At 40.1% G+C, this 117,802-nt stretch overlaps 1 pseudogene; it reads left to right on the top strand.

Annotated features, from left to right (window-relative positions):
• The first annotated feature begins 604 nt into the window (after positions 1 to 604).
• On the top strand, positions 605 to 83,670 carry LOC109254479 (aldehyde oxidase-like; annotated as a pseudogene).
• The last annotated feature ends 34,132 nt before the right edge of the window (positions 83,671 to 117,802 follow it).

Raw genomic sequence — 117,802 nt, 5'->3', positions numbered from 1 at the left:
TAGTGTGGAAAAGTTGCAGACTGAGGCCATCTGTTGCTTCTGAAGTCAATTGTTCCCCAGCCATTTCTGTGATGACGCTGATGGGAACAAGAAGCAAACAGGAAGCAGCAAACTTTTTCCTCCTCCATACTTAACAGTTTGCTTCTATCTCCTATTGCCAGAGGCTGAAAGGGAGCCTGGCAAAGGAAAAATGTGGTTCGCAAAGACCTGACCTTAACAAACTAGAGTGAGATGTGGATTTAAAGCTAAAACATAGTAGGTTAATAATTAGCACAAAAATGGGTATATGATTATTCTTCTTAGGTATATTAATATGACAAACTATATTCACTAATTTGTTGATCCTGAAACATTCTTGTTTTCATGGAATAAAACTCAATTTTTAGTATGTTCCAGCTGTCGTCTCTTATAAGTTTATAAGAGTCCACCTCCTTATAACTTGCTAAGTGATGCTGGAACTGTACAAATTACGTTTTTTCTTTGCTAGCTGACTTATTTTAGCTTCTGTCAAAAAGGGGTGATAGAAACAAAATCAGAAAGAAGGAAAAAGGACTTGTTTCTTCCTCCTTATTTGCTTGTTTTTCCTCTCAGCATTACCTCAGCAATGGTGATTCATTCAGGGGCAGCAGTTTGTTTGACACCAGTTGGTTTAGCATACCAACCTCACTATACCACCTTGGAGGTACCGACACTACTTGGGCTGTGACTCTTCACAGGCCTCAGGCCTAGCTCCTCAGGGAGACTCCCTCAGGCTCGAGGTGTTCTAGCCACCTGTGCCATGAGCCATCTTTGAGATCTGAGTTCCTACTCCTAGAAGACCTTTCCTAGCTCCTGAGGTATTAAACAGTGGCTGAGCAGTACCCTCTCAGTCTCCTAGGTTCTAGATTCTAATAATTCCAGCCTCTTCCTTTTATTATTCAGCTAGTTCCTGTGGTACATTGAGGGAGGGAATGCAAAATGACACGAACTTTATAGAAAAGATTTTGACAATATCCAGCAAAATTATGTAGTTATATACAATTATACAACCAAGTAGTCTCATTTTTAGGAAACTATAGTAAAATTCTCTTGAAAAAATACAAAAATTTCACTATGGTATGGTTTGTAACAACAAAAATGGAAAAAAGAAACAACCTAAGTAACATCACTCAAAAACCAACTGAAATGAATGAAAATAACTAAAAGGTTGGTGACAGAGACACCCAATCTTACAAAAGGCATTTTGAATTTGTATCTTTATTCAGGGTACACTCTAAGAATAAAAAGAACTGTAATGAAATCAAACTTTCATTTACTAGTCTCACTGCTGCTAAAATATCAATGTGGCTATTATGAAATAGATCTAAGGACAGATTAAAACAATTAGATTTCAGAATCTTTCAGAAGTTTAGAATCTTTGGTTCCAGAATCAAACTCTGCAATCTTAAATTTTAAAATTTTAAAAATTATATATTTTCTAGCTCTGTCCACTAAAAATATCTAGAAACTGATAACTAACAATGAGTACTTCTAGCATCTAGATTGTGGTTTCTAAATACTATTTCCCATCAGAGAAACTAGGGGTCTTTGGAGAAATGGCTGATTCCAAGTCTGGGACAGAATATAAACAAGGTGAGCCTGGGATGTCTTGTTCCAAAAAACAAGGACATTATTAAAAATGAATGTGACCATATCAAAATGACACGAGTTCGAATTTGAAGGTGTTTCCATTGCCCTAAGATGGGACAAACTGAACATTAGTAAAAGACTATTACTGATTAAAACACATTCTACAAAAAGTCACAAATTCATAATGATAACTCAAAAAAAAAAAAAAAAACAACCATTGGATGCTCTGAAAATTTGTAAGAGAAAGTAATAAAGGTATATTTTGTGTGTGCATAGTCAATAGCCATAGTGGAGAGTGATAGTTCTTCTCTTCAAAAGAATTGCAGCTGAAGAATGTGGAAGAATGTTAGAATTAGGATGATTACTATTTTGCAACCTCCTAATAAAATAACTGCTTCAGACAGTGATCAGCAATGGATGGTGAAACCATGAGGTGAGATGTTGATGGAGAAATTCACAAAGAGAGAACACACTGAACCCACTGATCAATTTTAGCATCATTAAGAATGAGACAACCAAACATCCTAAGCCTCCTGATATGTTGCAATGTAAAGTGGATGGCACCACCTATGAAGTATTCTTATTCCCCCTCACCACCACCCCATAACTGAACTAGAATTTAATCAAGGTTCTAGATCCATAGGCACAGTATAGGTAATAAGTAGGATGGAAGAACAAATAACACCAAAAGAAGCAATCAGCCATTATAAAGTGTGGTTCATTCTATAGGACAATTGACTGGATGGACATGTTAATAACATTAAAAAGGGGGAGTGGGGCAGGGCACCTGGGTGGCTCAGTAGGTTAAGCTTCTGACATCCGCTCAGGTCATGATCTTGCAGTTAGTTTGAGCCCTGCATCAGGCTCTGCACTGACAGTGTGGAGCCTACTTTGGATTCTCTGTCTCCCTCTCTCTCTGCCCCTCCCCTGTGTTCTGTCTGTCTGTCTCTCTCTCTCTCTCTTTCTCTCTCAAATAAATTAACATTTTAAAAGTGGGGGAGTGGGTGAGGAGTCTGTTCTAGATTAAAACAAACTGAAGAGACAACAAATACACTGAATGGCCCTTGTTTGATTCAGAGAAAGCAAGTGTAAGAAGACACTGGGAAATTTGAGGATATTAAGGAAATAATTTGTTAGGTATAAAAATGGCAATTGGAGTAAGAAAATGTCTTTTTAAAAAATGTATACTAAAGCACATAGGGATAAAATAATGGCTTTAAAATACTCCACAAAAAGTGAATATTGCAAAATGTTGAACCCTTCTATTGTTAGAGCTCAGTGAGTTATATGGGGATGCTAGTTGTACTCTTCACTTTTATGTACAAACTTTGGAAGTGTTCAGAAAATTTTGTGTTCACATAAATAAAATGACATGGGAAAGTGTTCCAGGTATATGAAATGAAAACAAGTCTGGAAAATACCTAGTTTGGTTCTGAGTTTTTAAAAGGAGTTATAGGCAGATTTCAAAACTGTAAAAATTATACTGGTAAATTCTAAATTATAGGCTTACAGGTGATTTTATGTTGACGCTTTTAGGTATTTTCCAAGTTGCATTTTTAAAAAAAGCTTCCAAGATGTTCATATTTACCAGATACACTTTGTGGTTATTTACTAGATAAACTGTGAAGAGTGATAGAGCTTTAAAAAAAAAAAAATTCTATCCCCAAATCAAGGGAGCTCTTAATTTTAAAAATAAACTTGAATAATTATTTCCGAAACTGAGATAAAGTTACAAAACCTTCGTTTTGTCCTTAAGTTCCTTTCCTGCAAAGCTGCATTGGGATTGTTTCTTTAGAACTGCACTAGGCGCGCTGGGAGCGTGGCGGGAGCAGTGGCAGAAGAAAACCGACTGTTTCGGACTTCACTTCCGGCTGGAACGCCACTTAAAATGTGTTAACAGCGAAGGACTAGCGAAGAGACGCCGCAGGAGCTGCAGCACCTGCTGAGAGGCGGAGGGCGGGCGTGGAGGGGAGGGGCCCGCCACCGATTTCGCAGCGGGCGGAGCGCTCGCGTGGCGTCCTGGTATCCGGGCGAGTTTTCCTCGCGAGGCGCACGGAACTTTCGGTCTTCCCCGGGTCTTTCTCCCTTGGGTTCGACTGCCCCGTGGGCTCCGGCAGCCGGGCCGGCGGCCCCTCCGCGGGCCCCGCCAGGCCAAACCCCGCCAGCATGGACCCCGCGGCGGAGCTGGTCGGCTACGTGAACGGCCGCGAGGTGAGCGCGCCGGACCTCGGCCTCTGGCCTGGAAGCGGCTTTGCCCGCCTCCGCCGCCACGCGCGGCAGGCCCGCGGCGTGCTTTCTAGACTGCCCTGGAGCTTCGGGCCCCACTTCCTCGTGTTCTTTTTCTCCCTCCTTGCAAGACGCCCGGGCTGACGACCGACCCCACCCCGTAGACGATAACGGAACGCCTTACGTAGACTAGGAGCGGTGTGTAGATGGCTTAGCCTCGGCTCCCCCGGGTGCGTTTGGATGGTTGGAGAGCCGGGCGGACAGATGTGGAAATTGTGATATGCTCAAGTCACAGCTAGTTCCTGGCAGAGCTGAACCAAAGCCGGGCTCTGGGAACTCGAAGGTCTTCACTGCGTCCGCTGCTGGCGCGGTGTGTGTCCTCTCAGAAAGCGGACTGGCCCTCTGAGTCTCTGGGAGAGATCCAGGCTGTGCCTGACGTTTGAGGTCAGCAAAGCCCCTAGGCATCCTTTAAAACACCCCCCACCCAGACGTGGCCACGGACTCTATTCACCTTTAATGTCCCAGCGTATTGACACCACTTTCTAAGGGAGAAACTGAGGCAGGAAACCAACCCAGGGTGGTGCTGCCTGCCTTTCCACAGTGCCAGCACCTTTCAACCACCTATGATCCCTGCTTCGGGGTCCAGGATTAGCCCCAACGCTTTTACCTGTGCACGAGGGACACACCCAGAAGCTAGGGTCAAACATCAAGGCCTCTTGCTGGTGAGGCCTGTCTTAAGGCCCTGAGCTTATTTTTTTGCATCTGTGGTCTTGTATTATTTTTCTTAAATAGGACCCCTCCCCAAATTGTAATTTCTAGGTTCCAGAAAACCTTCCTCTGACTCTGAGTTCCACACTGGATAACACGAGCTTGTTATTCCTGATATGTAATGGGAGCTGTTAGGCTCTCAGAGGACTACTATGAGAGTAAAAACTGCCAGTCGGGTTTGTTAGCATTATGCCATTTTTTTCTTTGCATAACTTAATGGCATAGCAAACAAAACTCTGGCGTGATTATTTAAACAAACAAGGATTCAGTTTCATCTCTCTTACTGAGATGCCCTGAACTCTTAGAGCCCCAGTTCCTCTGTTAAAAGGGGATAATACTACTTAGGTCACAGAGTGATAATGAGTATTTAATTTGCTTATTTGTTAAGGTCTACTCACTGAGTTCCAGTGTTCTCAGGGGATGCAGCAGAGCACAGAAATGACAAAGTCCCTGCTTGCATAGAGTTTACGTTGTGATAGGGTGGCACACAGTAAGCATATGAGTAGATGGAAATGTATAATGTCAGGCAGTGGTAAGTGCTAGGGTAGAACATAAAACAAAGTGAAGGGACAGGAGCTGATATTTTAAGTGAGATGGATGTTTAGGTCTCTCTGAAAGGATGACATTTATTTGAGCAGTGACAAGTATGAAGTTAGGAGCAAACATCTGGGGGAAAGAGTATCCCAGATGGAAGGAATAGGGGTGCAAAGATCCTCAGATATGGGGATTTCTGCATGCCAAAGGATAGCAAGGAGGGTGGTGGGGCTGGAGATGTGGCCAGGGGCCAGATTGCTAGGGCTTTGTAGGTGATGGTAAGTAAGAGTTTTGGTTAAATGAGGAAATAGGTTTTTGAGTCTAGCTTCTTCCCCATCCTCTCTCCCCTGCCCCTAAACAAACTAGTGGGATTTTTAACATAATGGCTAACAACAGTTTGTGTGCTATTAATTTTTAAAAATAGATAAGCTGGTTCTTATCTATGGGCTCATTTTTATCTATCAAAACTCCTGTGATCATTTGGAAAGTACACTCTAAAGATGTCGATTCAATTTTTAAAAGATACCCTTTTAAAAGAAATTATGCCATTCTTTCCCTTTCTTTCTCCTACCTTCCAAATTCTGTTAAGTGTATGTGTGTCAGTCCTGGCAGGCAAGCCTGATTGCCACGTAGATAGAAGAAAGTTTCTGGTTCAGAGGATGAGAGGCTGTTGAGAAAAGTGAGAGAAACCACTGAGGAAGAGGAGTCTTAAAGTCAAACATGACCTCTGGGATTAAAAACTTGCCTCTGAGGTCCTGTGCCTATCTTTCTTTATTTTTATTTTTTGAGAGCGAGAGAAAGAGAGGGTGGGGGAGAGGGGCAGAGGGGGAGAGAGAGAATCTTAAGCAGGCTCCACACTCAGCATGGAGTGTGATGTGGGGCTTGATCCCACAATCCTGGGATCATGACTTGAGCTGAAATCAAGAGTCCGATACTGAACCAACTGAGCCACCCACGCACCCCACCTGCCCCCTTTTTTTAGTTGAATTTTTTGGGTTCTTTTGATGTTGAGTTGTATTAACTTCTTTATATATTTTGGATATCAACCCCTTATCAGATGTATCATTTGCAGATGTCTTCTCTCATTTACTCAGCTGCCTTTTTGTTTTGCTGATGGTTTCCTTTGCTGTGCAAAAGCTTTTTTTATTATGTTATAGTCTCAATAGAGTGTTTTTGCTTTTGTTTTCCTTACCTAAGGACATTCTAGAATAATGCTGCTGAGACAGATGTCCAAAAAATCACAGCCTATGTTTTCTTCTAGGAGTTTTATAGTTTCAGGTTTTGCATTTAGGTCTTTAATCCATTTTGAGTTTATTTTTGTGTATGTTATAAGAAAGTGGTCCAGTTTCATTCTTTTGCATGTAGCTGTCCAGTTTTCCCAACACCATTTGTTGAAGAGACTGTCTTTTCCCCATTGTATATTCCTGTCCACTTTCTCCTAGTTTCATTGACCATATAAGCATGAGTTTATTTCTGGGCTCTCTATCCTGTTCTGTTGATTTATGTGTCTGTTTAGTGCCAGTACCTTCCTGTTTTGATTGCTATACCTTTGTGGTATATCTTGAAATCTTGGATTATTATGCGTCCAGCTTTGTTCTTTTTTCTCAAGATTGCTTTGGTTATTTTGAAATAAGTCAGAGAAAGACAAATGCCATGTGGCATTTTTTAAAAAAGCAAACAAATGGAATTGTAAATATAGAGGAGAAACTGGTGGTTGCCAGAGAGGAAGGGGTTGAAGGGATGGGCAAAATAGGTGAAGGGGATTAAGTACAGACTTCTAGTTAAAAAAATAAGCAAGTTACAGGGATGAATAAGCACAGCATAGGCAATATAGTCAATAACATTTTAATAATGTTATATAGTGACAGATGGTGACCACACTTACCTTGGTGAACATTGAGTAATGTATAGAATTGTATGGAAGCCAGTTAGGAGACTCTAGATAATGTGATTGGCCTCCAATCTGTGCTTTTTGCAAAACCCCCTCAGGTCATCAAAAGATGTCAGGCAGGGTCTAAGGCCATCCAGAGGGAAGACCAGTGCATATTGGTCAGACATCTAGTGGCAGAGAGATTTCTTAAATCTTACTCAGGGACCCCCAGAACAGGTGACCCCCTTAACATAGAGTTTGAGGGAGGAAGAAACCATGAATAAATTATACTCCAGACACAATTCTCTAACACAGGTCAGGAACTGAAGCATGTTATTCTGTGAGGCAGTGAGACATAGAGATCAAAAGTGTGGGCTTTTGGAGCAAGTCATGGTTGAGTCCTGTACTCTCTGCTCTGCTGCTTGGTAGCTCTGTGACCTCAGGTGAGTTGCTTTATATCCCTGAGCTTAGCTTTCCCCTCTGCAAAATGGGGCTAATAACAGTAACTTCTCCCATGGAATTGAGGTGAAGATTAAATTCCACGGAGAGTGGTTAACAAGGTGATTGGCACACAGTAAATGCCCAATATGTAAAAACGATTGTTAATATCCACACCAGAAAATAACCTGCTTCACGTGCAGAGCCAGACCTGCCTGGAAATGCCAAGGGGGCTGAAAAGTAGTCACTGAGCATTACTTGCTCAACATAATGTTGAATCTTGATATTCATATGGGAATCTGGAAAGAGCTGTCCATTAGCTAGTCTTTCTTTGGGTTCTTGGTCTGCAGAGCTGAGAGAGAAACTTTCTGGGGTGGCTGTAATGATTCAGAGAAAAGTGAAGGGGTGAAGGTAACTTAGGGAGAACCAACAATTGCAATGAATTTTAAAACCACCAGAAGCTCAGGCAAAAGTGTCTGCACTACCTGTCCCTTTGGCCGCCTTCTCTGTTGTAAGGAGGTTGCTGGGGGTTATTGTTCTTCTCAACTGTGTCCCATGGCATACATCTCTTTCTTCCCTCTCCTTGTACCTCTCTTTCCCTTTCTTAGTTTCCATTCCTTCACTACTTTCTCGCCCCTCCTCATCTTTCTCTTTCTTCTTTCTGCCTCTGTCTTGGATGTGGCCAAGACCCCTCAGGCACTAGTCACTGGCCCTGCACAGAGGAACGTAATTTCTCAGTCTTTGCAATATGAACTTTAAATCTCACAAAGGGCTGCTGGAGCTACAGAAGGGCAGACTCTGCCCTTGTAATGCTCAAGGCGGTACTAAGCTGGGAACACGGAATAACCCTGATCCAAGAACTGGTATTATCTCCCCAAACCAGAGTCAGTGAGAGTAACTCTGTTGCTTGTTCCCTCTCCACCCCCTAGCCACCGGCTTGGTCCTGACCTCACTGTTTCACTCCAAGGCCTTCCATGCCATATCTCTGCTCCTATTTCCCTCCTCCAAATAGATCATCCACCAAATCAAGAAAAATAAACACATTTCAAGCCAATGGCACTTTGAGCCAGACTCCAATCTCTTGAGACATCTCTTAGAACATGTACCCAAACAAGCAAGGCCTGATTCTTCCATTGATTCCTTCCAAAAATCTACAAATATCCCTCAAGCCTAGTCTACTAAGCCACCCAGATCCTGTTTCTCCATTAAAATTGGGCTTCTGTAAAATTTATCATCATATCTATTATTTAGGATTAGTTGAAAATGGCACAAACTCAAAACTAACAGTGGTTCAAACAAGATACATGTCATTTTTACTTTACATAAAGGGATGTCTTGGGGCTGGTCCAGAAGCTTCATTATGTCATCTGAGACCCAAGCGTCTTCTCTCTTTTTCCTCTGTGGCCATTAATATGTTGCCTATGGTCTAAGGTAGCTACTGGAGTTCTAGCCATTTCATCCCTTTTCTACGCAGCAGGAAGGAAGAAAGGAAAATGCATGCTGGAATACACAACAGTTTCTACCACCATTTTTGGCACTTCTCTGTTTCTCTTTCTTTTCTTCTGTTCAGATGCCTCAAGACTGTGAGAAATCCTTCCTCTTTCCTGAGCGTTCTCATAGCAAATTGTATACATCGTGATCATTTATTAAAGTTAATTAACATTTATTACATCCCTATGATATATCCCCAACACCTAGCCCAGTGTTTGACACAAAGAAGATTAACAGAAAGTGGTGTCTCTTAGGGTCAAGAGAGGCTTATGTGTTCACAAATGATTATGATGCAGGGTACATTTCTGTCACTCAGTTCCAATGTGTGGGTAGTTGTCCCCCACACCACCAAGTAATTCCTTGACTCAGGGAATATAATATAAACTCCCTGAGTTTATAATTTGACTCAGTTCTTACACTGTCCACCCAGAGATAACATCAGGTTCCATTAAGGGCTTAGCTCCACAAGAATGCACCTCCCTGTACCTCCAATGCTAATTACAAGTCCAGATTGTTACCTATACATCTGACTGACTGGGTGTAAATCAGATTTCCACAGCCCCCTCCTTGGGTTTGATCAATTTGCTAGAGTGGCTTATAGAACTCAGGTAACCAGTTTACTAGATTACTGGTTTATTACAAAGGTATTAAAGGATATGAATCAACAGCCAGATGAAGACATAGGATGAGGTCCAAAACAAAGGAGTTTCTGACCCCATGGTGGTGTAGCCTGGCACAGGTGGCATATGGATGTGTTCTGGTTCACCAACCTGGAGGCTTCCTGGAAGCTCTCTAAGCCCAGTCCTTTTGGGCTTTTAGGGAGGCTTCATTATACTGGCATGACTAATTAAATCATTGGCCATTGGAAATTGATTTAACTTGCAGCCCCTCTCCCCTTTCTGGGAGTTAGGGTACAGGACTGAAAGTTCCAACCCTTTTGATCACATGGTTGGTGTATCTGGCAACCAGCCCCCGTTAAGTTCATCCCCAAGGTTACAGTATTAACAAGGACACCCTGATCTTGGTCAAGACCTAGGAAATTCCTGGGATTTTAGAGGAGTTATGTGCCAGGAACAGTGGGTGAAGACAATATGTATTCCTAATTATAAGTCACAATGTCACATGGGGTACAAAGTTCTATTACAAATATGTGGACATTGGCCGTGATAGCACAGAGGAAGCTGGTTACTTGGAGAAGAGAATGGAAAGGTATATGAGATGGCAGCACCCCCATAGTAGAGAACATTTGAGCAGGGCTTTGAATGACATGCAAAATTCTGCCAAGTAAAGAAGACAGGACTTTTCAGGAGTCCTATATGCAAATGTAGTGTAAGGTGAAAGTCCTGATGGTGTAGCCAATTCTTGCATGTGACCAGAGTTCAAGATACATGGGTTGAATGGCAGGAGAAGATGGGCAGTTTATCAAAAAGTCTTGTAGGCTATGCCAAAGAGTTTGGATTTCTTCTTGTATTCCAGGAACTCTGATTATAAATTTCCCTAAGACCCATTCAGTGTGCTTATTTATGAAGCACATTTTCTTGTACTTTCTCCCGGAAATTCTGATTCCATAAGGATTTCATTTTAATAGGCACCCTGAGTGATTCAGAAATCCTCAGCATGGTAGTTTGGTGGCCACAAGCCAGTGTTGAATTAAAGCAGATACAGATGATGATCAGACTTGAATTAAAGCAGATAATAGATGATTATCAGACTTGGATTTTAGTGATAGAAAGGGTGGCATTGTGGATGTCAAGAATGGAAGCAGGAGACATGTTAGGCAGCTCTGATAATTGTTCAGGTAAGACTTAGTAAGTGTTGATTCTGAGGAGTGACAGTAGAAGTGAAGGGAGTTTAGAGAATCAGTTTGGAAGTGTGAGTGACAGGACCTGGTGACATTGATTGTGGTAGATTGAAAAATAAAAAGTTGAAAATAGCTCAGGTTTTTAAGCTTGAATGACTTAGCAGGTGTTGGGGCTATTAAACAAGTTAGTGAAAAGAAGGGAAAGAATAAGTTTGGGAAATAAAAAGTTTCATTTGAGGGCTTATTAAGTTGGGGATACCTGGAGGGGGTGCTTCATTTTTCTTTGTATTACAGTATGGGTATGTGTACCCAAGCCAACACACAGACAATCACACCTCTTGTTATATTGCACATTCCTCTGGGGCACAGATATGACCTTGGTATTTGGCATATGCTTCACTTTCCCTGGCATATAGCCACTTAGAATTGAAGGTGAGGAGGCATTCATTAGAATAAGCATATGCCCCCTCCTCACCTACTTTCCCAAATGGTAGCATGGTGAAAGATGATCTCTACTTCTGAGATGTGAGGGAAATCATGATGCTCTTTGTTCTGTGAATCTAAAAGAAATCCAAAGTTTTAATCAAAAAAGAGAAAACATGAACACTTTGGGAAACAATCAGTTATGCCATCCCTTGGGTGCTGCTGTTCTCTTGCTGAGCTGCTAGGCTACCCACACAAACTTGCTTCTTAAGTGTGTCCTTGTTTGCACATCTTTGTATTAGTTGGCATACATATTTTCTCTTGTTTCTTTGATTTGGGGTCATGGTTGATCATGTTCTCTTTCTGAAAACAGAAAGAAATCTTATTTCCCTAGAAATCAAAGTGCAGCGGTCTCTTGGTCAGTTACCCTCCATGTTGAAGGAGGTCTGTGAAACACATTCTCATGGCTGTCATGAAAAATCTTTGAACACGATAAACAAGCTTTTTTTTTTTTATAATTATATAAGATCTCAGAGGCTATTCTATTCCAGAAGCCACCCCCTACCTCTTTTTTCCCTATTCTGTTCTACTAATATCTTTTCCCTGACCTGCCTCAGACTTTCCAGGAGAAGCTGGACAGGAGTCACTAGAGTTCCTGTTGGCAGAAACAACTACTGCCTTAGAAAACAGTGATAAGTCAGGACCAAGGACAGTGGCGAAGTGGTGGTGGGTTCCAGATTTAGGCTCCATGCTTATAAGAGATGATTTGTATATCACAGGTGTTCCATAAGCATTAAATCAAATTGAAAATATGAGTAGAAGGATTAATGTGCATTTCCATTAAATTAGCATGAGCTAGCCAATGTGAATATCATACTAGCTCTCTTAGCTTTATGTACAAAACTCTTACTTTCCTTCTGGTACAAGTGATAGAAAAAAAAACACTGATCCTGAAACAATGCTGTTACCATATCTGAGGAGGAATCACATCCTTTTCTTTGCTTTGAGTGTGTGCATGTGTGTGTATAGTGCTGATATCCTCATCAGGTGATATTTCAAATATCTTCTTAGAACCACACAGAGTCATATTTCCTACTAGTATGGTTTTATGTTCTTTAAGAAAGTCCTACATTTTAGTTTTGTAGGCAGTGCACAATTGTGGCTGTCAGAAGAACCAAATTCTTTCTAATCTCTGTTTTGGCACTAAACACATTATATAAAATGGAGGAACTAGCAATGGGAATGAAAGCAAATCTTAAAAGGTCTTAACTTAGCATCCTTTAGAATTAAGAGTCACAATATTGACATTCTGTCTTCAAGAACTAATCATCATGCCCATTAGGAAAAAAGAGCGCATAAATCTCCTAAAATGAAAGTAAAAGAGCCATGGAGAAATTAAAACCCAAAAATGTTACCTTAGAAAAACTTACTAAATAAAAGTCATGTAAGGAATGGATTCTTAGCCTGCTATCCATGAAGTCCAGTGGGCTTCCAGATGTCTGTAGACCCCAGTAAACTATATGCAGAATTATGTGACAATGGATATTTGTACATTTTCATTCCCCTTAGAGAGAGTGAAATTTCCCAAAGAGTACAAAACTCAAAAGGCATCAGTAACTATCTTCTAGAAATCATTCTAGATCTTTGGACATAAAAACAGTGAACACTGATTTCCTGGTTATCCGTGGTACTAATGTGTAATATTTAAGATTTTGTTCACTTGTGGGTGACAGAAAATCTCAAATAGCAGTAAATAAGATAGAAGATAGAAGTTTATTACTTTCTCATTGTGTTAGTTTCAGTTCTCTTGGAAGGAGACGCCAGAAATGGGATTAAATGTACAAGGATTTTATTAGGAGAAATACCTGAATGAAAAATAATGAGGGAGCTAGAGAAGCTCAGGGAGACAGACTGTAATGCAAGTGCCACCTGTGAAGAGGAGAGGGCAGGGAGGCTGACTGGGAGGGTCTAAGGCTGCTGTGCAGTCTAAAGCACATTCATCAAAGCCATTGGGGGTGGTTGACAGGGACTCCCATGTCTCTCCAAAACCACTAGTGGGGAGCAACCCATGAGAGTCATGGCCTCAATGGAAACCTAGGTGATAGAAATCAAAGTGCAGCGGTCTCTTGGTCAGTTACCCTCCATGTTGAAGGAGGTCTGTGAAACACATTCTCATGGCTGTCATGCTTGTATAACAGAATCCCAAAGGTAAGTGGATCAGAGCTAGTAAAGCAGTGTCTCAACCCTATTAGGCAGCCAAGCTCCTTGTGTGTTGCTGCCTCACCCTCCCCAGCATGCAGCTTTCTCCTCATGGGCAGAGATGACTAAAAGAAGTGTAGCCATTATATCTGAATTCCAGAAAATGAAGTAAGGGATGAAGAAGGGGGCACCCCCCTACTTTTGAGGACATTTCTATCCTGAAAGCCATACATAGCACTATGCTTATATCCCATTGGCCAATATTGTCATTAACCCCACCCAGCTACAGAAAAGAGTGGGAAAATGTATTTTTCATTTCGGGCAACCATGTGTGGGGCTAAAAATTGGGGTTTCTTTTACCAAAAAAAAAAGAATGAGAGAACAGATATGAGGGAACAAATAGCAGTTTCTGCCACTGAGAAGCAGAGAAATACAGTCAACATGGATAATAACACACAAATATTCCAAGAAGTATTTACAATTGGGCATTTTACTTTGTATGTCATCAAAGATGCAGATAAGGGTGAAAGCAAATGTGCAATGTACTCATACTTTCAAATTTTCAGGCCTTTATATGTACAGACTCTTTTTTAGTTTGGCCTTGTTTTTGGCAATCTGATGTCCAGTTGTTTTGAAAGACTAGATATCTGTATGATTATATAAGATTTGATAGAGTGGCCCACAGCACTCGAGTAACCAGTTTACTCACTAGATTACTGGTTTATTACAAATAATAAAGGTATTAAAGGATATGCATCAATAGCCAGATGAAGACATAGGATGAGGTCCAGAACAAAAGAGTTCCAGACCCCATGGAGGTGGGGCCTGGCATGGGTGGCAATCAAGAATCTGTAAGATTCTAAATAATAGCAGCTAAGACCTCATTTGAACTTAACTCTATATTCAAGAGTCTTTGAATGGTGATGTCCTCTAAGGTCAGAGCTATACTGGAAAGAGCATTTTGGGAAACATATTATCTTTAATTATGCTTTTTCCAGGTCTACTCACAGGAACTAAGTATGGCTGTAGAGTGGGAGGCTGTGGCACCTGCACAGTGATGATATCATGCTATAACCCCTTTATCAAGAAGATAAGGTACCTTGCAGCAAAGTCCAGATATGGTTGTATTTTTAGAGTCTTAAACTTTGTTTTATTCCTTCACTTGATAATATGTATTGAGCACCTGCTGTGTGACAAGAACTGTGCTAGGCACTGGGGGTACAATGATGGACAAGATAGACATGTTCCCAGGAATATGAATCGGTTAGAAAAAAATGTACCATCAATGAGGATAACATATGGTCAAAGAATCCCCTGTTGAAAGTTGAAAGGCTGTCTGATTCCCTTTGCTGTCTGGGGAGGAAAGAAGGGTGAACTGGCAGTGAAGGATAATGCCATCATCACACTTTTATATTACTATTACAGCCTACTAACTGATATCCTTGCTCCCACCCTTGACCCTCCCCCCACCCCCACCACTTGGTAGATCCCATACATCAGTCAGAGAGATCACTTTCAAGTATAAATCAGATCACCATACTTTTTCCTACATTGGTTTTCCATTACATTTAACATCTCTTTATGTTTGATATTTATCCTTGTTCATGTTTGCCAAGTTTCTTGGATCTGTGGCTTGATGTCTTCTATCAGCTTTGGAAATTTCTCAAGCCATCATCTCTTCAAATATTTATTCTTTCTCCTCTCTCCCCCCCTCCTCTCTCTCATCTCCTCTCTCTCCCCTTTCTCTCTCTCCTCTCTCCCCCCTCTTCTCTCTTCTTTCTCCCCTCTCTCCCACCTCCTCTCTCTCTTCTCTTCCCCCTCCTTTCTCTTGGACTCTGATTATGCCTATCTTAGATCATTTTGCATCATTATACAGATCTCAGATGAAAGCTAAGTATCTGAGCACTGCTAAGATTTCAGAGATCTGCCTGGATTTCACAGCCAAGTCACCTGCTTCCTGAACTCTGGATTATCCCTCCCTTTACAGCCTAGCAGCCCACTTTTGAGTTCACCAGGGTGTTCTCTTTGCTCTCCCATCTCACATCTATGCTTTGGGAGATCTCTTGCAGCCATGCCTCCCTGCCTTTAGCCTCTGGAGGGTGGCAGTTGCCCTGTACTCTGTGAAGCCTGAGTGCCTTCAGTTTTCTCTCAATTCTCCTCCTTCCCCCCCCCCCCCCACCTCCTGCTCCATCTTTCTCATCTAAGAGTCCATGTGCATGAAGAGTTTTTTTCAGCTCTCTTTCCCTACCCCTAGTTTTAGGGTATTACCCTATTTTTAGGGTATTACCCTCAGCAGTCAGTGAAGTTTGATGGGGAAGAGTTTGAGGAAAGTGCAGTCCAGCTTTGTATTTTAATTTGTGACATCAGCCCATATTAAATGTTTGGTGAAAGTTGGTCTTGTTTCTCCTTACTCCATCTCCGTTCATTTCAGTTAGAGATGAGAACAGCTGTTACCACGTCTCTCTTATAAAGGACTTCTACTTAATGGAGTTTAGTTCACTTAAGTTTCTTTACATACTCAGCATCTGATGAATTTTAAAAAACTATAATTATATAGCTTATATGGCCTGCTTTGGATTTTAGAATGAGAGTGAAGGTCTCTTAGAACTTTCTAGATGAAGCCTTAAAGTTACCTACCTTGCTCCTCCCTGTCTCCCAGCCTGGAATCCTACCATTCCTCCTGTGTTCATTGTGCTCCAACTTCCCTGACCTTTCTGTCCCTCTTTCGGTCCCTGAACATCCCAAGCTCATTTCTGCCACCTGTGCATGTGTTGTCCTCTGCGTGGGATGTTTATTCCCTTAACCTTTCATGTCTGACTCCTTCAAATCATTCAGGTTCCAGCAAAAATGTTATATTATCAGTCCTCTCTGATCACTTTAAAATAGCAATGCCCAAATCGCCTCTGCAACTCCTTATTCCCTTAGCCTGTATTATTTTTTTCATAGCACTTCTCACTATCTCAGTTTATGTATGCATGTATGTGTGTGTGTGTGTGTGTGTGTGTGTGTGTGTGTATATATATATATATATATATATAGTCTATGTATATTTGTATTGTCTGTCTTCCCTCAACTAAAATATATATTGTAAAAGGGGAGGAATTTTATCTGTCTTGTTCAGCAATGAATCATAGTGCCTGGAACTCTGTCTGGCACATAGTAAACACTCAATAAATATATACATGTAGTTATAAATGAATAATATTCTCATAATCTTTCTTTTGTGTTTATGGGTGCAATACTGCTTAAAAACCTATACATTTTGCTTCTAAAAAATGGGCATGAGCTGAAGACAGAATGTATTTGCAAAGCCTGAAAAATTGTGTAAAACTCACCATAGTGGAGGTGCTGGGTGAATGCTCAGTTCCCTTTCCCACTGGATACAATATAATTTTTACTTTTGCATTCTGAAGATAATATGCAGCCGAGACCTGTCAGATCCCCATATGCTCTCTGTAAGGTGCTGCTATCACCACAATAGAAAGCACAGGAAGCACCAAGACCAGGATTCATCCTGTTCAGATGAGGGTATGCTTCTTCCTCATAGGGTTTCTGTGCTTCAAAAAGCATGGCTAGCCCCATAGGTTAAAGTAAGAGAACAGTATGAGCCCCACTGCTTGGTCACTGCCCATACATGAAACTGAGCTGGAAACCAGGAGTGAAGCCTGGGTTGTGTGGCTATTTTGTAACTGATTTCTCAGAAATCAGCTGAAAGAGCAGAAGACTTTTTCTTTTGGAAGAAAACTCTGACATTGCCGAGTTTGTTTTTTTGTTCTAATTAGATGGGACCTATCCTTCTTACATCTTCCAAACTCAAAGAAACAAGAGCCATGTGCATTGAGGGTTATAATTTTGTAGTTTTTTTACAAAGTGGAAAATAATCTGATTTTAAAGCTGAATGAAAATCTCAGCTCCCAAAAAGATTTGTTAAATGTAGGATTTATTCAGAAGACATATAATAGGAGTTTTAGTAAATTTGGAGACGTTTCTCATAAGGCAGCACCTTGTTAGGACTTTACCTCAAATGAAAGGGCACCTCAGACTCCTGACTTTAAATTATTTATATGTTGCCCATAAAAATGCTGTTGTTACTTGTTTTTCTCTAGGTTAAAGAGGTTCACTTATGAGGAGAGGATACAAGAGGGAAAAGATAGGGGTGACATAGAGAGTAACCAAACATCACATTCTCTGGGCTTGAAGGAATTTCAGGTCCTGTTTATGTCCTATGAAACCTCATTACTTAGAGGGAGCGAATTCTGCCTGGATGCTCTTTTGAGACCTGGCTGTTCACAGCCATGAGATATTCTTTCTTTTAGTAGACACTGCTGATATCCTGGTGTTGCAGTGTAGCCAGAAGACAGCTTCCAAAATGGGGTTTCACCTTTGAAGTTAGACTCCAAAGAGACAATGCTAAGAAGGAAAAAGTTTTGTAGAGAAATAGGCAGTGTTTCCTTCTTGATTGTCTTCTGGCTTAATGGTTGCACTTTGTAAACAAATTTCTATGTGCTAAAGTGATAGGGCAGTGGTGGGCAGTCAGAAGGCACTCAGGAGGTTTTGTATTGTTTTGTTTTCTCAACTTGAGTGCAATTTGCTTCACTTCTCTGAAGGATATAAAGGGGGTAACCTTTATTTTAGTGATTCCCATTCCAGACTACACACTGAAACCACTGGGAATCTAAAAAATATATATCTATACTCTTGGTCTGAGGTGCTTCTTGGGCCTTGGAAATTTTAAACTTCCTCTGGTGATTCCATAGGCTGAGAACCTGTAATGAAAGGTGAGGACCAGTAATCACAGCCACCCAGTCTGAGAAAAGGAGACACCTAGGATGAGAAGGATTTTCCACGGCCTCTCCTCCAATTTTAATGTGCAAGCAAGTTGCCTGGTGATCTTGTTAGAGTGCAGGTTCTTATTCAGTGCATCTGGGGTGGGGCCCAAGATTCTGCACTTCTAACCTTTCTGTGCTTCCAGGAGAGGATTGCCAAGTGTCAGGGCACCCAGTGTGGATTCAGCACTCCTGGGATGGTAATGTCCATCTATCTACACATTGCTGAGGAACCATCCAGGGCCCTCTCTGGATCAGTTAACTGATGCCCTTGGTGGTAGGTTATATAATATATAATATTTATATATATACTTAAATATTTATTTATATTTAAATATATATTTATTTATATTTATGTATATAATATTAATTTATATATTTATATTTCTATAATGTATATAATATATATTTATATATATTTAAATTTATATTTATATATAATTTATATATATAACTTATATAGATGTAATATGTGTGTGTATATGTGTGTGTGTATATATTTATTTTGACATTTTAAAAAATGTTTATTTTTGAGAGAGAGAGAGTGAGCACAAGCAGGGGAGGGGCTCGAGTGCACAAACTGTCAGATCAGGACCTGAGTCAAAGCCAGAAGCCCAACCAACTGAGCCACCCAGGCACCCCGTGTGTTTTTATTTTTAAATAATGGTGATGGTGAGAGCTGATATTAGACACTATGTGCCACATGCTATATTAATACTATATAAAGATTATCTCATTTAATCTTTATGATACTTTTGTAAGATAGGCGTTATTACCATCCCATGTCGTAGATGGAGAAACTGAGGTTTAGAGAGTTTAATTTATTTAAAGTTATACCACCAATAAGTGGAAGAGTTACTTTGTTCAAGTCAAGATTCAAACAAGATCCACACGTTGCACTTTGCTCATATAGTTCTTGTCTTTCTTAATTTAAAAGTCTCCTCCCTTTTTTATTGTTTGCTTATTTTTACAAACAAAGCCAGTTTATTCATTTGCTCTTGGAAAGGGTCCAGTTTTCTCTACATGCCACTGTCTACCACCACTCTCTCCTTGGAGTGGGTGCTCTCAAGATCATATTAGATATCAGAGGGCTGTTGATGAATACTACATGAGATCAAAGAGATTGAGATATTCTGGTGATACTTATTTCAAATAACTTTATCCAGTCTAGAGTGATTTGATCAAGTTTAACAGCTCAGTTGTGTGTGGGGGTGGAGGAGGTCTTCATTAATAATATTCTAAACAATTTTTAAAATTAAAAAAATTTTTTTAATGTTTATTTACTTTTGAGGGAGAGAGACAGAGCACAAGCAGGGGAAGGGCAGAGAGAGAGGGGGACACAGAATCTGAAGCAGGCTCCAGGCTCTGAGCTGTGAGCAGAGTCTGACACAGGGCTCGAACTCACAAACTATGAGATCATGACCTGAGCCAAAGTCAGATGCTTAACCAAGTGAGCCACCAGGCGCCCCCCCTTTTTTAATTAAAAAAAATTTTTTTAACTAAACAATTTTTTAAAACAATAGCCTCCCAGATTCTATTTCTGGTGAAACTCTTCATGGCTCTGTCTTTTCCTCCTGACTCCTGAGGACCCTGTTTCCCTGCCAGAGAACACGAGGTTAAAGCTCATATTTCTAGTTCATTTGCACACATGGAAGACCAGAGCAAATGGAAGTAACAAGGAGAGATACAGCACATAAACTGTCTCCTTCTTGATTTCCTTTAGATTCTATTATGCATTAGATCTCATGGATGTTTATAATGTGAACAAGTGATGAGGGAGTTTTCAAATTTTAGTGTGCTTATGACTTCCATGGGGAATGTGAAGAGTAAAAATTAAATCCTGGGATTAAACCCCAGAGAACTTGCTCCAATGGCTTTGTTTTTTCAGTGACATCATAGATTGGGGGGGTGGGGGAGAATGTGGCCTATGGACCATTTGAGAGAAACACTGGCCTAATGATTTATTGTAAATAAATTGTGTGCTCAGTTGCTTCAAAAGTTTAATAATTGCCTTTGCTGCTATGTAATGACTTTGATCGGTCAACTGAAGCTTAGTTTTTTAATGTGCCTGTAGACCAAGTTTCTAGCTTGAAATCATTGTGTTCTTTGAGCACCTAGCACAAGCAGAAGATACAAAACTGTTTACAGAGAGAAAACACAAATAGCTGAACTGTTGAACTCTACCTCAGGACTCTCAACCCAATACCCCAAGTTGCTGACAAAAAATATCTGACTTTGTAGATTATGTAGACTGAAATGTCAAATAGGGCTTTCTTCTTGGATGGGGCCCTTACTTCCATCATGATTTGGCAGACTGTGTCTCTCTCTAGGTTACTTGAGTAACACAGTTGAGTTTTTCTCCTTCAGATAACCTATGCCATACCCCTGGATACAGGCCCATAACTGATGCATGCAAGACTTTCTACAAAGTAGAAAGGAACACATTATTGAATGTGTTTTGTTCTAATTAAACAAAATATTTATCAGATGTGTTAGGGGAATAGCCATTGTTACTCATACAAGGTCCCTTCTTATCCCAAGGTCTGTAATTGCTGTTTGTTATTTGATTTTGGGTAGCTGCTTACTCTCATTTACTGAACTTGCCCTGGTAGTCACATAATGAGTACCTGAGCACTTTGATATTAGCTGTAGGTCATTGTTTCAAGGGGTCTTTCCTGATCTGTTTGTCTGTATCAGGTGCCCTGCCCCTGGTTGCTCCTGCAGCCCTCTGTGCACACCCACATCACAGCATTGGTCACACTGTAGTGTAATTCCCATTTGCTCTCCTATCTGTCCACCAGGCAGCACGCTGCTTGACAGTGGAGACTGTGTATCTCCAGGACTGGTCACCATGCACCGATTGAGTGGCCACTCTATCAGTATTTGCTACATGAATAAATGAACAAACAACCTTGATATAAGGGACATACGACTGCCCTTTGGATGTTAAACTATGAAATCAGTATGTCATAAATAAGAACGGATAAATAATCATAATAATTGTTAATATATAATTAATTATTAAATATTATTAATAGTCAACTATTATTAATATTTACTGCTGAGTGCCAGACCTTGTTATAAGATTTTTACATATTTTAAATTCTTTTTAATGTTTATTTTTCACACACACACACACACACACACACACACACACAGGGTGTGAGTGGAGAAGGGGCAGAGAGAGAGGGAGACACAGAATCCAAAGCAGACTCCAGGCTCTGAGCCGTCAGCACAGAGCCTGATGTGGGGCTCAAACCCATGAACCGTGAGATCATGACCTGAGCCGAAGTAGGACAGGTCAACTAATTTTCTCATTAACTTAGATTTTTTTTCTTTCTATAATTTATTTTTTTATAATTTACATCCAAGTTAGCACATGGTACAACAATGATTTCAGGAGTAGTTTCCTTAAGCCGCTTACCCATTTAGCCCATCCCCCCTCTCACAACCACTCCAGTAACCCTCTGCTTGTTCTCCATATTTAAGAGTCTGTAATGTTTTGTCCCCCTCCCTGTTTTTATATTATTTTTGCTTCCCTTCCCTTATGTTCATCTGTTTTGTATCTTAAAGTAGCTTAGATTTTTTTTATTAGAAGTTAGTATGGATATGTTTACACATACATGGTTCTTTTCAATAACATTTAGCAGTATTGATTATGTATTATGTTTCAACTAGTAGTCACACTTTTATTTAGTAGTTAGTAGAGGGGACTTTGCTTCCCACCTGGGATCTACATTTCATCTCCAGCTTCAGTAACTCACCCCAGAAAACCAACCCCTTCTGAGGCTGGACCAGCTGCTTTTCCACCTAGGTGAGGACCAAGTACCCGACTAGAATCAAGATTTAGTCCATAGAGGAGTGACATCAGTAAGATGGTGAAATGGGAGTTTTCTCCTGTCTTCTCCCCCAGAGAACACCAATTTTAACATTTATCCATGGGTAAGAGTGACTTATGGGAATCCAAGAGTCCAGTGGAGAAATCCCACCACACCATTAGAACAAAAACAACAACAAATCCAGGACTGTATGCATTGAAGAGAGTGAGAGGAACAGTTTCACTTTATCACCATCATCCTTCCCCCAAGATGGCACAGCTTAGTGCCAAGACAGACCTTCTTGACTCATGATTTATCCCATGGGGGAAGGTGAGAGTATATGAGTGGGTACTTGGCTTCCCCAGCTGTGTAGACGCTGCCATAGAGGCCTACTTCGTCCTCACCCCATACAGAATACTGAAGAATGTTGCACAATCTGGGGGCAGGGAAGGGCTGGGAGAAGCAGCCAGGGCTCTGAGGGGGCATCAGTAGGACATGGATCCTACCAACCATGAGCTACAAGAAAACACGGGATTCAACAAGATCAGGAAAACAATACTTGAACTAAATGAGAGATTTACAGAGAGATAGAGATAATAATAATTTAAAAAAGAGGCAAACAAATTCTGGAGCTGAAGAATATAATGAATGGAATCAGGAACAAGACAGGGATGCCCACTGTCATCACTGCTATTCAACATAGTACTAGAAGTCCTAGCCAAACAGTTAGGCAAGAAAAAGAAAGAAAAGGCATCCAAACTGGAAAGAAAGAAGTAAAATTGTCCATGCATATGACATGGTCTTATGTGTAGAAAACCCTGAAGACTCTACCAAAACATTTTTAGAACTAATCAATGAATTCAGTAAAGTTGCAGGATATAAAATCAATGTACAAAAATCAGTTGTGTTGCTATATACTAACAAGCTATCAGAAAGAGATTAAGAAACAATCCATTTATAATAGCATTGAAAACAATAAAATACTAAGGAATAAATTTAACCAAAGAAGCGAAGATCTAAACACTGGGGGGAAAAAAAAGATATTGTTGAAAAATTGAGGAAGGCAGAAATAAATGGAAAGTTATCCCACATTCATGGATTGGAAGAATTAGTGTTGTTAAAATGTTCATACTACCAGAGCAATCTACAAATTCAATGCAATCCCTAACAAAATTCCATTGGCAATTTTCACAGAAATAGAAAAAAAATCTTAAAATTTGCACAAAACCAAAAAAAGACCCTGAATAGGCAATGCAATTTTGAGAAAAAACAAAGCTGGAAGTGTCACACTTCCTGATTTCAAAGTATTTACAAAGCTATAGCAATCAAAACAATATGACAGTGGCATGAAAACAGACCCACAGACCAACGGAACAGAATTGAAAGCCCAGATATAACTCATGCATATATGGTCAACTAATATTTGACGGAGTGCCAAGAGCACACAATGGAGAAAGGATAGTGTCTTCGATAAATGCTTTAGGGAAACCTGAATGAAATTTTACCTTTACACCACTCACAAAAATGAACTCAAAATGTATTAAAGACTTAAACGTAAAACTTGAATCCATAAAGCCAGAATAAAAGGGAGAAAACTCCTTGACATTGGTCTTGGCAATGATTTTTTTGGGTATGAAACAAAAAGCACAGGCAACAAAAGGAAGAATAAACAGGTGGTATTACTTCAAACTAAGCTTCTTCACAGTGAAGGAAACAGTCAACAAAGTGAAAAGTGAAACTACAGAATGGGAGAAAATATTTGCAAACCATGCATCTAATAGGGAGTTAATATACAATTATATCAGGAATTCATGCACCTCAATAGCAAAAATAAATAAAACTCCAGTAATTTGATTAACTAATGGGCAAAGGGTCTGAATAGACATATTTTTATAAAACCGACAGATAGTCAACAGGTACTTGAAAAGGTACCCAACATCACTAGTCATCAGGAAATGGAAATCAAAACCACAGTGAGATACCTCACACCTGTTAGGGTAGCTGTTATCAAAAAGTCAAAAGTGTTGGCAAGGATATGAAGAAAAGGGTACCCTTGTACACTGTTCACGGGAATATAAATTGGTGTAGCCACTGTGGAAAACTGTAATTTCCTCAAAAAATTAAACATAGAGCCACCATAGGATCCAACAATCCTACTTCTGGGTATATATCTGAAGGTGATGAAATTAGTCCCTTGAAGAGATATCCTAACTCTCATATTCATTGCAGGATTATTCACTATAGACAGGATATGGAAATAATCTAAGTGTCCATCAACAGATGAATGTAAACACACACACACACAGACAAACACACACACACAGGAATACTATTCAGCCATGACAAAGTAGGAAATCCTGCCATTTGCAACAACACACTTGAATCTAGAAGGCATTTTGCTTAGCCAGATAAAGACAAATATTGTATGATCCTACTTATATGTAGAATGTACAAAAGAAAAAAAATTGCACTCCTAGAAACAGAGAACATAATGATGATTACCAGGGGTTGGAGGCTGGTAGAATGGGAAATGCTGGTTAAAGGGTACAGACCTTCAGTTATAAGATGAATAAGCTCTGAGGATCTAATTTACAGCATGGTGACTATAGTTAGCATTACTGAGTTGTGTAGTTGAAATTTGCTAAAAGACTAGACCTCAAGTGTTCTCACAACACACACACAGAAGCGTGGTAACTATGTGAGATGATGGATGTGTTAATTAACCTGATTGTGGTACTCATTTAACAAAACATACCTATGTAAAACAATCACATTGTACACCTTAAATATATAATTTTATTTTTCAGTTATACTTCAATAAAGCTGAAAAATAGTAAGATCAGTAATAAATTCTTGATTATTTGTTTTTTCACCCACTGGACTTCTGGCTTTTTCAAAGTAAAGAAAATGGGGTTTACTGTTAGTCGAATGAATAAGTGAATTACCAGAATTTCAGGAAGTAAATAAGGTTAGTGAAATGTAAATTTTTTATAAGGTTTTCTCAGGACATGAGCAGACACTAAAAATTCTTCTTTTTAGGAAGAATTAATGGCTGCCCAAATTAACTCATTTGAGGTATTCCAACATGTATCCTCTCCATTCTCCACCTCTAATAAAAAAAAAAAAAAACTATCCTAATAACTTTATTCTTCATTCCAGATATTGCTGTGGTTCAAGTATAGCTATTTATAGGAGAGAAAACACATTGACCCCTTAATGTCTCTTAGATGTTTGTTTTTTTTTTAATTTCTGGTTGTTGTTGTTGTTATTTTAGTTTATTTATTTTTAGAGAGAGTGTGTGTGCATGCAAGTGGGGGAGGGGCAGAGAGAGAAGGAGTGAGAGAATCCCAGGCAGGCTCCATGCTGTCAGCACAGAGCCCAACTCGGGACTCTATCTCACGAATTATGAGATGACCTGAGCTGAGATCAAGAGTCAGATGCTTAACCAACTGACCCACCCAGGTTCTCCAATGTCTCTTAATTTTAAAAAAGGCTATTCAAGTCTTTTTTCAAGGGCTAGAAGCAAAGTGAAGATGTTAGGGAAATGGAAGAACAGACAATGGCAATTTAGGGAAACATTCTTATGCTCGGCTGGTGTCTGGTGCTGCTGCCTCCTCTGCTTTCCCAAACTGCAAAGAGAACGTGCAGGAAGTTGAGCTTTGGAGGCCCATTGGCATCTGCACTATGTTGCTGGTGACTAGGTCTGTGTTAGAGCCCTTGACTTAGAACCCAGAGATTATGGCTGGCCAGCTGGCTTTTTGTCTGTCTACTGTGTGTCTTTCTTCTGACCTCATTCCACAAATGATTTAAAGTAGTTAGAGTTGCCGGATGACAATAATTCCTTTTATTTTCTCTTTTTAAAGATAAGTCCAAAACTCTTCTCAGAAGATGAGTCTCTGCCGTTGGATTCAACTCAAGAACCGATATTTCCTCCAGAGCTAATGGTAAGGCAAAGTTGAGCTTGTTTTAGAGCAATTCCTTGTGAGATGTTTCGGAAGGGTATTGGCTTATGGGTATTATCAAAAGCTGATTGACAAGTAGGTAATATCCATCTGTCATTGTTAGCCCAAAGTCTGAGTATGAGACTAAGGCAGAGATGTGTGAATGAGGGTGGAGCCATCAGGAGGGGACAGTTGACTATAAAAAGCAACAGATAGTATGTTAAGAAAATGTCATGAAATGACATCACAACATTTATAAATATAGACATGTTTTCTACTTCCAGCTTTGTTGAAGTTTAGTCTTCCATAGAATTATTTGACAAAATTAAGTATATTAAAATATTTCTTTTTTTTTATTTTAGAGAGAGAGAGCATGAGCAGGGGAAAGGGGCAGAAGGAGAGAGAGAGAGAGAGAGAGAGAGAGAGAGAGAGAGAGAGAGAGAGAGAGAGAGAATCCCAACCAGGCTCCACATGGAGCCTGATGCAGGCTCATTCACACAACCCTGGGATCATAACCCAAGCTGAAAACAAGAGTTGGACACTCAACCAACTGAGCCACCCAGGTGCCCCACATGTTAAAATATTTCTAAACATTGAAGAAGAGGGAGAGAATATTCAAACCGGGAAAAAGTGAGAGCCAAAGCACACCATTGCAAATGAGCATGAAACTCTGTGTTGCACCACCTGGCCAATGGGGAGGAAGGAAAATGCAGAAGGCTGCATACCCTCCACAAGCCCACAGGAGGAAGCATCCTGGGACCCTGGGAGGAACACTTATTAGAACTGAGAGAAATGGATCACTTGGGTCTTTATATAACACTTTAAACATTACACCTAATGGTTATTTTTTTATAATTTAAAATTTTTAATGTAAAACTAAAGGCAACAAAGTGTATTTTTTTAATCTAGGAATATTGACTAGAGGAAGCTGAATGGAAGGCATAAGACTACAAAGTAGAAGCTTTAAGTGATGTCACTTGATTCACCCAAGAAATTGTATTAGTTTGCTGTTAATTGGAGGAGTCTACACTTGGCTTTATTTTTTCCTCTTTTGACTGCCTGGTGACAGTATGTCATACATGATGTTAATCTTCTATTCTCAGAAGCTGGATATAACCCCTCTGGTTCTTCGTTGACTCCATCTATTATGAGAAAACACCCTCATAAGCAATATTGAGAGAAAATTACTCTTCAGAAGCAATATTAAGAAAATTTTGTGACTCTTATTAAAGTGATCATACTAATTTCTATATCACATGAAAAATATACTTGGCTTCTAGTCTAGTGTGGTCAGCTGGTTGTAGCATGGGATTAATGAGGCCAGTATGCTTCAGGTGCCCTTCAGGTATAGAAAATTTATTCAGAGAAATCCTTTTAGTTGTATGCTCTCTAGCCAATAATCTTGTAACTGTTTGTCACAAGGGAAATCAAGAAAAAGAATGCCTGGGTGATTACCTACAATCACTAAGACGACTACAAGGCAGTCTTCCCCACGTTCCTCCAACCCACTGAGCCCTTTTCCTGTGATGACCTGTTTCACAATAATCTTGTGGAGTGGCTGCCATCATCATGTTATAGGTGAGAGAAATGAAGCTGAATCCAGAGAACAAAGTCAACTACATGAAGGTGACCCTCAACAAGTGGAAGAAATGCTCTACTGAGAGAAAATATGTTCACCTCATTATGAGCTTTCGGCACACCACCTAGTCAAACAACAGACAGAAACAAAATAACTGAGTGGTGTTAAAATCTTCTACAGCTCTGTGCTCTACTTACAATTCTTCTCCAAGCTCACAAGCCATTAACAGTCAGCCTGGGGGATGCCCAGCTAGCCTATGTGTTTTTAATTTGGGTTGTCTCCTTCTATTCTATGGCTTTTAGGCACAGGGTTGTTGCCTCCACTCTGGCCCTTCTAAGACCCTCTGGCCTATTTTAAATATCTACAATGGTTCTACTTTTCAGGACCCTGTTCAGTGTCGTAGCCTTGGAGACAAGTATGAGAGTGCTATAGAAGATCTTCATTCTAGACATCCCTGCAGCACACTAAACTATGAGGTTAGTGGCCTTTTTTTTTTTTTTTTTTTAATTCAAAAGCCAGTGGCTCCTTTACCTGGACACTCCACTTATCTCTCAGTGATTCTCAAGCTTTAGAAGCTCAAGCTTCCCTTTTGGTGAACTTAATCTTTCTTTAATAAGTTAATTAAAATTTCAAACTCAATGAAGAATCAGAACTAAAAATAAAACTAGCAATGGCAGTTTTTTAAAAATTTCTTTTTGTGTTTTGCTCTGTGTCCTTGTACCATGGACATGAATGAGCTGGCTAGCTTGCCACATGCTCTCTGCCCTTGGCATTGTGGAAGCTAGACACAACCAGAGTCACATTCCATGTCAAGGCCATGGGGCTGTTTTGATTTCATTTATAGAGGAGCAGAAAACCCAGCCCTTGGAAGCTGGTGAAAATGCAGTAACAGTTTTCTAAAAGAGCTATTGATTTGCTCTTTTTTTTTTTAATAAACAGAAATGTTTGCTCCCCCAGTCTCATTTTCCAGGTGTCATTTAGAGTTGAATCAAAGTAAGTTCTAAGAGTTATTCAAGCTCTCCTAATGAAAGCTAACTATTAGAACAGAATTCCTCATGACTTTCAAATGGAATTTTCTACCACAACATCATAAAGCCAGCCTGTTAGTAAACTGGATAAGATTTGATGTGTTTTTCCTTGAAATTATTATTGAGAAACTTTTATTATCGACAAAGTTTTATTAAGTCAAGAACATGACAAGGCTTTTTAAAGCATCAGTTCATTGAATCTGTTGGGTTTAGTTGTAAAAGCTTACAGTATGTCATAACGAACATTGCAGTTGGTATATATATCTTGAGATTTTAGGTTCAATATGTTCAAAAATTCAAGGACACCAAACTCCATTGAAAGTGATGATATTGAAAGTTTAAAAAAGCTGCTATCTTTCCTGGTGTTCTGCAAAATATGGCAGTTGCAACCTTTGGCTTATAAATACCCTAACATTGCTTTGACAATGCAATAAACCTCAGAAAGGAGCAACAACAAATTAATGAGCATCCAGATCACCCAAAGAAAAGCGATAATCTTTACACAGCTGCTAATCATAAAAGGGAGCTTGTTATTATAGATTGCAAGGCCGAGTTTGGGAAGCAGTTTATCTTCCACACAGATGTGTTTTCTTCTTGTTTTCCTGTGTTTTTTCATACACTATCACACATATCTACATTGCTAGAGCAACTTCAGCACTCATAACAAGCATTTTTTCCCCCAAATCAGTTCATTTGCTTTGAAAGCATTTCGACACAGCTTTGGGAGATCACCAATTTAAAGAGACAAATCCTTTCCCCCATGGTACCTTCAGCCACATAACAAGCAGAAACAAGTAGTCAAGTACAGCCTCTTTCACCAGTAGATTCATCCCAACTGACTGACCGCCCCCCAACCAAAAAAAGGGTTGTATCTTCAGCTAATATAATCAATTGTGTATTTGTTATAGAATAGGAGAAAAATATATTTTGTGGGATTTTTTCTTCACTCTTTCCTCAGGCCTCACACAGCAGGGTTTCAGAAGGCTTTTTTTGAATACTATGAAGTATTTCATTATTGAGAATAAAAACTATTATGTCATAGAAAACTCTCAGAACCTTTACAGATATGTAAGAATGTCTTTCCTTAATGTTGAAGCTTATAAAGTACCTGGAATTTTGCTCTTCAGGATGGAAAAAATCTCATAGGATTTAAAAAAATAATTTATTGTCATGTTACAGTGTAGTCTTGGCTTCGGGAGTAGATTCCTGTGATTCATCACTTACATACAACACCCAGTGCTCATCCCAGCAAGTGTTCTCTGGCGGGCATCTCATAGGATTTTTTTTTTTTTAAGATGTGGGTTGGAGCACCTGTGTGACTAGGTTAGTTAAGCATCTGACTCTTGATCTCAACTCATGTCTTGATCCCACAGTCATGATCAAGTCCCACACTGGGCTCCACACTAGGTGTGAAGCCTACTTAAAATAAAAAAATAAAATAACATAACGTAATAAAAAAGTGTGGGTGATTTTCACTCAAGTTGAAAGCCCAGCACAGAATCACAGCATAGTACTTTGGGAGTATTTTACAGAAGGAGTTAATCCCTACCACATGGAACATGAAAAACCATATTTGATGGAGTCCCCATACATTTTTTTTTTCTCTTGATCACCTTCTCAGCTCCTCAAAGGAGAAAGACAAAAGGCCTGCTGGGAGCACTTGTTCCTAAGGACAGAGTGATGAGCTGTGTCAGTGGGGCTGGTGTGTGTTGGGGCTGCGTCAGATCCCTGTTCATGCCTGAACCACCCCCCCAGTTCCTCTCAGCTTCCCTCTTTCCCTACATTTATGGCCTGACGTCAGTCTTTATTTAATGGTGTCAAGACCAAGTTCTAAATTATTTTTCTTCATAATCTTCTGCTTTCTAGTTTATAAATTCAGGATGAACGCAACCTCCCCCCAAATTAGCCAATATTCCTTTTTCATGCATTGTATTATAGTAACTACAAAATTGAAGTTTACATTTAAATGAAACAATTATGGACACTAGAATAAAAAATGCGTATCAGTAAATGTATATTTTGTAGAACAGTAAATTAAAATTTTTAAAAAATTTACATCCAAGTTAATTAGCATATAGTATAATAATGATTTCAGCAGTAGAATCCAGTGATTCATTCCCTAAATATAACACCCAGTGCTCATGCCAACAGTAATGCCCCTTGCCCATTTAGTCCATCCCCCCTCCCACAATCCCTCCAGCAACCCTCAGTTTGTTCTCTATATTTAAGAGTCTCTTATGTTTTGTCCCCCTCCCTGTTTTTATATTATTTTTGCTTCCCTTACTTTATGTTCATCTGTTTTATGTCTTAAATTCCACATATGAGTGAACTCATATGATATTTGTCTTTCTCTGACTGATTTTGCATAGCATAACATACTCTAGTTCCATCCACGTTGTTGCAAATCACAAGATTTCATTCTTTTTGATTACCAAGTAATACTCTACTGTATATGTACCACATCTTCTTTATCCATACATCTGTCGATGGACATTTTTTGGCTATTGTCAATAGCATTGCTATAAACATTGGGGTGCATATGTCCCTTTGAAACAGCATACTGTATCCTTTGGATAAATACTTAGTAGTGCAATTGCTGGGTCGTAGGGTAGTTCAATTTTTAATTTTTTGAGGAGCCTCCATATATTTTCCAGAGTGGCTGCACCAGTTTGCATTCCCACCAGCAGTGCAAAAGGGTTCCCCTTTCTCCGCATCCTCGCCAACATCTGTTGTTGCCTGAGTTGTTCATGTTAGGCATTCTGACTGGTATGAGGTGATATCTTATTGTGGTTTTGATTTGTATTGCCCTGATGATGAGTGGTGTTGAACATTTTTTCATGTGTCTGTTAGCCATCTGGATGTCTTCTTTGGAAAAGGGTCTGTTCATGTCTTTTCTTCACTTGATTATTTGTCTTTTGGGTGTTGAGTTTGATAAGTTCTTTATAGATTTTGAATACTAACCCTTCATCTGATATGTCGTTTGCAAATATCTTCTCCCATTCCATCAATTGCCTTTTAGTTTTGCTGATTGTTTCCTTCGCTATGCAGGAGCTTTTTATTTTGATGAGGTCCCAATAGTTCATTTTTGCTTTTGTTTCCCTTGTCTCCAGAGACATGTTGAGTAAGAGTTGCTGTGGCCAAGGTCAAAGAGGTTTTTGCCTGCTTTTTCCTCTAGGATTTTGATGGCTTCTTGTCTTACGTTTAGGTCTTCATTCATTTTGAATTTTTTTTTGTATATGGTGTTAAGAATGTAGAACAGTAAATTTTGTATGAAATAAGAATAAGTTCATAGCATCCCACACATGTATCTTGTGCCAAGTTAATTTTAGGAATCTCTCTGCTTCCCGCATATAATTGTCAGTCAACATTTGGCTGTTATTTTACTTTTTATCAGTTATATTATAAAGACAGTAGGTTTTAATTTTTTACAAATAACCAGTAAAAATGCTGAACATGTTTTCAAATTATACTTGCCACTTTCCATTTCTCTCTTGATGTTCCAGGCCTGCCCCTGCCTGGACAGCCTCTGATCTATCTCAAGCCAAAGGTTTATTTTTTGAGTCCCTCAAATAGATTGACAGTGATCCAAGACCACTCTTCTGTAGTCCCGTGAGCATCAGAGGCTATGGGAGAAGTGTGTTTCTCAGTTATCTTTATGTGAGTTTCCTCATTGCTTCTTGAGTGACAATTTTCCTGGAATTTCCACTGCCCACACTGCTGTCACCGGTCCCCTTAGCAGCCATAGCCTTCATACTGTTCTCTGGGCTTGGCCTCTGTTCTTTCCTTTATAAACCCCTCCTTTTTCATACATCCAGTTCTTCTTCTCCCAATAACCAACCAACTGGGAAAGCTAACAACTCTCTCATATTTGAAATACTGGGGGAAATATTATGTTTCTTAATCGCCACTTTGGTTAATGATGCATATTTAAGGTATTTATAGAACCAGTATAGCAAGACAGTTTATTCCATAGGTCTCTAAGAAAGAGTAATATTAGTAAATCATTTATCAAAATGCAGGTCCCTTTGTCTTCATTCTTTTTTTTTTAATGTTTATTTATTTTTGAGAGAGAGAGACCGACCAAGCACGAGTGGGGAAAAGGTAGAGAGAGAGGAACACACAGAATCTGAAGCAGGCTCCAGGCTCTGAGCTGTCAGCACAGAGTCCAATGTGGGACTCGAACCCACAGACTACGAGATCATGACCTGAGCCAAAGTAGGATTTTAACTGACTGAGCCACCCAGGTGCCTCATTTCCTTTTAATTTTTGTTTATTTCTGAAAGAGAGAGAGAAAGAGAGAAACCGAGCACAAGCGGGAGAACAGCAGAGAGAGAGGATCCTTGTTTTCATTCTTTATCAGGACTGTCCAAGTTATGAGTTTTACCAATTATTTCTTCGCTTCCTTACTTGGCATAGGAAAAGAAGGGCCCTTTTGTTGACAGCATGCCCTCAGTATTTTATAAAACATAGTCATGATACCATCATGCTCTTCTGAAAAATATTATATATTTCATTGCTTAGATATAACAGTAAAATAATTTTGATAATAAAATTTAAAGAAGTAATGAGCATTAAAAGGATATAATTTTACATTTTCGGGAAGAAGTCTTTATATTCACTTACATAAATGGAATTTGCATTAGAGATATTTGTGTTCTGTATTCAGAAAACGTGGGCAAAAAATAACAGCATCATGACTATACATGCCAGTTTGCCTGCTGTATTTTTGAAATGGGCTTATTGTCCTGGTGTTATTATTAAGAGTGACTCTTTTCAGTTTCAAAAGTGTTCTGGTTTTGGTGTTAATTATATAGCTGCTCTCTTATGGGAGATGTGCATCATATTATAAATTATAAAAGTGATTATAAAAATGATATGTTGGGGGGGGGGCACCTGGGTGGCCCAGTCAGTTAAGTGTCCAGCTCTTGATTTTTGGCTCAGGTCATGATCTCATAGTTTGTGGGTTTGAGCCCTGTGTCAGGGTCTGTGCTGGCAAGCATGGAGGCTGCTTGGGATTTTCTCTCTGCCTCCGTCTCTGCCCCTCCCTGCTCGTGCTGTATCTCAAAAATAAATAAACATTTAAAAATAAATAAATAAAATGATATGTTGGTTATTGATTAAACAGAGTGTAGACTCAAAGCAGCTTCCTCAAGACCCAGTTGAGCATCGCATCATGCATCTGTCTGGTATTAAGCATGCCACAGGTTAAGCCATTTACTGTGATGACATGCCTACAGTGGACCAGGAACTTTTCTTGATTTTTGTAACAAGTTTAAGAGCTCATGCTAAGATTGTGTGAGTGCTAAAATTCCTAATAGGCATTAATGATTGCCTTTTCGTCTAAGTCATATTAGTGGTAAGTAATGGTACAAAGAGGATTGGCTGTTTGTTGGCGATATCCAATGCAGATTAGAGGGGAACTTAGATCAAAATGTAGGATTTACTACAATTTGTCCTTCCATATACAGTTGACCCTTGAACCACACAGGTTTGAACTGAGCAGGTCCACTTACATGCGGATTTTTTTTGTACCAGGACTATAAAAACGTTTTCTTTTCTTTATCTTACTTTATTGTAAAAATATAGTATATAATACATATTACATACAAATATGTGTTAATCCACTGTTGATGTTATCAGTCAGGCTTCTGGTCAACAGTAGGCCCTTAGTAGTTAAATTTTAGAAGAGTCGAAAGTTATATGCAAATTTTCAGTGGTGTAGGGGGTCAGTTCTCCTAACTCCTTCATTGCTCAAGGGTCAACTTCATTCAAGTTCAAGTAATAGCTTCATTATCCCAGGAATTTTTTTCCCCGTTTTCTGGTAGAGAACTATTGGAGCAGCCCCTAGATGTATCTTACCACTCGAATATCTTATTCTCCAATTAAACATGTTCTCCATGGACTTCATGCTAGGGGGCTTCTCTGAGGACCTGCTTTGTGTGTTCTCATCTAGGTCTGTTGATCTGTCAGAAGCTCCCAGCCTTCCAGGCATGGTAGACATTGTGACTGAGGAACATGGTGGTGTAAACTCTTTCTGCCTTTTAATTCAACATGAGAAACTTCTGATGACAGAAGAGGTACTGCATTTTGCTTTCTCTTTCAAAAATAATTTCCTCAGTTAATGGCATTGCACATTTTCTTAAAGATGGCATCAAATTTGGTACATTATAAAAGATGCCAATAATTCCTCAAAACACTGTATTCTAATGGTGAATGAATTCAAATATATTCATCTTCCATATAAGTCAAGAAGTTGACTAGTTGTATAAAAGATACTTATTGTTTTCTATTTTCTAGTAGTAAAATAGTGTGCTAACAAATATGAAAGGGTAAATGAGGAGAGAATAATAACTTTTATTTGCTAATCTCTCCCTTAAAAATTCCCCACCATTGCCCTAATCTCAATGCATCCAAAATTCAAGCTCAAGTGATATGTCCACCATGAAGCCTTTTTCTTATCCTTTAATACAGTTCTGTCTCCCTCTCAGAACTCAGTGTGACTCATTCATTTATACTGACATGAATTCAACAGACATTTTTTTTCTCATTCTTTTTATTTTTTTATCTTTTTATTATTTTTTTATTAATATATGAAATTTATTGTCAAATTGGTTTCCATACTACACCCAGTGCTCATCCCAAAAGGTGCCCTCCTCAATACCCATCCCCCACCCTCCCCTCCCTCCCACCCCCCATCAACCCTCCGTTTGTTCTCAGTTTTTAAGAGTCTCTTATGCTTTGGCTCTCTCCCACTCTAACCTCTTTTTTTTTTTTTTCCTTCCCCTCCCCCATGGGTTTCTGTTAAGTTTCTCAGGATCCACATAAGAGTGAAAACATATGGTATCTGTCTTTCTCTGTATGGCTTATTTCACTTAGCATCACACTCTCCAGTTCCATCCACGTTGCTACAAAAGGCCATATTTCATTCTTTCTCATTGCCACGTAGTATTCCATTGTGTATATAAACCACAATTTCTTTATCCATTCATCAGTTGATGGACATTTAGGCTCTTTCCATAATTTGGCTATTGTTGAGAGTGCTGCTATAAACATTGGGGTACAAGTGCCCCTATGCATCAGTACTCCTGTATCCCTTGGATAAATTCCTAGCAGTGCTATTGCTGGGTGATAGGGTAGGTCTATTTTTAATTTTCTGAGGAACTTCCACACTGTTTTCCAGAGCGGCTGCACCAATTTGCATTCCCACCAACAGTGCAAGAGGGTTCCCGTTTCTCCACATCCTCTCCAGTATCTATAGTCTCCTGATTTGTTCATTTTGGCCACTCTGACTGGCGTGAGGTGATATCTGAGTGTGGTTTTGATTTGTATTTCCCTGATAAGGAGCGACGTTGAACATCTTTTCATGTGCCTTCAACAGACATTTTTAAATGAGCACCTAATATGGCTGGCCACCATAGCTGAGCAAGACCCATATGGTCTGTAAGCTTATAGAGCTTAAAGACAAGAGGAAAAGGCAAAGTGGACCTTTAATGTGCTTCCTACTTTGTATTAAGTTTATTTATTTATTTCTATGTCTTATGTGTTTCCCCTACCTAGTAAAAGTCCTTGAGTGAGACCCCATGTCTGATTCATCTGTATATTCCACACATTGCTTCCCATGTAGCAAGGTGGAGGGACAATGATAGCACTGTTGCCGTTTGAAAGTTTCAGATGATTCAAAACGATTTGGCTGTTATATCTTAGGTTTTCAGAAAATGCAGCAAGGGCAGTGTTCAGTAGGTTTTCTGCCGAACTCAGATTTCTCAGTTTAATGTTTACCCAAAAGAGCTTCATCATTTGACATAGTCCCTACCTCTGTCTCTTGCTGGCTGATTTAGTTGATAAAAATGAAAGTTTGATGACTGTGAAGTCAAGGTTGAAATTCTCCCAAAGCAGGGCTATGTGGGACTGGCAGAAGACAATGGGAATTATGGCCTTTGCAAAATGTTAATTAAACAAGCAAAACCATTCTGAGATGCACCATAGGACTTCGTCTGTGTGGTGTGGGTATGTTGATTATGAGCATCACAAAGACATGTCTGTGTGCCAGGTCACAGAGGCAAAGCTAGGCATCTGTGCAGAGTGGAGAACATTGTGAATGCCTTTGTAAGTTTATTTTTTTTTTATTTTTTAAATGTTTACTTATTTTGAGAGAGAAAGAGACAGAGCATGAGCAGGGGAGGGGCAGAGAGAGAGAGAGAGAGAGGGAGACATAGAATCTGAAGCAGGCTCCAGGCACCGAGCTGTCAGCACAGAGTCCGACCAACCATGAGATCATGACCTGAGCCAAAGTTGGATGCTTAACCAACTGAGCCACCCAGGCGCCCCACCTTTGTTAGTTTAATTTTTTTTTTTAACTTTTTAAAAATGTTTATTTTTGAGAGAGAGACAGAATGCGAGTGGGTTAGGGGCAGAGAGAGAGGGAGACACAGAAGCAGAAGCAGGCTCCAGGCTCTGAGCTGTCAGCACAGAGCCCGATGCAGGGCTCGAACCCACGAGCTGTGAGATCATGACCTGAGCCAAAGTCGGATGTGCAACTGACTGAGCCACTCAGGTGCCCCAGTTTAATTCTTTTTTTAATTATGCCTTTAAAAAATCTTTTCATTATAGAATTTTAAACATATATAAAAATAGACAGTAGTACAATGAGTCCCCATAGACCCATCATCCAGCCTCAACAATTGTCAGTATTTTGCCATTCTTGCTTCATGTATCTCCCTACTGTCCCCCCCACCCACATCCAGCAAACACACACGTGTGTGTGTGTAAATGCACATGCACACTAGATTTAACTTTTTTAACTATAATTTTTTCTAAAGACAAAACTACTGTGTGCTCATTGTAGAAAAGATTTAATAGTTTAAAGTTAATTTTAAAATGAATGATTAAATTTGAATTGTGGTCATGGTATGAGGTGAGAGATAACTGAACAGTCGTGGTGAATTCTTCTGGTTCTATTGCGCCTTTCTGGAGCCTTATTTTTTTCCCATCAACTTTCTGCCCTGATCTCTGTTTGAACCCCCCACCTGCAGGTACAATAATGAAGGGGATGCTCTGTGCTTGATTATGTCTTGACTCCTACAGGCTCAGTCTCTTCCTGACAAGCCTGTGCTACACCAAGGTTTGGGGCAGAGATTTGCTCACCAAGAGTGTTGTACTTTCATTCTCTCCCTCCCTTGTCTCTGATGAGATGGGCCGTGACCTTCTGGTCCTCCCTGTTCATGAAGGGTGGCCCTGATCATGGTGGCAGCCATAGGTCAAGGTGTGTGACTGGCTCTCCTAGGCCAGCTGGCCCTCAGCAGCCCCACAGGTTGGCTTAGAGCCTGAGTCTGCTGTATGACAGCCATTGCTGCCCCTCGTCAGCCCCTTCTGCCAGTGAGGCAGCCCAAAAACCTGAATATGCCTGGTGCCTGGGTGTTGGTTCCCAGATGGTCCCCATACAGGGCAAAAAAGAAACCAGTGGAAGAGGCAGGCCACTCCAGATTGATAGGTAGTGGTTTTAATAAGCAAGGGAACTTAATGGGCTTGTCTTGGGCAGCCACAAGTCTGGTAGATGTCTGCACCCACCTGCCAGAGTCTTAAAAGTTTGTAGGTATTGATGCCTTAACTGGGTTCAGTCACATGTGCCATCCAGATGGTCTATACCACACCTCACTCTCCTAAGGCTCCATCCTTGAAACAATTCCTAGTGTGGAAACTACTTTCCAAGGACAGGGAAAGAGTGAGGAGTCTCCATTTTCCTGGGTCAAGTGCAAGGATCAACTGGTGGTCACATCCTGTCAGTGACATCCTCCAACACTGGGGTCAGCAGGCCAACTCTGACAAATGCATTTTCTTGCTGAAGCCTTTGTTAAATGCTGCACTGCACATGTGAAGGGTTATTTGTTGTGTGTCTGGCTCTGTGCTAGGCAGGAGGAGGAAAATGAACGAAAGGAGAGGACCTGGTGCCTGTGCTCCCTATTGTAGGTGTTCTGTGTCAGTCAGCTTGTCTGTGCCGTGGTCGCAGATTCAGAAGTTCAGGCAAAGTGAGAGGCCAAGTGAGTGAAGATTGTCTACCAATATTTGGAACCACTGATCCTGACAATCGAGGTAATGAGTTCAGGGGTAGTGCCAGAAGAGCACATTTCAGTGGGGTTGGCTACAGTAACAGGAAAGAAAATCCGACTCATAGTGGTGTCCAAAACACAGGGGCTTTATTGGCTCCGGACTGAATCAGTGTCAGCAAAGAACCTGATTTTGTGCCTTTCCTCTCTGCTGCCCACAGTCCAGGCCTTATCCCTGTGGTCACAGGATGGCAGCCAGGTGCTTCCCGTCCATGTCCAGGGAGCAAGAGAGAGCACCATTGTCCCAGTGTTCCATGTACAAGTCCTGAGATCCAGCCTTATCAGTCCACTTAGGTCACATGTCCATCTCTGAATGAATGATTGGCCAGAGGAATGGAGGACCTGTTCGTTACTCCTGGGGGTTAGATTTACTTGAAGTGCAAGGGCTGCAGGGGGAGCGATGAAGATGGAAACAGAAATCTGATCGCTGAAGGGGGCAGCTGAGAGGAATGCTGCCTGGGAAGCCAGCATTCAAGACAGTGGACATGCCTTGTGGCCCTGAGTTCACCTTCACCCCAACTCTCTCAGGTGTGTGCAGGAATCAGCAAGATGCTCTGCAAAGCAAATAGTGGAGACACTATTTTTAAATTCTTTAGTGCATATCTTAAATGAGTATTGAGGAATAATAGATCCTATGATGCCTGCAGGTATTTTGGCAACTTAAACAAATTGGAGTATTGCATTTTCTACCCTGTTTTTTAGAAAGGAGTTAGAAATTTACAAAGATTATAAGACTCACCTCCATGAAATGATAAGGTGTTCTTCTGCATCCATTTCATTGGTTCTTATAATTTACTAAATAATGAAAGCATGCAAGTAGGGAAGGCAGCATGAATAGATTAGATTCAGCTCAGACAGATGCATGGATGTGGAAATACGTTATCTTTACAACAGAATGAATCAGTTATTCTCTAGGTGACTAGGATGCCCTGTGGCAGAGAAAGAGAAACTGATGTGGCTGAGATTAGTGTTTCCAGAAGAACTTGGCTTTATGTGTGTGTTTCCTGTCATGCTGCTTTACTCCTAGGAACATACAGTCTGTTTCTGGACAATGTGTTCAGTGTTTTAAAATTAAAATAAGGGGCACTTAGGTGGCTCAGTCGGTTAAGCATCTGACTCTTGATTTCCGCTCAGGCGATGACCTCACAGTTCATGAGTTCGAGCCCCATGTTGGGCTCTGTGCTGTCAGCTCAGAGCCTGCTTGAGATTCTCTCTCTCTCTCTCTCTCTGCCCCTCCCCCACTTGCTCTCTCTCTCTGCCCCTCCCCTGTGCATTCTCACGTGTGCTCTCTCTCTCTCTCTCAAAATAAATAAGTAAATAAACTTAAAAATTTTTTTTAAATAAAATCGTGTCAAGAAGACAGACATACAGAAGTTAAGTTGCAGTCAAGGAGTGATAAGGCCTCCCAGATTTTCCTGGCAGTTTCAAATTGAAACATTTTCTTCCCTTCTTAGTCTGGTGTTGACTGCTGTGCTTGCCTCCTTTATATATATATACGTACGTATATGTGTATACACACACACACACACACACACACACACACAGACACACACACACACTTATTCCCCAGCACTTGGTTTAGAGTCACTTCTGAATAAGAAATTATTTCTTGGGGTGCCTGGGTGGCTCAGTTAGTTAAGTGTCCAACTTCAGCTCAGGTCATGATTTCATGGTTGGTGGGTTGGAGCCCCACGTCAGGCTCTGTGCTGACAGCTCAGAGCCTGGAGCCTCCTTCAGATTCCATGTCTCCCTCTCTCTCTGCCCCTCCCCCACTTGCACTCTGTCTCTATCTCTCAAAAATAAGAAAATTTAAAAAAATTTTTAAAGAAATTACTTCTTAATTACTTCTTAATAAGAGATTATTTACATGATGTTTCATCAAAATTTTGTTGATAATCCTTTGCCCAGTTACCAGTAGCTAAATATCTTCCCTTCCCTGCCCCCACCTTCCAGCCAAATAAAGTTCCAAACAAGAAGATACCTCTCTCCCTGCCCTCCCTCACTCCAACTGGCAGATCCCCAGTTGTTTGCCAGAGAATACCAGCATCAAACACCAAACTCTGACACTGTGAAGAAGAGCTGCCTCATGTTTTTATCAGAGGTCAAGCTCTCCGAGGTCAATTAACTGGATCAGAGTGGATTTAATCAAAATATTTAGTGGGAAATATTCCCAGCTCCCTATATATCATACTTCCTTTTTATCATTTTTTATTTGACAAGAACAATTTCTGAAATTGTCTCAAAGTTGCTCAAAGAGTAAGCAGCAAGCAAAGTGGAAAAAAATTAAACTTAAAAAAAATAGGATTTATAAAACTTCTGTTTTCAACCTGGAATATCTGAATCTTAGATAAATAAGAAAATCATATAAATTCATTATAGAAGGAAGTGTGGTATCAATCTAAATTAGATAAAAGTAAATATATCTCTGTCTCTAACACTGAGGTTTGACCAAGCTTATGCTTTTTAGAGGGTTTAATAGTTTTAATGGGAAAACTCCATCAAAACTCTTGGCTTAAGGGGTCAGGCTGATGACCATGGTGAAAAAAAATATGCTCCCACCCAGAATCTCCTATCAATCATCATGATCAACAACATGACCATAGCTAACACTTCTACAGAGTTCACTATGGGGTTATACAGGTCAAAGCAGGTTTTATACATTAACTCACTAAATGCTCACCACAGTCCTATGAGGAAAAAGTATTATCCTCATTCTGTTGAGGAAACAAGAAGACAGGTCATACAGATGGTCACGTAGCCAGACAGTACTAGAAGCAATCAACAAACCCTCTGTGGAAGAACCCGGGTCCCATGGTGGTAAAAACAAATGAACCCACTTTTGAATGGAGGAAATGACAGGATCACAGTACAGCAGCCCTCCAGGGTATGTTGCTAGGTCTAAACATCTGCTAGTGGCCAGGGAGAAACAGAGTTAGGATAATTCCCAACTGCTAGCAGGCTGGAATTTCATGGATGGACAATAATCCATGCTAGATAATGTTGGCAGGAGCTGGCATGTCACATTTGCCAGTGGACACAGGGATTACAGCAAAGTAAATTCCTGGAATAGATAAGAAAACAAGTCTAGATTATTATAGCTACATTCCTGATTATGTGTACCCACCACTGTTCCCCTTCACTGGGCACCCAGTGGAAGCCAATGGGAGTCCATGTATAAGTGGATCGGCGGTACTTAGACTGAGCTTGTAATGGAATCTCACTTCCAGGGCTGGAGATCCCAGGTGCTCTACTGCCCTGTGCAAATGCTGTGTTATCCCCCCCAAAACAGGAGTGTGGGGCTGGCAGGCAGATCCACCATGATCCTTATCACTGGATGTCTTCAGCTAGCACTTATTGAGCACTTATTATATGCCACATAAGCTCTTTACATGCTTCATTTCATTTTATCCACACCACAACTGTTGGAGCTGTGTGCCCAAGTATATCTCCATTTTACAGATGAGGCTCAGAGAGAAGAAATAATAGGCCCACAGTCAAATAGGTAGTAAATGGAAGGGCCCCTGGGTGGCTCAGTTAGTTAAGTATCCAACTTCGCCTCAGGTCATGGTCTTGGCAGTTCATGAGTTTGAGCCTCACGTTGGGCTCTGTGCTGACAGCTCAGAGCCTGGAGCCTGCTAAGGATTCTGTGTCTCCCTCTCTCTCTGCACCTCCCCTGCTCACACTCTGTCTCTCTCTCTTTCTCTCATTCACTCAAAAATAAACATTAAAAAATTTTTCGAAAACAGGTAGTAAATGGAGAAAATGGACGTAATTCTGACTGGGTCCAAAGTCCACGCTCTAAACCCATGTGCTGTGTGGCCCTGGATGCATAAAATGGGTTGCAGAATGAATGGTACAGTCTTTCTGGAAAATATTATTTCCATTTTGGGACCACCTTTTGTGCTGGGGTTTTTTTCTGAACATGCTCTGTTTCTTTTGTCTCGATGGGCACACTTGTATTTATTCTGTGAGCAGTCACTCTGAAGGCTGGCTCTTAACTCAGGTCACTAGGATCATACTGAGTGAAAATGCATGGGATTCCAGAGCAGGAGAAATGCTGCCCCAACTCAGGCGATGCCCCACCAGGGGTGGCTGCTGCCACAGGGCTGGATCTCTTGCCCAGGGAGCCTCACTTTTCTGCTCTTTCCAGGAACTCCAGAAAGGAAACTGGAAAAGTTGATGAAGCATTTAGAGTGGTTGATAAAATTCTAGAAGCTAAAGCTATCTGAAAAAAGTGATGAGACGGGAAGCAGCCCTGGAAGCTTTCTAAACATGGCTAGTTTCTTGCTACTTTTACCTTTTAGAAACCATATAGAAATCAGCATAGGTGGATGTTGCTCCTCAGGAACAGGCATTTCATTCACATGCGCATTTCCCTCTGTCTCGTGTGTGTGTGTGTGTGTGTGTGTGTGTGTGTGTGTGTGTGTAGAGCACAGCAGGGAGGCAAAGTGGGAGGCACGACCCCCTATACTGTGCACTGACTGCCTGCCTTGTCATGGCTCCAGTTGTTCCAGGATGTTGTCTCTTTTTCTGTTCACGACCACCCTGCAGATTGGAAATCTGAGGCTCAGAGTGCTTATGGAGCATGAACACAGCCATACAGCAGCTGCTAAGTGACAAAGCTGGTCATCAAATTGATGCTTTTCTTAGGATTTCCAAAGCCTGTGTTTCTTTCTCTTCCATCCTTTCTCTCTCTGACTTCTCTCCATTCCTTCCAGAATTCCTTCCTTCCTTTAGGTATATATGTAATTCAAATGAAATTTCCCTCTTACAAAATAGTTGATTTGAATTTTCCAGTAATCTATTTTGAAATAATTTAAAATTTACAGAAAGGTTGCAGAAACATTAAGAAACCCCCAGTTATTCTTTATCCAGATTTACCAGTTATTAACACTTTACTACACTTTTCTTTATCATTCTCTCTCTTTCTGTACACACACACATTTTTTCCAAGTCATTTGAGAGTAAGTTACGTGCTTGTTTATACCTAAATACCTAAAGCATGTATTTCCTAAGAGTAAGAGTATATCTTACATAAACAGTTATCAAAATCAGAACATTAACATCAACACAATACTATTAGTTAATCAACAGACCTTATTCAAATTTTGCCACTTGTCTCAGTCATGTCCTTTATAGCAAAAAAATAAATGTACCATCGGTCTTAAATAACACATATTTTCCCCACTATGCTCTGCTGTCATCCATGCTAGAAAGCATCCTTAACGCCTGCCATGCAGGATTTGACTTACAGAGATGTGTTGCTGGGTAGGTATGGGCTTTCTGTGCCACATCTCAGGGCAGAGAAGAACTCATTTAGCATTGTCTGTCTTTAAGTGAATTCCCAGGATATAGGCCTCTAGTGCGTGTTTGGAACTACTATCTCATAATTTTTCTCTCCAGCCCTGATCCCAAGTTCACGAGGAGTCCTAAGACTAACCATCCCTGAGTGTATAGCCAGAGCTCTGTCAGCTGTAATCAGTCCAACCACTTGAGGTCAAAGCCCATCATGTTTCTTAATTCCATAGCTGTATTAAACCTGAACATGGTCACAGGCTGCCTGGATAATGTCACCTGGAAGCTATAGAAAAGACCCCTTGCACCATCACCCAGCCTTATTAGCTGTGTGACTCGGCAAAGCCCATCTCCTTGCTTTAAAATTATATATAAATAAAATAATACTGATCTCAAAGATCCATTGTGAAGATTCTAAGACATAACACAAGCATGCTTGGCATAGAGCTTGGCACGTAATATGAGATCCATAACTGTAAGGGGTAATTACTACTAGGTTTAGATGTTTTTATCATTCCCCAGACAGTGTTGTCTGCTACAGAACTAACACACTGGCAGGCACCCCCAGTGTTTCCCAGTATGAGACATTTATGGGACCTGCCTGGAGATTTCTGTGCCCCCTTTATGGAATTCTGGAGTTGGAGGGTTCAGGGTAGCACAGGAATGTCTTTTGACAAGTTTTCATAGTGCTCCAGGTGATGCTTAGGGTCAGTAAAATGTGGCAAACACTTGAAGGATAGGTCTGCTTTTTGGGAGAAGAGGAGAAAGCATCTTTAGCATAAAGTGATGATGGTGTGAGCATCTTGGAAGTATCTGTGTTTAAGAGGGTTCCTCCCTTTGTGCCATTGTATGTTCTTGCCTCCATTCCTGCCATATGTGTTTTTGGGTGAATTCAATTATTGTTCTTTCCCTTGACATCTTTAACTATTTTATTCAGTTAAGTAATGTATTCAGTCCGTCTTTTACTTGAATTTTAATTTGTATCCTACCCCTTACCCTATTTATAAATATAAAAGTGATACAGGATGCTTTAAAAGGAATATTTATACTACTTTTAAGTATTCGTCTTCTTAACTCAGTAGTTAGAGGTATTTTTTTTCTTACTATGCAGTTGTCATTTGGATTAAGAATTTTTGGCCACTAGGGGCGCCTGGGTGGCTCAGTCGGGTAAGCGTGGGACTTCAGCTCAGGTCATGATCTCATGGTCTGTGGGTTTGGGTTCAAGTTCCGCATCAGGCTTTGTGCTGACAGTTCAGAGCCTGGAGCCTGCTTCAGATTCTGTGTCTCCCTCTCTCTGCCTCTCCCCCACTCATGGTCTGTCTCTCTCCATCTCTTAAAAATGAATAAAGGTTAAAAAAAAGTTAAAGAATTTTTGGCCATGTATTTCAATGAGTGGTAACTGGAGGTAATAGTTGTAACAGCACTTTTTTTTGCTCTCAAACAAATATTTAAAAGATAAAATATGTGGAACACTATATCAGGTCTTTGTTCTTGAAGGGAGTGATATTATTGTTTTTTTTCCACTGTTAAAAAATATGTCGACCCTTCCTAACCCTGATGTCACAGCACTTGAGGGGCATTAAAAACCCCCATTCATAAAGAGACAGCTGAGGCTGGGAGGCAGGTGACTGAGCAGGTATCAAACTGATCTAATTTCCCAGCTCTGAAGTTAACATCCCTCTCTACAGGATGCCACTTCTTATTTCCCTCTAAAATTCCATTAGCTGGGATGGGCTTTCCACTGGAGAGCACAGAAGACAATCTGTACAATAGGATTTGCAAGAGATCTAGGAGCTCTGAAACCTAGATTATCTTCCCCACATCCTGTCCTACTGGGCATAATACAGATAGACTCCTTCATATCCAAATGGCTTTTCAGTCTTTAAGGGCCTCTTATTAAAATGGAAATATTCCTGGAGGAATCCCTCCTAAACCCATAGTGGGATAACATTTTATGTTGGGGATTAGTTGATCAAATTAGTTGAGAAAAACACCTAGGGAGGCAGAGAGGGAGGGCACCATGGGAGGAGGGCTGCAGGGTGAGTGGTGAATGTAACAGTATTCTAAAACTTTTCTGCTTTACAGGTGTAGCAGAAACAGCTCTGTCCAATACTTTTTAGTTTTTATTTTTTTAACGTTTATTTTATTTTTGAGAGAGCGAAATGGAGAGCGCGCACATGAGAGAGAGAGTGTATGAGCACGAGTGTACAAGCGGGAGGGAGAGAGAGAGAAAGAAACAGAGGATCTGAAGCAGGCTCCATGCTGACAGCAGAGCGCGATGAGGGGCTTGAACTCTCAAACTGCAAGATCATGACCTGGGCCAAAGTCAGACGCTTAACCAAATGAACCACCCAGGCACCCCTAGCTTTTTATTTTTCAAGTGAAGTAGGTATTCAACAAAACAAATTCTGAGTGGATAGGTCAGGACTCTAATATTGCAAGAATTTGAGCCCACTGACTGGATTTTTCAATGTACAGTCTTTGATAAAAGCTTTAATAAAACTGAGATTTGAGTTTTTGACATTTTAATCTTTATGTTTTATAAATAAAACATAATCTCATTTTTCTGTATTTTTTCTTTACTTAGATTTGGGGTAAAATAGGAAATCCAGACTCCAATACAAAAGATTTCCTTGGGAATCTCCCTTAAACAATTTGCAAATCACTGTTATTAGATAAATTTTTAATTTGTTAAAGTTCTGCCTTCTACCTAACATAACGGCTAGTCATTAATATATTCTGGTTTTTTCTCTGTTTAATTTTTTTCTCCCATCTTCCAATTTGATATATCTGATCTTTTTGTCTAGTTTTCTTGGTGGTAGTTCTAGGTGTAAATTTTACGTACACATATGTATATATGAAACATTATATCTGGCAGCAACATTTTATCAGTTTACATCTAAAAATCTTAACATTTCATAACATCATTTTACTCTCATTTATAATAGTCTTAAGAAATTTCCTCTTTATCCATTGAGTACCACATAAAGCAAGGTTATAATTTTGCTTCAAATGCAATTTATAAAATTCAAGAGGGGAAGAAAGCTAATTGTGTTTACCTGTATTTGTTGTCTTTCCATTGTTCTCCCTCCTTCCTGATGTTCCAAGATTCCTTAAAAAAAAAAATCACTTCTTGGGGCACCTGGGTGGCTCAGTCAGTTAAGTGTCCAACTTCAGCTCAGGTCTTATCTCACCATTTGTGAGTTCGAGCCCTACATTGGGCTCCGTGCTGACAGCTCAGAACCTGGAGCCTGCTTCAGATTCTGTGTCTCCCTCTCTCTCTGTCCCTCCCCCACTCTCACTCTGTGTGTCTCTCTCTCAAAAATAAATAAACATTAACAAATTTTTTTAAATCATTTTTGTCTGCTTCAAAAACTGTTCTTAGCCGTTATTAGGACATGTCTGTTTAAGACAAATTAATTTTCCTTCATCTAAGAATGTCTTGATTTCTTTTTCATCCTTGAACAATATTTTCACTAGGTATAGATTTCTGAGTTTACAGGTCTTTTAGCAGTTGAAGAAAGATGTACCATTTCCACTGGCCTCCGTGGTCTCTAATGAGAAATCTGCCTTTTGAAGTATTTTCTCCTATAGATAAGATACTGTTTTTCTCTGTCTGCTTTCAAGATATTTTCTTGTTTTTACTTTTCAGAAGTTTGACTCTGATGTATCTCAGCATGGATTTCTTTGGATTTATCATATTTTAAAATATTCGCTCAGCTTCTTGAATCTATAGGTTTGTGCCTTTTGCCAAGTTTAGGACATTTTCAACTATTATTTCTTCAAATATTTGACGTCAGTGACCCAAATGTTCAATCTTTTATTATAGTTATACAGGTTCCTGAAGCTCTGCTCATTATAGTTTCAGTCTGTTTTCTTTCTGATGTTCAGGGTAGGCAGTTTCTTTTATTCTATATTCTTGGTCACCGATTATTTGCTCTGTTGTCTCTATTCTGTTGTTGAGCTTTTCCATTGAGCCTCTTAAATTTGGGTTGTTGTATTTCTTAGCTCTAAAATTTCCATTTGGCCCTTTTTATATCTTCTCTTTGCTGAAATTTTCCATTTTCCCATTTGTTTTAAGTGTTTATGTAAATGCTCACTGAAGCATTTTCATTACGACTGCTTTAAAATCCTTGTCAGATTATTCTAACATCTGTGTCATCTCAGTGTTGGCATCACTTGATTGTCTTTTCTCATTCAAGTTGAGTTCTTGGTATAATAAATGATTTTCAATTGTATTCTGGACACTTGAGTATTATGTTGTAAGACTCTGGATCTTATGTGAATCTTCTATTTTACAGAACACCTCTGACCCTGTGTTGGTAGGAAAAAGGGGGTTGCCCTGTTATTGCTGGGTGAAGGGTGGAAGTCCTGATTCCTCATATGGTCTCCACCAACACCACCACAACACAGGGTTTGGGGCATCCCATTACAGCCTGACAAGGGTGGATGTCTAGATTTTGCATTCAACTTTTTCAGATAGGGATGGGGCCACGGTTTTTGTTTTTTTGTTTTTTTTTTTCTGTAGTGTTTTGCTAGAGTAGAATGGTTATTATATAAAAGTTTTCTTGCTAGGTTTCCCATCTCTTGGTCCTTTGGCTGGAGAAAGTAGGCTTTTCTTGGGGCTTTTCTTTCTGTCTTTTCATATTGAAATTTTGGGATTGCTGGCTTCTCTGGCACCAACTCTGTGATATATGAAGCAAACAACAACAACAAAGAACATGAACTCACTGAACTCACCATGTGTGTTTCCTTGGGTCCCAGAGTTCCTAAGGGTCTGCCTTCTTCTCTCTACATTTTAGAGTCTTCTTCTCTATTTCTTTTATATATAAATAAAGAAGGCTGTTAGCTGTACTTAGGACAAAGAACCAAGAGAAGTGCATCTAGTCCATCTCATCTTGGACCAGAAATCTCCTTGCCATCACATTTTGACTGACTCTAGAATGTCACACACCTTTTTCTAGGGCTCTGTGACCTGCCGTATTGGCAGACCTAACAGATACCCTTATAGAACCGTACTTAAAATCTGCAGATATAATGAAGCTAAGTGTTGTTTATGACCCTTAACTGTGTAGCCTGCTGTTTCTCCATAATGGAATAACAACTGGGGAATGCTACCTGTTCTAGCTGAAAGCCTTCTTGACTGGGGTGTACTTTCCTATAACAGGTGAAATACGTATGGGACGTCAAGGACACTTTTATATGGAATCCCAAAGCATGCTTGTTGTTCCCAAAAGAGAGGATCAAGAAATTGATGTCTGTGTTTCTACAGTTTCTGAAATACATACAGGTAATAATGGGGCCGTTGTGGAAGGGATGTGGTTAAAGGTTTCTGCTGGCTAAATACACCTGAGCAATTAGAGACCCCAAAAAAGTCTTAAGGAACTGAAAGAATTTGGAATACTAACAGCCCTGTCCATTTGGGTATCAATAGCTGCATCATTTCAAAGCTTTTAAGAGAGTATTATGAAAGTCTGGGCTTTTTGTTTATGGAACTGTAACTCCAGAACCAGTTATGGAGGCAGTAGGTCTCTTTTGCTATACTCTTGGCATTGGTAAGAATATAAAAGAGAAAAGAGGAAGGCCTGCCCTCTAAAGCTTATAAGTACCTAACTCACATGAAGCAGTTAGGAAATGGTATTGGACAGAATGCAACTGAGTACTAAATCATCTAAGTCAGAGTTTACACAGAAGGAAGAATTAAAAGAATAGAGTGTTTGCTGAGAGCTAGAATCATCCAGAAAGTCCATGAAGATGAAGTCTTAAGTTTGGATCTGCAGTGAGAATGAGGTTTGTCTAGATGGTGAAAAAAGAGGCCAATTCTAGGCAATTCTACACCAAAATAAAAAGCCACTCACTCACTCATTCCTTCTGTAAACATGTATTGCCTGTGTCTTATATATCAGGCAGCATGCATGTAAGAAAGGAGGAATGGCATAAAGACTGCCCAAGCTGGAATAAAGGATGCATTTAGGAGTGGCTGGTTTAAGTATCAGGGTAAAAGCAAGGGGAACAAAGCAAAAGGGTTGACTTAGTAGGTCATACGCACCAGTGTTATTACCAGAGCAGGTGGGCATGTGGGAATGTGGGGAAAGAGGCCTTTTAGAAGCTAGAACATTAAGAAGGGTCAAGTGAGCCCCACTCCAGTCCTGTCTGCTCCTCACTCCCTGTGTGATATTGGGCCCATCACTTCATCCTTCTTGGCTCCTCATATACAAACATGAGTTGTTACTATTAAAAGACCTCCAAACGTTAGGATGGCAAGGTAGAGCAAGACCTGCATCCAGGGAAGACCCACTGGCCAACTTTAGCAATAATACAAATGGGAGTTGAGAAATGTGTCCAGTGGAGAAAGCAGAATGTGGGGAAAAGAACCAGGCTGAGAGAGGTTTGCAAGGGCATGAAATCTTGCTGCTTCAGGAAACCTATCCCATGCGTTTAGTAGGTAAAGGATACTTTGGGTATGGTTCATGGGGAAAATTTTCAAAAATTTATTGACACAATCAACAAAAGAAAGCCGGAGTAGCCATACTTATATCAGACAATCTAGACTTTAAAATAAATACTGTATCAAGAGATGTAGAAGGGCATTATGTCATAATCAAGGGGTCTAACCACCAAGAAGACCTAACAATTGTAAACATTTATGCGCCAAATGTGGCAGCACCCAAATATGTAAATCAATTAATCACAAACATAAAGAAACTCATCGATAGTAACACCATAATAGTAGGAGACTTCAATACCCCACTCACAGCAATGGACAGATCATCTAATCAAAAAATCAACAAGGAAACAATGGCTTTGAATGACACACTGGACCAGATGGACTTAACGGATATATTCAGAACATTTTATCCTAAAGCAGCAGAATATACATTCTTCTCCAGTGCACATGGAACCTTCTCCAGAATAGACCATATACTGGGACACAAATCAGCCCTAAGTAAGTACAAAAAGATAGAGATCATACCGTGCATATTTTCAGACCACAACGCTGTGAAACTCAAAATCAACCACAAGAAAAAATTTAGAAAGGTAACAAATACTTGGAGACTGAAGAACATCCTACTAAAGAATGAATGGGCTAACCAAGAAGTTAAAGAAGAAATTAAAAAGTATATGGAAGTCAATGAAAATGATAACACCACAACCCAAAACCTCTGGGACACAGAAAAGGCAGTCATCAGAGGAAAGTATATAGCAATCCAGGCCTTCCTAAAGAAGGAAGAAAGATCTCAGATACACAACCTAACCTTACAACTTAAGGAGCTGGAAGAAGAACAGCAAATAAAACCCAAAACCAGCAGAGGACAGGAAATAACAAAGATTAGAGCAGAAATTAATGCTATCTAAACAAACAAACAAAAAAACCCCCAAAAAACAGTAGAACAGATCAGAAGCTGGTTCTTTGAAAGAATTAACAAAATTGAGAAACCACTAGCCAGTTTGATCAAGAAGAAAAAGGAAAGGACCCAAATAAATAAAATCAAGAATGAAAGAGGAGAGATCACAACCAACACAGCAGAAATAAAAACAATAAGAGAATATTGAACAATTCTATGCCAATAAAATGGGTAATCTGGAAGAAATGGACAAATTCCTAGAAACATATACACTACCAAAACTGAAACATGAAGAAATAGAAAATTTGAACAGACCCATAACCAGTAAGGAAATCGAGTTAGTAATCAAAAATCTGCCAAAAAACAGGAGTCCAGGGCCAGATGGCTTTCCAGGGGAATTTGACCAAACATTTAAGGAAGAGTGAACACCTATTCTCTTGAAGGTGTTCCAAAAAATAGAAATGGAAGGAAAACTTCCAAACTCTTTCTATGAAGCCAGCATTACCTTGATTCTAAAACCAGACAGAGACCCCACTAAAAAGAACTATAGACCAATTTCCCTGATGAAAATGGATGCAAAAATCCTCAACAAGATATTAGCCAACCAGCTCCAACAATACATTAAAAAAATTATTCACCACAACCAAGTGGGATTTATACCTGGGATGCAGGGCTGGTTCAATATCCACAAAACAATTAATGTGATTCATCACATCAATAAAAGAAAGGACAATAACCATATGATCCTCCCAATAGATGCAGAGAAAGCATTTGACAAAATACAGCATCCTTTCTTGATAAAAACCCTCAAGAAAGTAGGGATAGAAGGAGCATACCTTGAGATTATAAAAGCCATATATGAATGACCCAATGCTAATCTCATCCTCCATGGGGAAAAACTGAGAGCTTTCCCCCTAAGGTCCGGAACAAGACAGGGATGTCCACTCTCACCACTGTTATTCAACATAGTATTGGAAGTCTTAGCCTCTGCAATCAGACAACACAGAGAAATAAAAGGCATCCAAATCAGCCAGGAGGAGATCAAACTTTCACTCTTCGCATGATGACATGATACTCTATATGGAAAACCCAAAAAATTCCACCAAAAACTGCTAGAATTGATACATGAATTCAGCTAAGTTGCAGGATTATAAAATCAATGCACAGAAATCGGTTGCATTCCTATACACCAACAATGAAGCGACAGAAAGAGAAATCAAGGAATCGATCCCATTTATAATTGCACCAAAACCCGTAAAATACCTAGGAATAAATCTAACCAAAGAGGTGAAAAATCTATACACTGAAAACTATAGAAAGCTTATGAAAGAAATTGAAGACGACACAAAAAAATGGAAAAAGATTTCATGCTCCTGGATAGGAAGAACAAATATTGTTAAAATGTCAATACTCCCCAAAGCAATCCACATATTCAATGCAATCCCTATCAAAATAACACCAGCATTCTTCACAGAGCCAGAACAAATAATCCTAAAATTTGTATGGAACCAGAAAAGACCCCAAATAGCCAAAGCAATCTTGAAAAAAAACCAAAGCAGGAGGCATCACAATCCCGGATTTCAAGCTATACTACAAAACTGTAATCATCAAGACAGTATGGTACTGGCACAAAAAGAGACACTCAGATCGATGGAACAGAATAGAGAACCCAGAAATGGACCCACAAATGTATGGCCAACTAATCTTTGACAAAGCAGGAAAGAATATCCAATGAAATAAAGACAGCCTCTTCAGCAAGTGGTGCTGGGAGTACTGGACAATGACATGCAGAAGAATGAACCTGGACCACTTTCTTACACCATACACAAAAATAAACTCAAAATGGATGAAAGACCTAACTGTAAGACAGGAAGCCATTAAAATCCTTGAGGAGAAGGCAGGCAAAAGCCTCTTTGATCTTGGCCGCAGCAACTTCTTACTCAACACGTCTCTGGAGGCAAGGGAAACAAAAGCAAAAATGAACTCACCAAAATAAAAAGCTTCTGCCCAGAGAAGGAAACAATCAGCAAAACTAAAAGGCAACTGATGGAATGGGAGAAGATATTTGCAAACGACATGTCAGATAAAGGGTTAGTATCCAAAATCTATAAAGAACTTATCAAACTCAACACCCAGAAAACAATCCAGTGAAGAAATGGGCAAAAGACACGAATAGACCCTTCTCCAAAGAAGACATCCAGATGGCCAACCAACACATGAAAAAATGCTCAACATCACTCATCATCAGGGCAATACAAATCAAAACCACAGTAATATACCACCTCACACCAGTCAGAATGGCCAACATTAACAAGTCAGGCAACAACAGATGTTGGTGAGGATGCGGAGAAAGGGGAACCCTTTCGCACTGCTGGTAGGAATGCAAGCTGGTGCAGCCACTCTTGAAAACAGTATGGAGGTTCCTCAAAAAATTAAAAATAGAACTACCCTATGACCCAGCAATTGCACTACTAGGCATTTATCCACGGGATAGAGGTGTGCTGTTTCGAAAGGACACGTGCACCTCCATGTTTATAGCGGCACTATCAACAATAGCCAAAGTATGGAAAGAGCCCAAATGTCCATGGATGGATGAATGGATAAAGAAGATGTGGGATATATATACAATGGAGTATTACTCGGCAATCAAAAAGAATGAAATCTTGCCATTTGCAGCTACGTGGATGGAACTGGAGGGTATTATGCTAAGTGAAATTAGTCAGAGAAGGACAAAAATCATATGACTTCACTCATATGAGGACTTTAAGAGACAAAACAGATGAACATAAGGGAAGGGAAACAAAAATAATATAAAAACAGGGAGGGGGACAAAACAGAAGAGACTCATAAATATGGAGAACAAACTGAGGGTTACAGGAGGGGTCGTGGGAGGGGGGATGGGCTAAATGGGTAAGGGGCACTAAGGAATCAACTCCTGAAATCATCGTTGCACTATATGCTAACTAATTTGGATGTAAATTTTTAAAAATTAAAAAAAAAATGAAAAAATTTATTGACACAAAAATATCACATTTCTATTGAAGGGACTGCTTAATATTAATGATAGATAAATACTACTGAGATCAGTTGTGGATGTATGCTTAGGTTATTGGAAATTATCCCGTTATTTAGTGTAACCACACAGTTTCTGTAATGTGTACAACATTTTGGAATCAAAACATGTTAAGGCTGCCTGTCTCCCTTGCTGCAGGTGCATCAGATTAATGGGAACTGTTATCATTCACAGGACATAGTTGCTGTGACCTTGAAGCTCCCAGCTAACAAGGTCGTGTGTCATGCAAAGCGTGGTGGTGGGATGTTTGAGGGGAAGACCAATAAAACCGGCATCATGGCAGCCATCACCACATTTGCTGCCAACAAGTAAGTGGAAAAAATCTGCTAAATAGACAAAAAATAAAAGGAAGTCATGCTGTACATTCTCAATGTTGGGGTTAAGGAGGAAGAATTTGGGTCAAGATTATTTAAAATCACAAATAATACACAAATACATACGGCTGCCAGCTTATTACAACTTTTTAATCTTATATTGTCATACCAGATACTAAGAACTGAAATGAGAATCAGTTACTGAAAAGAATGAAAGCCAGAGTAAAAATACCTGAGGAATAGACAAAAACAAGTCCTAAATGGATGGTGGTTACTTGTCCTTAGCACCTGTATGTATATATAGATCAATTTAACCTTTTGAAAAAAGTTCAATCTTTTATATATGTATTATATATGCACTATATATATATACATATTTATGATCTTTTACATGTATTTCTCTATAATAGTTTGTATATTATATATGATATATATTAAATATATAAATATATGTACTTATACATATATTTTCTTGATTTAAATGAAGACTTTGCTTTTGTTATGCTTACCTTTATATTACCATTTTCCTTTAAAGATCTGAAAACATTACCATAGGAAATAGTCTTTGGAGCAGGCACGTGTAGAAGTCTTAATTTCTTTGCTGAATAATATGAGTCAGTTCTTGTATCCCATGAAGCAAAAGGACCTTGATTCCCAACCTGTCCTTTCAGAGAGCACTTGGTAATCAGACATCACCCTAGTTCCTCCATTTGTTACCAGCCTATAATGTGGCTTGGGACCACTTGCCTATAGCAGATTTCCATTGTGATAACCACGGGAAGTACTCCCAAGCAAAACCCTAAAGTCTCTGGCACCCAAGACCCTCCCCCACATAAGTAATGAACGCCAGGCATTGTGCCCTGACCTAAGAGGAGGGGAGGCCACAGTGCATGCCTGAGATCAGGACAGCCTGGGTTCAGTAGTTCTATTGTTCTGTAATGTGTGTGGATGTCACTCCAGCTCTCACTGAGAGTTATATAATCCCCAGATGGTACCTGCTTGGTAAAAAGTTTACCACTCTTTCTTTTTTTCTGCTTTAGACATGGTCATGCCGTCGATTGCATTGTGGAGCGAGAAGACATGTTAATAACTGGAGGCCACCACCCTTACCTTGGAAAGTACAAAGTGAGTAGAAGAAAAGCGGGGATGGAAAATATTTATGTTATAAAGGTAACATGGCATAATTGCAAAGGGTAGCACTTGGCAAAGGGTAGCACTTGGTTAGTCTCAAAGGGGACTAACAATGAGCAAATCAACAAACCGTGCTTCTATTTAACTTCCCATTCCTTGTGCTGAATGATTACTAGCTGGTTCACATCTGCTTTGCTCAAAGATGTGCTTTGAGCTACATACTTTTCAGTATGTAAAAAAATACTAACTGGTATTGGCTGGTACAGAAGAGTAACTGGAAAATACGTAAGTATATATACATCTATGAAAGTAGATCTGATAACTGTACTACTTCCACATACTTTAAAATAGGATAATTCCCAATAGGGTTCTGTGAAATTGCAATTATTTGCCAACAGGTTCCTCATTTTTCAGGATATCAAGGGTATTTTTGTAAAATTGTCTCAGAAATTCTTAGAAAAATTTCTATCGCAGAAAATAATTATTCTTTTGCTTTCTAAGAAATAATTTAACTTGTTAGAGTGGGTTAACTGCCATAACAAACAACAAAAAATTTCTGGGGCTTAACCCTGTATTGTGTGATTTCTTCGTCAAGTAACAGCCCAGTATAATCAGTAGGGGTTACAGGGAAGAGAAGAGGAGAGGACTCTGCTCCGAAAAATCATTCAGGGACTTAAACGTAGCACCACCATCATCCCCTCAGACTGAATTGTCAAATATGGAGGTCACAGGGCTCATATGGCTATTTAAGTGTAAATTTAAATTAACTAAATTAAATAAAACAAAAAATTCAGTTCCACAGTGGCATTAGCTATATTTCAAGTGCTCAATAACTACATGTGGCCAGTGACTGCCGTATTGAACATGTAGATATAGAACATTGCTATCATCACAGAAAGTTCTATTTCATAGCACTCAGAGAGGATTCTAAGTCCTCCACTGGGTCTTCTGAAGAGGGCAGAACACAAGGGGAGAGGGAGAACTTGGACTGTTATGTGGGAGGTGTTTTAGGCACCTGGTGTGTAAGTGTGGACCTTGCTTCTATTCATGTTATTAGCCAGAACTTTGCCACCTAACTACAAGGGTAGCTGGGCAGTGTAGTCAGATTCTGTGTGCCCAGGATAAAAGACAATAGCATTTGTTGAACACAGCATCATCTCCACCACAACTGGTGTACCTACGTACATATTTTTAGGAGATAATGGATGTATTTATTTCAACTCACACTCACTCTCTATTTTGAATTTGGTGTAGTTTAACAACAATTTATTAGAGTGAACTTTGTTCTGACAGAGATTAGATTTTGGAGGTTGAGGGGGAAATAAAACTTACATATATGAAGTCATTATGAAAACATACTAATCTCAGGTTAAAAGATGAGATACACATAGTAAAACTATGAGGAGAGATGAACATGAGTTACAGTATGTACAGGAGGCATCTTAGATAAGGTGAAACATAAATGGCCTTCAAGAATAGATGGGCAGAAGGGGTGCCTGGGTGGCTCAGTCAGTTAAGCATCCACCTTGGCTCATATCATGATGTTATGGTTCGTGAGTCTGAGCCCTACCCTGGGCTCTGTGCTGACAACATGGAGCCTGCTTGGGATTTTCTCTCTCTCCTCTCTCTGCCCCTTCCATGCTCACTCTCTCTCAAAATAAATAAATACACTTAAAAAATCTATTAAAAAATAATTAAAAAAGAATAGATGGGCAGAAATAAGGCATAAGGGTGATGGGAATAGCAAAAGCAAAAATGCAGAGGTGGGATAAACATAGCATGATTGATACGGGTGGCCATGAGGAGAGAGGGGGAATTAGAACACACGATGATTACTGAAAAGTAGTGGAAAATAAGATTGGTTAGGTTAAGTGATGCCAGACAGAGAGGAGCCTAGAGTTTCAAGTTGAAACTTGATCTTACAAGAAGGAGTAAGACGGTGTAGATCTTTGATCAGTCGTGTCATAACCAAACATAGGTGCATTGGGGAGGGTAATAGGATAGCACTGGGCAGGATGGCCTGGGGAGGAGAGAGGATGGAGGCAGACTGACCATCAGAAGGCAGCTGATGCGTTCAGACATGAAGTAGTTGGGGTCTGAGCTGTGATAGTAAGATGTAGAAGAAGTGAGTCCAAGAGCCACTGTAGTATAAAATAAAATGGAGTTGGTGATAAACTTGGCAAAATACAGGGGAGAATAAAACCACAAACGTGACTCGGAAGTTTCTAGCAGAAAAAGCGAGGTTGGAAGGAGGAACCAATCTGGAGGAACAATGATGAGCTTGTTCATATAAATACAGAACATTTAAGTACAAATGTCTTGCACCAATATGGAACTTTATTAAATGGGCTGGTTATAGTTATAGAGGCCAAAAGCATAGTGGTGATGATAATTATGAGAAAATAATGTTTTCTAATATAGAGTGAGGACAGGAGATGATATCAATGACACCTATAATAGTAATATTAATAATTTGTATTTAGAACATTTGCTGTGTTTCAGTCACTCACCTATAATTTTTCCATGCATTACCTTATTTATTGCCATTTCACAGACAGATTCTATAGGTAGCCTAGCTAGCATCACAGGGCTAGTTAAGTGGCAGAGCCGGGACCCAAAATTAAACTGCTGGAATTCATAGACTTTGCCCTTGACTACTACTTCGGTTTGAATTTGGTTCTTTTCAACAGAAATCACAAAGTGAATTCTAATAAGTTCAGAGATATTGAAGCAGAATTCAGATAGAAAGCAGGGATATTGGACATGTAGTTTTTTTTTTAATGTTTATTTTTAAGAGAGAGAAAGAGAGAGCACATGGACAGGGGAGGGGCACAGAGACAGGGAGAGAGACAATCCCAAGCTGAAGGAGTGGAGCCTGACACAGGGCTCAAACTCACAAACCACGAGATCATGACCTGAACAGAAATCAAAAGTCGGACTCCCAGGCACACCTGGGTACATATTAATAGCAAAGATTTTTATGTAAAAGACCTCCAGCAGCACTAAATGCTGCTGAGAGTTTTTGTCGAATTGGGCCTTCTGAGAAACATGTGCTGAATCCATTATGAGCAGGTCACCAGATTTGGAGATTAGGTTAGGTGGCTTCAGGGGAGAAGGTTCAGGTAGAAATGTGGAGCCAGAATTCAAGGAGTTGGGGCAGGAATAGGAGGTTAAGAAGTATGCAGTTGATTCGCATTAGGAGGAAAGAAAAGGACTGGTTGAACAGTAGTCATGAATTGCATAGGAGGAGTCTTTGTTTTGCTTTTATATCTTTCTCTACCCTTCTTTTTTTCCTTTATTATTATTTTTATTTGTAGCAAACTACATACAACATACAATTTGCTATCTTAGCCATGTTTAAGTGTACAGGTCAGTGTCATTAAGTACATTCACTTTGTTGTGCAACCATCACCGCCAGCCATCTCTGGAATTCTTTTCATCTTGTAAAACTGAAACTCCGCACCCACTAAGCAAGATGTCCCCATTTCTTCCTCCCCCAGTGGCCCCGTAGAAACCACCATCCTACTTGCTAGGAATTTGACTACACTAGGTACCTGAAAGAAATGGAATCAAACAGTATTTATCCTTTTGTGACTGGCTTGTTTCACTTAACATAATGTCCTCAAAGTTCATCCATATTATAGCATGTGTTAGAATTTCCTGCCTTTTTAAGGCTGAATAATATTCTATTGTATGTGTCACATTTTATTTATCCATTCATCCATTGATGGACACTTGGATTGCTTCCACACCTTGGCTATTGTGTGTGAATAATGTTGCTATGAACATAGATGTACAAATAGCTCTTCAAGACCGGGCTTTCAAGGCACCTGGGTAGCTCAGTTAGTTAAGGGTCTGACTTCAGACCATGATCTCATGGTCCGTGAGTTCGAGCCCTGTGTTGGGCTCTGTGCTGACAGCTCAGAGCCTGCTTCGGATTATGATGCCTCCCTCTCTCTCTTCCCTTCCCCTGCTTGCGCTCTGTCTCTGTCTCTCGAAAATGAATAAACGTTAAAAATAAAAATAAAAAAATATAAAAGACTGTGCTTTCTATGCTTTTGATTAAATACCCAAAAATGGGATTGCTGCATCATATTATATTTCTATGTTTAATTATTTGAGAACTGCCATACTGTTTTCTACAGCAGCTTCACTCCTTCACATTGCCACCAGTAGTGCACAATGGTTGCAATTTCACCATATACTCAGCTACACTTACTACTTTCTGTTACTGGTTGGTTGGTTGTTGGTGGGTTTTTTTTATAGTAGCCATTCTACTGGATGTGAGGTGGTATCTTATGATTTTGATTTGCATTTCCCTAAAGACTAGTGATGTTGAGCATCATTTCATGTGCTTATTGGATATTTGAATATTTGGAGAAATGTTTCTTCAAATCCTTTATCCACTTTTTAATCAAGTTTTTTATTGTTGTTGAGTTGTAGGAATTCATATACATGCTGGATATTAATGCTTTATTAGATATATGATTTGAAAATTTTTCTCCCATTCTCTGGTCTGCCTTTTCACTCTATTGATTGTGTCCTTTGATATATGGAAGTTTTAAATTTTGATGTAGTCTAATTTATCTATTTTTTTTTCTTTTGTTGCCTGTGCTTTTGGTGTCATATCCAAGAAATCATTGCCAAACCCAGTGTCATGAAATTTTTTATCTATGTAAGGATTCACAAGTGACAAAATAAAATATAGAGAAACATGGTCCCCAGCACTAGTATTAAAGGTCAGTTCTCTCTTATGGGGAGCCTGGGTGGCTCAGTCAGTTGAGCGTCCAACTTCAGCTTAGGTCATGATCTCACACTCCATGAGTTTGAGCCCTGCGTCGGGCTCTGTGCTGACAACTCAGAGCCTGGAGCCTGCTTCAGATTCTGTGTCTCTCTCTCTCTCTGCCCCTCCCCTGCTCGTGTTCTGTCTCTCTCTGTTTCAAAAATAAATAAAAACATTAAAGCAATTTTTTAAAAAAGTCAGTTCTCTTTTCCTAGGCTGGCTTCATGAATGTTGGCAGAATGTTGGCCCTGGATATGGAGTATTATAGCAATGGAGGTGCCTCCCTGGATGAATTATTATTTGTAAGTGCTTTAAGAAGCAAGTTTACATTCTGGAAAGTCTTAGATAAAATTATATAATTCAGAAAATGTTTAATAGTTAAGGAATATTTTAATAAATAAATAAAGACCCACATTCCAGGGATAGCCATATATTACTTACTGGCACCCCCAGAATAAGTCCAGAGTTGCTAAATCTGTGTCTGTGTATTATCTCCATCTTTCCCATACTTAGATTTCTTTTCCCAAATGCAAGCATTAGACCTCAACAACAGCTCTATTGATATTCTGGACGGGATAATTCTTTGTTGTGGGGCTGTCCTGTGCATTGTGGTATGTTAAGCAGTATTCTTGGCCTCTACCCACTAGATGTCAGTGGCACAGCTACCCTCTGGTGTTAACAACCAAAAGTATCTCTAGAGGTTACCAGGGAAGAGAGAGGACAAAATTGCCTCTGGTTGAGAACCAATGCACTAGGCCAAATACCAAAACACTTTTTTCATGTTTTCCAGGATATTTTATTCATTACATTCTGTAGACCCAGTATTTAAAGCCTATGAATGCTTCAGTGTCTTTGGCAAATGTCTGAAACCTAAAAAAAAAAAAAAATGCATTAGCTCTAAAGCATAACCAGCCTTCCATCCAACACACTTCTGCGTGGCTTTGGCTTTCCTCAGGCACGGCTGATCAGTGAGTCCTGGATCACTGAAGTTGCAGCCAGCTGTGGTTTGGCTCCTGAGAAGGTAATGCTACCTAGTCTCTCTTCCACAAGACCTCAAGCTCCAGAGCAAGGAGAACAATTGGGTGTCATTCAGGTTGAGGAGTTTGAGATTCAGAGGGGCTAAGTGATTTGCCGGAAGTAACACAGCTAACTACTTAAGACAGAGCCAGGACTCCAAAGTTCAGTGATCCTTGTCTTTCTCAGGCTCTTTCCTAAAAATCCTGGAGACAGAGGATATTGAGGAGGGAGCTTTGGATTCCAGGTCATTCAGTGAGCAGTCTCCTTTGGTTAAGGACATTACTCCTGCCAACAAGTCCTGTCAAACCCTTCTTTTTCCTACTTCCTTTAACATCCCAGGCAGGTGTCATGAAGTTTTAGTCATTCAATTACTATTCCTTTCCGTTTTTAAAGTCTGGGTCCCAGTTTCTGTTCCCTTCCCTCTGCCTCTTCCACTCAGAATCCTGGAGCAGAGTTAGACTGGGGAGATACAGTGTGCTTTCTTTTACCCCTTCCCTGTTCTGTGCCTTCTGCTGTGCTGTTGGGGCAGAGAGGGAAGGGAGGACCAGAGGAGACAGCCTCTTCCCAGCAAGCTCTCGTCCTTTCCTTGCTTAGATGTAGCCACTTTTCAAGTATGTTTCTGAGGGTTCCATTTCTGCTAGCTCTCTCAGAAATCAATAGTTCCCTGTGAGAGTTCGTTAAATCTCCAACTGACCCTCAGCTGGCACCTTATGTGGCATTTCCTGATGCCTCTTTGCCCCATGCTGCCACAAACCTTGGAAAGCCCCATCCCCAAGTTCATCTGACTTTCTATTCAATATTAGAATCTGTGGCCATAGACAGGAGCCAGTTTTTTTATGTTTCTTGAATTTGTGGGGGTCCCTGCCCTTCCCTTCTGGCCATCTCATCACAGCCTCCCTCCCAGATGTTCTGTTGCACTGGTGGCATAGGCAGAATTAGATAATGATCTCCCTCCATCCTTGGGGAAGTTGGAGGAGAGAACAGCCACCCTTAAAAACACTGCCTTCCCCAAAATGGTACAGCTTACTAATTTCTAACATTTCTCTTATAATGATCTGGGAACTTCTTTAGGGGTGTCGGGAGAGTGTATGTCTGTAATGGCACCTGTCAGCTTGGGAGGTCACTGGCAAGAACAGCTGAGAGTTTTCTCAACTGAGAGTATGATGTACTTGGCATTTTTTGTTCTCTGCTAGGGGCATTAGTCACTGATTCTGAGAATGTAGAAAGAATTCTACTCATGGCTCAGACATCCTGAGATAGAATCTTAATTTGTTCTTCATCTTAGTTATTGGTTATGTATAAACAAGCTTTCTTACTTTCCTTTTTGGAAATGAGTGGTCTTATCTTGTGACAGCATCTGAATAATTCAAGTTGTGTAGATCATATCCTGGAAGTTAAAATCAGGATTACCTTTCAATAGATATTCACAAGTGCAACTAGAATTAGGAGTCTCCTGTGTACTTGGACTGTACTGAGTTATATAAGGAAAGGATACCTTCCTTTGAACTCACACCAGAGCAGCATAGAAGGTATGTAAGTGCTAACATATTTGAGAAAATCTCCAAGTAGAGGAGAAATTATGTGCGGGGAAGGGCTTCAGAAAGGAGTAAGAGGAACTCAGTTTGAGCCTGATGGGATGAACAGAGCTTGACTAGGATGACAGTGAATGGAAGAGACTATGCCTGTTGCCCTATTTTAATCTCCTTTTCTTTTATAGGTCCGAATGATGAACATGTACAGGAAATTGATCAAACAAGAGATTAATGCCAAGGCCCTGATTCAGTGTTGGAAAGAATGTATGTCCGTGTCTTCCTTCTCTCTGAGGAAAGCAGCCATGGAAAAATTCAATTCAGAGACTTATTGGAAGAAAAAAGGGCTGGCTGTGGTCCCCCTGAAGTTTCCTGTCAGCTTTGGCTCAGTCGCTGCTGGTCAGGTCAGTTCTCCAAACAGACAAATCAAAAGGTGTTAGGGAAGCTTTCTATTAAGTTGGATTAGCCATGTGGTTGCAATGCCTGTTTGTTAACCTTCACCAAAGTTGTGCTTAGTCAAGCCAGCTTTTCTCCAGAGAAGATAAAGCCTCCTTTGCAGGATTCCCCAGGGTTAGTAACAAGCATTCTTGTTGGGAAGTCAGGAGACCTAGTGCCTTCTTTTGGCTGTGGCATTAAGCAACTGAGTCAACTCGCTCTGAGCCCAGATCACTCTAGTATAAAGTAAGACAGTGGGTCAGATGAATGCCAAGACTCCAGCTACTCTATGTTTCTGTGTTTCTGGACCACGAAATAGAAACTGCAAGCCGCAAGGCATTTGGGTGCACCTTCCCTTTTAGTGGGTGGGGTAAACTAAAGTCAGAAAAGTAAATCATTTAAATAATTTTTTCAAAACACAATTTTAGAAGTTTGTTCACTTCTGGGGTGCCTGGTGGCTCAGTGAATGTCCAACTTTTGATTTCAGCTCAAGTGATGATTTCATAGTTTGTGGTATGAAGCATGGAGCCTGCTTGGGATTTCCTCTCTCTCATTCTCTCTCTCTCTCTCTCTCTCACTCTTTCTGCCCCTCCCCTGCTCACACGCACATTCTCTCTCTCTCAAAATAAACATTAAAAAAAAGTTCGTTCATTTCTTAGCTGCTAAGAGTTATGTGAAGGGGAGGATTGGATATCTGCTCTTGTAGTTTCAATTGATTAAATAAATTCCCTGTTTGTTTGCTAAATCCCTGCTTCTACCCACTCATTCTTGAATGCAACTTACCTGAATAGCTGGTGGTCTGCTCTGTTCTCGCTCACTATACAGCAGTGATTTGGGACCCCTGTTATCTGCATTCTTATATGTGCATATATATGTGTGGAGAAGATGGCAGAGCCCTCAAAACTGTTGTCACTCCCCTTTGCAGAATTCACACCTTTGGCTGAGCTATGAAAACGAAATGGCAGGTGCTTTGAGTGATGACAGATTAGAGATAAGGGGGGTGGGGCTGTGAGGAACACTAGTACGTATGCTGTGTGTTAAGAGAGCAGAGGAGGTCAGAAAAAAATGGGCAAGAAAGTTCTTCCCTCATTCCTATACCCATCCTTTCACCTAACCATCCTGGCTCAGCTTTGGTATAATATTAGAATGTTTTCATGCAATTTGGTTATAGACAGGTGGTAGCTCAGGGAGAATCATAACAATACAAGCGGTGATCTTTTTGCAGCCTTCGCATTCCATGCCTTTTTATGATAGCCAAAACAACACAGAGCCATTTAGTCATCTGCACACAGTTTACCCAGTTGAGGGAGACCATCAAGAGACTGTGGTTGAGGAATAAAGGCAAAACCAAGATTATTCAGCAGGAGGGGAGAGGGGGAAACTACCATTAGAAAAGGGTTAGTGAGCAGTGGATGTTGGTTCAAGGTTTGGGAGTAAACTGATAAGCCAGCAGTTAAACAGAGGGATCAGTCTGGTCCATCTGTCCCTGAGTGGACTGGCCAGGATCACTGGGGAAACAGTCCCTATTGTTTACAGATCTTCCAGCAATCCCAGGGCAGGAAGCTGTGGTAGAAATGGCAGCCTGTTTCTACTTAACTGTTGCCATTACTTAATATCTCATATCTGCAGTAGACCAGACCTGTTCCATTTCCCTTATTGGAAATTTCTTTAAAAGTAGATAAAAAATAAAGATAGGTACTGAGCTATCATATCATAGTTACCTACTATGCTATAAGTTCTTTGAGATTTTATCTAATAACTTGCCTGAAGTCCCACATCTGGAGACACATGGGACCAGGGCTGGAAACTCAGATCTGAGAGGCTCCAGAAGCAGTGTCCTCTCAGATGTCTCTCCATGGCACCTTTTGGTGGGAACTGAGGTGGGATTCAGCTCAGCAGGGAGGAAACTAGACAACATCCAGCAAGCAGTACAAAGTCTCATTCTCGAAGTCTCCTGAGGAGCTTCCCCCAATGCGCACACCAGTCCTACCCATCTTTTCCTAGAAACCAGTTTCCATGCTGAAAACATTTGTTTAGGGCCTAATTGAGGAGTTTGAGATCGGGCAAGCTGCTTCCTGGAAGCCATATGCTGAAAGACTGTTCTGAGAAGGGAACTAGAAATGGTATTTGAGCACCTTCTACCTATAAGGCCCAAGGCAGGGGAATTTGTATTGCCCACTTCATTTAACCCATATCTCATCTTTGTTGAGTAGGTATGATTCTATTTTATAGAAGAAGAAACTAAAGCCCATAGAAGTTCAGTCTCTTGCCCAAGGACATTTAGCTATTGAGAATAAGGATTTGACTTGAAGACTGTCTTGTCATGTGTCTTTATCATTCCGTGTGTCTTCCTGAGCAGAGGCAGCCCCTGTGCTCCCAACAGCTGAGGGTGTCAAACATACCTCCCCTGTGGTATATTTAATTACTAGCCTGTGAACACGGAAGAACAGACAATATCTAATTAACTCCACATCCCCAGTACCCCAACACAGAGTAGAAACTCAAGTGCTTGAATGACTGAGACATTTTGGGAATCTGGAACCAAAGCAAACTTCTCACCAATACCAGCAGTCATTGCGTGATGATTTAAATTTCACAGACTCAGCCCCCAATTTATATTGGAGAACCATCTGTTCTAATGCTCCAGTTGTGCCGATTTCATAGATGAAGCTTTGCAGAATTTTCCTTTGTGGCGATAACAATGAACCATCCGGTGGTGCCACTTAACTGAACCAAATTTGACATTTTAAATGACCCAAGGGGATTGCAGCAGCACATGGAACAAATTACTCAGCAGTCTCTGAAAGAAATGCTTCCCTGGACACGCAGGCAGGGTACTGTTGCCAGTAGGGTCACACAATGGAGGAAATGCACAATCCACTGTAATTGTAGCTCAATCACATGTGCCAACTACAAATTGCCATAAGCAACTTCTGAATTGCTTGCAGAGCCAAGGAGGCCAAATACAGACTTTAAAAGCTTCAGAAACAGATCAAATCACTATGCTGTTGTAAATTCATTTATCAAACTTTTATTGGGCACTTACAATGTGTGAGATACTATGTTACATCCCAAGGGATGCCTTAGGACATGATCCTTCCTTTCAGGGGGCTCATGTTCTAGCAGACGACACTGAAGTGTCATAGAGTTCAGCCCAGGAGCAGCCCTTGCAGCTGCCATCACCTGGCATCTGATGAGCAACCAAGGCAGCCAGCACTAGGCTCTCTGCAGAGGATGCCACTCCTTAGCTTTATTGTTTTGAGAACAAATGGCCAGAATGACAAGATGGTATTTCCAGGAGTGATGTGTGAACAAACAGTAAAACACGCTCTGATGTATTTTCCCAAGGCTCTTGGGCATGATTATCATGGCAACAATGCTTTCCTCAAGGTTCTGATTCTCCCTTGGGCTGAGAAAGGGTATCCCTATGTCCCTATTTGACCAAAACATTCCCAGTTTACACCTGCTGATCCAAGTAAGTAGAGCCCATTTTCACTGTCAGTATCTTATTTAGAATGATAGAACCTTCTGTTAGTCATTCACTGGAATAATGTAAATCTTTGGATATCAATAAAGAGGCAGTACTCCAAGTGTGGCTCATGGCCCACCACTGGCAGTGAAGGTCTTTCTGGTGGTCAGAGCATCCATCTGTAGTTCATTCCTTGAGTTTATCTGGTGATTGACATGTGATTCCATTGACTTTCACTTATGACCAGGGTTGTTTATAAGTAATCTGAGTAGTGAAGGTTTATTAAAATTTTATCTTCATTGTATACAAATTAACTTGTTACCAGAATTTCCTGAAGATCCTGCCTTTATAAATCCTAGATTATTATGCCACTCTGCCTAGAAGCTTAGATATTAAGAAACCTAGCTGACAGAGCTTTAAGGCACCCCTTGCTGGCCCAGACCACGCCTGTGAGGCTGGCATCTCCCAGTTGAGCAGCTACAAAGATGTCTGGCAGGGCTTCTTAAACTACAGTGGAACCACTGGAAGCATTTCCTCTAGGACTGTGTGTGTTAATACTGCTCTTATACTAGAAACTCAAAGTAAAAAGACCAGCCTTGTTTTCTGCAACCTCGTGGGATATCTTTATACCCCTTATTTTAGCATGAACAAAATTGTAAGAAGGCACATTCTTGTTGGTTATAAAACATGTTTAGCTGGAGTCTGGATGTTTCTGATTACAGCAGCCTTTAATTCTGTGTTAGCAGTTTGGTTCTTTCTGGATCCCTGTGGGAAACTGTACAGTTAGATAAGATTACTTCCAAATTCTCTTCCAACTAAAGCTCTATAATTCTGAGCCAGAATAATTTGGAGTGGGCTTAGCTCATTTTGTGGCAAACTATGTCTGTCTATCCTATCTTATTTGGATTTTGGGTTTTGCTTCTCTATATCATACCTACAACTATGGGAACATATGTTCATATAAACAGTTCTCCCCTGCCTCAACCTATCTACACAGAACTTGGCATTTTAAAACTACCTCCCTCCCCACAAAAACCCCCAAACCTAGATTGTTGTTCCACTCTGAATTAGGGAGATCCTTAAAGGTACCAATATGCTCAAATGTCCTCATGAAGAAATAGTAGCTTAAGGAATACAGTCCTCCCCCGGCCTCAAAGCCATCCCGTGACAGTCTGCCCTCTTGTGGAGTGATCATGAGAGAGCACTTGCCACAGCATTGCCCTGGTTCTACTTAGTGCTCTCAGGGCAGGGGGAAAGTGTGCATATTTTGGCAGGATATGGAAAGGAGGGGATCATTTCCAGGGAAAATGTTTTGTTTTATTTACATATTTATTTTCATTTGGTACATTTTAATACCTTCTAGAATAGACTGACAGTGAAGCACACACTTGGTTTTTGAGGACAATTTCTATGCTAGTATTTGGTTATCATTTAACATTAAACTATTAAAGTAAAGGTTGGCAAACTACAGAGTGGGTCAAATTCTGCCCATGGCCTGTTCTGTATGTCTTCGGGCTTCGAACAGTTTATTACATCTTTTTAATTTTAATTCCAGTATAGTTAACATACAGTGTTTTATTAGTTGTAGTAGTACAGTATAGTGATTCAACAATTCAATACATTATCCAGGGAAAATGTTTTAATTGACAGGAAATATGACAACGTCACTCAAAAACAACATGGAAACCATTTTCATCTCTTTTGGTTAGGCTGCTGCCCTGGTTCCTATTTACCTGGATGGGTCTGTGCTGATGACTCATAGTGGAATCAAAATGGGTCGGGGGTCCACATTAAAATGATTCAGGTGAGTATGCAACTAGTTGGATTAAGTTGGATGTATGAAAATATTTTGAGCCCTTCCAAACCCCAAAAAATAACTTCTGTTAGTATTTTCTAATTTGCTGGCAGATGCACAAAATATATGGAGATAAAGCACAGAGGCTGGACCAGTACAGTTCAAAGCTCTGACAGTTTGACGCTGTGATGCTGACTGTAGTTCTGGGGAAGGAGCTTGGGGCGCCACTGTCACTGCTTGGGGTGCATGCTGCCTCTACCACGGCTTGCTGCAAAACAAACACTGAGCGCTATTTTTACTCTTTACCTTTTTTCGCAAAAGTGAAAATCCTCTTCAGATTTATTTCAGTTAGTGAAAACAGGTACAGATTGTAGGTGTTTCATAAAAGCCAAGTGGCATTATGCAAACTTTTACAAAGTGGGGGATACCAGCATTAACAAGTGAGTTGTCTTTCTTCAACTTTTGCTGGGCAATAAAAAGATGTGTAAATTCTCATATATTGCATTATTTCTTGCCTTTTTTATAGTAAGGACTTCGAATTTTTTTAAATATTTATTTAGTTTTGAGAGAGACATAATGCAAGCAGGGGAGGGCAGAGAGAGAGGGAGACACAGAATCTGAAGCAGGCTTTAGGCTCTGAGCTGTCAGTACAGAGCCTGACATAGGGCTCGAACTCATGATCTGTGAGATCATGACCTGAGCTGAAGTCGGATGCTTAACTGACTGAGCTACCCAGATCCCTTATAGTGAGGACTTTGAACAATTGATAATATAAATCACATCTGATATTTCTAATCAGATTTTACCCATTTTCTTTTGGCTCATTTACTTTAGATTAATTTTTAGCTATTGTTTCTATTTTGCAAACAATAGTAATGGCAAAGGTTATAAAACATTTGGAAGAGGCAAAAAAAATTTTTTAAAGACTGAACAATTTCACCATTTAGCAATAAGCACTGTTTTGAGGTTTTTCCATCTTTTCTTTTTTCTTTTTCAAAAATTTCTAACATGCTGTTTGTATAATTTTTTATCCTGGTTTTTAGGTGGGTTTTTTGTTTTATGTTTTTTGTTTTATTTTTATTTAAATTCCAGTTAGTTAACATGCAGTGTTCTGTTAGTTTCAGGAGTACAATATCATGATTCTGCACTTCCATAAAGCACTCTGTGCTCATCAGAAGTGCACTCCGTAATCCCCATCATCTACTTCACCCATCCCCCCACCTACCTCCCCTCTGGTAACCATTAATTTTGCTTTCTATAGTTAAGAGCCTGTTTCTTGATTTGCTTCTCTCTCTTTTTTCCCTATGCTCATTACTGGGTTTTTTTTCACCTATCTTATATAGAATGAGCACTTCTTCCTGTGGTTAAGAATTCTTTGAAATCCTGATTTTTAATGTCTGCATGTGGATATATGTATAATTTATTTAACCATCCCCATTGTTGAATACTATAATGAATATTTTTGTACATAAGCCTGTGGTCAAATCAATGATTATTTTCTTAAAATAGATTTCCAGAAATGGAATTACTGGGTCACAGAGTGTATCTTAAATCACTGATACTCATTACTAAATTGTTTTCTAGAAAGTATCCATTTCATTATACCACTAACCAACTTTATGTCTTATGGATTTTTTAAAAACCTTAAGTAATTTAATAGGTGAATGATAGTATCTCATTATTGCCTTAATTTGCATTTTTCTGATTATAGAGCTTTTGCTAGAATTTTGCAGAGTGAGGTGGTAGGAAAGGCTGCAGAGGTATTGAATTCATGATTATGAAGATACGAAGCATTTTCCTCCCGTGTTGGCTTTGGGCTTTGCCTCCTCTTCCTGATGCTACTGCACAGAAGAAAGCCGAAGAAAAAAAGAATGTGTGCTCAGACTTTAGAGTCCAGACTAGCTCTACAGGGATTTTAGAAAAGAACTTTTTGTGGCTGGCAGAATTCATGGTTCTGCCCGCCTGTCGCTGTTGCACGTGTGGGGCTTCACACGCAGGCTGCCGTGTGGGTGTGTGCACAGGTTTATGACCAAAGTATTTGAAAAGAAACAGGTGGCTAGTTATAAATTAAGGATGCCAGTGTCTAACAACCACCTGCATGGACCAAGCACAGAAACTGTCCCTAATACAAATGTCTCTGGGGTTCTGTGGTGGCGGGTCTCAGCGGGTTGGCAGTAAAGGTAAAAATCATTGCAGTGGTGTCCGAATCATTAACCCCACCAGGCCACATACATGGGTGGAGCTCCAGAGTTGTTGAGAATTAATCCAATCTTTATCTCCTTCTCACAGCGTCCTGGTAAAAACTGTGCTTTCCCCAGTGTCAGGCTCAGTACATGGTACAATACTCAGCTGCCCTCCTGGCCTGGAAATCCATCTCCTTTTCTCCCTCACTCCTGACATCCCACTGGTCAGTGGGATTCCGTTTTACTCAAAAATATCTCTGTCTTTCAGCCTCCATGTTCTGGGAATATCGCTGCTCCGATTCAGACTTGCACCTCTTGCCAGGGCCACTGCAAGGCTCTGTCCCTCCACCTGAGTTTCAGTGCCTTTCACTCTGGCTTCATGTTGACAGAGCTTTCCCACAAAATAAATCTGGCCATGCCATATTTAAAAACAATGCTTAGAGTTTGCCAACAGTTTTTCTGTTAATCCCTGACCTCTTAGCATGAATTATAAGGCCTCCACCCTAGATGGTCTGTCTTTAAGACCAGCTCACACTTCACCCCCACCCCTGGGAAACCTTTCGCATCACCTCTTACAGGGCTGGTCTCTGCCTTCTCTGGCAGAGGTCCCATGGGCCTCTTAAGCCTCTGGCACATATTTGTGGTTTTGAAATCAGTGTTTGCTGGAAATTATGATAACTTAATAAAAAATAATCCCTAGCATGCTTGTCAGACTCTTCTAAAATGCCTTGAACCAGTCATCAGCAAGAACCATCAAGGCACTCAGAAGGATTAGGTGAGAATCACTGTTACTTTGTGTTTTATGATAGAAAAAAAAAAGGAGGGAGGAGGAATGAGTGAATTGAATATCAGTAGAAATGGCACTATCAAAGCTACTGCAGTTACACAGTGATAAATGGAGGCCTTTTGGCTCTCTGCGTGTGGAAATTTTTATCATCATATGGTAGAGGAGCTCTTGCATCTGGGAAAATTCTCCATTAGAGAAAAAGGTGGTTTTTCTGCCCAAAACTCTTCTTTTTAAGCCAGAACTAATTAATGTTTCTTCCTATGGAATGTAGGTATCTTCCAGATAATACCTGTAAATCTATTTGTTCTCCTTCTTTGGGTTCCACTGTTCCTAAATGGGAAGACAACACTACAGTCCTTTTATAAAAGTGAAAATCATATAAGCACTCATAGGAAAATAGGAAACCAACCTGCTGGCTATGTCTTCAACCAACAGTAGGCACTAAATGCAGTGGAAATTTCAGCTGCTTCCTTCGATGTACTTAACAACCTAGTTGGAAGAGAAAACACACATTCTAAAGTCAACTAGCAAACTTTCAAAGTAATAGGTTATAAAGTACCAGATGGTGTGGAATGGATGTCAATAAAAGCTGAGTATGTGTCATGCTGACTGTTCTAGAATGTCACATTAAAAACATTGGTCTCGGGGAAATAATGTTTGAGGAATCCTCCTTAGAAATGGTTCCTGGGGCGCCTGGGTGGCTCAGTCAGTTGAGCTTCTGACTTTGGCTCAGGTCATTGTCTCACAGTCTATGAATTCGAGCCCCTCATCGAGCTCTGTGCTGACAGGTCGGAGCCTGGAGCCTGCTTCACATTCTGTGTCTCCCTCTCTCTCTGACCCTCCCCCATTCATGCTCTGTCTCTCTCTGTCTCAAAAATAAATAAACATTAAAAAAAATGGTTCCTGCTATTCTACAAAACTAGGACTCCTTCTATAATTCATATTTATGGGAGCTCTCAATCCTTTTGGGGCATATTTATTTCTCCCCTCTGCCCTGTGCTTCCTGAGCCAAAGAAAGGCTGAGAGAGCCTGACTGAAGAGAGAGGTACAGTGCCAGGCAGTCAACCTTCCACCCTCATGAATTGCTGCCATTCAGCATACTTTCTTCTGTAATGGTTGCACCTCTCACCTTTTTCTTTCTTAGACTTGGGGACTTGGCCCTAACCCTCATTTTTCTGTAAGTCAGCAATGTGCACTGCAGAGTCAGGAGAACTTTTGATGTAAATGGTATAATTTACCAAAATTACGCCACTCTCCCAAGACTGATAGATACCTGATACTAAAATTAAACAACCCACCACCCATTGTCTCCTGAAATACTCGCTGTTGATAGGCTGTCTTTCCAGAAGACTGAATGAAGTTCTTCAGCAGCAGAACGTACATTGCCCGTTATAGCGCAGACCACAGGTGTAACTAAGTTGGCAGTCACGGGAGACGGTCACAGGCACTGAACAAATGCTGTTAGTACAAGATGACCACAAGTGCTTGGGAAGTTGGAGACTGTGGGAAGGATTACATTAATCTTAGCTCTTCCTGGTTATTACTACTGATAGCTTTCTTTATCATCTAGTGAAATCAGAATTAAAGTCTCAAATGATTCTTTCTTTAAACATCACTATCACATCATGTTTGCTCTTTTTCACAGGCACGAGTTGCTTTTGATGAAAGCGGTAGTCTTACAGTTGCTGAATACTTCAGGTAAATAGTCCTTTCAATCCCATGCCATGAAAAATAGCAGTTGTAGCTTGAGGAAGAGTTTCACTTCTGTTTGAAATTTTGGAAAAAATTGACTTTGTACCTTCTATTAACCCACTGTTATAAACAACATTAGCTTCTAGTTAATCCAAGTGTCCAGAAAGTCTTCTGTTGGGAAAAATAGGAACACAAATAAAATATGGCTGAACTGATGATTTGAGTCATTCTGAGTAGTACTAGAGGGTTCTATGAGGTTGGTGCTTGGAACCCACAGCAGTGGTTGATTTTTCTGTTGAAAACTTAGTGTATCCTTAAGAAACAAAGGTAGGGAGATTGAAGAAGAAACCCATAATAAGACGAACATCATTTCACACCTTCTAGATTGGCAAGAAATAAGAAATGTGACAATAACCATGTGTTGTCAACCTGGGGAAAAATTGTTTCTCACATACTTTAGAAAATAATTATCAAATTATTTTGACGGAAAATGAAAGCCATAAGAGAACAGAGTGATGTAGAGTCTTATGTGATTTTGTCATTTTGTTAGTTCTCGTGAGAGTCCTGGGGCACTGGCTGGCTATCAGGAATAAGTGTTAGAAGCGTTTTTAATGGCCACCTCCAGACCAGGGCAAACAGAGAAGAGCAGGATAGAAATTCCTGGCAAGCTGCTCGCCTGTGCTTCTCCTTTACCATGACTTTGGTGTCTTAAGGAAGAGTCAGGAACAGAGCAGGCCATGGGGACCAGAGAAGTAGCATAGAATGAGAGCCAAGGGCCTGGTGTTGCGAACAGAAGGCTGAATCCTGGAGCCAAAAAGGCAGACAGACAGACAAACGTGCACCTTTGAAATAGCGTTTGGTCTAAAATGCAGCTGTAATTCCCCAAATCTGATGACAGTGGGATGACATGATTCAAGATTAACTAAAAGCAATAGGCTGGATAATCGTATAGTCAGCACCTAACTTCCAGGCATAAGGAGTCATTCATTGATGAGGAGCAATTGGATGTTTTATCAGCCAAAGCAAGTGTAATAAGAAGTATATATTTATTCAATAGATTTATTGCATGTGTTACATGCTGGCACATCATTGTACAAGTGTATTCCTTTAGTTTGCTGTACATGCAAATTGAACACAGCTTCTTACTGGTCTGTTTAAATCATCGGGCCATGCAATTAGAGGACCTAATCACTTAACAGCTCTCCTCAAGAATTCTGTTTCCTCCAGGGGTTGAGTCAAACATGAACTGGGAGACAGGCGAAAGCCATCCTTTCAAATATTTTGTTTATGGAGCTGCCTGTTCCGAGGTTGAAATAGACTGCCTGACAGGTGTTCATAGGGTCAATACCAATTGGGAAAGTCTTCAGGTTGTACTTTTGATAGATCTAAATTCCATATATTCCATCTGAGCACTGTGGAAGCACCATGTATTTGGCTAAGGATAATTTCTCTGAATTACCAGAAAAAAATAGAAGCTCAGCAGTTGCCTTGGTGCTGTGGTTGCTTCCATGGAAAACAGCTGGCAACTTCTCTTATTTTTCTGGTCTTTTTAAATGGAATTGGGAAAGAAACCACTTCAAGGAAGAAACACAGCTTGAAGAGAGCTTTCATGTAGACTGTTGGTATAACGAGCAATCCTGACCTCCTATGTGAAATGCCATCATATGACATTTTTGAAGGATTTCATAAGCATCCATAATCTAACAAGCACCAAGGGCCAGCCCAGGGAAGTTAGTGGCCAGCTTTTGATATCTTTTATCTAGCTAGGTCCTGCTTTTTAGATAGTTTAAGGGCATCTTATGATTTTAAGGGATGCTGTGAAGAGATTCCCACACAGGCGCGTGCGTGCTTGCTCGCTCTCTCTCTCTCTCTCTCTCTCTCACACACACACACACACACACACACACACACACACACACACACACACTCTTCTGTTTCAAGGAGAGTTTCTCCTCTTGTAGCTGGGCCCCTGTGGGTAAATGAAGCTACTTACTCGCCACTGTCAGTAATAATAAATGATTATTAATACATTAAATGGGGCTGTGATACCCTCACAACTGTCTTGTGATAATCTGTCCCAAAACCTACCCAGAAGGAGACTCTAGGTCTTGATATTTCCAAACATACTTTGTCACTATATCTTAGATTATGATCAGATTTAAGTTTTCATTTAACAGGTCTCCAGCATGTATGTTTTTTAAACTATAGTCAGCCTAATCTTTGAAATTGTATATACCTTTGAACCTGCCGAGTAAAGTATCTGGTTTGTGTGGATTTTAACTCAGACCAGCTCACTTTTGGGGAACCTTGGACTAGGAAAAAACAGTGATCATACTAAGCATGGTTTTCATGCTAGAGTAGCTGTCCTGTTTTAGTTCCATAGAAAGTTATCTCATACTAACTGATTTCTACATCCCTTCTCCCTCAAAGAAAAATTTAGGGAAAACTTAAATCACTTGGGTTTTCTTTACCTTGTATATGCCTTGGCCTTGCTAAGGTCTAAGAAAGGTAATAATTAGCCTTGGTGTGAAATTTTGAGGTGTGTTCTTATAACTTATTTGAATAATCTTAAGAGGTGTACTAAATAGTCTTTTTATCAGATGCATTCAAAGAAGCTAGGTCTGTAACTCAGGTTAGGTACACCCCTAGCAAAGGGCTGTAATGTAACATCCCACTAGGGGCCCTCCCTGGAGGCCTGTTTCTCAGTCATTCTTATGTTGTTAGAATTGTTCTTATTCTATAAAATTTCCCTCACTTTAAACCTACATTTATATATTAGTTATCTATTACTATGTAACAAATTACTCTCAAATTTGGCAGCTGAAAATAACAAATATTTATTAACTGACAGAATTTATGAGGGCCAGAAACCTGGGAGTGGCTTATCTGGATGATTCAGGCTCAGGATTTTTCACAAGGTTGCCATCAAGCTGTCAGGTAAATCTGCATTTATCCCAAAGCTGCAGTGGTGGCTGGAAATCTGATTCCAAGCTCCATCACATGCTTGTTGGCAGGAGGCCTCCGTTTCTCACTGGCTGTTGCCCAGAAGTTTCCATTCCTTACTACATGGACCTCTCTATAGGACATCTCAGTGTCCATAGGACATGCATGCTGCCTCCCGCCCCCAGAGGGACTGGTGCAAAGGAAAAAAGAGAGTATGAGCAAGTGAGAGAACATCCACGACAAAAGCCACCGTCTTTTATAACCTAACACCGGGGTGATGTACTGGCACTTCTGCAAGACAAATTAACCCTGGTGTAGAGTGCGGGAGGGGAATACATAAGGATTTGAATGCAGCATGTGGGGATCATTGCAGGCCATCTTGAAGGCTGGCTACCACAATCTAGAATCACTCTCCTTCTGCCCTAACAAAAGACAATGACAAACACTAAGTCCATGGCTTTGAAAACAGAACCCTTGCCAGCACTGCAGACTTAAGAGCATCTGCTCTCACCAATAATTGAGGCCACCAGTCTGCTGGAAGGCCAGCCTTGCTAAATGGTGTCGTTAAATAAGGGAAGTGTTTTATTATACCAAATAACTTTATATTTGTAAAGTAAATAACTTTATATTTGTAAATAACTTTACATTTCATGGTATCCTTAAATAACAGAAGTATTTTATTATAGTAAAATTTTCTGGATCCCTCTCTACTTTTCTTAAGAAAAATGTTAGATGAAAGTCCCAAATCAAACAAGAAAACTCTTGGATTGGGGCACCTGGGTGGCTCAGTCAGTGAAACGGCCAACTCTAGATTTCGCCTCAGGTCATGATCTCACTGGGAGTTCGCTCCCTGTGTGGGGCTCTGCTCTGACAGTACGAAGCCTGCTTGGGATTCTCTCTCTCTTTCTCTCTCTCTGCCCCTCCCCTGCTTGCACTGTAAATCTCTCTCTCTTTCTCTCTCTCTCTCTCAAAATAAATAAATAAACGTTTTTTTAAAAAAAGAAAAACTCTTGGGATTTCCTTTGTTCCATTAATAATTATAAGTAGAATCTGTTTGTCATGGCAGAAGCCAGTATGTCACTGAAAGAAGGTCCAGACTTGCTGGAGAGCAAAGGTGTTACCAGTAACCTAGCTAGGCCTGCTGTATTCCTTATTTGTAACTTATCAGGAACTCTTGGTGACCAAGTTGTAGTGTTAGATTTATCTTTCCTCTGGTCTAAAATTGAAAACTCCACAATAGCAGATAATAATTGAAGACTTTTTGGCTGATGCTCTCTGAGTTCTGTGCTTCAGTAGATGTTACCCAGCCAGCTGGACTCCGGATGTTGGGTTGTATGGTAGCCACAGAGTTTTTCAACAAGGATCATGAGGGCCATAAACATTTTCTGTGTCATGGATTAATGTCTGTTGTAGTGGATTAAACTCCATAAGTTACATCACTCAGCCCGAAGAAAGTCAAATATTTTTCTCTCCTATTGTTTCTTTTCTTTAAAGATTTTTTTAAATGTTTATTTATTTGAGAGAGAGAGAGAGAGAGAGCGAGAGAGAGCGCACTCACATGTGCAAGCCTGATGTGAGGCTCGAACTCACAAACTGTGAGATCATGACCTGAGCCGAAGTCAGACACTTAACTCACTGAGCCACCCAGACGCCCCATCTCCTGTTGCTTCTGAGGGAAAAAAATCAGTGCTTAAGCCGGTCGAGTATGTGTATAACTTTGAAATTTATACATAATAAACTGTTACACAATAAAATCTTTGTTGATTCTTTCTCCTGAAATATGTGGCCCAAAGAAAGGTTCTGTACCAGTGGTGTCCTGGCATGAAGTGTTCTCAGCCTGTCTCCTTAAGTTGTATTCATTAAGATAAACATTTTTTCTCTTTTTTATTACTAGAACATCCAAACAGACATTGGCATGGATGTTGGCTTCAGTATAAATCCACCCCTTGACATAGGCCAGGTATGTGTACCTGCTTTGCCTCAATCCCTTTTGTAAAAGCCATAACTGCTCTGGATGTCTGTAGAGAAAACATTCCATCCAGCTTATTCATCATCTTATTTTTCTGCCCCTGAAGTCAGAATCTGTCTATTCAGGCCAGCCACAGAACTCAAATCTCTTATTGTTTAAAAAAAGAGAAGGAAAAAAGGATGTTTTGAATTAGTGTTTGAAGAGACATACGGTCTGTGATTGAGGATCTTGAGTGAGGCAGGAGCGAGCCTAGAGGTGACAAAATGGGCCCGATGCCAGTGAGATCAGAAGTAGACTGTATGCTAAGTGTGAAGTCTTGGGCATATGATGGGCTGTAGCTTTGAGGAGTTTAAAGTTGGATTGGGAGCACATCAAATCATCAAATAGTTGCAGCAGTTGTTATTAATAGGTAGCCTGTTTTGCCCACAGACATTTTTTATTCAAATTTGAAATAATTGACAAGATTAAAAATTCACCAGCATCCTTACATAATTATTCAAATGTCTAGCATCTCTTGGAAACAGAAAATTTGCCAGGACTGGAGCTGCATGTGCCTAAGGAAAAGCAGTTGGCTGCCTTTTTAGAGAATCATGCACTCTGTGATTCTAGGACTCAGGACTCAACTGGAAGCTTTACTCACTTTCTTTACCAGTGGACAATTCAGCTTATTACTACCTCCAGTTCAGAACATAATTTGAGGTACTCTCCAATCATGACATGTGTCATTGGAGAATGGGAAGAATATATGGGTTGGAGAAGTCAAAGCGGGCTTCTGGGAGGCAGTGCCTGTGGATGAAGTAGTCAAGGAATGAACAAGAGGAGAATGGAAGACATCTCCCTAAAGAAAGACATGAAATTCAGCATAGTTTGTGTTCATGGCTGGCTGGTGGCAGGGCAGGGAAGGGGGTGTGCTGATGACAGTGGAGAGTACCTGTGTCAGAGGAGTGGAATGTGAGGCCCCAAAGACAGGCACCTGCCTTCATAGGTGGAGGTGATGTGGCCTGGGGTATGGTCTAGAGTTTTAGTAAGATTCATCTAACATCATGTTAGAGAAGAATCTCCCTGCAGATAGATACATGTGAGGGTAGAGAGTGGGATAGAGAAAATATGGCCACAGCAAGGAGGTAAACAAAGAGGAGACCCAGAAATCAGAAAGATGTGTGGAAAGCAATTTTTCCCACAGGCTGACATCTAAGAATTGGAGCATTTTAAAGCTGTGTAGGAAGCTTAGCACACAACAGAGTTCATGTTACAGGCCAGGAAACAAGAGTGCAGAAATGTGAAGCCAAGCCCAATATGAGCAAGGATGGTGAGATGAGATGCAATGAGGGAATTCTCAGACCCTGAGAGCACTTTCAGTGTGCTGGAGTCTGTGGATAGGTCAGAGGGTTCCTTCTGGCTCACGGACAGAAAAAAGGAGGGCTTTTGGGCCATAGGCTCTTTGACGCCTCTTCTAAAGCTATACTTTTACTGCCAAATTGAGATTTACACTCAAGTTTTTGACTTTGAATTTAGCGCTGATTAAGATGTTGTAGAAATGCTTTGAGGCAAACTTTTAAGTAAACTCTCAGAGACATCTTCCATGACATGCTGAAAACCCTCTTATACTGTATTTTAACAATTCAAATAAACAACATGAAGTTGAAATGCTACTGTTGATTGTATTTTCTCATATATGGAAATTCTTCCTCCCTCCCCAGATTGAAGGTGCATTTATTCAAGGCATGGGACTTTATACAATAGAGGAGCTGAATTATTCTCCTTAGGGTGTCCTATACACTCACGGTCCAAACCAATATAAAATCCCTGCCATCTGTGGCATCCCCACAGAGTTGCACGTTTCTTTATTGCTTCCATCTCAAAGCTCAAATACCCTGTAGTTGTTGAAGGTAAGCTGTGCTTGATAAATACATGCATGTTTATGTGATTTGTAGTAACTGTGCAGGGAACTAGCAGAGGTTCCTTCATTTCTTGGTTGTTTGGGGTTTCTACCAGGCTTATAGAAGAAAAAGTTCTATTAAACATTTTAATTATAAATTAATTTAACAATTTTATAGTTTTTTTAAAAACTTCAAATCTTGGAGCTTAACATGAACTATTACCATCAGGTTATATCTGATTTTTCATTTTACAGTAATCATCTTATACCTATATCTGCTTTCTCCATTTGGGATAATTTCCTTAGGATGGAATCCTAAGAATGAGAATACTAGACTAAAATGTTAAATTACTTTTTTAAAGGAAAATGTTACATATATTTTAATATTTTATATGTGCATCTATATACATATTTGCCTATAGATGCACATATATGTATATATACATATAGATGCAGAGAGAGAGAGCCCTACTCTAGTTGACTTGTTTCCTTTCAAAGGTCTAGGAGAGTCTGGGATATTCCTGGAATGATCAGTATTTTTTGCCATTCATGACACAATGCAGCGGGACAAGAGAGGGGCCTGTTTGGACCATTGAAGCTCAGTAGTCCACTGACCCCAGAGAAGATTAGAATAGTCGGTGAAGATAAATTCACAAAAATGGTATGTTATGTTCTGTTCATAAAATTATGAATTTTTGCCCCCTGTCCTTATGGTCAAGTTTTATTACCCCACCATGGCGGTTTTCCATGGGAGAAAAGGTGACAGGAATCCTGAGGGCATTTGAGCATAGGAAGAGCAGACTCGCCCTTAGATTGCAATTTTTCATCAGTCTGGTCTTACCCAGCTCACAGCAGGGCTTAGTTCTATAATGAAAATGAAGGTTCATTGATCGTTCATCAACTACATGTTCCTCCTTGGTTTTATTTCCTTCCCAGGACATGTTGGTCAGGAATGGGAGTTCAGGAACTGTGCCCTGAACCTAAGACACCCAGGCCAAGAATATGGGCCACCCCAACAGTCAGTCTCACTCTACCCAATCAGGCACTTGATTGTATGTGTATTTCCTGGTTTGAACTGTGAAGTGGGAAGGGCCCTTTCTGGCCCAACCCCAAGAGCAGAATCCCACATGCATCAACACCCCCACAGAGTAAACATCTCAGTTCTCCTTGGTCACTTTCAGTGATGAGATTTAATTATAGGGGAAAGTCATGCCATTCACAGTGACCCTTCTGACTATACACAAGGTGTTCCTTATATTGAGAGGAGAGCCCCCTCCTTCACCTCCTCTCAATACTTGCTCTGCGTGGCACCCCTTATAGCTTTTCCTAAGCCCCGTGAATCACTTCTTCACTATAGAGGAACACAGAGACTAATTGTACTGTTCATTTGCCCCTCTTCAAGTGTGAGGTGATGATTCTTGTAGCTGCCCTGCCCTGATTCTTAGTCCTGTCCTAGATTCTTCCACATTTTTCATGCTGTCATTCTGAGACCTCTCATTGTCCTGATCACCCTCTGGGTGGTTTTTATCTTGTTTTACATTATGCTATTTCTCACCTGGCACAAACATTTTCCAAGTTACAAATGTCCACATTTGTTCTTTTATTCCAGACTCCAAAAGACAAACCTGGATCCTGTGTTCCTTGGAATGTACTCATGAATCAAATACAAATTTCTGGGGAAATGGGGTGACTGTTCCAACATAGCGGTCTATCCAGTGTTTATGCTTTGAGATGCTAGGTCTGAAAGATAAATGTTCATAGTTTAGAAATCATTTCACAGAGGATTGCTTTTATATGATGCTGATTTTAAATGTTCCATTTGGATTTTGATAGATATGCTTAAGCAATTTAGAAATCATATTTTACATAGCACAAATACTAACTGGTTTCCTCTAGAATGATATTCTCTATTACTCTGTTTCTTAAATCCATCCAGCTGAATGGAATAGAAGATGATGATTTGTGTATGATTCATATTTGGCTTGTATCCACCAACAGAAATTACACTGTCTAGTGAAAGGCAATTTTCTAAATAATTTTATTAGTAGTGTGAACTGTAAAGTTGTCATTTTCTCACATGTCCCCATCTGCTATCAGCCTCCTTTTATTGTCAGAATGGATCCAGGCACTGTATACAAGAGTCTATGGGACTAAAGAAAAAAAATGGATAAATTAGACTTCATCAAAACTGAAAACTTCTGTGCTTCAAAAGATACTATAGGAAATTGAAAGACAAACCACAGAATGGGAGAAAATATTTGTAAGTCATATATCTAATAAAGATGTTTATGTAGGATATATTTTAAAAACTCTTAAAACTCAGCAATAAAAAGATACATAATGCAAGTTAAAAATGGGCAAAGGAATTGAACAGACATTTATCCAAAGAAAATACATAAATGGCCAATAAGCACATAAAAAGATGCTCAAAGTCATTAGTCATTAAGGAAATGCAAATGAAAATCACAATGAGAAACCATTTCATTCCCAGGAGGATGGCTATAATCAAAATGATGGATAATAGTGTTGACAAGGATGTGGAGAAATTGGAACCTTTAACCATTGCTGGGAAGAATGAAGATGGTGCAGCCACTGGAAGAAAAATTGGCAGTTCTTCAAAAAGTTAAACATGGAATTACCAAAGGACTACTCTTAGGTATATACCCAAAAGAACTGAGAACATATGTACACACAAAAATATACACACATGTTCATGGCATTATTTATAATAACCAAAAGTAGAAACAGCCCAACTGTATCAACTGATAACAAAATATTATTTAAAAAATGTGGTATATCCATACAAGGGAATATTATTCAGCCATACAAAATAATGAAATACTGATATATATACTACAACATGGATGAACCTTGCAAACATTCTTTAAGTGAAAGTAGCCAGACACAAGAGGCTGCATGTTATATGATTCCTTCTATATGAAACATCCAGAATAAGCCAATTCCTGGGGACAGAAAGTCCATTAGTGGTTGCCAAAGGCTGAGGGGAGAGGGGAACGGGGAGTTGATTACTAATGGATATAGAGTTTCTTTGGGGGTGATGAAAATGTTATGGAATTAGATAGTAGTGATAATTGTACACCTGTGAATATACTAAAAACTGAACTGCACACTTTAAAAGTGAGTTTTATGGTATGTGTATTATATCTCAATTTTTATTTTATATTTTTGAGAGAGAGAGAGAGAGCAGGGGAGGGGAAGAGGGAGAGGAAGAGAGAATCTTAAGCAGGCTCCATGCTGGGGCCTGATCCCACAACCATGGGATTATGATCTGAGCTGAAATCAAGAGTCAGACGCTTAGCTGGCTGAGCCACCCAGGTGCCCCAACATCTCAATTCAAACAAACAAACAAAAAAGCATATGTGAAGAGAAACATAAAATGTGGGAAGACTGAGAAGTTGTGACAATCATAAGAAGTCTATCTCAGTGGTCTTCAGGGACAAGACCTCAAAGGAGGCTAAACAGCAAGACCTTATCACTAAAAATGTTTTATTTGCATTAATGACAGAAAAAAGCATCTACACTGATGTATAAAATACTAGAGACTAATGGATGGCACCTTCTCCCTGTCACATTCTCAACTCAAGGACTCTTGTACCAAGGCCAAGACCCTTGGTTCTTGAAGTTTGGCTTTTGTTGCCACACGGATGTGTCTCAAAGACACCTCCGTCTAGGGGCGCCTGGGTGGCGCAGTCGGTTAAGCGTCCGACTTCAGCCAGGTCACGATCTCGCGGTCCGTGAGTTCGAGCCCCGCGTCAGGCTCTGGGCTGATGGCTCGGAGCCTGGAGCCTGTTTCCGATTCTGTGTCTCCCTCTCTCTCTGCCCCTCCCCCGTTCATGCTCTGTCTCTCTCTGTCCCAAAAATAAATAAAAAACGTTGAAAAAAAAAAAAAAAGACACCTCCATCCCAAAACAGATCTCCTTGTCAGTACAGCCATCTCTGAGATATTGAGCCAGAAATGAGGGATTGATCCAAGATGCTTCATTCTCTCAGTGCATGTATGTGTTCAGGCATGAAGTCCTGTCAATCCCACCTCAGAGAAATTGCCTACATCTGCCTCTCCCTCTATTTATTCCCATGGCTACTGTGTTGTTCCAAGCCACCATTATTTCCAACCTGACTATGTGGTTGTCTCCTCAGTATTGTCCTGCATTCATTTTCCTTCCCTTCCAAGCCATTCATCAGATTTAAGCCAGAGTTATATACAAATTTGTGGATACACACACACACACACATGCACACACACAGACATGATATGATCATGTTACACCCTTCTTTAAAACCCTTCAATGGCTTCCTATTCATTCAACCAGAGTACTGTCCCAAATCTGTAAGGTGGCATATGTGCCCTCTGTGATCTGGCCCCTGGCTATCTCTCCAGTGTTGTCTCAACACCCCCTTTTTTTACCATCAGAATTTCCCGTTCTGTTTCTTGCTCTGGAGCTTTGGTCCTCTGCCTAAAAGGTGCTGTCACTTCCATCCTTCCTTCCTTCTGTCTGTCTGACACTAGGTAGTGCTTCTTAAATTTTAAAATGAACACAAATAACTTCAGGATCTTGCTAAAATGCAATCAAGCAAGCCCAGAAGCAAGAAGGTATAATAGAAGTGGTCCATCTAGAATCAAGCACAAGTCAGATTGGAAGCTAACCCAGACCCCAGTTATCCACTGCTCTTGTATCAGCATCTCTCCTGCAGTTCATACCTATGGTTCCCTGGTGGAGAGTGAGAGTTCCTCATGACAAACTGAGGCAGAAAGAAAAAGTCTGAGCTTGGTTCACAAATCAGTATGTGCATACAAGCCAGATATGGTCAGTATCTGCACTCCCCACTCAGAGGTGGTAAGGGAAAATTCTCCCAATGGGCAGAATCTTAGGTAATGCACCTGGTTTTTCACTTTGTGTAGAAAACAGAGTGGCCCAAGGTTAGGGTATATACATGGACTCAAATGGTTTGGCCACCTGGGCAGAACCTGGAAGGGGAAAGATTGGAAGACTGGGGACAAGAGACTTCTGAGTGGGTATATGGGAATAGGTACAATGTGTCAAAATTTTCATATTGCACATTAGAAATGTGAACTGTTCAGGGTGACTGGCTCAGTCAGTTTGGCTCAGGTCATGATCTCACAGCTCATGAGTTTGAGCCCCGCGTCAGGCTCTGTGCTGACAGCTCAGAGCCTGGAGCCTGCTTTGGATTCTGTGTCTCCCTCCCTCTCTGCTCCTCCCCTGCTCACACTCTGTCTCTCTCTCCTTCAAAAATAAACATTAAAAAACAAAAAGAAAAAAAACGTGAACTGTTCTCTTTATAAATTTAGAAAAAACTATATGGAAAACTACCTTTCTTCCATTCACAAAACAAATTCACCTGGCTCCTTAAAATGGGATATCATGCAAAATTAATTGGCTGAATGTTGTGAAGTTGCATCAAAAGCACTTGCTGCTATGTCCACCTGAGACCATGTTGGTGAAGGTGGCAGGGAAACAGACTCTCTAGCTCATGTTTTGTTGTACTAGCGCACACATTTTGGAAAGTGAGTTATTTGGGCCTAGCAGCATGCATACCCTTCAACCCAGAAATAGCAGTTCCAGTTGAAATCTCCCACCATGAAAGAGGCACTAAACAACCAAGTATGTACACAAAATGGCATTTGACATTAGTCATCTCTGCCATTGGTCACCCCACTGATGACACAGTGGGTGTGGGAAGAGTCATGACAGCGGGATGGGCACTTTGCCTCCATGCGGCTACTGCTACTGCTGAATGTCCAACCCACCGCAACACAGAACTGGCCCCCAAGTTAGTACCATCCTTCCAGGAGACCATTTGGCCACTGGAGGACAAACAGACAACTCCACCCTGGAAGGAGCAGTGATTTATTTTAACAGAAGTTGTTATGCATTCTGGGTAAAAGTTTGCCTTGCCTGGGGGAGCCTGGGTGGCTCAGTGGGTTGAGCATCAGACTTCAGCTCTGATCATGATCTCAGGGTTCATGAGTTCAAGCCTTATGTCGGGCTCTGTGCTGACAGCTCAGAACCTGGAACCTACTTCAGATTCTGTGTCTCCCACTGCTCCTCTCCCACTCACTCTCTGTCTCTCTTTATCAAAAATAAACAAACATTAAAAAAATTTAAAGAAAAAAAAAGGTTTGCCTTGCCTGCCTATAGGCGTTAGCCATCACCACTCCCTAAGGGCTTACACAGTATTAAGTGCACTCTCGTAATTTACAGCAAAGTAAATGCATCTGCTCTACAGCAGTGGGCTGAGTGCGTGACATGCGATCCACTGGTCATATTATGTCTGTACCACTCAGAAATGGCTAATCTGATAGAACAATGGAATGGCCTAGAGAAATGACAGCCAGGAGGCTGGTGAGGATGGAGCTCCTCCAGGATGCAGGATACTCAAAATCGAATGGACAGTTAACAAGCTGGCAGAAGATATCCAGACATTTATAGCAGATTATAGTTAATACTCATTGTATATAATTAAATTACTTAAATTGATAAGTAAAAAACCTGATAGGAGGAAATAAAGTACAGAAGAATAAATACAAATATTCACTAAATATATTATAAAAGGGAAAACCTCACGATAACAAGAAGTGCCAGTTATGACTGTCATTTCCCTCACATATTTGAAAAATGGCAGGAATGGATAATATGCAGTGTTGGTGAAGGCTGTGGGGAAACACTCTCATACATGATTTTCTGTACAAGTGCACACATTTTGGAAGGTGAGTGAGTTGGACCTAGCAGCATGCTTACCCTTCAACCTAGAAATTCCAGTTCTCAGAATCTGAATACTTGTTCAAATGTGCCAAGTTAAAGCCCAAGGATTTTTCATTGCAGCAGTATTTGTAGTAGTGACAAAAGGAAAACAACTTCATGTAAACTAATAGAGGACAATTTGTGGGAAAAAGAAGAAGTTAATATTTTTTGAGAACTTACTAGGTACCAGTCAGTGTTCCAAATACTTTACATGTATTAGCTGATTTAATCCTCACAACAGCCCTTCTTTGTCCATTTCATAGGTGAGGCAATTGAGGCAGAGAGCCTAAGTAACTTGGAAAAAAAAAAAAACGGATTTGAAATAGTATGAGTAGTTTGATTTTACTTTTAGAAACCAACAAGAACAATTCATGTATGTGTGCATGCATATGCGCACACGCATTTGCATGGGAAAATTGTGGATACGGAGGAATCTGATAATAGTTAGCTCTGGAAAGTGAAAATTGGGAAGGAGGATTTTCTCTTTCTACTTATATACTTTTGTATTACTGATATTTTTAAAGTAAGCGTTAGTTTTAGAATTTAAAAACAAATAACATTAACACCTAAAAATTCACCTGAATGCATTATGTTTACATGATTTTGTTCCATTTCACTGACTGAAGGGTTTGCTGTGGTTGTAGGAAGAAGTATTATTCCAGGGCAGGATGAAGTGTGCATTGTGTAAGAACTACATTGAGACTGAGGTTCTAGCTTGGCTTAAGGGAGGAAAAGAGTGGGGGTGGCAGAGGAAGGTGGGGAAATCAGAGGTTGGGAGCATAGACAGGATTTTATCAGAGGAAAATAGAGAGCAGACCCAAAACACCCTCAGGGCTGAAAGAGACCCCATAAGAAGTCTAAAAGCCTGCTCTCCACCCTCCTAATAGCCCTCCTAAAGGCAGACGGCCACATTCAGGGTCATAGTCAAGTTCCCTTATTCTCTCCTTGAGAGGTACAGTGAATTTTACATGCATTCAGCAGCCTGACCATTTGGGAAAATGCCTAATTATCCTTATTATTCCTCCAACCAGTATTTATTAAGCTTCCCCTATCCCAGGCACTGGGAACCAGTTACCTGCCATCAGGGAGCTTATACTCTGATACAGTTATCGAATGACCCACCTTCAAGGTGATCTTCTTTGACTGTTCCTCGTATTCTCTTTATAAGCTCACACATAATCTAGAGTTTGCTTGAAGGGTAATGAGTTAATGATTTGACGAACCATAACAATCAACAGACTGAAGAGGGCATAGGAGTAAGTCAAGATCATTTCAACATCCGAAATGCGTTTTTAAGAAGATAGTTTGGAGGAGGTAATGGCTTTCTTAATTCCAAGTAATAAAATATTTATTTTTTAGATAGCCATACTCAAACCCAAAATCATTTATGTGATGGCTAAACTTTAATATGTGCTCAACTAGTTATGTTCATGTCAAAGTAATTACTGTTATAATCATCTAAATACATTTTTTTTTCTTTTTTTGGAAACTGCCTCTGTAGTGACAACAGGTCTTTTCAGCTTCATCATCCAAACTCTGAAGGCCTTCTCCATCACCACCTGCCTGGTGCCTCATCTGCTGGTCTCTCTTTTGGGGCCACAGTTACCACCAAAGAAGGCATAGGAAGTACCCAAAACAGGATTCACCTAGTTCAAGTAAGAGTATATGTTAACAAGTTCAGGATAAATATGGATTTAGATGGCTTCTTAGTTGTCTGAGCCATGGGTTAGGGTTTTAGGCAGCTGAAGGTTTTTGTCCCTTTTATAGGAAGAAGTTACTCTTTTCTTAATTTTCTTATCCTTCTATGGATTTCTTTATTATTACTATTTGAAGTTTATTATACTCCCATAAAAATGTGAGGGCAGGTGGTACAGAGGCCGTAACATCCCATCTGTGTCACCGTGAACCATCTCATTGTCTCAGGAAGGAATCCTCCCTCCAGGAAGGCTCTGGGTCTTGTGCACACAGAAAGGGGACAATTCACACTTTAAAGTTCCTATAATAAATGAGAAAAACAAGGATGCGTATTCTATGTTTGGTCTGTGTAAATAGCCATGCTGCAACCTCTACCAGAAAAAAATACTTTTGTGATTTGGATATTTGAATTGGGCATGTCGTGTAATAGTCTTTAATCAAAACTACATATGTTAAATTGCCCCCAAACTAAGTTATAAAGCTCTTGGGAGCAAGGATTATGTCTTGTTCTAAAAATACCTTTCTAGACTATAAAGAATTGATGTGTCCTAAAGGTTGCTGTTAGACCACTGTTCCAGAGGCCAGAGGGAAGAAATATCACTGGTCTGTCCTTTTGCCTTCAAGAAACTCCTCAGATCATCAGAGGTACAGAGCTGGGCACATTAATCTCAAGGCCCAGTTGTATGGGATTTTTTAACTCATGTACTTAAGATGCATTAGTAAAAATGTCCCATAGTGAATGAACATCAAATAGCCCTCCAACATCAGAACAAGAAATGAATAGTAGAAAAGTTGGAGCTCTCTTTATAAGCAGAAGACTTTACAATAAATCCCTCCAATTCAGGTGCTGTTTTTTCCCCCAAGCAGTAGCAAAATGAGGGAGAGAACAAAATAGAAGCAGATACTCTCAGTGTCTGTGGTCTTCAGATAAATCCAAACTGTGCTCTTGAAGTCATGCCCTGGGTTGACTTTGAGGGCTTCCTCTCCCAGCTACCTCCATAGAGTCTGTACCCAGAAAGCTTCTGTTGGCATCTTAAATGTGAACAATCACAGCACTTCCAGTTGATACCTGACAGGTCTGTGCCTACCTCTACCTGTACCAATCAGGAGCTTCCTACCCTTCACTTTCAGGGTGGATCCTCTGTGTTCCTTGCTTTTAGGAAAAGATTACTAAAGGCCATCCACCCAGCATGGATTCCACACCACAGGCATGATGATGAGTGTCTGTATTTGCTAAGGAACTACCTGGAGCCCTCCACAGAGCAGTCCGTGGGAAGCTTGGGGTGAGTCACAAACCACTACACAATAGAATGAACATTGTCTTTACAAGAGGAGCAGAGATGCTTGAACATTTTTCTCTGAGGAAATAGGTCAAAGGGCTTGGCCTTTGATCTGTATGATCCATGCCTCTCAAGCAATATTAGCGAGTATTATCTATCCCTATTTACCAGAAAAGGAAACTGAGGCAGCCAGCCAGAGAATAAAGTGAATTTTCCATATGACTGTTACCTTCTTGGCACTATATCAGTTGTTCCTGATCATTTTAGAGTAATGTATGTTTCACTAGCATATGCTCGTTGAATCAGTCCGCATGGGTAACTGATGCAATTGCAATGTTATTGGAATGGTGTTTGGAAATATTACGGCTTTAAAAATCTTTTAATTATGTATTTACGGCTAGCCAAAAAAAAAAAAAAAAAAAAAGCAATGACCTTTGGGTTGTTTTTATTTCATTGTGGCTGTTACTGCTACAATTGTGATTTTAGGATTAATGCTTAGGAAATCATAGACTCTTAGGAATTAGGAAAAAATCATTTATGACTCATAAACTTACGTTCAGTTGAAATGCCTTAAGACTTTTAAGGTAGTATTTCCCCCTTTTGCCTTTTGGAAACTAAAATTCTCATTAAATTTCATATATGCATTCTGTTCTTTTAAGATATTTTTAAACTTCTATTATTTGAAAATCTGATGAATGTTGCTTTCTATGTGATATGTCCTTAATTAAAATATTGAACACAATAAGCCAAGCAAAAAAACCAGAAGAAAATTAACCAACATTGTTAACATTGAGCTGTTGTTCAGTCAAGTACAAACCCTTCTAAACCCTTGTGCATTTAGATTTCTCTATCCCCTCCAAAGACTGAGCACAGACTCTGTCAGATGCCTTGTGAAATCCCTGTGCACTGTGTCTACAGCACTGATGAGTTTCTCATTCTAGAAATCTCATCTCAAAAAGGGAATGAGGCTAGTTTTCTTGAGTACCCAGTCTCCTCTTTGGGACCACTGCTCTAGGCCCTCTCATCAATAATCCATTCCAGAAGAGCTCCAGAAAGTTGCCTGGGAGCAAAGTCAACTTCAGCGAAATCCATCTTTTTGGAAACCAGGAACAATAGTTGCCTATCTCCGGTGTTCTAGCACTGCTCTGTTTTCTGTGATGTCTCAAAAAGATTACTCACCATGGTTTCACAATCTAATTAACAAACTATGGTAAGGTCAGAGGACATAATTCACCTTGATTGATCTGACCACTTGAACAAATTTAAAGGCCAAGTGCTTTCTTAGCATCTCCACATATCCTGGGCTTCAAGTCTTTTTTTTTTTTAACTGTGCTTGTCTGATCCTTTCAGTTTACAAAGCATTCCTTTGGTGAGAAATATGGAAGAAAAAATAGGAATAAGACAGTTCTGCCTTCTGACTTCTGTAAATATTACTCTATCTTCATTGAGCAGTATATTTGGTCTCTGTTTGATACATTTTATGGTTGATAGTGTTTTCTGCAAAATATATCTCTTAGACAACTTGACACTGCTCTGCATCACACTTTAGCCTCTGTTGTCAGTTTGCCCCATTACTTCCATCATTTGTTCATGTCCTTTCTTTATCTTTGCTAGTCAGAGTGCAGTCTGGTTACAGTGCCTTCCTAATTCCTTAGTTCTTCCTCATTTACAATTACATCTTCCAAATTTCATTTCTGAGAGCTTCCTGTGTATTTTGTGCTATATTTTCTTGTTATAGTTTCTGGTAAATGGGAGAAAGTCCATCATTGTGCTGTACTTTCTGAAACTGGCTTTTTATAATATAAGCCTCCAGCCCTGAATAACAACATTTATGTTCTTCTCTTTCTCATGTTATAAACCCAAGCATGTTCTCCCCAAACATTTTGTTACAGGCTTTATGGTTAGCTTGACAGCCACCCCCCTCATTTATTCCCCTCATTTTTGAGCCAGAAGAGAACCTTTTCTATCCCCTCTTCTTTAGAAATGGTAGAATTTTTCAAACCTGGGTAATTCCCAGCTGTATCCTTCCTCTGTTCCAGTTTTTTAATTTGCTTTAGGGAAGCCCCATCCATTCTTTGGTTGGAACGAGTGGCCTGTGTTGTCCACCCTGCTGAGAACCAGATGTTGGTTCAACTGGTAAGATGGGGTCAGAGGTGTGAAGAGATCCCGTATTGGGGCTGCAGAGGATGCTTCAGACAAAGGAAGCTGGGTTCAATAAGGCAGGAGTAGAATTCTCAACATTTAGCCAAAAACTGAGGACCTGGAGACAGATCTAAAAATCCAATAAAGGCCAATAAAGGGGAGTCAGTTTAAAAAAGACACTAAGAAAAGAAGAAGTAGTGAATCTAGACAGTTACCTTCAGCAAGCACTGTGTGTAAGGCACATTTCTGTTCATTTCTCTTTAAGCTCTCACCCAAAAAGTTTCTATCCTCTTCTTTCCTTTGAGGTTCCTGGATTTCCACTCATGTTTATATTTCATGAGTATATCGCCTCTGCCTTCTTTGTTAGTTGTTTTGTTTTGTTTTTTTGTCAGATACTATTAGTGGGTCTCATCGCTCTAGGTTTTTGGTGATGTCTGTTAGACAACAGCGTCATTTTTTTAATTATTATTATTTTAATGTGTATTTATTTTTGAGAGCGGGTAAGAGGGCATGAGCAGAGAAGGGGCAGAGAGAAAGGGAGACAGAATCCAAAGCAGGCTCCAAGCTCTGAGCTGTCATCACAGAGCCCGATTCAGGGCTTAAACCCACAAGCTGTGAGATCATGACCTGAGCCGAAGTCGGACACTTAATTGACTGAGCCACCCAGGTGCACCGACAACAGTAGCATCATTGCCCCCAAATTGCAAGTCCTCTTTTCTTTATCACCCATAGTCTGTGCTTTCATATCTAGACACCACCATAAAAGCTAACTTTTACTGAGTACTTTCTGTATACCAGCCATATACTATGGCAGTTACTATGTGCCAATTGTGCCGATGACAAAACTGAAGTACAGAGTGCTTAACCTATTGCCCAAGATCACATCACTAGCAAGTGGAATAGTCAGGATTGGAACCCAGGCAATCTGGTTGTAGAATCTGTGTTCTTTTTTTTGGGGGGGGGGGGAGGGAGCTGCATTTTGCTTCCTTTTTTTTTCATAAAATTTATTGTCAAATTGGTTTCCATACAACACCCAGTGCTCATCCCAACAGGTGCCTTCCTCAATGCCCATGACCCACTTTCCCCTCCCCCCCACCCCCCATCAACTGTCAGTTTGTTCTCAGTATTTAAGAGTCTCTTATGGTTTGCCTCCTTCTCTCTCTGTAACTTTCCCCACCCCTTCCCCTCCCACCTGGTCTTCGGTTGAGTTTCTCAGGATCCACATATGAGTGAAAACATTTGGTATCTGTCTTTCTCTGCCTAATTTATTTCACTTAGCGTAACACTCTCCAGTTCCATCCACATTGGTACAAATGGCCAGATTTCATTCTTTCTCATTGCCAAGTAGTCTTCCATTGTATATATAAACCACATCTTCATTATCCATTCGTCAGTTGATGGACATTTAGGCTTTTTCCATAATTTGGCTATTGTTGAAAGTGCTGCTATAAACATTGGGGTACAAGTGCCCCTATGCATCAGCACTCCTGTATCCCTTGGGTAAATTCCTAGCAGTGCTATTGCTGGGTCATAGGGTAGATCTATTTTAAATTTTTTGAGGAACCTCCACACTGTTTTCCAGAGCGGCTGCACCAGTTTGCATTCCCACCAACAGTGCAAGAGGGTTCTGTTTCTCCACATCCTCGCCAGCATCTATAGTCTCCTGATTTGTTCATTTGGCGTGAGGTGGAATCTCAGCGTGGTTTTGATTTGTACTATCCTGATGAGGAGTGACGTTGAACATCTTTTCACGTGCCTGTTGGCCATCTGGATGTCTTCTTTAGAAAAGTGTCTATTCATGTCTTCTGCCCATTTCTTCACTGGATTATTTGTTTTTCATGTGTGGCGTTTGGTGAGTTCTTTATAGATTTTGGATACTAGCCCTTTGTCCGATATGTCATTTGCAAATATCTTTTCCCATTCCGTTGGTTGCCTTTTAGTATTGTTGATTGTTTCCTTTCTGTGCAGAAGCTTTTTATCTTTATGAGGTCCCAGTAGTTCCTTTTTGCTTTTAATTGCCTTGCCTTTGGGGATGTGTCAAGTAAGAAATTGCTGCAGCTGAGGTCAGAGAGGTTTTTTCCTGCTTTCTCCTCTAGGATTTTGATGGTTTTCTGTCTCACATTCAGGTCCTTTATCCATTTTAGTTTATTTTTGTGAATGGTGCAAGAAAGTGGTCTAGTTTCATTCTTCTGCATGTTGCTGTCCAGTTCTCCCAGCACCATTTGTTAAAGAGACTGTCTTTTTTCCATTGGATATTCTTTCCTGGTTTGTCAAAGATTAGTTGGCCATACTTTTGTGGGTCCAATTCTGGAGTCTCTATTCCCTTCCATTGGTCTATGTGTCTGTTTTTGTGCCAGTACTATGGTGTCTTGATGATTACAACTTTGTAGTAGAGGCTAAAGTCTGGGATTGTGATGCCTCCCGCTTTGGTCTTCTTCTTCAATATTACTTAGGCTATTCGGGGTCTTTTGTGGTTCCATACAAATTTTAGGAGCGCTTGTTCTAGCTTCGAGAAGAATGCTGGTGCAATTTTGATTGGGATTGCATTGAATGTGTAGATTGCTTTAGGTAGTATTGACATTTTAACAATATTTATTCTTCAAATCCATGAGTACAGAATATTTTTCTGTTTCTTTGTATCTTCTTCAATTTCCTTCATAAGCTTGCTATAGTTTTCAGCATACAGGTCTTTTACATCTTTGGTTAGGTTTATTCCTAGGTATTTTATGATTGTTGGTGCAATTGTGAATGGGATCAGTTTCTTTATTTGTCTTTCTGTTGCTTCATTATTAGTGTATAAGAATGCAACTGATTTCTGTACATTAATTTTGTATCCTGCAACTTTGCTGAATTCATGTATCAGTTCTAGCAGACTTTTGATGGAGTCTCTTGGGTTTTCCATGTATAGTATCATGTCATCTGCAAAAAGTGAAAGCTTGACTTCATCTTTGCCAATTTTGATGGCTTTGATTTCCTTTTGTTGTCTGATTGCTGATGCTAGCACTTCCAACACTGTGTTAAATAACAGTGGTGAGAGTGGACATCCCTGTCGTATTCCTGATCTCAGGGGGAAAGCTCTCAGTTTTTCCCCGCTGAGGATGATATTAGCTGTGGGCTTTTTATAAATGGGTTTTATGATGTTTAAGTGTGTTCCTTCTATCCCAACTTTCTTGAGGGTTTTTATTTAGAAAGGATGCTGAATTTTGTCAAATGCTTTTTCTGCATCGATTGACAGAATCATCTGCTTCTTTTCTTTTATTAATATGATGTTTCACATTGATTGATTTGCGAATATTGAACCAGCCCTGCATCCCAGGAATGAATCCCACTTGATCATGGTGAATAATTCTTTTTATATACTGTTGAATTCGATTTGCTAGTATCTTGTTAAGAATTTTTACATCCATAGTCATCAGGGATATTGGCCTGTAGTTCTCTTTTTTGCTGGGTCTCTGTCTGGTTTAGGAATCAAAGTAATGCTGGCTTCATAGAAAGAGTTTGGAAGTTTTCCTTCCTTTTCTATTTTTTTGGAACAGCTTGAGAAGGATAGGTATTATCTCTGCTTTAAATGTCTGGTAGAATTCCCCAGGGAAGCCATCTGGTCCTGGACTCTTATTTGTTGGGAGATTTTTGATAACTTATTCAATTTCTTCACTGGTTATGGGTATGTTCAAATTTTTTATTTCTTCCTATTTGAGTTTTGGAAGTGTGTGGGTGCTTAGGAATTTGTCCATTTCTTCCAGGTTATCCAGTTTGTTGGCATATAATTTTTCATAGTATTCTCTGATAATTGCTTGTATTTCTGAGGGATTGGTTTTAATGATACCATTTTCATTCATGACTTTATCTATTTGGGTCCTCTCCCTTTTCTTTTTGAGAAGCCTGGCTAGAGGATTATCAATGTTTTTTATTTTTCTGAAAAACCAAGTCTTGGTTTCATTGATCTGCTCTACTGTTTTTTAGATTCTATATTGTGTATTTCTGCTCTGATTTTTATTATTTCTCTTCTTCTGCTGGGTTTGGGGTGTCTTTGCTGTTCTGCTTCCTATTTCCTTTAGGTGTGCTGTTAGATTTTGTATTTGGGATTTTTCTTGTTCCTTGAGATAGGCCTGGATTGCAACATATTTTCCTCTCAGGACTGCCTTCACTGCATCCCAAAGCATTTGGATTGTTGTTTTTTCATTTTCATTTGTTTCCATATATTTTTTAATTTCTTCTCTAATTGCCTGGTTGACCCATTCATTCTTTAGTAGGATGTTCTTTAACCTCCATGCTTTTGGAGGTTTTCCAGACTTTTTCCTGTGGTTGATTTCAGGTTTCATAGTATTGTGGTCTGAAAGTGTGCATGGTATGATCTCAATTCTTTTATACTTATGAAGGGCTGTTTTGTGACCCAGAATGTGATCTATCTTGGAGAATGTTCCATGTGCACTCGAGAAGAAAGTATATTCTGTTGCTTTGGGATGCAGAGTTCTAAATATATCTGTCAGGTCCATCTGATCCAATATATCATTCAGGGCCCTTGTTTCTTTATTTATTCTCTGTCTAGATCTTCTATCCGTTTTTGTACATGGAGTATTAAAGTCTCCTCAAATTACCACATTCTTACCAATAAGGTTGCTTATGGTCGTGATTAATTGTTTTATATATTTGGGGGCTTTCGAATTCGGTGCATAGACATTTATAATTGTTAGCTCTTCCTGATGGATAGACCCTGTAATTATTATATAATGCCCTTCTTCATCTCTTATTACAGCCTTTAATTTAAAGTCTAGTTTGTCTAATGTAAGTATGGCTACTCCAGCTTTCTTTTGACTTCCAGTAGCATGATAGATAGTTCTCCATCCCCTCACTTTCAATCTGAAGGTGTCCTCAGGTCTAAAATGAGTCTCTTGTAGACAGAAAATAGGTGGGTCTGATTTTTTTATCCATTCTGATACCCTATGTCTTTTGGTTGGGGCATTTAGTCCATTTACATTCAGTGTTATAATTGAAAGATATGGGTTTAGAGTCATTGTGCTATCTGTAGGTTTCATGCTTGTAGCGATGTCTCTGGTACTTTGTGGTCCTTGCAACATTTCACTCAGAGTCCCTCTTAGGATCTCTTGTAGGGCTGGTTTGGTGGTGATGAATTCCTTCAGTTTTTGTTTGCTTGGGAAAACCTTTACCTCTCCTTCTATTCTGAATGACGGACTTGCTGGGTAAAGGATTCTTGGCTGCATATTTTTTTCTGTTCATCACATTGAAGATTTCCTGCCACTCCTTTCTGGCCTGCCAAGTTTCAGTAGATAGGTCTGCTACTTCCCTTATGTGTCTACGTTTGTATGTTAAGGCCCGTTTATCCCTAGCTGCTTTCAGAATTCTCTTTATCCTTGTATTTTGCCAGTTTCACCTATGATATGTCATGCGGAAGATTGATTCAAATTATGTCTGAAGGGAGTTCTCTGTGCCTCTTGGATTTCAATGCCTTTTTCCTTCCCCAGATCAGGGAAGTTCTCAGCTATGATTTGTTCAAGTACACCTTCAGCCCCTTTCTCTCTCTTCTTCTTCTGGAATTCCTATGATATGGATATTGTTGTGTTTGATTGCATCACTTAGTTCTCTAATTCTCCCCTCATACTCCTCGATTTTTTTATCTCTCTTTTTCTCAGCTTCCTCTTTTTCCATAATTTTATCTTCTAATTTACCTATTCTCCCCTCTGCCTCTTCAATCTGCACTGTAACCACCTCCATTTTATTTTTCATCTCATTTATAGCATTTTTAAATTCATCATGACCATTTTTTAGTCCCTTAATCTCTGTAGCAATAGATTCTCTGCTGTCCTCTATGGTTTTTTCAAGACCAGTGATTAATTTTATGACTATTATTCTAAATTCTTGTTCCATTATATTGCTTAAATCGGTTTTGATTAATTCGGTAGCTGTTGCTACTTCCTGGGATTTCTTTTGAGGAGAATTCTTCTGTTTCATCATTTTGGCTAGTATTCTGTCCCCTATTCATTTTAAAAGCTTGTTGTATGCTCTGCACCTGCGAGCACTGCTATATTAAAGGAGGGTAATACACTGTACAGGGCCTGGCCCTTCAGGAGGTATTTTTTCAGGGATTGTTACTTGCTCTGTGTTGTAACTTTGGTTATTTTATTATCCTGCTTGTAGTAATATTTTGGACCCTCCACCAGATGTGCTTTGATTTGCTCCTGGAGTAGCCCTGTAAAGGAAAACAGATAGACAAACAGAACACAAAAACATGCAAACACACAAACAAATAACACAAATAAACAAAAACAAAAACCTAAAGACTAAAAACAAAAAACCCAAAAACACTGACTACAAGTAAAGAAGAGGGTGGAGGCTGTGCTGATGGTAGAGCACATACAAAGAGAGAAATGACAGGAGCGAGGGTGGGAGGGGGAGAGGAGAAAAAATAAACATTGATTAGGCAGAGAGACTAAAAGGCTTAATCCAGAGAGAGAAAGGAAAATAAAGAAGGAGGTGGGGAAAATGAAATGAAGATAAAGTTACTCATACAGAGAAACTATATGGCTTGATTATTTCAGTGAGAAAGGAGTGTAAAGAAGAAGGTGTAGAACATGTATCAAGACAATGGATTAAATATGTCTGTTTAGACAGACCAATAATCAGAGTAACCAGCCTAGTGGAGGGAAGAGATAAGGAGGAGAATTGGGGGGAGGGGGTCGTGGAATATATCTATATATCCAGAATTGACCTAGAGTTAATCCAGGCAACGCTGCATCGCTTGTAGGTAGTAGCTGTCTGAAGGGTCTGTGCTGCTCCGGTGCATGTGCTGCAAAGGGGCGTGGTTTGGCATTATCTGGACCCACCTCTACTATGGGTCCAGGAAGTGATCCCTGAGGCCCCGCCTTGGTGGGGGGGGGGGGGGGGCGGAAATAGTGATTTCCCCCTCCCTCCCCCCCCCCCCCCAGTCTCTTCTCCATGGAGCCAGACCCGGTGGACTCAGTTTGAGTCATCTTCACTGTGCTGCGGGCGCAGATGGGTGGTCCTTCTCGCTCCACCAACTTCCCTGACCCTGCGCTTGGCTACGATTCAAAGTCCCACTCATGTGTTCTGGCCCTGGGGAAATGCCTCTCCCAGTGGTGATATGTGGTCCCGGCTGGCTTTGTCTGTGCCACAGCACTTCAGGGAGGACCGCCTTCTCCTGCTGTGCACTGAGCTGCCGCCCTCGCCGCAAGCCCCTGGGGTGGCAGGCGCAGGCAACCTTTGTCTTTTCCCACGGCACTGCAGGGAAACCGTGCGGCCTTTTCCTCCTGCAGACGATGCCCTTGGCCCAGCCGCTGCGCCCAGGCGTGGCGGACACAGGCAGGTTACGTACTATCGCACAGCCCTCCAGGGAGGGAACCACTTTCTCCAGCTGTGGACTGAGCCTCTAACCTACCACTGCACCCAGGCCTGGCTCCCCTCCTCCCCAGGTGCGCGAACAGGGAGCCGGCCCCAGTCCAAAGAAAGCCCCGCAGTTAGAGATTGGATCCCTGTCAGTCTCAGTCCAAGGTCTTTCTCCTCTCCAGATACAGTCTCGCACTTCCCTAGCCGCTCTTTCTCTTCCCTTTGTCTTTCCGCAGAAGATAGAATCTGTGTTCCTAACCCCCTTCTCTGAATCTATTTGTTTTCCTGGTACCATTTTCTTTGTTATTTTTCCTGGAGAATCACCAGGACCCCCTTTATTATTATTACTTCCCTTTACCCAATGTAACTAGTATCCTCTTTAGTTTCATATTTTGGAATATCACGTAGGTAAGTTTGTGTTTGCTTTTGTTTGTTTGTTTGTTTTTAAGTAGGCTTCACACCCAGCACAAAGCACAACTTGGGGCCTGAACTCACGACCTGAGATCAAGATCTGAGCTAGGATCAAGAGTCAGATGCTTAAGCAACTGAGCCACCCAGGCACCCATCATCTAGGTAAGTTTTTAGTCTACTAATTTACTTATTTCTTTCTCAGATTTATTCATGTGCCCTTCTATAAGCATTAGTTGAGTTCCTTCTGTGTTGTGAGCTGTGTGACCATGGTTCTTACCCCTAGGGAGAATCAGTCCCTGATTGGGACTGATTAATGACTGATTAATGACTGATTAATCAGGGACTGATTCAGGGACAATTAATATCTTTAAGCAGTTGATGAATACAGAAAATTTTGTGCAAAATGTGTATATATTCACATGTGACTTTGAGGACATATTCACATAACTGTTACCAGATTCTCAGGAGTCTGTGACCCCCTCCCATAAAGATGAGAATCACTCGTCTAAAGAGACACAGAAATCGTTATAATACCATGACACCCTGATTAGATCTAGGAGCTATAGTCCCAAACATGTTTTCCCAACCTTATGAGAGGTACTTCCTCTTTGATTGGGTCAGTCCTTCCAATGTTATATGATTTTTTAATATCATCTGATGACTGACAGGAACTTTAAAGGGTCTGGGATTTTACTTAAAAACTAACAAGTTAGGCTGATACAGTTTGATGATGCTAGCAGAAAACACAAGACTCCTGAGTTAGAGGCAAAAGACTATGTTCTTCACAGCAATAGCATCGCTAGAGTATTAGCATTTCCAATTAGCTTTCCAGGCCCCAATTCCCACAAAGCAATGTGGTGAGGGCCAGTTGACACCTGGAGGTGCCATGGGCTGCATATAGTAGAGGAACCCTGAGATTAAGGAACTCAAATCTTTTATAATGGGTGGTAAGCCTCCCAGAAGGTGATGTTATCTTATTATACTGAACAGTAAGCATTGCTGCTAATTCCTTCACAGGGGGACAGTTTTCCACACTGCTCACTATACCCACATCCTTGAGAAGGTAGTTTGAAACCAAAGCATGTGCCTCTGCTCATGCAATGTACTCATCTTCAGCATGTGACTTACTCCCCTCTAGGGGTTTCCTCAATCCCTTCCCTTCCTCCTCACTGATTTCCTGCTCTGCATCCTTCCACAGAGTGCACTCCAGAACTGTATCCTGAATGTCTTCTGAGGACACTAGTTCAATCTAGAAAAACTACCAGGATTTTGTATATGGTTTTTTGGAGGGAGAGGGGCTCCTAGTTATGAACAAGGGAGACACACCAAGGGCAGAGATGTGGCCTTTGGGTTGAAATATTGTGCGTTTCCTTCTACCTGGGCAATTACTGCTGCTGACCTGAACACAGACCCATTGTGGAAAGTGGGGAAGGTTTTAGTCCTGGGAGTATGAACAACTGATAGCTGCTGGGCTAGTACTTCTATGTTAAATAGCAAAGCATCACACCCATTTCATGAAATTGGTCTTCAAGGAAGCACAGTATTGTGCATTAGACTCAGAGGTTTACCAGTTTGCCCATCGCAGTGAGGGTAACTAGATGTTTTTCTCAGAAATAGAGACAAGTACCACCTTAATGGCTTCTTTGAAAGTGAAGGTTATAAAATAACATATTCTAACTGAAAACGGATTAGACCATCTTCCTAATATCTAGCTTGGTGATGAGGAGAAGCAGAGAAGAGTCTATTTCTCACACTGCCATTTCAGCAGAACATTTTATGGAATCATAGCCAAAGTAAAACATTTTTGTGAAATAAATACCTGTCTTCTCTGAATCCAATTCCATCTTTGATTAGTACTAATGGCCTATGAGGAAGAGAGGACAAACCGTTTTCATCTTTCATGTTGTGTGGAATCAGTAGCCACTAAGCATACGTAACATCCATAGAGCATTAGCATCAGACCCTCCTCTGCCCACTCCCTACACGCACACCCCAAAAAACCTATGGTAAGGAGCTAGTAAAGACTATATGGAATTATTAATTTAAAAAATATATTTTTCCTTCAAAAATATACCTCATAAGCTGCAGAAGTTATATAGCCAGAGATGTTTGGATTCCAAAATTGTTGAAAAAAAAAATAAAAGGATGTGGAAAAGTGAGAACAAGTTAAGATGATGCCCAAGGGTCCATGCAAGGAAATATCTAAAGAAAAGACCGAGGAATGGAGACTAGAGAACTATGTAAACAAAATTGACATGAATAATCCATGTAAAACATTCGCTACAGTACACGGCAGCTATAAATATTAGTATTACTATTTACCTGAGCTGGGGAAGCAAGACAGATTGCAGTAATATGTGTTTATTTATTTGTTCATTCATTTTTCAAGTCATTTATTCATTCATTATTTGTTTAAAATTATGTGTCCTAGAATTTAGGTACCTTCCATTGTCGCCTGCATTTCAGTTTCACTTTCTTCATGAATTTAAAGATTACTTGAATCAACTTACTTAGCTAGAACTCTGTAGTCAGATAAGCAAAGAGGAAAGACCTGTGCCAGATTCCAAGGCAGAAATAGATTCAACCGAAGGAAGAACCCCTCAGGGTAACAAGCCCCTGGGGTCAGTGGCAGCCTGGAGGGCTACTGTTCTAACTCAGGAGGCTCCAGGGCCTTTCAGTCTTCTCTTGGGAACCCTGCTCCCCATGTCTGTCTCTGAAGGGGTTGTTTTGAGCATTGCATGCCTTAATGAATGGGAAGCACTGTACTGTGGTAGACAACCAGGAAATTATAGTTGTTATTAACAATTACAGGTAATACAAAGTTAGGTTTTATTAGCATGAACTTCATTATCAGAATGCACTGCTTCAAATTCTATTCTTTAGCTATATAATTTGATAAATTATTTGACCTTCCTAAGCCTCTGTTTCCTTATCTGTAAAAGATTATGATCATGAGGATTAAATTATATCATGTCTGTAAAGTGCAATACATGAGACTAGCACATACTGAGTGCTAAATATAACGTCTACTACAATTAATACAGCTACTATTACCACTGCTACTACTATCATCATCATTATTATTATCATTATTAACACCTCTTTTGGGGGGCACCTGGGGGGCTCAGTCAGTTGAGCATCTGACTTTGGTTTTGGTTCAGGTCGTGGTCTCCTGGTCGTGGGATCGAGTCCCATGTTGGGTTCTGCCCTGAATGTGGAGCCTGCTTAGCATCCTCTCTCTCCCTTTTACCCTCTCTCTCCCTTTCCCTGCCTTCTCAAAATAAATAAATAAACTTTTTTTTTAATACTTCTTTTGGTATTTAACAACTCTAGGATTCCTGCTTTGCCATCCTTGTTTTCTTCAATAGAGTTATATTGCTGTCAAATGAATGGGGGAGGGAAATGTTTGGGTCAAGAAGAAAAGAAACCCGAGAACAAAGCTAGTGTGTCTTTCCTTCTGTCTCCTTTAATCTGCAGCTTCCCATATTTGGTCTATCAGGATGAACCTGACCAACAGGGCTTGGGATGCTGGTGGGACCTCGTGAAAAGCACATGTTCTTCTCCCAGTCCTTCTACCCCTTCCCTTCCATTGGCCCTCAACCACCACAAACCCATCTTCCTGGGAGGAAGGAATCCTGGTGTCCCCAACTTTGAGAAGACAGGACCTCACTCAAGTCCCAGCCCTGAAACTTTCTAATTTGGATTTAACTTCCTCCATGGTATAATTGGGATAACACTTTGAGGAAGCTGTTGGGAAGACTAGATGATACACATAAATGATGTACATAAAGTCCCAAACACAGTGGCAAGCACATAACAGTTGCATAATAAATGCCAGTTTTTTCCTAATAGCTGATGTTCAGAATTGTTCTTAGAACCAATCTTGGAAGAGGTTTATTATATACTAGAGTATTTGTCACAATGTTATTTATAATAGCAAAAATTAGAAATAACTTAAATGTTCAACAGTAGGGGATAATTTCATTTTTTTAATGTTTATTTACTTCTTTATTTTTTTAATGCTTATTTATTTTCATGAATTTTAATTTATTTTTTAATTTATATCCAAGTTAGTTAGCATATAGTGCAACAAGGATTTCAGGAGTCGATTCCTTAATGCCCCTTACCCATTTAGCCCATCCCCCCTCCCCCACCCCCTCCTGTAACCCTCTGTTTATTCTCCATATTTATGAGTCTCTTCTGTTTTGTCCCCCTCCCTGTTTCTATATTATTTTTGCTTCCCTTCCCTTATGTTCATCTGTTTTGTATCTTAAATTCCACCTATGGGTGAAGTCATATGATATTTGTCTTTCTGTGACTAATTTCACTTAGCATAATACCCTCTAGTTCCATCCACATAGTCGCAAATGGCAAGATTTCATTCTTTTTGATTGCCGAGGGATACTCCATTGTGTGTGTGTGTGTGTGTGTGTGTGTGTGTGTGTGTATGCATTGTGTGTGTGTGTGTGTGTGTGTATATATATATATATATGTATATATATATACGCACACCACATCTTCTTTATCTATTCATCCACCGATGGACATTTGGGCTTTCCATACTTTGGCTGTTGTTGATAGTGCTGCTATAAACATGGGGGTGCATGTGCCCCTTCAGAACAGCACACCTATATCCCTTGGATAAATACCCAGTAGTGCAATTGCTGGGTCGTAGCTGGTTGTTCTATTTTTAATTTCTTGAGGAAACTCCATACTGTTTCCAGAGTGGCTGCACCTGTTTGCCTTCCCACCAGCAGTGTAAAAGAGATCCTCTTTCTCTGCATCCTCGCCAACGTCTGTTGTTGCCTGACTTGTTAATGTTGGCCATTCTGACAGGTGTGAGGTGGTATATTATTGTGGTTTTGATTTGTATAGCCCTGATGATGAGTGATGTTGAGCATTTTTTCATGTGTCAGTTGGCCATCTGGACGTCTTCTTTGGAGAAGGGTCTATTCATGTCTTTTGCCCATTTCTTCACTGGATTATTTATTTTTTGGGTGTTGAGTTTGAGCTCTTTATAGATTTTGGATACTCACGCTTTATCTGATATGTCATTTGCAAATATCTTCCCCCATTCCATCAGTTGCCTTTTAGTTTTGCCGATTGTTTCCTTCACTGTGCAGAAGCTTTTTATTTTGATGAGGTCCCAATAGTTCATTTACTTATTTATTTTTATTTAAATGTTTTTATTTATTTTTGAGAGAGAGAGAGAGAGAGAGCATGAGCGAAGGAGGGGCAGAGAGAGAGGGCAATACAATCTGAAGCAGGCCCCAGGCTCTGAGCTGTCAACACAAAGCCTGATGCAGGACTCGAACTCACAAGCCATGAGATCATGACCTGTGCTGAAGTCAGACACTTAACTCACTGAGGCACCCCAGCAATAGGGGATCGCATTTAAATTTAAATAAAACATTTAAATAAATGTTTAAATAAATTTTTATTTAAATAAATAAATTTAAATTTAAATAAAACATCGCATACCCACATGATTGGAACTTAAGCTATCTTAAAAAATCTTTTTTGTGTAATATTGAATTTGAAAATAAGAATGATATAAGTACAAAAAATTTTAATTGAGCACTCTGACACCAAATTTGTAAGGAGAAAATTGTTTATATATACAATATATACACAGTGAGAATAAAAATGGAAGGAAATATGTATAACATTAATAGTTCTCTTTGTATGGCTGCATTTTGAAGTTATTTTCTAGATTTTACAGCAACTGTACATGATTTTTTACATGAATGTGCATTAATTTTATAACTGCACATACAAAAAAAAAGTTTAAACAAAACCAAATTCCTATGGACTAGAAACACATTCCCTCTAAAAACCAAGTTCCTTAGTTTCTAGCATAGATTGGAAAAGGGAGAGGAAAAATTTAAAGATTGGCATGACTGCTTACCTGGTGACCACCAAATATCACTGCCGGGCTGTCAGGAAAGAGCAGACCTGCCCCTAGCATTTGCAAGACCTAAAGCAAGAGTTCCAACAGGAGGTGTCCAGTTCTCTTCTCTTCCTGCCCAGCTCTGTCCTGCACTGATGCCATCACAGACTGGATACCCAGCTCACATCTCCAAGTCCCATCCACCCCCCAAACAGACACCTCTTGGCCACCACATTGGCTTAGGGGTAAGTTCCTAGTTGCACATCTACCCTGTCTGGGAGGAGGGACCAGACCAGAGGCCAACATGGGCTCTGGAGGTGGGTTTGGGGCCTTTGAGGTAGTGTGTCCCCACAGCTTGTGGCTAGAAGATGAGTACTGGCTGAGAGTAGAATGTCCCTTTGATCCCGAGGACTCCTAGTCCCTTGAGGAAGGGGTGTGGCAAAAGAGGGACAGAGTTGGAACCCAAAGCAGAATTCCAGTGACCTGAGGCCTAAGGACAAAGTTGGGAATGGACTCCTGGAAGCCACATTTGATGTTTCTGACATGAATAGAAATATAAATAAGAATGAACTCCAGATAGCAGTTTGTATGCCTAAAAGATAACGTTACAGAAAATCTAATAAAGTGCTTAATTTAACCATTACTCATTCTTCAGCTGTAATTTTCCCTCCATCACCTTCCCGCATAGTGTCAACTAATCATGTTTAGTTCCTGTTAGAACGTAAACTTCTCAGTAGTGAACTTCCCTGGAGCTCCACCGGCCTGCAGACGGAGCTGTGTTCCACGATTCCCCGGGCCAGCTCTGTTTTAGAAAGCCATTTCCCTATTCCAACTGAGCTCTGCTTTCCTGTTATTTCCATATACAGGATGATATTGGGCAAATCTGTGTCCTCTGTGTTTCTCCCAGACGCAGCCAGCTCTCTTCCCCACTTCCCTTCCGTACTCATCCCCCTGCCTCTTGTCTCCCTTCCAGCTAAATTCTTCTCATGTACTTTCTTCACTTAATGTCTCATCCATTCCTGAGATTCCAGGGAACATCTCCATAAATGATTCCCAAATCCTTTTCTACCTCTGCTCTCTCCACTGTTACCTCACATCCCTAATCCTGAGCTCATAGTAACCAGTTTCTCCCCTTACTCCTATACCTACATGAATGGTACCACCCTTTTTTGTTTTTTCTCCCCCATAACCAAGGTGTCAGATTTTTGCAGGCACTGGTCCTCAAGCTCACCGTTTGCTTTTCCTCTGTACTTGCACTGCCTTGGTCCAGACCGTCTTCATCTGCACTGAGATTATTACAAATTCTATACTTGGTCACCTTCCTCCCAGCACTTCCCCATACAACCCATCTCATGTCAGGGTTCCCAAACTTCCCAGGATTCCTTAGGAAGCTTTTAAAAAATGTGATTGCCTGTTATGTTTTACTGGATTGGAACCTTGTGTGGTATGGGCCCATCAGTAGCTCCGAATTTTTATGAGGCTTCCCTGGTGACAGATACAAAGTCTGCAGGTCTCCTGTTGGGAACCACTGCATATCATGGTCAAATTAATCTTCCAGAAATATTGGCTTAGAAATGCTGAGTGGCTCCCACTGGCCCCCAATACTATCGCAAATCTGAATCCTGCCTTTTAAAACTTTCTGTAGCCTGCTCTGACCTGCCTCATACACCATCTCCTTCTAATCCCTCGCCTGTAGTCAAGGCCATCTACTTGATTTCTTCCTAACACCTTGTGAATAGCCTCCCAGCCTCTGGTCTGAATTCCCTCCTTGCCCCTCTTCCAGGAAGCCTCTACTTGTCTTCACTTGCTCCCTGAGTACCCGGGGAGTGTGCTCTTTGTACCACCCTTCTGACACTTGGCTTCTGCTGCCCCTAATTGCAGTTCATCTTTGTCCAGCTGGGCCCAGAGCTGGGCAGGAGCAGGTATTTAGCAGCTTCCAGTTTCCTCCCTCCCCGCCCCCTACCACTGCCCATCTAAGCCAGAGTAAAATTGAGGAGCTAATCTTTCTCACATAACCTTGTGCTCCTATCACCCAGTCCAGGGCCTTTCAAACAGGGCAAGTGCATAAAGTCAACTTTTGACTTTGTTTTTTACCAAGAGACTAAAACATTGTTTTTTCTTAAGGCTTATACCAAATTGTATAAAAAAGGATTTCAGCTCTCACACCCAATCCAGAAATGTATATTTCCACCTCAGCTAACAGTATGTTCTTTTTCTCCTGATTTATTTCTCTTTTTATGCTTACAGTGAGGGAATAAACAGTCCCATTGGCTCATCCCCAGTTGATACTTTCCAGCATCTTTTACTCCGCTATCTTAACCTGAATGTCAAAACGAAAATGCGAAACACCTCCCAGGCAAAACACACTCATCCTTATAACCTGTTTCTTTAGTGTTCACCCATTGAAAATAAAGCCAGGGCAAAAAAGGATTTAAAATCTGTCATAGCAGATCTTACTTACTTGAAATGTTAATTGACTTAATATTATTTTGTCTCCATGGTCACCTTTGCACTACTGACACTCTCAGGGACCTGTGAAAGGCATTTTTTTTTTCTCCCAGGACCCACCCCTGGGTGAACCCACCTTGTCCCTGACCTCTCATCTGGTAGAACTTTCCCTCTGTGACCAAAGCAGGAAAGTCACAGAGTCTGTTCTGGTACACCAAACACCTTTATTAAAAATCCAAGGAAAATTCAGGGCACAAACCATAGGCAGGTGAGGGTAGTTACCACCTCCATATCTCACCTGAGAACTTGGCAGAGTTTTGAAGCATCTAACTGCCTCCTTTTATTTTATTTTATTTTATTTTATTTTATTTTATTTTATTTTATTTTATTTTTACTTGTTCCTCCAGGCGTCCTTGGACCTACTTGTAATTGTTTCACAAACTTCTTTTGAGAGCCTCCCAAATGTCAGCACTAAGCTAGACACTTGGGAACAGAAATGACACACTGCCTGTCCCTCGGGAGCTCACAGTCAAATGGAGGAGTCAGACAGGTGTGCCAGTAACCATTAACAAGAGAGCATGAAGAAGGTTCATATGACCTAAGAACCAGGTTCTGGGAGTAGAGCAGAGAGCGAGAGGTGGGATAGGGAGAGAAGAGAGAGACTTCTCCAAAGAGCCAAACTTGAGCTCAAACTTGAATTGTAAATAGAAGTTATCTGGAGGTGAGAAGGGGGAATGAATGGGACACAAACAGGGAATTCTAGGTAAAATAAAAATCACACACATTGTCTTGTGGCTTTGCAGAGCTCGGAAACTTCAGGAAAAACAAGCAATTCCAAATGACTAGGGCATGGCATGTTGGAGAGTCCACTGTAACCCCATCCCTACCCTATAAGGTGAGTCTGGGAAGGGAAGAGGAGGCCAGATCCTGATAGGCTTATACTATTGACCTAAAAATATGATGTGTTTGTACATGTAATGAAGAGCCATTACAGGATATTTACAGTTTTGAAAGATCACCCTGGCTGTTGTATGGAGAAGATTGGATTATAAGTGTGAATGCAGGGTGACAGGTGGGTATTGCTGCAGCTCAGGAGAGGGACAGTGGTATCTTGGATTAGGGTACTGGCGGTGGAGATGGAGAGAGGGGACAAATGGGAGAGATAATTAAGAGGCAAAATCAAAAGGGATATTGGTGGTGGATTGGATGTAAGTGGGTGAGAGAGGAGGGGGGAGGGTCAGGAGTGACTCCTAGGCTTTCAGTCTACACAACAAGTTGCTAAGTTAGGGCCACCAGAGTAGAAGCACCTTTGAGAGGACAGACCAGGAATTTGGATTTTCACCTCCTTTTACTAAATCCAAAGAGAAGTAATGAGTAGGTAGTTGGGAGCTCAGAGGAGAGGTCAGGATGGAGTGTTTACATTTGCAAGTCATTTGGGCTCAAAGCCCATATGATGAGCTGAGAGCTGGAAAGAGGCCCTGGATCTAAGTTCTCAGGGGATTCCAACAGCTAATGAATAGATGGAAAGATGAGTGGACTCTAGAGTAAGAACAGGAGGCCAGAGGGGGCATACAAATCAGAAGACAGAAATTCCAGAAGCATTGGAAGGGTCCATTTTGAGAAGGAGAGAGTGGTCAGATGCAACAAGTATTGTTGAGAGATCAAGTAGGATAAGAACAGAAGACAGGCAAAGACAACGCTGTTCACCTTCACGAAAGCAGGAAGGAGCATGTCACAGGAAGGGTGGGAAGGAAAGAACTGGAGCCAGGGAGGCAAGAGTGCTTTACAAAACTGGCTGAGGGAGAGACAATAGCACAGTAGCTGGAAGGGAACTGGGATGGAAGAGTTTGAGTTTTGCCTTTTTTTATTACGGAAGAAGATGTTGATGGGAAGAGTGTAGGTAAAAGGGAGACACTGAATACTTCAGAGATGGAAGGGGTCAGTCCAAAGCATTGAATGAGAAGTGCCTTTTCTATTCCTTCCAGAAAACTTTCACTGAAACATTCCTGCCAAGTTTGGGGAAGAGGCCTCCAGTGCCCCCTAGAATTTTGCTTTTTCCCGTAGGGTATTTTTTGCCCAATGCGGATTGCCTATCTACTCAGTAGACTGAACTCGAGTCAGGTCTGGGAGGGATGTGTGGTGTTCACCATGTGTCACCAGCCTGGCACAGTGACTCTCAAGTGTTTGGTCTCAGGGCTGCTTATACCCTTAAAAATTATTGAGGACCCAAAAGAGCTTTTGTTTATGTGAGTTATATCTATTGACATTTGGAGTATTTGAAATTAAAGCTGGGAAATATTTTAAACATTTATTTACTTATTTATCTTATTTATTTATTTATAAATAAATAACACAATTAAGCCCATTGTACATTAGCATAATAACATATTCATGAAAAATAACTATATTTTTCCAAAGAAAAACCATTGAGAAGAATGGCATTATTTCACAACTTTGACATATCTCTATAATGCTGGCTCAAAAGAAGCCAGCTGGATTCACATATCTGTGTTATATTCTGCTAGTCATGATACTGTACAAGGCCCAGGCTTTGGAAAGCTCCACTGTACATTTATGAGAGAATGAGAAAGAAGAAGGCACATAACATTTTTCGTTATGAAATGGTTTTGACCTTGAGACCCCTGAAAGGGTTTCAGGGACTCTCAGGGATCCTTGGACTATACTCTGAGAACCAATGATCTGACCTGTTGAGAGGACCATATGAATTATTTCATTAACCAGAGCTTTGAATACATTCCCAGGGATTTCCATCTCTCTATCATGCTTTCCAACAAAATACATAGCTCAGGGCAACAATTATAGAATCCTTATGATAAAGAACTTCTCATTTAGCCAATCTGCCTTTAATTATTGTTCCCATTTCCATCCCTTTAGTCAGTTAACAGCTTCTACCATGATTTTTGTTCAATAATGAAATTATTTGGTTGAAATGATTTATAAAAACATAGAAATTTCACCAAAAGATCTGTCCTTTTGATGGTTCCCACAATGAACAAAATAGTTTTATATAAAATATTTTTATGAGTATATTATCAAATTTAATTTCAAAAAAATTCAACTCCCTTGAGAAATGGTTCCCTTGTTTATTATTAATCAGCAGAAATTGTTTGAACCATACTTCTTCCAGGTGCATGGAACCATTTCAGTTTCAGAGGACTGGGCAGGGAGCCTGATGTTTTTAGGTTCATGGTCCTATTCACATTAACCTTCTGTGTCACCTTGACCAGGTCACTTCCCCTTTGGGCCTCATTGTTACTTTCTTCTGTAAAACTAGACCAGTGGTTCTAATACTCATGTGAAGGAGCAATCAGAAGTCAAGGGCTTTTCCTCGAATACCATATTCTTTGCTGAACACCATAAAATAGTGGCAAATTTAGTTAGACTGAGTGGAACAGGAACAGTTTTAGACTTAAAAAATATGTATTATATGATCCCTTACTGGATCAAACCAGGGGGCACAGAAGTCCATTAAAAAGAAAAGAAGAGAGGGGTACCTGGGTGGTTCAGTCAGTTGAGTGTCTGACTTCGGCTCAGGTCATGATTCTCACAGTTGGTGAGTTTGAGCCCCACATTGGGCTCGCTGCTGTCATGCAGAGTCCACTTCAGATCCTCTGTCCCCCTCTCTCTGTCCCTCCCCTACTTGTGCTCTCTCAAAAATAAATAAAACATTTGTAAAAAAAAAAAAAAAAAAGAAAAGAAGGGGAAAGAAAAGAAAAAAGTCATGCAATTAATCATGGTCAACTATTTGCAAATTATCCTCATAAATATTTATTTTCCATTTGTTTATTCCAACTTACTGTCAACCTTCATTTGCAATGCTGTGGCTTTTAGAGTAATAGATGGGAAGAAAACTTTAAAGAAATTCTGTCCATCAACTACCTATGCTAATTGAATAAAGTCCAATTTTAAACTATAGCTTTGAAACCCCTCAATTTTGCATGGGAAACAACAAACCTTCCTCATGAAAGGAAGGTTCCTATTGACTTTAAAAAGCCTAACATCCTATGCTTTTACTATAATTCTGCTGTTCAACAAACAGACTATGAGAACCAAAAGAGCTTCTAGTCAAATTCCTACTTACAGATAAAGCAAAGCCAGACCTAGAGAGATTCTGGGGTTTTCCTAAATTCAGCTAGCTAATAGGCAGCCAGGTGGACTTCCATCCCAGGTTTCTTGCTTACTGGTGTACTCAGTATTTTTCCACTCTACAAGCTTGCCTGATAATAAATAGCACATACACTCCAGTGCACATATAGTTTGTTGTCTCTTGGTATTCTATCATCATTTGTAACTTAGCCAACAATTATTTCTTCGGTTGAGAAGTTGACATTAGAAATCTCATCTCTGGCACATAAGATTCTTATTTGTTTATAAGTTAAGATTTAATTAAAATTCACTAAGTTCTTTTTAAGCTAGAAGAGATGGAAAAATATGCAAAGCAGTGAATTTAATTATGAATTGATTAGTCCACTGTTCTATAAGTGTCTGTCTTCTTTTTTGTTATCCATTGTACGTGCCATTCATTCTTGTTTGGTTTGTGAGCTATAATGAAGTCTATGTGTTTGTCGTTGAGATCAGCAGTTAAGTCTGCATTTATCTATTGTAGTGGATGACAGAAGATCTCAAAAAGAAATTTCTGATTGTCCATGGGGAGAAGACTGCTCACATCACTGTTGGAACCCTAAATGACCTTCTGAGAATGAAGTACCCCAAAGCTCCTCGTGTGATGGGGAACACCTCCCTTAGTGGGCAGCAAAGAGGCCTAAGTTCCCACTTCTTATATTGAAAATCAAAGTTAGTTAGAAATCAAAGTTAGAAATCAAAGATTTCTTCCATAGGAACTCATAGAATTATGTTAAGAAGATGTGAGTTGTAGCAATTCTGTAAAGAAGATGTGAGTTGTAGCATCTAGTCACAAACAAAAATACCTACCTGGTGAGTCAAACCTACCATTTTGCCCAACGTATAGCCAACTTGTTATATACTAATATCTCTGGCTCCTCAAAAGCAATTTGGCCTCTCATTCCTACTCTGGCATGCAGTCGGATTTTTCTGAGGTTAAAATTTCCATTTTTGAAAGCATCAATAAATAAATAGTTCTCTCAGGATCTAGAGTGAAGAAATCTGCAGATGGATTTACTGCTTAGGTCAGACTCCACTCAAATATGGAGGAGATTGCTGAGGAGAAAAGGCTTCAATTGTCACAGTTTTGTTTCACTTTGCTTATTAGGTCTAGGCACTCCTAGGTCATAGTGTTGTTTGCAACACAAAATCTAGCTGGCTTCTTTTCCACTCATGATAATTCCACTCATGATAATTCTTCTACCTTTTTAAGGCCTGATATGAAGTTTAAAGAAGTTTTCCATCCAATTATTGTCTCTCTTGCCAGGATTTTGGGATAGTTTGCAGTGACTAACACAAAAGAAGGTATGTTCCGTTTATTAGAACAAAGTCCTTATGTTGCAGATGTTTCTGCTACAGAAAGCTAAGGCTATTTGACATTAACCAAATCACAGGATCGTGCCAGTGGAGGAAATCATATTTTGTCCTGTAATGCTGAGCCACATCTGATCTTTTAAAAAGAGTATCTCCTAGATTCAGGAAATCCTGGTAGAGAGTGTACATCCTCTCTTGAGACTCCCATTTTCTGATCATAGCTGGGGCTCCACAAATGTTTGTTGATTCATCCAGAAACTCAGTCAGCTGTTTCTAACCACCTCCATTATTCAGGGAGTCCTTCCCCTGCTGGTTCCCTCCAGCAGCAGATGAGAGCAGCTACCACGTCCTCTGTTGAATTGCCTGCAGCATTTTCACCAGGTGTTTCTTGTTTTCCCTCCTCCCACTCAGCAGAACCAATTTCAGTGACTGTCCCAAAGGTATCCAACAAGGAGAGGCATGTATTTTTTTGATATTCACAATTTAGGGCTCAATTCTCTAGATCAGTATTCTTCTGTGAAAAGTACAGGTGGAATAAAATCATGTTGAAACACTCATTTGTTTATTAATGTCATAGTTATTAAGCATTTACCCTGTGCGAGGAACTGGGTTATATGCTGGTAAATCAAGCCTACTGAAAAAGACATGGTTTCTTCCATAGGAACTCATAAAATGATGTTAAGATAGACATTTTAAAACATAATTGTAGAGCGAAATAATCAGTGTGATATTTGACCTTTATATTTTCCTTTATGATTAATGGAATCTTCCCCCACAATCTAACGGATGCTTTCCAAATTGTACTGTTCGGGATTAACCCGGTTATAGCAATTTTTAGTTTTAATTATGGAGAATTTGGAGATTTTTAAGGAAGAAAAAGACAAAAATACCCATTTCAAATGCTGTATACATTAATTTTAAAGCTAGATATAAAGTTATAAGCACTAAGTAAAATAAATAACTTGTGTACTTATCCCCTTCTTGACACTTTCTCCTGTATTTTCTATTAACAAGTTGGTTTGACTTTATGAGGAAAAATAGGGTTTTTTTAAATGTTGCTTTCTATCTTATAGAAATGTACGGATTAGATATGTACAATAAGAGCATGGGTGATACTAGTGAAACTTCTATATGCCATTTTATGCCATTTTCTAATATGCCATTTTCTGTCACTGTTACAGCCTTTGGATAACTGGAAAATTGTAGTTCACATACACACACAACCCCATCTGTTAGTGTTACTGATTGACCTATGATTTCAATACTGCAGAGTCACTTCATGGTTCTCTGGCTTTTAATCTAAGAGATTTATTTTCTCAATTTTTATTTACTTTGCCTTTTAAGTTGGATCATGTATAGTAAACATCCTTCAAAGCCTAAATAAATACCTGTTTTATAATCTCAAAGAGCAGAGAGACTTCTATATGCAAGCATTCAAGTCAAATCATAGTCATGTTAAAACAAGTCACATTTATGTCCTGAGTTTACAGCACAATATAAAAAGCCATAGAAACCAGGACATGTGGATAGTTAATCATCTTTCTAGATGAATAGAGCTAGGATACTTGTTCTCAGTTAGCTGGTTTGGTAAGCAAAACAGAACCATTTTGAAAAACTTCTGCCCCCAAATGAATTCATCAGTCACATCTATTTATGCATATGAAAATTAAATTATCTTTAATCAAATGGTCTTTGCTCCCAGAAATACTAAAAGGAGACCTTATTTAAAATGAGAGCTGCAAAGTTTAGTTCAGGTTCTTTTTACAAGAGCTTTTGCTTTCTGTCCAACTTCCCAAAATTAAAGCATGAGCTCCCTCTGCTGAGTGAATTAACACATGTCAGTGAAACATTTGTAACATTTATAACATCTCTAACATTTGTGCATTGCCTATTATGACATTATGATCTTAGAGATGAAAACAATTATGGATTATAAAAAAATTTTCTTCTTTCAAAACTGATGACTCTGGGGACGCCTGGGTGACTCAGTCAGTTAAGCATCAGACTCTTGGTTTCGGCTGGGGTCATGATCTTGTGGTATGTGGGTTCAAGCCCAGCATTGGGCTCTGCGCTGGCTGTGCAGGGCCTGCTTGGGATTCTCTCTGTCCCTCTCTCTCTCTGCCCCTCCACTGCTCGCGTGCTCGCTCTCTCTCTCTCTCTCTCTCAAAATAAATAAATAAACTTAAAAAAAAAAAACAACCTCATGACTCTGATATGGGGTAGAATGGAAAGGTAGAGAAAAGTAATTTATGAAGTAGAGATTCATTAACTTAGATTTTTCCCCAAATGCTGACCCATGCAGGGCATGGCAACGCTTTGTAACCACCATTAATCTAGTTACCAGGAAGTGTATGCAAGACCCTGTTCTCACACCTATTAACATGGCTTTGGTTCTTCATAGCACTTGTGATATCTGAAATTACATTACTTATTTATTCATTGATCTGATTATGTCTGTCTTCCCCTACTAGAAAGTTAACTTCCTGATAGAAGAGACTATCGCTCTCAGCCCCTAGAACAGTGCCTCACACACAGTTGGTCTACAGAAATACTTGTTTAATGAATGGAAGAAAGAATGAAAGCAAACAGGCAGGTCTGTAATTACTTACTGTCACTTAGGATTATGATTCAATTACAGAACAATGCAGTGCTAATCATATGGAAATGGACACAAATTTAGTAGGAAATGAAAGAAGGGAGAAAATTAAAGAAGGTGTGGTAAAAGAGGTATGGAATTCAAACCCAACTTTAAAGATGGGGAGGGTTCAATCAAGTTAGACAAGAAAACAAGCATTTTGCTAGGTACTGGGGATATAATAGTTTATTAAAAAAAAAAAAAAAAAAAAAGACCTGGACCTTGCCCTCATGAAGCCTACAGTCTGACAGTGAAGATGGATGGCAAACAAATAATCACTCAAATAAATGGTGGGGGGGGGGGGGGGTCAGTTAGGGGAGACTTTTCCTAGTGGTGATCAAAGGATAAATGGGAGCAACCAGGTAAAGAGGGTGGGTGTAGCATGTGTCAAGGGCCAGAGACAGAAAAGAGTACTGTTGCTGGAGAGTGCGAGGAGAAGGAGACCAAACTCCCAGCCTGGGGAGGGGGCACTGTCTTCGTCCCAGAAGCAAGAAGTGGTTCTAATGGTTTCCTTAATTTTTCAGGGATTCTAAGTTATTTTTACTCTTTTTACTATTTTCTGTATTTATGAGATGGTCTGTTACAAGTATGTGTTACTTGAATAATTAGAAATAATGCAATATTTATGAAAAAGAAAGGGAGTACTGTATGCCCACCATAGCATTCTTTTCCTGCTTGCCTTATGTTTTTCCAGGCTTACAGAATTAATGAAGGTAATCTCACTTTCAGGCTGACCCCAGGTGCTGGCCTGAGCCTGACCAGATGCAGGGCATCCTGGGACATGCCACCCTAATGTTCCCAGTCACAGAGACACAAACATAAATCATCTGAGGACCCTAGCTCAGGAACACAGCAGTATGTTCTCTTCACCCACCACCTGGGTGTGGGCACTTCAGTGAGAATATCTTATCATTTAATATTTGTACTGTTTCCTGCCATATCCATCTGTGTTTTTCACATGGCTGAATCAGATAGATTCCTTAATTTCAGACCTTTATTGTGTAAGCCACATAAATGACCAGGTTTTGGCTGAGGTAGGAGGTACTGCCTCCCTGGTCCCCCTACCCGTGACCCACATTTGTCTGCTAAGGATCTCTCCTGTCCAGAAAGGTCTGTATTTAACAGTGCCCAAAGGGGTTCTTCATCTTGTTGTCTTATAAAGACAACTAATGGTTTCATTGACAGCAACTGACCTGGTAACAGAGGCAAAGGAGTACAACACAATTCATTCAGCATTTTAGGGTAATTTTATAACAACTCTGATGTATGACAATAACTATGAAATAGCAACTATAACATAACATACTGCACATAACTTTAAGCTATAACACATGACAGAGTTATCCTTGTTAACTACAGATCTCTCTGTATGAAAGAACTGTTGTGGCGGATGGGGGGCAGGGAGTG

Source organism: Panthera pardus, unplaced genomic scaffold, assembly GCF_024362965.1.
Source record: "Panthera pardus isolate Hobbes unplaced genomic scaffold, ASM2436296v1 HiC_scaffold_10, whole genome shotgun sequence".
Taxonomy (NCBI): Eukaryota; Metazoa; Chordata; class Mammalia; order Carnivora; family Felidae; genus Panthera; species Panthera pardus.
This window is presented reverse-complemented; position numbering and strand designations above follow the sequence as displayed.